At 36.1% G+C, this 144,179-nt stretch overlaps 8 protein-coding genes and 3 long non-coding RNA genes across 11 annotated transcripts; 7 read left to right on the plus strand and 4 right to left on the minus strand.

The window, feature by feature from the left end:
* The first annotated feature begins 14,530 nt into the window (after positions 1-14,530).
* On the plus strand, positions 14,531-15,577 carry LOC136253205 (uncharacterized). The gene is made up of 3 exons (XM_066045834.1): positions 14,531-14,848; positions 14,916-15,122; positions 15,177-15,577. The coding sequence occupies exons 1-3, from the start codon at positions 14,579-14,581 to the stop codon at positions 15,456-15,458; spliced, it is 759 nt and encodes a 252-aa protein (XP_065901906.1). The 5' UTR covers positions 14,531-14,578; the 3' UTR covers positions 15,459-15,577.
* Positions 15,578-19,928: 4,351 nt separating this feature from the next.
* Positions 19,929-54,109, minus strand: LOC136253208 (uncharacterized). Its single transcript, XR_010700005.1, has 7 exons — positions 54,024-54,109; positions 52,839-53,055; positions 42,048-42,497; positions 33,493-33,948; positions 25,074-25,529; positions 21,363-21,403; positions 19,929-20,171 (listed from the first exon to the last, which is right to left on the minus strand). It is a non-coding gene; the product is annotated as an uncharacterized lncRNA (long non-coding RNA).
* On the plus strand, positions 22,564-23,635 carry LOC136253207 (uncharacterized). The gene is made up of 3 exons (XM_066045836.1): positions 22,564-22,906; positions 22,974-23,180; positions 23,235-23,635. The coding sequence occupies exons 1-3, from the start codon at positions 22,619-22,621 to the stop codon at positions 23,514-23,516; spliced, it is 777 nt and encodes a 258-aa protein (XP_065901908.1). The 5' UTR covers positions 22,564-22,618; the 3' UTR covers positions 23,517-23,635.
* Positions 31,004-32,056, plus strand: LOC136253206 (uncharacterized). The gene is made up of 3 exons (XM_066045835.1): positions 31,004-31,327; positions 31,395-31,601; positions 31,656-32,056. Exons 1-3 carry the CDS (start codon positions 31,040-31,042, stop codon positions 31,935-31,937), a joined length of 777 nt encoding a protein of 258 aa, XP_065901907.1. The 5' UTR covers positions 31,004-31,039; the 3' UTR covers positions 31,938-32,056.
* On the plus strand, positions 39,558-40,632 carry LOC136254187 (uncharacterized). The gene is made up of 3 exons (XM_066046861.1): positions 39,558-39,903; positions 39,971-40,177; positions 40,232-40,632. Exons 1-3 carry the CDS (start codon positions 39,616-39,618, stop codon positions 40,511-40,513), a joined length of 777 nt encoding a protein of 258 aa, XP_065902933.1. The 5' UTR covers positions 39,558-39,615; the 3' UTR covers positions 40,514-40,632.
* A 126-nt stretch (positions 54,110-54,235) lies between the features above and the next one.
* On the plus strand, positions 54,236-66,607 carry LOC136253209 (GATA zinc finger domain-containing protein 14-like). The gene is made up of 4 exons (XM_066045837.1): positions 54,236-54,441; positions 56,840-56,893; positions 57,776-57,891; positions 64,520-66,607. The coding sequence occupies exons 1-4, from the start codon at positions 54,343-54,345 to the stop codon at positions 66,483-66,485; spliced, it is 2,235 nt and encodes a 744-aa protein (XP_065901909.1). The 5' UTR covers positions 54,236-54,342; the 3' UTR covers positions 66,486-66,607.
* A 2,049-nt stretch (positions 66,608-68,656) lies between these two features.
* Positions 68,657-74,010, minus strand: LOC136253452 (cytohesin-3-like). The gene is made up of 11 exons (XM_066046138.1): positions 73,750-74,010; positions 73,600-73,682; positions 70,702-70,765; positions 70,471-70,592; positions 70,216-70,409; positions 70,081-70,154; positions 69,953-70,027; positions 69,707-69,892; positions 69,584-69,655; positions 69,416-69,524; positions 68,657-68,947 (listed from the first exon to the last, which is right to left on the minus strand). The coding sequence occupies exons 1-11, from the start codon at positions 73,972-73,974 to the stop codon at positions 68,781-68,783; spliced, it is 1,371 nt and encodes a 456-aa protein (XP_065902210.1). The 5' UTR covers positions 73,975-74,010; the 3' UTR covers positions 68,657-68,780.
* Positions 74,011-74,168: 158 nt separating this feature from the next.
* LOC136253453 (uncharacterized) lies at positions 74,169-76,449 on the minus strand. The gene is made up of 3 exons (XR_010700140.1): positions 76,366-76,449; positions 75,477-75,627; positions 74,169-74,290 (listed from the first exon to the last, which is right to left on the minus strand). It is a non-coding gene; the product is annotated as an uncharacterized lncRNA (long non-coding RNA).
* A 44,897-nt stretch (positions 76,450-121,346) lies between these two features.
* On the plus strand, positions 121,347-121,975 carry LOC136253215 (uncharacterized). Its single transcript, XR_010700007.1, has 2 exons — positions 121,347-121,662; positions 121,718-121,975. It is a non-coding gene; the product is annotated as an uncharacterized lncRNA (long non-coding RNA).
* LOC136253214 (zinc finger CCCH domain-containing protein 4-like) lies at positions 121,831-123,241 on the minus strand. The gene is made up of 3 exons (XM_066045841.1): positions 123,042-123,241; positions 122,898-122,990; positions 121,831-122,846 (listed from the first exon to the last, which is right to left on the minus strand). The coding sequence occupies exons 1-3, from the start codon at positions 123,175-123,177 to the stop codon at positions 122,281-122,283; spliced, it is 795 nt and encodes a 264-aa protein (XP_065901913.1). The 5' UTR covers positions 123,178-123,241; the 3' UTR covers positions 121,831-122,280.
* A 17,438-nt stretch (positions 123,242-140,679) lies between these two features.
* LOC136253597 (brain acid soluble protein 1 homolog) lies at positions 140,680-141,690 on the plus strand. The gene is made up of 2 exons (XM_066046263.1): positions 140,680-140,684; positions 141,048-141,690. Exons 1-2 carry the CDS (start codon positions 140,680-140,682, stop codon positions 141,688-141,690), a joined length of 648 nt encoding a protein of 215 aa, XP_065902335.1.
* The last annotated feature ends 2,489 nt before the right edge of the window (positions 141,691-144,179 follow it).

Consider the following 144,179-nt stretch of genomic DNA (forward strand, 5'->3'; position numbering starts at 1 on the left):
TAGTTGAACTCTCTACATGATAGTTTCTTTGTAGCTGAACTCTCTACAAGGTGATTTCTTCTATAGCTGATCTTTCTACAGGGTGATTTGTTTGTACCTGAACTATCTACATGATGGTTTCTTTGTAGCTGAACTCTCTACAAGGTAACTTCTTCTAGCTGATGTATCTACAGGGTCACTAGTTTGTAGCTGAATTCTCTACATGGTGGTTTCTTTGTAACTGAACTATCTATAAGGTGACATCTTCTAGCTGATCTTTCAACAGGGTGATTTGTTTGTAACTGAACTCTCTACAAGAAAACTTCTTCTAACTGATGTCTGAACAGGGTGAATTGTTTGTAGCTGAACTCTCTACAGGGTGATTTGTTTGTAGCTGATCTCTATACAGGTTACTTATTTCTAACTGATCTCTTGAATTCTCTTCAGGGTAACTGCTCTATTAGGATGACTGCTCTATTAGAGTATCTCGATCTCGCACTTGCTACACCAAGTTGGATTTCGTGTTATAACTCCGTGGCTTTAAGTCTGATTTTTCTACACCAATGAAGAGTTTTTCTAAGATGATAACTCCATCTGTACAGCGATTTTCAAAGCATTACCCCAAGTGGTTTATCTGGTAGGCGTGGCAAGCATAATAATAATAATAATAAAAATTAGCTAATCTTGATTGCGTAATTGTTACACACTGTTGATTTTTTCGCTGTATCTTCCTGGTTTTTAGCTCGATTTCTTGCAAACCACAAAAGGTTTGAGGTTCAATAGTTAACCTATTCACCCACCGATTTTCAGCTTCTTCCCATACGCGGTTTACCCTGTAGGCGTGACAACATATTGGTGTTATTTTCCGTGCATAATCGCTCATAACTCTTTGCCTGTTTATGGTATTCCAGCCTAAGTTGGTACAGAGATGCGCCTTTATACCCCCCTTCTGTGTGCCAAATTTCAAGGCAATCGGATAACGCGTTCGCGTTTTATAGCAGTTTTTGTAAGTGTGCGAAAAGAGGAAGAAAAATAAGAAGAAAAAAAACGAAGAAACTAAGCCAATTTTTGAAGTCGCATATCTCAGGAATGCCTGAAGCGATTTCGCTCAAATTTGGAGTACTGAAGTTGGAGGGAATGTACACAGCAAAATTTGTCTTGTTTCATCAAGGCAGCACAGAGCTACGGAGGTACGAAAATTGCGTTTTCTTTCTTCCTGTCAATATACTCACGGGGTTGCGCGCCGGCTTCTTGGGCCACACGACACACTACCGTGTGTCTTGATTTACAGGTGATGGAATACAAATCATACAATAGTAGTATAAATTGCTAATTTATAAAAATTCAAATTGGAGAATCAGGATAATATTACTGATTTGGTGAGGGCTCCTAGACTAAAACCCATTAGTATGGTTTACAGAAGCTCTAAAAAAATTTGGTGTTTTTATCCACTCTGTAACAATAATGCATTTTAATGCTGCTAAGCCACTTGACTATAAATCCACATTCCAAAATTTAAATTTCATGTTCAAAAATTTTCTTTGATTAATCCATGCACCTTCCAATTCCATACTTACGTAATTGTAATAAGAAGTCTCAAATACAGTGGAGCCTCTCTTATCAAAAACTAAGGACACAGCCTCCATAATATTATGTTCCCATCAGTTCTGGCCCCATACATTACCTCTAAAAGAGGAAAATCTCTAAAATTAATACAACAAAATAGGAATAAAATTCTGGGTCTCAAAGTGACCATTGTAGAGAGGTCCACTGTATGTTTTGGGAATGTGAGTAGAAATTGCCTCTTTGTAAATCCAGTCACATAACCCACAATGTGCAAACACTAATGATCAGGGGGATTATTTTGGGTTGGGTGGCATGTGTTGATACTGTGAAGCGGTAGCTGAATAAAGGAATTTTACCATATTGATCATTAACTTCATTACTAATATGAGTCTAATTTGTGTAGGTGACATTATATGGTGCTGACATTAATTGAACTAACTTAAACAATCTCATGGATATGGATAATGAGATCAGTGTGTATAGCTATATACCTTTATTAGGACACAGCCATTAAGTGCATGTGAGTAACAAAATGATTTTTATGGAGAGTTCTTGCTACACCTGTAGTTCTTTACTACTAGTAGATATACACATACTACCAACAGACTCAGTACGTGTTGTGTGTAACAGTTATTATGATCATAAGCCATCAAAACATTATCACATTCTTACATGTACAATGTCAACAAACAAGTGTAGTTGTATGTGAGCCAGGGACTACAAAAGGAGATAATTGTGGCCAAAAAGCTAGTTGTAAGTGACTTGGCTAATTCTAAATTGTGATGTGGCTAGTTGTAAAAGTAAGACTATAAAAGCAAGCTGCATCACAGAATTAAAGTTAAAAGTTATGTGCACATATGTGTGCATCTTAAATCTATTTTACAGGGATTGACTGAAAAGTACCACAAGATTCAATTTTGAGATACAGCTGTATAGCTAGTTTTTAAAAGTTCTCCACTGTTTAATTAAAAGCTGTTGCCTTACAACTCAACCTACAGTACGGTCATAATTGCTTTTGTAATTTTCTTTATCCACTATTTAAAACAATCATTTTCAAGTCCAGTTTTTTTTCTTTCTTTCGTTCCCTTCAATTCACTATTCCAAAATTACTTTCAGTTCCTGATTTAATCCTCTGTCACAGCTATTCTACCTGGGAAAGTATGACCCTAGGTGGTCTTTGGTCTTACCCTTCACTGGCACTTTGCTACACAAGCCCTCTCTTTACTTTAACTGTTGGACAACCAGAGTGCAATATACATACTGTACTTCAAACATAAAACATAAATGTGTAATTTTAAGTATATATGTGTAACAAATACCCCATCCCTCTTCCAGTCTCAGCATTAAGCTAGCCACTGATGCAAGCTGAACAATTATTAGTACTTTAGTAATGTTGAGTTTCACAGTTTGTGGATGTTAGTTTGTGTTGACAGAATGTCATATATATACCTATGTATATGTAGCTATATATTAGCATATGTTGTATGTATAGTATCCAGCTAGGAGGATTTCATGTAGCTATCATTAGACCAATCATCTCCTCTTATCCATCTAGTTTAGACTGAGGAATGGTCTTAGCAGGCTATGCTTGATGACTGGAAGGTACTTCTGATAGCATGATAAACAAGACACAATGGACAAGAAACTAATTGAGATAGGTAGAAGTAGTCCTAAGAGATTACAACCTGATAACCAATTCAACATGGATCTGTAAAGAATACAAGGCCAGTTTGCACACAGAACAAAGAAAAGGAACATGACATTTGATTGGCTAGCGCTAATTTTGTTAGGAGATTAAATTCTGTTGAGGAGACTCAGGAGAGCCCATGCATGCAGCTCAGTATTGTTTAGTAGCTATTATTCTGGTGAGGTTTAATAGCTACATTAGGGCCTTCCTCCAAATAGCTAGATTTCTCTATATGGATGCACATGACACACCGATGAAAACCTGGTAATGTTTAATATGTGCAAATCCAGTAGTCAAATGCACCTGTAGCACAAGCCAACCCGAGTGCACATGACATGAATTTAAATTAACACTTTAATTCTAGAGCCTCCCCGGACTGGGAGATATTGGTTTACCTAAAATGAACTTTTCTGCATGCTATGAGACAGAGAAACCATCATTGGTGATGAACAAAAAAAATATGACAATGTACAAAAATAACTATAGCTTAATTAAGTGAGTGAGTGAGTTCTCGGACACACACTACCACAGAGAAGGCAATAGAATGCCCACAACTGGGTGTGGCAAGGGAAAAAAACTAGTTACAGCAACACACACACACACAAATGTAACTATAATAAATAAATAATAGAGTTGACAACATTCAAGCATCCAATTATTATTTTTGTGCTGTATAAAAGTCTTATCAGGGCTCCTGTACTGTCCATTCAGTGCGTGGTACCCTGAGTCTAGACCCTTGTAGTCATTGTCTTAACAAATAAAACGTCACTCTCTTTTTTGTAAAAGAGACGGTACTGTAACAGCTAGCTATCATGTTGAGAAGAATCTGTAGTCTTGCGGCGCCAGACTACTTACACTGATTGTCGTGTGACCACACCCTGTTGTGGTACAGCGGGAAATGAATCACGTGATAATGAGAATCCCTCGGAGAATCCAGTGTACTACAAAACTAGTGTACTAGCTACTACTACTCAGATACTATGCACTTTCACGATAGATTTTGTTTAGGTTTTATAATGTAGTTAAGTAGGTGTAGCTTGTAAGGAATTTCGTTTATTGTAATTAGGCCCCTATTCGGTGATTATTAGTTTCTCATCCAGCCTTTCTAATTATCATGATGCGGGCGGGAGGGTATTACCATTAGGCCATTATTTTAAAATATTAACACACTGATGTACAGACCTTGTCCAAATTGTCTTTCTTTCTTACTACAAACATTTCCTTCACCACTTTTCGTGATCGCCAACTGTTTTTCGACAGTCAACTGAAAGCCTGCTTTGATGAAGTCGATAGAGCACGATTGCAACTGGCACTGCAGCAATTTGCTAAGGAAAACAACAGTTCTCCTGGTGATATATAGCGCATTGTAGCGTTCATCAACAAAAATTATAACAGTTTGGTATCACGTGTTCTTCTGAGCATGCTCAGAGTAAATAATGGCTTATCATGCGGTAGCTTATAAGAAGAATGCGGGCGGTGGATAAGAAACTAATAATCACCAAATAGAGGCCTTAGTGTGGTAGTTTGTAATTAGCTAGTCTCTGTATTATTACTCCATTCTGTTGTGTACTACAAAAGCGTGGAGTAGTTCAGTCAACGGTCAATTAGCAGGTTGCAGCGACTATACCGGCGTCACCTCTGTGTCTTCAGCTACAAAGTTTATGACTCTAGGTACGTATAGCTACACATCGTAAGCATTGCACTGATCTCACGTGGTTGGTCCCAGAATTAAGCTTTCTTTCAATTCTGTCTCAAGTAGTTTCAGCCCGAGTTGCTGATTGTGATTGCAGTTACTAACTGACATGTTTGAGAAAATCCAAAACAGCCAAGCTGTAAAAAAAGAGTGCGGCCCTCAAAAAGGCTATGGTGAAAAGAGATGTGAAATCCAAGGTGGCGGCCAAGAAATGGCTGTGATGGTAGGTTAATGGTAAAAATTTTAATAATGACAATTCAGGTGAATTTTGTGCCAAATTCACCTTAATTGTCATTATTAAAATTTTTACCATTAACCTACCATCACAGCCATTTCTTGGCCGCCACCTTGGATTTCACAACTTTTTTCACCATAGCCTTTTTGAGGGCTGCACTCTTTTTTTACAGCTTGGCTGTTTTGGATTAGATTTCACTTCTTTTTGACTTTTTTAACCTATCTTTTTTTCTTTACCACAGGAAGAAGAAAAGATGAAGCAGATGTACTTTAAATATTTCTGATTTTATCAGTAATGTACAAATTATATATATATAATACATATATTTATTACAGAACTCTCCATGGTGGTTTCTTTGTAACTGAACATTCTACAAGGTGACTTCTTCTAGCTGCTCTCTCTACAAGGTGAATTTTTTGTAGCTGAACGATCTACAAGGTAACTTCTTCTAGCTGATCTCTCTGCAGGGTGATTTGTTTGTACTACAAGGTAACTTCTTCTAGCTGATCTTTCTACAGGGTGATTTGTTTGCAGCTGAGCTCTTTACAGAATGGTTTCTTTGTAGCTGAACTCTCTACAAGGTAACTTCTTCAAGCTGATGTCTCTACAGGGTCACTAGTTTGTAGCTGAATTCTCTACATGGTGGTTTCTTTGTAATGAACTCTCTACAAGGTAACATCTTCTAGCTGATCTTTCTACAGGGTGATTTACTTGTAGCTGAATTCTATACAGGTGATTTGTTTGCAGCTGAACTCTCTACATGATGGTTTCTTTGTAGCTGAACTCTCTACAAGATAACTTCTTCTAGCTGATCTTTCTACAGGGTGACTTGTTCTCTCTAAAAGGAAACTTCTTCTAGCTGATCTCTCTACAGGGCGATTTGTTTGTAGCTGAACTCTCTACATGATCGTTTCTTTGTAGCTGAACTCTCTGCAAGGTAACTTCTTCTAGCTGATCTCTCTACAGGGCGATTTGTTTGTAGCTGAACTCTCTACATGGTGGTTTCTTTGTAGCTGAACTCTACTAGGCCTGAGCCTATTGTGCTTTTGAAATTGCCTATTATGCTTTTGAGCATTGCTCCAGAATTTCCCCTATTATGCTCCAATTATGCCCAGTTGTGTTCCATTATGCTCATATAAAATTGTGTCTTGAGTGCTCTATTAGAGTACCAAATGCATCTGTGAACGTTCTATTAGAATATTTCATTATGCGGTGACTGTTCTATTAGAGTATATCGATCTTCAACTAATCTTTTTTTCACAACGTAGCTGTAAATCTGATTTTTACCATGTTTGCACACTATCCCATTCTGCATCATGAAAAATAGGCAGAGTTTCAGCTTCTCTGATAACCAGTGCACAAAAATTTTGCCTATTATGCTGATGCTTTTGGTTACCTATTATGCCCCAAATTATGCTGGCATAATCGGCGCAGGCCTAAACTCTACAAGGTGAAGTAGCTGGAACTATCTCTTTCCATTGTTGCATGAACTCCCTACAAGGTAACTTCTTCTAGCTGATCTCTCTACAGGGTGAATTGTTTGTAGCTGATCTCTCTACAGCGTGACTTGTTTGTAGCTGATCTGTTGAATTCTCTTCAGGGTGACTGCTCTATTAGAGTATCTCGATCTCGCTACACCAAGTTGGATTTCGTGTTATAACTCCGTGGCTTTAAGTCTGATTCTTCTACACCATTGAAGAGCCTTTCTAAGATGATTACTCCATCTATACAGCGATTTTCAAAGCATTAACCCAAGCGGTTTATCTAGTAGGCGTGGCAAGCAGTCGTTTTTTAGTAGCTAATCTCGCGATTGTGTAATTGTTACACACTGTTGGTTTTTTCGTTGTATCATCTTGGTTTATAGCTCGATTTCTTTCAAACCACAAAAGGTTTGAGGTTCAATAGTTAACCTATTCACCCACCGATTTTCAGCTTCTTCCCATACGCGGTTTACCCTGTAGGCGTGACAACATATTGGTGTTATTTTTCGTGAATAAGCGCTCATAACTCTGCCTGTTTATCGTATTCCAGCCAATGTTGGTATCGAGATGCGCCTTGATACCCCCCTTCTGTGTGCCAAATTTCAAGGCACTCGGATATGGCGTTCGCGTTTTTGTAAGTGTGCGAAAAGAGGAAGAAAAAACCCAAGAAACTAAGCCAATTTTTGAAGTCGCATATCTCGGGAACGCTTGAAGCGATTTCGCTCAAATTTGGAATGTGGAGTGCTGAAGTTGGAGGGCGTGTGCACAGCTAAAATCGTCTTGTTTCACCAAGGCAGCACAGAACTTCGGCGGTGCGAAAATCACGTTTTCTTTCTTCCTGTCAAAATACTCAAGGGTGTTCAGGGGCGTAGCTAGCCAGAAGGTGATGGAGGGGCAGGCATGCCCCCCACGAAACACTCAAAATCATTCATAATTGCAAAAAAGGCTAATGACCCAATGGTGGGCTAGCCAACATACGGTGTTGTATTATTACAGCTTAAATAACTAGCTACGTAACCATTTCGGTACAGACTGCTTCCAATCGAGGTAGCTATATTTGTCGAGCATCATCGCACGTGCCACAACTGTACTCCAACAAATTTATCCACAGTCCGGTAGAGCTAATACTTTAGTGCAAATACAGGTTACTTTACGTTAGCCACAGCCTGTGCTGCAGTCCTAGCACACTGCTGACAGGATGACGTATTCACTCACTTCACTCAGCGAAATTCAAATGCCATGTATTGCACGAAATCCCACCTGTCTTGCTAGCAGAACTTGTAAGCCTGACTGATCCACCTGACTGACTAAGTAAAAACAGACTGCACTGCCATACGTACAAAGGTCCAGTGTGATCGACTCGATAAAATAAACTTGGTACATTTATTTAGCTAACACTTTATCACCTCGTAGACAGTAGGTTCATAGCGTCATCTGGTCTCCTTTGTCACTTGTGAGTTGTGACTCCTGCCGTGGAGAAGCGGGTCACTCTTTTTAGATTCAAAAATGTTCTATCACGCGAGTAATCTAGGCTAAATATAGAAGTATGTGTCTAATATTTTCGTTCGATGGATTCGCGAGCGAGTTGAATGTTGTGTGTGCGCATTCACTAGCAGCCCCTGGTGATACCGCGTAGTAGTGTACATAATTTACAGTCATTTGCGTGTCAGTTTAATACTGGTAAACTTGTGACGAAGGTTTAAAAAAAAAATCATTTAGTGATGGGGGGGCAAATGCGAGGGCAAATGCCCCCCCTTGCCCCCCCTTAGCTACGCCTCTGAGGGTGTTGCGCGCCGGCTTCTTGGGCCGCACGACACACTACCGTGTGTCTTGATTTGAAACTGAGTATGACGGTCAACTAGTAGCTAGATTAGAAAGTATTAATTTAAAAATAAAGTAGGGATCCAATTAAGCGATAAAAAATAGTGAAACAAGATATGAATGATGGTATTACAGTATAGCTTGGTGGGAATTGGCATGTTATAACAATTATTTTTTTCCAATTTCAAAGTAGGGATCTTCCCACCTAGCTATATGCTGTAATACCATCATTTATCTCTTGTTTTACTACTTTTTTGTTGTTGTTTGGATCCCTACTTCATTTTAAAATTAGAGTGTTTGGTTTTAAGCATACAGCTATCCATGAATACAGTTTGACTAATAATAAGGGGGTGTGGTAATCATGATCAAATAAAGAGATTGCTCTGTGCTCGATCGTTATTGATCAACCAAGATCATCAATGGGCACGGTCTCAAACCTGTCATGAAGTTGCAGGTATCTACGGAGCATAAGTACTTAAATAAGTTCATATCATCTAATATGCTACTCAAGGAAAGTGTTGAAATTGATGCCTCGATATGGTTTCATTGCATGAAGAAGATGATGATCAGCAGGCTGGCAGACAAAAATTAGATTTTTAAAAATTCTGTATCTGGTTGTCTTTAAGTGTTTTCATGTTGTTGATGTTAGATGGACTAATATTATCCATAAAAGTGATTTTCGCTTTGGAAGATGTCACTAGGATGATGTTTAAAAGCAGAATTTTAGGCAGCGCATGTCACTTTTGGGGGATCCCTTAAACAGCACTGCCATACTGTTTGATTTTATCTAAAAATACTTGGGATTCTATTTTAAAGTAGTGTCAGTAGGTATATTCAGAGTATACATTGGTATAATAGCTGAATTTTTGTACTAATAAACGGAATCTCAAAATGGAGAGGGTGGTGGTGAAGTGGTGTTAACAAAGTAGTCAGGAATTATTAGAACTGATGAAGAGTAGCTAAGCAATATTGTAAAACAGTTTTAATCTTGTCACATATTGTCAGTATTGGAGAGAAGACCTCATAGATGAAACACTGCTGTATAATCTGACCAACAAGCAGCACATCATTGTATCATCTCCTTCTGTAAGTAAGGTCCCACACTGCTGGATGTTTACTACTCTAAGAGTGGTCTTACTGGACTGGTGTAAGGTACATATTTAGTTTCTGCAGAACATCTATAAAAGTTGGGTTTAACAGCTACACTACACCCTGTAGAGATAAAAAGTTACCCCGTATAGAATTTGGTTATGTTATAAGTCTTCCTGTAGAGAGCTCAGTTACACAACAAGGCATCCTGTAGCAAGTTCAACTGCATAACAAGTCACCCTGTGGTGAATTTAGCTTTGTTGCAAGTCACCCTGTGGAGAGCTCAGCTACAAAACTATAGAGAGATCAGCTACAAATAAGTCACCTTGTAGAGAGTTCAGCTACATTACAAGTCTACCAGTACAGATGTCAGCTAGACAAACAAGTCACTCTGTAGAGAATTTAGCTTTGTTGCAAGTTACCCTGTAGAGAGTTCAGCTGTGTGACAAGTCACCTGTAGAGAGTTCAGCCACAAAGTAAATCACTCTGTAGAGAATTCAGCTACAAACAAGTCATACAGTTAAAAAGTTCAGTAACAATAAAATCACCCTGTAGAGAGTTCAACTAGACGAGTTTGGTTGCATCACACATCTCCCTGTAGATATTTCAGCTTCAAACAAGCCACCCTGAAAAGAATTCAGCTACATTACAAGTCACCCTGTAGAGAGTTCAACTACATAAAAGTCACACTGTACAGAGCTCAGCTACATTACAAATCACCTTATAGAGAGTTCTGTTATGTAACAAACCACCCTGTAGAGAATATCTAATCCAAAACAGCCAAGCTGTAAAAAAACAGTGCGGCCCTCAAAAAGGCTATGGTGAAAAAAGATGTGAAATCCAAGGTGGCGGCCAAGAAATGGCTGTGATGGTAGGTTAATGGTAAAAATTTTAATAACAACAATTCAGGTGAATTTTTGTGCCGCTTGGTCAATTGGCACAAAATTCACCTGAATTGTCGTTATTAAATTGTTTACCATTAACCTACCATCACAGCCATTTCTTGGCCGCCACCTTGCATTTCACATCTTTTTTCACCATAGCCTTTTTGAGGGCCGCACTGTTTTTTTACAGCTTGGCTGTTTTGGATTAGATTTCATTTCTTTTTGTATTTGTATACCCCAATAGGCCGGCTTTGGGACTTTTTTAACCTATCTTTTTTTCTTTACCACAGGAAGAAGAAAGATGGAGCAGATGTACTTTAAATATTTCTGATTTTATCAGTTAATCTACAAATTATATATATATATATATAATACATATATTTATTACAGAACTCTCCATGATGGTTTCTTTGTAACTGAACACTCTACAAGGTGACTTCTTCTACTGCTCTCTCTACAGGGTGAATTGTTTGTAGCTGAACGATCTACAAGGTAACTTCTTATAGCTGATCTCTCTACAGGGTGATTTGTTTGTAGCTGAATTCTGTGCAGGTGATTTGTTTGCAGCTGAGCTCTTTACAGAATGGTTTCTTTGTAGCTGAACTCTCTACAAGGTAACTTCTTCTAACTGATCTTTCTACAAGGCAATTTGTTTGTGGCTGAATTTTCTACAGGGTGATTTCTTTGCAGCTGAACTCTCTACATGGTGGTTTCTTTGTAGCTGAACTCTCTACAAGGTAATTTCTTCTAACGGATCTCTCTACAGGGAGATTTGTTTGTAGCTGAACTCTCTACAGGTGATTTGTTTGCAGCTAAACTCTCTACATGATGGTTTCTTTGTAGCTGAGCACTCTACAAGGTAACTTCTTCTAGCTGATCTTTCTACAGGGTGATTTGTTTGTAGCTGAACTCTCTACAAGGAAACTTCTTCTAGCTGATCTCTCTACAGGGAGATTTGTTTGTAGCTGAACTCTCTACAGGGTGATTTGTTTGTAGCTGAACTCTCTACAAGGAAACTTCTTCTTGCTGATCTCTCTACAGGGAGATTTGTTTGTAGCTGAACTCTCTACAGGTAATTTGTTTGCAGCTGAACTCTCTACATGATGGTTTCTTTGTAGCTGAACTCTCTACAAGGTAACTTCTTCTAGCTGATCTCTCTACAGGGAGATTTGTTTGTAGCTGAAATCTCTACATGATGGTTTCTTTGTAGCTGAATTCTCAGCAAGGTAACTTCTTCTATTAATCTCTCTACATGGTGGTTTCTTTGTAGCTGAACTCTACAAGGTGATTTCTTCTAGCTGAACTATCTCTTTCCATATTTGCATGAACTCCCTACAAGGTAACTTCTTCTAGCTGATCTCTCTACAGGGTGAATTGTTTGTAGCTGATCTCTCTACTGGTTGACTTGTTTGTAGCTGATCTCTACAGTGGCGGATTTAGGGGGGGTTTCAAAGGTTTCCACGGAAACCCCCTTTGAAAAATGATTGCGTAACAATTAAATGTTTTAATTATCGCGGCGTGCGTCTCGATCGAGATACTCTAATAGAGCAGTCACAGTAGCTACTAAAGTAGTGTGTAGGAAGTTATTTAATATATTTTATGTACTATTACTAGGCTGTGACCTTTTTTTTTTTTTTTTTGGTCTCACCTTACCAAACCAGACGATGTAGTGCAAACTTTTGCGTATCTCATGTCAATATATATTTCCACCTTCTAAACTGGAAACCTCCTTTATAAATTCCTAGATCCGCCACTGCTCTATACAGGTTACTTGTTTCTAGTTGATCTCTTGAATTCTCTTCAGGGTGACTGCTCTATTAGGATGAGTGCTCTATTAGAGTATCTCGATTCGCACTTGCTGCACCAAGTTGGATTTCGTGTTATAACTCCGTGGCTTTAAGTCTGATTCTTCTACACCATTGAAGAGCCTTTCTAAGATGATTACTCCATCTGTACAGCAATTTTCAAAGCATTAGCCCAAACGGTTTATCTGGTAGGCGTGGCAAGCAGTCGTATTTTATTAGCTAATCTCGATTGCGTAATTGTTACACACTGTTGGTTTTTCGTTGTATCTTCTTGGTTTTTAGCTCGATTTCTTTCAAACCACAAAAGGTTTGAGGTTCAATAGTTAACCTATTCACCCACCAATTTTCAGCTTCTTCCCATACGCGGTTTACCCTGTAGGCGTGACAATATATTGGTGTTATTTTTCGTGAATAATCGCTCATAACTCTTTGTCTGTTTATCGTATTTCAGCCAAAGTTGGTACCGAGATGCGCCTTTGTACCCCCTTCTGTGTGCCAAATTGCAAGGCAATCGCATATGGCGTTCGCGTTTTATAGCAGTTTTTGTAAGTGTGCGAAAAGAGGAAGAAAAATAAGAAGAAAAAACGAAGCAACTAAGCCAATTTTTGAAGTCGAATATCTCGGGAACGCTTGAAGCGATTTCGCTCAAATTTGGAATGTGGAGTGCTGATGTTGGAGGGCGTGTCCACAGCAAAAATCGTCTTGTTTCATCAAAGCAGCACAGAGCTACGGAGGTGCGAAAATTGCGTTTTCGTTCTTCTTGTCAATATACTCACGGGTGTTGCGCGCCTGCTTCTTGGGCCGCACGACACACTACCGTGTGTCTTGATCTTAGTAACTTGATATCAAACAACAAACAATCAAATACAATAAGATGATGTACAGCAGAATTTATCAGTATGTTGGGTCCAATTTGTTTACAAGTATGGTATGAAGCCTTTATGAGCTACCCCATACATCCATGGGATAGCCTAGAGCTATTTTTTATATATATATATATATTGAATTTTGGAAAATTACCCTTATGGGCATATTTGACAAATTAAACTTCTGAAACACATCATTATAAGTTTAATTCCTGGGTAGAATAAACCATAGATACCTTAATTATAGGAAAACGTATAGAATATTTAAAGTTATGTTTGCTCAAATATGGCAAAACAGTAGACATGCATATACAGTAATACAGAGCCAATTATTACACAAAACACTACAAGCAGAACACATGTTTAGTAACTCTGCATTGATAATGTTTAACACTTTTATTGAGAAAATATTATATATAAAATGTTCATGAGATAACTGGGAATATAGCAAAAGAATTTAACAATTAATCACTTGCATATTTGAACTGTAGCATGGCTTGAGAATTTTTGACCAGTTATTAATCCTGTTTTTCTTGGGATACTTTGAAGGCTTGCTGATCAGAGTGAAACCAAATTCAGAATATTTCCAATGTTTACCTTGTGATACTTCAAAAGAAACTTAACATGCATCAAAAACTTATAGTTAAAAAGACCTTGTTTAGACAGAGAAGTGTAGTAAGCATTCCCTACTTTAAAAATAAAATAATAAAACTCGTCTAACTGTGAGCCATATGACTACAAATGTACAGTACTAAAAGTTACTGTATATTATGAGTAATTTATACGTCAGAGTATTTCATCGGAGATATTTACGTTAGCACAAAGGTCTATTTAATTCCATTCTAACTAATGGTTTGTGATCAAATAGTTTCTTGCTTATCTTAGTGGGGACCAAATTAAGACAAAGTACTGGAGTAGCCACAATCTTGAAACAACTTTTTCAATGCAGGTAAATCCTTCCAGATCAACTTTTATTGCTGAAATTTACCTGTGCATATTGGAGGTACAATACATAGACAAACACCTAGCTATATGGTGGATGCTTTGTGGCCATGGTGTTGGGTAGTTTATACTCCTCAAGCATGTATTCATTGTTTACAATCTGTCTTTCAATATTTAGCCCTCTTCATCTACAAATGAGTTCAGGCACAAATGCTCGGATTTCATTTACAATAGCAAATGAGTTATTTCTGTAAGTGTTTTGCTTTAATTTCTGCTAAATTTATTATTTCAATTCCAAGCACATTAAATTATGCTAGCAAGTGATCCAACCTTAAATAATATTAAGCAAAAGTATTTAATCTTGTTAAGTGTTTACAGTAAATAATAACAAGGGTCACTTTGAGTGATGACATAAACTCCTTGAACCACAAATTTCAAAGGACCAACTTTGTATAAAAGAGCGACAGACACAGCCATGCTCACATCAACTTTGCTGTTCAAAGTCAAGCATTTTCAAAGATTTAATTGCGATGAAATTATTCACAGTGCTCATTGGATGTTTTCTGATCGTCATCAGTTGTCAGATGCGATTTGGTAGTGCTGCTCCTACTGATGTGGAGGATGCAGAGTCTGTGGAGGATGAAGAGCCTTTTCATGAGATTTCCAAACGATCCACCTCCTCTGCTGTGACTGAGTATATTGAAGCAATGCAGGGTGCCAGAAATTATCACTTCACTCATTATCGCTGTCGTCTGCGTAGCATATTTCTAAGAGCTCAAGAGAAAGTTCATATGATGCCTGTAAGTTCATCCATTATACAAAGTTTGAATGTGAAACGTGTAATAATAAAATTAACTTTTACTGTAGGTAACTCCATGTAGAATAATACACAATCCTCTTCCGCCAGCACTCCAGCAACGTTACGACCAACTAAGTTCACCGATGTGTACAGATGTCACACATCTCTGGGCAATGCTATACAACATACTACTAAATTCTAATTATAATGATGTGCATATAAGGCACCTTGTATGCCAAATCTCACAAGCAATCTACCATCTTGAGACAATCAATGTAAGCATACACACACCTTTCATACATTTACTAACTACACTTTTCTTTTCACAGAGGTTTCTAGCACGGCCATATTGTCCAACGTTCTCCATTAATGAGTATATACTAATATTTAATGCTTGGTTCAACTACTACACGCTCCATAGTCCTCCTCTGTATTGTACGCTGAGAACATTACAAGCAAGCACATTTCGGTTGCAAGATTACCGTGGCCGTGGTGTTCATATGTCGGACGCCAATCCTTCTGAGACTAGCCTTTTAGACTGTAATTGGCAAGTTTGTGGTCCACCACCACCTGGAGCCCGTAATGATGCTAATCCCGGACCTTTATCATAAATCTCAAACATTCTGAACTTTACCAACTGTAGCTATTTAGATGTTGTGTACACTTACATAATATTATTGTAATTGTACAAATTTGTATTAAAAGTATAAAATATATTTGCTTACAACAATTTTGGTACATCTGGTTATGGGTAACAATCAAATATATGACTTTAGCGTAGGTGTAAACATGCCACTCAGGATTTAATACTGCTTAAGCAATATCTTGATATTGCCCGGGAAATATCATGGGAATGTGGTTTGCTCATGGCTTTGATGCCCAAAGATACAGTATGTATGCTTTGACTTGTTCTATTGAGTGACAAACAGGATTACATTGTGGGATTCAGTGTTAGTTTCTTAGCCACACTGAGTGTACTTGTAAAATTATACACTGAGTTAATTGTTAATAAAGTATTTTCTATGATGAAGGATCACTAATAAAATAACAGTTTGGGCAAAGGATGAATGCATATATACGTTTTGCATATCACGTGTTAGCCATTGAGCAGACCACGGAACAAAATCACTATATTGAAATAGATTAATACTTTAGTAACCTATTCACTGTCACAAATACTGTAGCCTTAGTGTAGTGCAAAAATGTAAAAATAAGAACTCAAACCCACAATCATAAGTTGTAATGTGTATTGAAGCATAATGAAGCATGGATAACATTCTGAAGGCTATTATAAGCCTGCACTTTTAAAACCACTTTCGAACCTCAGATACCAGCATATAAAACAAATGGGGTGAGTGCTCTGTAGTTATTAAGTGAGTGTGTGATGTATATCACGTACACCACGGCTACTTGGGATTTGTTTATATATACACCTGCAGCTCTTGGAATTTAGCTTTGGGCGTATATATCAGCAAATCCCTGGTCTTCATCAACTTACTACTGTGTCTCAATAACCATTAAACACTACCCCATTAGGGGCTTATAAGTCAATATAGCAGGAAGTCAGATGCTTAACACTGAAAACTTCTTGATGTAAAAATCATATCAGTTCTAGTTGGTGACTTTGATCTCCAGGTACCTAGCAGTCTTGTCTGAAGAGCCACACAGTCTGGGACTTGCAATTCTCTCCGCATTCAGTCTCTACTTAACATAGCAATACATATTGGTGTGTAAACAGGGGAGTTACAGGTGTTAGAGCCTTTCACTTTTATTTTAGAGGAGACTGAGCCCCTCCAACTTTTAATATTGAAATACCGTATTAAACAGTCAGCTTTTTAAATAGACTAGTCGTGTGCTTAAATAAAATATTAACATGCATTTTCAAACAAAATTCAACTCCCAGATTCAAATTTACTAGGTTGTCATTTTTTTGAAAAATTCTGTGGGTTATTCCCCCTAGATAGAGTATGCATGCTTCGCACACTGTTACCACCCTTTTAGCCACTTCACATACAATTTTGTTGGTACACCCCTTTAAGCCTTGCTATATATAAGTTGAGTTGTGGGTAGTGCGTCGATAGCTTATTGTGCTGATTATTATCAATACTATACAATACATTATCGTATTGACGATTATCACATTTATATGGCCAGTGTTTGGCTTACGTGAAATTATTTCTCCAAACCTTGAGGCAGTTAAACAATATCTTCTTGCCTGAAACCATGCACTTGACAAATGCTGCTCTCTTGTGTTACGCTCTATTTCTTGAGCAGCATCTACAGTGACTACAAGACTCTCCTTGAATGCATCTATGGTCCCCTTAAATCTCTCTACACTCGGTATATTAACATCAGGTTGTTGTTGTACCACTTGAAACTGTTCCACATAATCAGAATCTAGTAAGACAGAGATACCAAGATGGTCACCTTTTACCATTTTTAATAACTCGGGAATCAGTTCTTTGGAATTTCCGTGGCCTGGGATCAAAATCTACTAACTGGCATGGGTTGATCCCTTGTTTTCCATCACCTGCCAGCATACCACTCTTTGTCCTACAACATTGTGTGATGTATTCATTGAAGCTGCTGCGGTAGGCAAAACGGCACATCTCAGGCCTACAGAACAATATGCAAACCTTGTTTTAAACTGATACACTAATTTTGACAGTATTAGGCATGCCGCAAAAATTGGATGAGATTCTCATACGATAGATAACACGCGAAGCAATTGATGCACTGTCCGGGAATTGACACTTTGAACTTCAAGCAAAAAAGAGATGGGATGCAAGGGAGAAAAAAGTAAGTCCATCGTCTATGTATTATACCAACTATTACTTCACGAAATACGTAGAAGAAAACTTGATAGTTGATCAAATTTTAGAAATACAATCTGTGCTACGTATGTACAGCAATAAACTAACATGGCCAAGGTAGGGGTTACATTTTACTCAAGGTGATGATACTCCTTGTTTAAGCACTCTTTTGTACAATTTCTAATTTTTCTTTATGCTTGTACCACATTAGAAAGCATGCACATTTAGCATATATTGTACTACACAAATATGAACCACATCAGATATTTATGAACACTCTTCATGCTACTTTTATGTTAACAAAATGTTTTACTTGTATAGCAGTTAGCCACTTTAGGGACTTTCCCCTACACCATAACAAGGTGTACTGAAATACCTAACACTAATTAGTACCACATAACCACACTACATATATGGTAAGTTTTATAATGGCTTCTAATACCATACAAATTAAAAGCCATATCATTGACCACTGATGTAAAATTTGGATGTCACAGAACCTACATTATGTACACAGATATAACTTTGTACTTCACCCCTTAAAAGTCCATGTCACTGTTAGCTACATGTGATCATATCCAACAAATCTATGCACACTCTTCTGTGTGTCTATTTGTTACAATTTGTGTGATATATAGACTGACATAACATTCATAAAGCCTAAACCACAACACCTACAGTAAAGGAAATGAAGGATTAACTGTACACAATTATGAATTCATGTTCAAGTGTCTCCTGCGATTCCTGATCTGTTACTAACATTTGAATTCAAAGAGCGTGTGTTGTCCAGCATGTATGCTGCATATGTGACTGGATTTCCGAAAAGGTACCTTTTCCACACATTTTACATCCCAGCAAACAACACTTGACTCCTTATACTGATTAACCTACTCTTAGTTTCAAAATGAAGTCCGATACCTTAGCTGCACTCTTGGAAAATTTCAGGCAATTATATGCAATGACGAAAAAGTTATGAAGCTTCGAAGTTCAAAATATGTTTGTGTGGGAAAAGTATCTTTTCGCAAATTCGGTCACATATGTGGGTACATGCATAGCTGTAATGCCATCACTTTAAATTTGAAGTTTATGTAAACCAATCATCCATTGGTGGCTCGTACTGCATGTTAAATATATGTGAAGTACAGCTTCAATGGTTAACATGTAAACTATATATAAGTGCCTACTTGTCAGTGTTGGTCTGTAATGTAATTCATAGCACTAAAAATGAACATTATTTAATTTATTTGTATCCACAAAATTATCATATGACCTGAACTTTTAATAAATTTAATCATTGACTTCTTGCAGTGTATAGGAAATACCCTAGTAAATTCTGGTACCATGAAAGTGCATTTCATGAGCAAAGAATTGTTATACAGTCAGTATAATTACCAGAAATATTAGAAAAATAAAGCTGCCATAAAAAAATTGCGACTGGGTTTGTAAAAATGGAAACACATGCACATAGATACACACCTTCAGCTACCATGCTAGCATGGTCATGCATACCCATTAAAACAGACGTGTGTATTACTCAGTTGCAATGAGTCAGTACAGGAAAATCCCCCAGTAAGTTCAGACCATGTCCCAAAGGTAAAGGTATGGGCTCCCAAACTTTCTCCTGGATTTTCACCCATTGTGTAAGACATGGACAGTTGGCATTTGCTTCCTTGGTTAACACCAGGTTAACACCTGGTTAACACCTACCCATTGATGTTACATCTGGGTGGACTGCTTCCTTACTTACACCAGGTAACCATCTAAACAGATGGGTTGGTTGTAAAGTTTCTTGCTGAAGGAAACAACAGCAATGATAGCAACTGGGCATAACCGGGAATCAAACTGGAATTTAACCTTTCAATTACCATGGTGATGATCTAGCCGCTAAGGTATGATGCCTCTCACACACATACACACACACACACACACACACACACACACACACACACACACACACACACACACACACACACACACACATGCAAATCTGAACATTCTCTAAATGTTACAGCCCAGTTTTGACTAAATGTCAAGCTATTAAACTCCTAATCTGCCGTTATGACCACGTAGGTAAATTGCAAGTGTGTGGAACACCAAATCAGATCACAATTTTCTGTGAACAACAACATCTTTAATTTTGAAATAAGTATCATTATGTATTCAAAAAGTGTAAATTTAAACAAAAACATGGAGGCTAAACCAAACTACTGTATACTAAAGTAAGAGAAGTATAATTATGCATAACATATTTGTATACATTACCTCTAGTTCTGATATTTTAAAAGTGTATTTTATGTGATAAATTTATTACATTAAAATCATCTGACACTAAAGGTGTATGCAATGTGATATTTTAGTAGTGCCACATCAAACTGTTTGGATTTTTTATATTTGTTTGATGTTAGAAAATGTTATAAACTTTACCATATACTGCCATACAGTGTGTTCATGTAGTACTATGGGTGATTCAACACATCTTGGTGTAGAAAAGTCCCCAGAACAACTTTGTATCTACAGCACATACATACATATATATAAATAATCCAAGCATATACGTACATTAGAGGCAAGGGATGTTTACAGCATACAATAGTGGGAGTGTATTCTCATTACATGGCCTCACAATGGTGGAATGAATTACCCACTGAACATAATTAGCTGTTAACAACAATCATTCTAATTTTGTTCTTGTAATTTTTAAAACAATATTAATTTTCTGATTTTCTTATATATGAATTGTAAATCTGTGTCCATGTGCTGTGTACTTGTTATGGTGTGTCTGTAGTTGTGTGCTGCTTTGACAAGGAAAGAAGATTAGTTGCCAATTGCCACAGGGTATTTTTTATAAATCAATTAATTCAGTTAAAGTATTCCTGTTTTACATGCTAACAAAATGAAGTGAAATGTAAATGACCACTCAAAAATGAAATAGCTACACATGATTTTGATGACTTGATCAAATAGCCTTAAACAGCAAAGAACTTCATTATATGAATTACATTATAGACCCACATTGACAAGTAGGCACTTATATGGATTACATGTTAACCATTGAAGTTGTACTTCACATATTTTCTTATATAAACTATTTCTATAATGAAGTGGTAATAATTGGTTTTTAACAAGTCACCATGGTAAATAATTGTTTAAAAATGTGAAACAGGTATTCTTGAGTACTTCTTAAGACGCATGCTATAATTAAAAAAAGTTATTAAGGCTTTACAGCACAAGTGCTGAAGGTCTGTAGGACACCTGGTCCTACAGCCTGTTTAAAGTTGTTACAGAAACTGTGTTTGAAAAGGTGGAGAAAGGAGAAAAAATACAACACATCCATTGTTAATCTGTACATCATCACCATTTAGATATATACCATGCTAGCTTTTGTTTACAACCTACATATTTCCATATGTGTAGTAACGTACAATAATGTAAACATCAAGGTACTTATTCAGTAAACAGATTATAACATTTGGGTATACAAATTTACTGTATTTTATGAACAAATAATGATGTATGGGATAGTTGCCTCTGAAAGACTTTGATGTCAACACTTTATCAAATTCAGCATGCTAAGAAACTGAAAATAAAATTATTAACTTAGAACTACAACTCCCTCTATATAAATTATATGCTGAATTCACACCATTTAAATATTGTGGAAAAATATTTATCGTAGAAAAACTCCCACACAAGAGAATGTACCTTGCTCAGTTCAAGTCATGTTGATTATTAATTTGATCAAACTATTATTAAACAATAATCACATCTAATAAGATTAATTACATACAGCAGAATATATCAGTATAATTATTGGTTTCACTATTTGTTTACAAGCATGGTGAGTCAAAGTGTATGAAGCCTTTGTTAGTTGCCCCATACATCCATGATACAGCCTAGTACAAATATGGCTAAATACATTATACTTACAACTTTGTATGTGATTTACACAAAACACTACAAGCAGACCATGCACACACTTAGTAACTCTGTATTGATAACCTTTAATAAAATGTTGATGAGATAACTGGGAATATACAGTACCAATAAAATTAATTGACACTTGCATATTTGAGCTGTAGCATGGCTTGAGAAATTTTAACCAATTATTAATCCTGTTTTTCTTGGGATACTTTGAAGGCTTGCTGATCAGAGTGAAACTAAATTCTGAATATTTCTCAAAGTTTACCTTGTGATGCTTCAAAAGAAACTTAATTATGCATCACAAATTTATAATTGAAAGATTATCTTAAGACAGAAAAGTGTAGTAAACATTTCCTACTTACTAAAAGTAATAAAATTTGTCGAACTGCGAGGCAGATGACTACAAATGTACAGTACTACTAGTTACTGTATATGTAATAATTTATATGTCAGAGTATTTCATCGGAGATATTTACGTTAGTACAAAGGTCTATATGACAAACAACTCAGGTAAATCCTCCCAGACCAACTTTTATTGTTGAAATTTACCTGTACATAATGGAGGTATAATACATAGCCAAACACCTAGCTATAATTATGGTGGATGCTTTGTGACCATGGTGTTGCATAGTTTATACTCCTCAAGCATGTATTCATTGTTTACAATCTGTCTTGCAATATTTAGCCCTCTTCACCTACAAATGATTTCAGGCACAAGTACTCGAATTTCATTTACAGAAGCAACTGAGTTATTTCTGTAAGTGTTTTGCTTTAATTTCTGCTAAATTTATTATTTCAATTCCAAGCAATTTAAATTATGCTAGCAAGTGATCCAACCTTAAATAATATTAAGCAAAAATATTTAATCTTGTTAAGTGTTTACAGTAAATAATAACATGGGTCACTTTGAGTGATGACATAAACTCCTTGAACCACAAATTTCAAAGGACCAACTTTGTATAAAAGAGCGACAGACACAGCCATGCTCACATCAACTTTGCTGTTCAAAGTCAAGCATCATCAAAGATTTAATTGCGATGAAACTACTCACAGTGCTCATAGGATGTTTTCTGATCGTCATCAGTTGTCAGATGCGATTTGGTAATGCTGCTCCTACTGATGTGGAGGATGAAGATCCAGTGGACGATGAAGAGTCTGTGAAGGATGAAGAGCCTTTTCATGAGATTTCCAAACGATCCACCTCCTCTGCTGTGACTGAGTATATTGAAGCAATGCAGGGTGCCAGAAATTATCACTTCACTCATTATCGCTGTCGTCTGCGTAGCATATTTCTAAGAGCTCAAGAGAAAGTTCATATGATGCCTGTAAGTTCATCCATTATACAAAGTTTGAATGTGAAACGTGTAATAATAAAATTAACTTTTACTGTAGGTAACTCCATGTAGAATAATACACAATCCTCTTCCGCCAGCACTCCAGCAACGTTACGACCAACTAAGTTCACCGATGTGTACAGATGTCACACATCTCTGGGCAATGCTATACAACATACTACTAAATTCTAATTATAATGATGTGCATATAAGGCACCTTGTATGCCAAATCTCACAAGCAATCTACCATCTTGAGACAATCAATGTAAGCATACACACACCTTTCATACATTTACTAACTACACTTTTCTTTTCACAGAGGTTTCTAGCACGGCCATATTGTCCAACGTTCTCCATTAATGAGTATATACTAATATTTAATGCTTGGTTCAACTACTACACGCTCCATAGTCCTCCTCTGTATTGTACGCTGAGAACATTACAAGCAAGCACATTTCGGTTGCAAGATTACCGTGGCCGTGGTGTTCATATGTCGGACGCCAATCCTTCTGAGACTAGCCTTTTAGACTGTAATTGGCAAGTTTGTGGTCCACCACCACCTGGAGCCCGTAATGATGCTAATCCCGGACCTTTATCATAAATCTCAAACATTCTGAACTTTACCAACTGTAGCTATTTAGATGTTGTGTACACTTACATAATATTATTGTAATTGTACAAATTTGTATTAAAAGTATAAAATATATTTGCTTACAACAATTTTGGTACATCTGGTTATGGGTAACAATCAAATATATGACTTTAGCGTAGGTGTAAACATGCCACTCAGGATTTAATACTGCTTAAGCAATATCTTGATATTGCCCGGGAAATATCATGGGAATGTGGTTTGCTCATGGCTTTGATGCCCAAAGATACAGTATGTATGCTTTGACTTGTTCTATTGAGTGACAAACAGGATTACATTGTGGGATTCAGTGTTAGTTTCTTAGCCACACTGAGTGTACTTGTAAAATTATACACTGAGTTAATTGTTAATAAAGTATTTTCTATGATGAAGGATCACTAATAAAATAACAGTTTGGGCAAAGCATGAACGCATATATACGTTTTGCATATCACGTGTTAGCCATTGAGCAGACCACGGAACAAAATCACTATATTGAAATAGATTAATACTTTAGTAACCTACTCACTGTCACAAATACTGTAGCCTTAGTGTAGTGCAAAAATGTAAAAATAAGAACTCAAACCCACAATCATAAGTTGTAATGTGTATTGAAGCATAATGAAGCATGGATAACATTCTGAAGGCTATTATAAGCCTGCACTTTTAAAACCACTTTCGAACCTCAGATACCAGCATATAAAACAAATGGGGTGAGTGCTCTGTAGTTATTAAGTAAGTGTGTGATGTATATCACGTACACCACGGCTACTTGGGATTTGTTTATATATACACCTGCAGCTCTTGGAATTTAGCTTTGGGCGTATATATATCAGCAAATCCCTGGTCTTCATCAACTTACTACTGTGTCTCAATAACCATTAAACACTACCCCATTAGGGGCTTATAAGTCAATATAGCAGGAAGTCAGATGCTTAACACTGAAAACTTCTTGATGTAAAAATCATATCAGTTCTAGTTGGTGACTTTGATCTCCAGGTACCTAGCAGTCTTGTCTGAAGAGCCACACAGTCTGGGACTTGCAATTCTCTCCGCATTCAGTCTCTACTTAACATAGCAATACATATTGGTGTGTAAACAGGGGAGTTACAGGTGTTAGAGCCTTTCACTTTTATTTTAGAGGAGACTGAGCCCCTCCAACTTTTAATATTGAAATACCGTATTAAACAGTCAGCTTTTTAAATAGACTAGTCGTGTGCTTAAATAAAATATTAACATGCATTTTCAAACAAAATTCAACTCCCAGATTCAATTTTACTAGGTTGTCATTTTTTTGAAAAATTCTGTGGGTTATTCCCCCTAGATAGAGTATGCATGCTTCGCACACTGTTACCACCCTTTTAGCCACTTCACATACAATTTTGTTGGTACACCCCTTTAAGCCCTGCTATATATACGTTGAGTTGTGGGTAGTGCGTCGATAGCTTATTGTGCTGATTATTATCAATACTATACAATACATTATCGTATTGACGATTATCACATTTATATGGCCAGTGTTTGGCTTACGTGAAATTGTTTCTCCAAACCTTGAGGCAGTTAAACAATATCTTCTTGCCTGAAACCATGCACTTGACAAATGCTGCTCTCTTGTGTTACGCTCTATTTCTTGAGCAGCATCTACAGTGACTACAAGACTCTCCTTGAATGCATCTATGGTCCCCTTAAATCTCTCTACACTTGGTATATTAACATCAGATGGTTGTTGTGCCACTTGAAACTGTTCCACATAATCAGAATCTAGTAAGACAGAGATACCAAGATGGTCACCTTTTACCATTTTTAATAGCTCGGGAATTCGAATCAGTTCTTTGGAATTTCAGTGGCCTGGGATCAAAATCTACTAACTGGCATGGGTTGATCCCTTGTTTTCCATCACCTGCCAGCATACCACTCTTTGTCCTACAACATTGTGTGATGTATTCATTGAAGCTGCTGCGGTAGGCAAAACGGCACATCTCAGGCCTACAGAACAATATGCAAACCTTGTTTTAAACTGATACTCTAATTTTGACAGTATTAGGCATGCCGCAAAAATTGGATGAGATTCTCATGCAATAGATAACACGCAAAGCAATTGATGCACTGTCCGGGAATTGACACTTTCAATTTCAAGCAAAAAAGAGATGGGATGCAAGGGAGAAAAAAGTAAGTCCATCATCTATGTATTATACCAACTATTACTTCATGAAATAGAAGAAAACTTGATAGTTGATCAAATTTTAGAAATACAATCCGTACTACGTATGTACAGCAATAAACTAACATGGCCAAGGTAGGGGTTACATTTTACTCAAGGTGATGATACTCCTTGTTTAAGCATTCTTTTGTACAATTTCTAATTTTTCTTTATGCTTGTACCACATTAGAAAGCATGCACATTTAGCATATATTGTACTACACAAATATGAACCACATCAGATATTTATGAACACTCTTCATGCTACTTTTATGTTAACAAAATGTTTTACTTTATAGCAGTTAGCCACTTTAGGGACTTTCCCCTACACCATAACAAGGTGTACTGAATACCCAACACTAATTAGTACCACATGACTACACTACATATATGGTAAGTTTTATAATGGCTTCTAATTCCAAACAAATTAAAAGCCATATCATTGACCACTGATGTAAATGGTAGCAAAGTTGGATGTCACAGAACCTACAATTATGTATACAGATATAACTTTGTACTTCCCCCCTTAAAAGTCCATGCCACTGTTAGCTAAACATGATCATATTCAACTAAACTATGCACACTCTTCTGTGTGTCTATTTGTTACAATTTGTGTGATATATAGACTGACATAACATTCATAAAGCCTAAACCACAACACCTACAGTAAAGGAAATAAAGGATTAACTGTACACAATTATGGATTCATGTTCGAGTGTCTCCTGCAATTCCTGTTCTGTTACTAAAATTTGAAATCAAAGAGTATGTATTCTCCAGCATGTATGCTGTATAATGTGACTGGATTTGCGAAAGGGTACCTTTTCCACACATTTACATCCCAGCAAACAAAATGATGTAACACTTGACTCCTTATACTGATTAACCTGCTTTTAGTTTCAAAATGAAGCCCGCTGCCTTAGCTGCACTCTTGGAACGTTTCAGGCAATTATATGCAATGACAAAAAAGTTATGAAGCTTCGAAGTTCAAAATATGGGTTAAATTTTGTGTGGGAAAAAGTATCTTTTTGCAAATCCGGTCACATATGTGGGTACATGCATAGCTGTAATGCCATCACTTTAAATTTGAAGTTTATGTAAACCAATCATCCATTGGTGGCTAGCTTGTATTGCATGTTAAATATATGTGAAGTACAACTTCAATGGTTAACATGTGAACTATATATAAGTACCTACTTGTCAGTGTTGGTCTGTAATGTAATTCATAGTACTAAAAATGAACATTATTTAATTTATTTGTATCCACAAAATTATCATATGACCTGAACTTGTAATAAATTTAATCATTGACTTCTTGCAGTGTATAGGAAATACCCTAGTAAATTCTGGTACCATGAAAGTGCATTTCATGAGCAAAGAATTGTTATACATGCAGTCAGTATAACTACCAGAAATAATAGAAAAATAAAGCTGCCATAAAAACATAGCGACTGGGTTTGTAAAAATGGACACACATGCACATAGATACACACCTTCAGCTACCATACTAGCATGGTCATGCATACCCATTAAAACAGACCTGTGTATTACTCAGTTGCTATGAGTCACTACAGGAAAACCCTCCAGTAAGTTCAGACCATGTCCCACAGGTAAAGGTATGGGCTCCCAAACTCTCACCTGGATTTTCACTCATTGTGTAAGACATGGACAGTTGGCATTTGCCTCCCTGGTTAACACCAGGTTAACACCTACCCATTGATGTTACATCTGGGTGGGCTGCTTCCTTAATTACACCAGGTAACCATCTAAACAGCTGGGTAGGTTTTTTGCTGAAGGAAACAACAGAAATGATAGCAAATGGGCATAGCCGGAAATTAAACCTGGAATTTAACCTTTCAATTACCAGGTTGATGATATAGCCGCTAAGGTATGATGCCTCATGAACACACACACACACACACACACACACACACACACACACACACACACACACACACACACACACACACACATGCAAATCTGAACTTTTTCCAAATGTTACAGCCCAGTTTTGACTAAATGTCAAGCTATTAAACTCTTAATTTGCTGTTGTGACTATGCAGGTAAATTTCACGTGTGTGGAACACCAAATCAGATCACAATTTTCTGTGAGCAACAACATCTTTAATTTTGAAATAAGTATCATTATGTACTCAGAAAGTGTAAATTTAAACAAAAACATGGAGGCTAAGCCAAACTACTGTATACTAAAGTAAGAGAAGTATAATTATGTATAACATATTTGTATACATTACCTCTATAGATGTGATATTTGTACTAGTAATAGCATGGGTAGCAGTGAAATTTGGGATAAATACCACGAGTGTTGTATTGAAATTTACCATTTTTAATACAACAAGAGTGGTATTTATCCCAAAATTTCACTGCTATACCCATGCTATTCCCAGTTAATACCATACTCGCTGTATATAGGCATGCTGTGCATTAGCGTTGCCATGTATGCAATTTGTCACTATGTACTAAATACGCGTAAACACTAATTGGCGCTACATTGTTAACATAAATTTCTAGCCAATGAAATTGCAATTACAACTTTTTCACTGCTGTCAGTGAAATACGGGATAAATTTCACTGCTACTATTGAGACTTTTGTATGGGCAGTGAATCAAGTATGGTATTAAAAAGTATATTTTATGTGATAAATTTATTACATTAAAATCATCTGACACTAAAGGTGTATGCAATGTGATATTTTAGCAGTGCCACATCAAACTGTTTGGATTTTATATATTTGTTTGATGTTAGAAAATGTTATAAACTTTACCATATACTGCCATACAGTGTGTTCTTGTAGTACTAGTTAGTATTGGGTGATTTCAACACATCTTGGTGTAGAAAAGTCCCCAGAATAACTTTGTATCTACAGCACATACATACATATATACAAATAATCCAAGCACATACGTACATTAGAGGCAAAGGATGTTTACAGCATACAATAGTGGTAGCATATTCTCATTACATGACCTCACAATGGTGGAATGAATTACCTACTGAACATAATTAGCTGTTAACAACAATCATTCTACTTTTGTTCTTGTAATTTTTAAAACAATATTAATTTTCTGATTTTCTTTTATATGAATTGTAAATCTGTGTCCATGTGCTGTGTACTTGTTATGGTGTGTCTGTAGTTGTGTGCTGCTTTGACAAGGAAAGAAGTGTAGTTGCCAATTGCCACAGGGTATTTTTTATAAATCAATTAATTCAGTTAAAATATTCCTGTTTTATATGCTAACAAAATGAAGTGAAATGTAAATGACCACTCAAAAATGAAACAGCTACACATGATTTTGATGACTTGATCAAATAGCCTTAAACAGCAAAGAACTTCATTATATGAATTACATTATAGACCCACATTGACAAGTAGGCACTTATATGGTTTACATGTTAACCATTGAAGTTGTACTTCACATATTTTCTTATATAAACTATTTCTATAATGAAGTGGTAATAATTGGTTTTTAACAAGTCACCATGGTAAATAATTGTTTAAAAATGTGAAACAGGTATTCTTGAGTACTTCTTAAGATGCATGCTATAATTAAAAAAAAGTTATTAAGGTTAATCTGTACATCATCACCATTTAGATATATACCATGCTAGCTTTTGTTTACAACCTACATATTTCCATACGTGTAGTAACGTACAATAACGTAAACATCAAGGTACTTATTCAGTAAACAGATTATAACATTTGGGTATACAAATTTACTGTATTTTATGAACAAATAGTGACGTATGGGATAGTTGCCTCTGAAAGACTTTGATGTCAACACTTTATCAAATTCAGCATGCTAAGAAACTGAAAATAAAATTATTAACTTAGAACTACAACTCCCTCTATATAAATTATAAGCTAAATTCACACCATTTAAGTGTTGTGGAAAAATATTTATCGTAGAAAAACTCCCACACAAGAGATGTACCTTGCTCAGTTCAAGTCATGTTGATTATTAATTTGATCAAACTATTATTAAACAATAATCACATCTAATAAGATTAATTACATACAGCAGAATATATCAGTATATTGGTTTCACTATTTGTTTACAAGCAAGGTGAGTCAAAGTGTATGAAGCCTTTGTTAGCTACCCCATACATCCATGATACAGCCTAGTACAAATATGGCTAAATACATTATACTTATAACTTTGTATGTGATTTACACAAAACACTACAAGCAGACCATGCACACACTTAGTAACTCTGTATTGATAACCTTTAATAAAATGTTGATGAGATAACTGGGAATATACCAATAAAATTAATTGACACTTGCATATTTGAGCTGTAGCATGGCTTGAGAAATTTTAACCAATTATTAATCCTGTTTTTCTTGGGATACTTTGAAGGCTTGCTGATCAGAGTGAAACTAAATTCTGAATATTTCTCAAAGTTTACCTTGTGATGCTTCAAAAGAAACTTAATTATGCATCACAAATTTATAGTTAAAAGATTATCTTTAGACAGAAAAGTGTAGTAAACATTCCCTACTTACTAAAAGTAATAAAATTTGTCAAACTGCGAGGCAGATGACTACAAATGTACAGTACTACTAGTTACTGTATATGTAATAATTTATATGTCAGAGTATTTCATCGGAGATATTTAAGTTAGTACAAAGGTCTATTTAATTCTATTCCAACTAATGGTTTGAGATCAAATAGTTTCTTGCTACTGTATCTTAGTAGGGACCCAATTAAGACAAACTGCTGAAGTAGTCACATTCTTGACAAACAACTCAGGTAAATCCTCCCACACCAACTTTTATTGTTGAAATTTACCTGTACATAATGGAGGTATAATACATAGCCAAACACCTAGCTATAATTATGGTGGATGCTTTGTGACCATGGTGTTGCATAGTTTATACTCCTCAAGCATGTATTCATTGTTTACAATCTGTCTTGCAATATTTAGCCCTCTTCACCTACAAATGATTTCAGGCACAAGTACTCGGATTTCATTTACAGAAGCAACTGAGTTATTTCTGTAAGTGTTTTGCTTTAATTTCTGCTAAATTTATTATTTCAATTCCAAGCAATTTAAATTATGCTAGCAAGTGATCCAACCTTAAATAATATTAAGCAAAAATATTTAATCTTGTTAAGTGTTTACAGTAAATAATAACATGGGTCACTTTGAGTGATGACATAAACTCCTTGAACCACAAATTTCAAAGGACCAACTTTGTATAAAAGAGCGACAGACACAGCCATGCTCACATCAACTTTGCTGTTCAAAGTCAAGCATCATCAAAGATTTAATTGCAATGAAACTACTCACAGTGCTCATAGGATGTTTTCTGATCGTCATCAGTTGTCAGATGCGATTTGGTAATGCTGCTCCTACTGATGTGGAGGATGAAGATCCAGTGGACGATGAAGAGTCTGTGAAGGATAAAGAGCCTTTTCATGAGATTTCCAAACGATCCACCTCCTCTGCTGTGACTGAGTATATTGAAGCAATGCAGGGTGCCAGAAATTATCACTTCACTCATTATCGCTGTCGTCTGCGTAGCATATTTCTAAGAGCTCAAGAGAAAGTTCATATGATGCCCGTAAGTTCATCCATTATACAAAGTTTGAATGTGAAACGTGTAATAATAAAATTAACTTTTACTGTAGGTAACTCCATGTAGAATAATACACAATCCTCTTCCGCCAGCACTCCAGCAACGTTACGACCAACTAAGTTCACCGATGTGTACAGATGTCACACATCTCTGGGCAATGCTATACAACATACTACTAAATTCTAATTATAATGATGTGCATATAAGGCACCTTGTATGCCAAATCTCACAAGCAATCTACCATCTTGAGACAATCAATGTAAGCATACACACACCTTTCATACATTTACTAACTACACTTTTCTTTTCACAGAGGTTTCTAGCACGGCCATATTGTCCAACGTTCTCCATTAATGAGTATATACTAATATTTAATGCTTGGTTCAACTACTACACGCTCCATAGTCCTCCTCTGTATTGTACGCTGAGAACATTACAAGCAAGCACATTTCGGTTGCAAGATTACCGTGGCCGTGGTGTTCATATGTCGGACGCCAATCCTTCTGAGACTAGCCTTTTAGACTGTAATTGGCAAGTTTGTGGTCCACCACCACCTGGAGCCCGTAATGATGCTAATCCCGGACCTTTATCATAAATCTCAAACATTCTGAACTTTACCAACTGTAGCTATTTAGATGTTGTGTACACTTACATAATATTATTGTAATTGTACAAATTTGTATTAAAAGTATAAAATATATTTGCTTACAACAATTTTGGTACATCTGGTTATGGGTAACAATCAAATATATGACTTTAGCGTAGGTGTAAACATGCCACTCAGGATTTAATACTGCTTAAGCAATATCTTGATATTTCCCGGGAAATATCATGGGAATGTGGTTTGCTCATGGCTTTGATGCCCAAAGATACAGTATGTATGCTTTGACTTGTTCTATTGAGTGACAAACAGGATTACATTGTGGGATTCAGTGTTAGTTTCTTAGCCACACTGAGTGTACTTGTAAAATTATACACTGAGTTAATTGTTAATAAAGTATTTTCTATGATGAAGGATCACTAATAAAATAAAAGTTTGGGCAAAGGATGAATGCATATATACGTTTTGCATATCACGTGTTAGCCATTGAGCAGACCACGGAACAAAATCACTATATTGAAATAGATTAATACTTTAGTAACCTATTCACTGTCACAAATACTGTAGCCTTAGTGTAGTGCAAAAATGTAAAAATAAGAACTCAAACCCACAATCATAAGTTGTAATGTGTATTGAAGCATAATGAAGCATGGATAACATTCTGAAGGCTATTATAAGCCTGCACTTTTAAAACCACTTTCGAACCTCAGATACCAGCATATAAAACAAATGGGGTGAGTGCTCTGTAGTTATTAAGTGAGTGTGTGATGTATATCACGTACACCACGGCTACTTGGGATTTGTTTATATATACACCTGCAGCTCTTGGAATTTAGCTTTGGGCGTATATATCAGCAAATCCCTGGTCTTCATCAACTTACTACTGTGTCTCAATAACCATTAAACACTACCCCATTAGGGGCTTATAAGTCAATATAGCAGGAAGTCAGATGCTTAACACTGAAAACTTCTTGATGTAAAAATCATATCAGTTCTAGTTGGTGACTTTGATCTCCAGGTACCTAGCAGTCTTGTCTGAAGAGCCACACAGTCTGGGACTTGCAATTCTCTCCGCATTCAGTCTCTACTTAACATAGCAATACATATTGGTGTGTAAACAGGGGAGTTACAGGTGTTAGAGCCTTTCACTTTTATTTTAGAGGAGACTGAGCCCCTCCAACTTTTAATATTGAAATACCGTATTAAACAGTCAGCTTTTTAAATAGACTAGTCGTGTGCTTAAATAAAATATTAACATGCATTTTCAAACAAAATTCAACTCCCAGATTCAATTTTACTAGGTTGTCATTTTTTTGAAAAATTCTGTGGGTTATCCCCCCTAGATAGAGTATGCATGCTTCGCACACTGTTACCACCCTTTTAGCCACTTCACATACAATTTTGTTGGTACACCCCTTTAAGCCCTGCTATATATACGTTGAGTTGTGGGTAGTGCGTCGATAGCTTATTGTGCTGATTATTATCAATACTATACAATACATTATCGTATTGACGATTATCACATTTATATGGCCAGTGTTTGGCTTACGTGAAATTGTTTCTCCAAACCTTGAGGCAGTTAAACAATATCTTCTTGCCTGAAACCATGCACTTGACAAATGCTGCTCTCTTGTGTTACGCTCTATTTCTTGAGCAGCATCTACAGTGACTACAAGACTCTCCTTGAATGCATCTATGGTCCCCTTCAATCTCTCTACACTTGGTATATTAACATCAGATGGTTGTTGTGCCACTTGAAACTGTTCCACATAATCAGAATCTAGTAAGACAGAGATACCAAGATGGTCACCTTTTACCATTTTTAATAACTCGGGAATTCGAATCAGTTCTTTGGAATTTCAGTGGCCTGGGATCAAAATCTACTAACTGGCATGGGTTGATCCCTTGTTTTCCATCACCTGCCAGCATACCACTCTTTGTCCTACAACATTGTGTGATGTATTCATTGAAGCTGCTGCGGTAGGCAAAACGGCACATCTCAGGCCTACAGAACAATATGCAAACCTTGTTTTAAACTGATACGCTAATTTTGACAGTATTAGGCATGCCGCAAAAATTGGATGAGATTCTCATGCAATAGATAACACGCAAAGCAATTGATGCACTGTCCGGGAATTGACACTTTCAATTTCAAGCAAAAAAGAGATGGGATGCAAGGGAGAAAAAAGTAAGTCCATCATCTATGTATTATACCAACTATTACTTCATGAAATAGAAGAAAACTTGATAGTTGATCAAATTTTAGAAATACAATCCGTACTACGTATGTACAGCAATAAACTAACATGGCCAAGGTAGGGGTTACATTTTACTCAAGGTGATGATACTCCTTGTTTAAGCACTCTTTTGTACAATTTCTAATTTTTCTTTATGCTTGTACCACATTAGAAAGCATGCACATTTAGCATATATTGTACTACACAAATATGAACCACATCAGATATTTATGAACACTCTTCATGCTACTTTTATGTTAACAAAATGTTTTACTTTATAGCAGTTAGCTACTTTAGGGACTTTCCCCTACACCATAACAAGGTGTACTGAATACCCAACACTAATTAGTACCACATGACTACACTACATATATGGTAAGTTTTATAATGGCTTCTAATTCCAAACAAATTAAAAGCCATATCATTGACCACTGATGTAAATGGTAGCAAAGTTGGATGTCACAGAACCTACAATTATGTATACAGATATAACTTTGTACTTCCCCCCTTAAAAGTCCATGCCACTGTTAGCTAAACATGATCATATTCAACTAAACTATGCACACTCTTCTGTGTGTCTATTTGTTACAATTTGTGTGATATATAGACTGACATAACATTCATAAAGCCTAAACCACAACACCTACAGTAAAGGAAATAAAGGATTAACTGTACACAATTATGGATTCATGTTCGAGTGTCTCCTACAATTCCTGTTCTGTTACTAAAATTTGAAATCAAAGAGTTTGTATTCTCCAGCATGTATGCTGTATAATGTGACTGGATTTGCGAAAAGGTACCTTTTCCACACATTTACATCCCAGCAAACAAAATGATGTAACACTTGACTCCTTATACTGATTAACCTGCTTTTAGTTTCAAAATGAAGCCCGCTGCCTTAGCTGCACTCCTGGAACGTTTCAGGCAATTATATGCAATGACAAAAAAGTTATGAAGCTTCGAAGTTCAAAATATGGGTTAAATTTTGTGTGGGAAAAAGTATCTTTTTGCAAATCCGGTCACATATGTGGGTACATGCATAGCTGTAATGCCATCACTTTAAATTTGAAGTTTATGTAAACCAATCATCCATTGGTGGCTAGCTTGTATTGCATGTTAAATATATGTGAAGTACAACTTCAATGGTTAACATGTGAACTATATATAAGTACCTACTTGTCAGTGTTGGTCTGTAATGTAATTCATAGTACTAAAAATGAACATTATTTAATTTATTTGTATCCACAAAATTATCATATGACCTGAACTTGTAATAAATTTAATCATTGACTTCTTGCAGTGTATAGGAAATACCCTAGTAAATTCTGGTACCATGAAAGTGCATTTCATGAGCAAAGAATTGTTATACATGCAGTCAGTATAACTACCAGAAATAATAGAAAAATAAAGCTGCCATAAAAACATAGCGACTGGGTTTGTAAAAATGGACACACATGCACATAGATACACACCTTCAGCTACCATACTAGCATGGTCATGCATACCCATTAAAACAGACCTGTGTATTACTCAGTTGCTATGAGTCACTACAGGAAAACCCTCCAGTAAGTTCAGACCATGTCCCACAGGTAAAGGTATGGGCTCCCAAACTCTCACCTGGATTTTCACTCATTGTGTAAGACATGGACAGTTGGCATTTGCCTCCCTGGTTAACACCAGGTTAACACCTACCCATTGATGTTACATCTGGGTGGGCTGCTTCCTTAATTACACCAGGTAACCATCTAAACAGCTGGGTAGGTTTTTTGCTGAAGGAAACAACAGAAATGATAGCAAATGGGCATAGCCGGAAATTAAACCTGGAATTTAACCTTTCAATTACCAGGTTGATGATATAGCCGCTAAGGTATGATGCCTCATGAACACACACACACACACACACACACACACACACACACACACACACACACACACACACACACACACACACACACACACACACACACACACACACACACACACATGCAAATCTGAACTTTTTCCAAATGTTACAGCCCAGTTTTGACTAAATGTCAAGCTATTAAACTCTTAATTTGCTGTTGTGACTATGCAGGTAAATTTCACGTGTGTGGAACACCAAATCAGATCACAATTTTCTGTGAGCAACAACATCTTTAATTTTGAAATAAGTATCATTATGTACTCAGAAAGTGTAAATTTAAACAAAAACATGGAGGCTAAGCCAAACTACTGTATACTAAAGTAAGAGAAGTATAATTATGTATAACATATTTGTATACATTACCTCTATAGATGTGATATTTGTACTAGTAATAGCATGGGTAGCAGTGAAATTTGGGATAAATACCACGAGTGTTGTATTGAAATTTACCATTTTTAATACAACAAGAGTGGTATTTATCCCAAAATTTCACTGCTATACCCATGCTATTCCCAGTTAATACCATACTCGCTGTATATAGGCATGCTGTGCATTAGCGTTGCCATGTATGCAATTTGTCACTATGTACTAAATACGCGTAAACACTAATTGGCGCTACATTGTTAACATAAATTTCTAGCCAATGAAATTGCAATTACAACTTTTTCACTGCTGTCAGTGAAATACGGGATAAATTTCACTGCTACTATTGAGACTTTTGTATGGGCAGTGAATCAAGTATGGTATTAAAAAGTATATTTTATGTGATAAATTTATTACATTAAAATCATCTGACACTAAAGGTGTATGCAATGTGATATTTTAGCAGTGCCACATCAAACTGTTTGGATTTTATATATTTGTTTGATGTTAGAAAATGTTATAAACTTTACCATATACTGCCATACAGTGTGTTCTTGTAGTACTAGTTAGTATTGGGTGATTTCAACACATCTTGGTGTAGAAAAGTCCCCAGAATAACTTTGTATCTACAGCACATACATACATATATACAAATAATCCAAGCACATACGTACATTAGAGGCAAAGGATGTTTACAGCATACAATAGTGGTAGCATATTCTCATTACATGACCTCACAATGGTGGAATGAATTACCTACTGAACATAATTAGCTGTTAACAACAATCATTCTATTTTTGTTCTTGTAATTTTTAAAACAATATTAATTTTCTGATTTTCTTTTATATGAATTGTAAATCTGTGTCCATGTGCTGTGTACTTGTTATGGTGTGTCTGTAGTTGTGTGCTGCTTTGACAAGGAAAGAAGTGTAGTTGCCAATTGCCACAGGGTATTTTTTATAAATCAATTAATTCAGTTAAAATATTCCTGTTTTATATGCTAACAAAATGAAGTGAAATGTAAATGACCACTCAAAAATGAAACAGCTACACATGATTTTGATGACTTGATCAAATAGCCTTAAACAGCAAAGAACTTCATTATATGAATTACATTATAGACCCACATTGACAAGTAGGCACTTATATGGTTTACATGTAAACCATTGAAGTTGTACTTCACATATTTTCTTATATAAACTATTTCTATAATGAAGTGGTAATAATTGGTTTTTAACAAGTCACCATGGTAAATAATTGTTTAAAAATGTGAAACAGGTATTCTTGAGTACTACTTGAGATGCATGCTATAATTTAAAAAAAAAATTATTAAGGCTTTACAGCACAAGTGTTGAAGGTCTGTAGGACACCTGGTCCTACAGCCTGTTTAAAGTTGTTACAGAAACTGTGTTTGAAAAGGTGGAGAAAGGAGAAAAAATACAACACATCCATTGTTAATCTGTACATCATCACCATTTAGATATATACCATGCTAGCTTTTGTTTACAACCTACATATTTCCATACGTGTAGTAACGTACAATAACGTAAACATCAAGGTACTTATTCAGTAAACAGATTATAACATTTGGGTATGCAAATTTACTGTATTTTATGAACAAATAATGATGTATGGGATAGTTGCCTCTGAAAGACTTTGATGTCAACACTTTATCAAATTCAGCATACCAAGAAACTGAAAATAAAATTATTAACTTAGAACTACAACTCCCTCTATATAAATTATATGGTGAATTCACACCATTTAAGTCTTGTGGAAAAATATTTATCGTAGAAAAACTCCCACACAAGATAATGTACCTTGCTCAGTTCAAGTCATGTTGATTATTAATTTGATCAAACTATTATTAAACAATAATCACATCTAATAAGATTAATTACATACAGCAGAATATATCAGTATATTGGTTTCACTATTTGTTTACAAACATAGTGAGTCAAAGTGTATGAAGTCTTTGTTAGCTGCCCCATACATCCATGACACAGCCTAGTACAAATATGGCTAAATACATTATGCTTATAACTTTGTATGTGATTTACACAAAACACTACAAGCAGACCATGCACACACTTAGTATCTCTGTATTGATAACCTTTAATAAAATGTTGATGAGATAACTGGGAATATACAGTACAAATAAAATTAATTGACACTTGCATATTTGAACTGTAGCATGGCTTGAGAAATTTTAACCAATTATTAATCCTGTTTTTCTTGGGATACTTTGAAGGCTTGCTGATCAGAGTGAAACTAAATTCTGAATATTTCTCAAAGTTTACCTTGTGATGCTTCAAAAGAAACTTAATTATGCATCACAAATTTATAGTTAAAAGATTATCTTTAGACAGAAAAGTGTAGTAAACATTCCCTACTAAAATAAAAGTAATAAAATTTGTCGAACTGCGAGGCAGATGACTACAAATGTACAGTACTACTAGATACTGTATATGTAATAATTTATATGTCAGAGTATTTCATCGGAGATATTTACGTTAGTACAAAGGTCTGTTTAATTCTATTCCAACTAATGGTTTGAGATCAAATAGTTTCTTGTTATCTTAGTAGGGACCCAATTAAGACAAACTGTTGGAGTAGTCACATTCTTGACAAACAACTCAGGTAAATCCTCCCACACCAACTTTTATTGTTGAAATTTACCTGTACATAATGGAGGTATAATACATAGCCAAACACCTAGCTATAATTATGGTGGATGCTTGGTGACCATGGTGTTGCATAGTTTATACTCCTCAAGCATGTATTCATTGTTTACAATCTGTCTTGCAATATTTAGCTCTCTTCACCTACAAAATGATTTCAGGCACAAGTGCTCGGATTTCATTTACAGTAGCAACTGAGTTATTTCTGTAAGTGTTTTGCTTTAATTTCTGCTAAATTTATTATTTCAATTCCAAGCAATTTAAATTATGCTAGCAAGTGATCCAACCTTAAATAATATTAAGCAAAAATATTTAATCTTGTTAAGTGTTTACAGTAAATAATAACATTGGGTCACTTTGAGTGATGACATAAACTCCTTGAACCACAAATTTCAAAGGACCAACTTTGTATAAAAGAGCGACAGACACAGCCATGCTCACATCAACTTTGCTGTTCAAAGTCAAGCATCATCAAAGATTTAATTGCGATGAAACTACTCACAGTGCTCATAGGATGTTTTCTGATCGTCATCAGTTGTCAGATGCGATTTGGTAATGCTGCTCCTACTGATGTGGAGGATGAAGATCCAGTGGACAATGAAGAGTCTGTGAAGGATGAAGAGCCTTTTCATGAGATTTCCAAACGATCCACCTCCTCTGCTGTGACTGAGTATATTGAAGCAATGCAGGGTGCCAGAAATTATCACTTCACTCATTATCGCTGTCGTCTGCGTAGCATATTTCTAAGAGCTCAAGAGAAAGTTCATATGATGCCCGTAAGTTCATCCATTATACAAAGTTTGAATGTGAAACATGTAATAATAAAATTAACTTTTACTGTAGGTAACTCCATGTAGAATAATACACAATCCTCTTCCGCCAGCACTCCAGCAACGTTACGACCAACTAAGTTCACCGATGTGTACAGATGTCACACATCTCTGGGCAATGCTATACAACATACTACTAAATTCTAATTATAATGATGTGCATATAAGGCACCTTGTATGCCAAATCTCACAAGCAATCTACCATCTTGAAACAATCAATGTAAGCATACACACACCTTTCATACATTTACTAACTACACTTTTCTTTTCACAGAGGTTTCTAGCACAGCCATATTGTCCAACGTTCTCCATTAATGAGTATATACTAATATTTAATGCTTGGTTCAACTACTACACGCTCCATAGTCCTCCTCTGTATTGTACGCTGAGAACATTACAAGCAAGCACGTTTCGGTTGCAAGATTACCGTGGCCGTGGTGTTCATATGTCGGACGCCAATCCTTCTGAGACTAGCCTTTTAGACTGTAATTGGCAAGTTTGTGGTCCACCACCACCTGGAGCCCGTAATGATGCTAATCCCGGACCTTTATCATAAATCTCAAACATTCTGAACTTTACCAACTGTAGCTATTTAGATGTTGTGTACACTTACATAATATTATTGTAATTGTACAAATTTGTATTAAAAGTATAAAATATATTTGCTTACAACAATTTTGGTACATCTGGTTATGGGTAACAATCAAATATATGACTTTAGCATAGGTGTAAACATGCCACTCAGGATTTAATACTGCTTAAGCAATATCTTGATATTGCGCGGGAAATATCATGGAAATGTGGTTTGCTCATGGCTTTGATGCCCAAAGATACAGTATGTATGCTTTGACTTGTTCTACTGAGTGACAAGCAGGATTACATTGTGGGATTCAGTGTTAGTTTCTTAGCCACACTGAGTGTACTTGTAAAATTATACACTGAGTTAATTGTTAATAAAGTATTTTCTATGATGAAGGATCACTAATAAAATAACAGTTTGGGCAAAGCATGAATGCATATATACGTTTTGCATATCATGTGTTAGCCATTGAGCAGACCACGGAACAAAATCACTATATTGAAATAGATTAATACTTTAGTAACCTATTCACTGTCACAAATACTGTAGCCTTAGTGTAGTGCAAAAATGTAAAAATAAGAACTCAAACCCACAATCATAAGTTGTAATGTGTATTGAAGCATAATGAAGCATGGATAACATTCTGAAGGCTATTATAAGCCTGCACTTTTAAAACCACTTTCAAACCTCAGATACCAGCATATAAAACAAATGGGGTGAGTGCTCTGTAGTTATTAAGTGAGTGTGTGATGTATATCACGTACACCACGGCTACTTGGGATTTGTTTATATATACACCTGCAGCTCTTGGACTTTAGCTTTGGGCGTATATATCAGCAAAATCCCTGGTCTTCATCAACTTACTACTGTGTCTCAATAACCATTAAACACTACCCCATTAGGGGCTTATAAGTCAATACAGCGAGAAGTCAGATGCTTAACACTGAAAACTTCTTGATGTAAAAATCATATCAGTTCTAGTTGGTGACTTTGATCTCCAGGTACCTAGCAGTCTTGTCTGAAGAGCCACACAGTCTGGGACTTGCAATTCTCTCTGCATTCAGTCTCTACTTAACATAGCAATACATATTGGTGTGTAAACAGGGGAGCTACAGGTGTTAGAGCCTTTCACTTTTATTTTAGAGGAGACTGAGCCCCTCCAACTTTTAATAATGAAATACCGTATTAAACAGTCAGCTTTTTAAATAGACTAGTCGTGTGCTTAAATAAAATACACATTTCAACTTCCAGATTCAATTTTAGGTTGTCATTTTTTTTGAAAAATTCCTATGGGTTATTCCCCCTAGAGCATGCATGCTTCGTACACTGTTACCACCCTTTCAGACTCTTCACTTAAAATTATGTTGGTATACCCCTTTAAGCCCCTGCTGTACATACATTGAGTTGTGGGTAGTGCGTCGATAGCTTATTGTGCTGATTATTATCAATACTATACAATACATTATCGTATTGATGATTATCACATTTATATGGCCAGTGTTTGGCTTACGTGAAATTATTTCTCCAAACCTTGAGGCAGTTAAACAATATCTTCTTGCTTGAAACCATGCACTTGGCAAATGCTGCTCTCTTGTGTTACGCTCTATTTCTTGAGCAGCATCTACAGTGACTACAAGACTCTCCTTGAATGCGTCTATGGTCCCCTTCAATCTCTCTACACTTGGTATATTAACATCAGATGGTTGTTGTGCCACTTGAAACTGTTCCACATAATCAGAATCTAGTAAGACAGAGATACCAAGATGGTCACCTTTTACCATTTTTAATAACTCGGGAATCAGTTCTTTGGAATTTCCGTGGCCTGGGATCAAAATCTACTAACTGGCATGGGTTGATCCCTTGTTTTCCTTCACCTGCCAGCATACCACTCTTTGTCCTACAACATTGTGTGATGCATTCATTGAAGCTGCTGCGGTAGTCAAAACGGCACATCTCAGGCCTACAGAACAATATGCAAACCTTGTTTTAAACTGAAACACTAATTTTGACAGTATTAGGCATGCCGCAAAAATTGGATGAGATTCTCATACGATAGATAACATGTGAAGCAATTGATGCACTGTCCGGGAATTGACACTTTGAACTTCAAGCAAAAAAGAGATGGGATGCAAGGGAGGAAAAAGTAAGTCCATCATCTATGTATTATACCAACTATTACTTCATGAAATAGAAGAAAACTCGATAGTTGATCAAATTTTAGAAATACAATCTGTGCTATGAACAGCAATAAACTAACATGGCCAAGGTAGGGGTTACATTTTTATTCAAGGTGATGATACTCCTTGTTTAAGCACTCTTTTGTAAAATTTCTAATTTTTCTTTATGCTTGTAACACATTAGAAAGCATGCACATTTAGTATATATTGTACTACACAAATATGAACCACATCAGATATTTATGAACACTCTTCATGCTACTTTTATGTTAACAAAATGTTTTACTTGTATAGCAGTTAGCTACTTTAGGGACTTTCCCCTACACCATAACAAGGTGTACTGAAATACCTAGCACTAATTAGTACCACATAACCACACTACATATATGGTAAGTTTTATAATGGCTTCTAATACCATACAAATTAAAAGCCATATCATTGACCACTGAAGTAAAATTTGGATGTCACAGAACCTACGTTATGTACACAGATATAACTTTGTACTTCACCCCTTAAAAGTCCATGCCACTGTTAGCTACATGTGATCATATCCAACAAAACTAAGCACACTCTTCTGTGTGTCTATTTGTTACAATTTGTGTGATATATAGACTGACATAACATTCATAAAGCCTAAACCACAACACCTACAGTAAAGGAAATAAAGGATTAACTGTACACAACTATGGATTCATGTTCGAGTGTCTCCTGCGATTCCTGATCTGCTACTAACATTTGAATTCAAAGAGTGTGTATTCTCCAGCATGTATGTTGTATATGTGACTGGATTTACGAAAAGGTATCTTTTCCACACATTTTACATCCCAGCAAACAAAATGATGTAACACTTGACTCTTTATACTGATTAACCTGCTCTTAGTTTCAAAATGAAGTCCGATACCTTAGCTGCACTCTTGGAAAATTTCAGGCAATTATACGCAATGACAAAAAAGTTATGAAGCTTCGAAGTTCAAAATATGGGTTAAATTTTGTGTGGGAAAAAGTACCTTTTCGCAAATCCGGTCACATATGTGGGTACATGCATAGCTGTAATGCCATCACTTTAAATTTGAAGTTTATGTAAACCAATCATCCATTGGTGGCTAGCTTGTACTGCATGTTAAATATATGTGAAGTACAACTTCAATGGTTAACATGTGAACTATATATAAGTGCCTACTTGTCAGTGTTGGTCTGTAATGTAATTCATAGTACTAAAAATGAACATTATTTAATTTATTTGTATCCACAAAATTATCATATGACCTGAACTTGTAATAAATTTAATTATTGACTTCTTGCAGTGTATAGGAAATACCCTAGTAAATTCTGGTACCATGAAAGTGCACTTCATGAGCAAAGAATTGTTATGCAGTCAGTATAACTACCACAAATATTAGAAAAATAAAGTTACCATAAAAAAATGCAGCTGGGTTTGTAGAAATGGACACACATGCACATAGATACACACCTTCAGCTACCATGCTAACATGGTCATGCATACCCATTAAAACAGACCTGTGCATTACTCAGGTGCTATGAGTCAGCACAGGAAAATCCTCCTGTAAGTTCACACCATGTCCTACAGATAAATGTATGGGCTCCCAAACTCTCACCTGGATTTTCACCCATTGTGTAAGACATGGACAGTTGGCATTTGCTTTCCTGGTTAACACCAGGTTAACACCTACCCATTAATGTTACATCTGGGTGTACTGCATCCTTAATTACACCAGGTAACTATTTAAACAGCTGGGTAGGCTGTAAAGTTTCTTGATGAAAGAAACAACAGCAATGATAGCAACTGAGCATAACCGAGAATCAAACCTGGAATTTAACCTTTCAATTACCAGGGTGATGATCTAGCCACTAGGCTTATGATGCCTCATGCACACACACACACACATGCAAATCTGAACTTTCTCCAAATGTTACAGCCCAGTTTTGACTAAATGTCAAGCTATTAAAACTGCTCCTAATCTGCAATTATGACTACACAGGTAAATTTCATATATGTGGAACACCCCAATTTGCAAATCAGATCACAATTTTCTGCATGTGGGTAACAATATCTTTAACTTTGAAATAAGTATCATTATGTATTCAGAAAGTGCAAATTTAAACAAAAACATGGAAGCTAAGCCAAACTACTGTATCAAGCATAACTAAAGTAAGAGAAGTATAACATAATTGTATACAATTACCTCTAGATCTGGTATTTTTAAAAAAAAGGATTTTTACCTTATAAATTTTCTACATTAAAATCATCTGATACTAAAAGTGTATACAATGTGATATTTTAGTAGTGCCACATCAAACTCGTTGGATTTTTTTATATTTGTTTGATGTTAGAAAATATTATCAAGACACATGGTAGTGTGTCATGTGGTCCAAGAAGCCGGTACGCCACACTGTGAGTATAATAACAGGAAGAAAGTAAACGGGATTTTCACACCTTTGTAGCACCATGGTTCCTTATCCGATTGAAACCAAAGTTGCTACAGAAGTGCCGGCACGGTAGTGGAGTCCACATTCCAAATGTGAAGAAACTTGCTTCAGCCATTTCCGAGATTCAAGCAGCCAAAGTTTGGGTTTTGCTTCGTTTTTTTCTTCTTCTTTTCGTACACTTTACAAAATCTGCCATAAAACACGAATGCGTGCTCCAATCGAGCTGAACTTTGGCACACTTAAAGGGCTCATTAAGGCGAATCTCAGTACCACATATGGTAGGAATCCGATGAACATTTACGGAGTTATGACTGATTATTCGTGTAAAATAAGGTCGAAGGTCTGTCACACCCACAGGGTAAATCCCTTGAAAGATTGAGCTGAAAATTGCTATGTAGATGGAGTAACTATTGTAGGAGTGCCTTTTTGTGGTTTGAAATGAATCCAGATAAAGGTCACCGAGATATGACACAAAACCCAACCTGTGTCACAATTATGCAATCGACTTCTATGAATAAAAAAACTATTAGTTTTCACACCTACCAGGCAAACCGCTTAGAGCAATGAGCTGAAAATCGGTGTGTTGCTGGAATAATTATCATAGAAAGTCCTTGCACTAGTACAGAAGAATTGGATTACAAACCACTGAGTTATGATACCAAAGCCAATTACGTGTAGGAAATGCGAGATCAAGGTACTCTAATAGAACAGTTACCCTAACAGAGCATTCAGCTACGTTTATAACTACTCCACTATATTACATTGCAAATTATTCTGCGGGGAGTTCAGCTACAAACAGTTAATCTTATAGACAATTCAGCTACAAGCAAGTCATCCTGTAGAGAGTTCAGCTACAAACAATTCACCCTGTAGAGAGATCAGCTAGAATAAGTTACCTTGCAGAGAGTTCAGCTACAAAAAACCAACATATAGAAAGTTCAGCTACAAACAAGTCATCCTGTAGAGAGATCAGCTAGAGAAGCTACCTTGTAGAAAGTTCAGCTACAAAGAAACCATCAGGTAGAGAATTCAGCTGCAAACAAATCACCCTGTAGAGAGTTCAACTAGAAGATGTCACTTTGTAGAGAGTTCATCTACAAAGAAACCACCATGTAGAGTTCAGCTGCAGCCAAATCACCCTGTAGAGAGATCAGCTACAAACAAGTCACCCTGTAGAGATATCAACTAGATACAAGTTACCCTGTATGGATCAGCTACAAACAAATCACCCTGTAGAAACATGTGTTGGCAACAAATCGCCATGTAGAGAGTTCAGCTAGAAACAAGTCACTCTGAAAAGAGTTCAGCTACAAACAATGAGAGTTTCAGCTACAAACAATGAGAGTTTCAGCTACAGTTCAGTTATGTATAGAAGACACCTTATTACCTACAGTATAATTGTCTTTCATTGTTAAATATACGTACAAATATTTTTAATCAGACAAAAAGCTGTACATAAAATTTCTTCCTTTGTTCCACAATTCCTGCAGAAAAGAAAAAAAACAAGTTAAAAGGAAGCACCAAAGCCAGTTTATGGCCGGCTTTGTGGCTTGCAATACAAAAAGAAGTGATATCTAAAGCAAAACAGCCAAGCTGTAAAAAAAAGAGTGCGGCCCAAAAAAGGCCAGGGTGAAAACAGATGTGAAACCCAAGGTGGTGGCCAAGAAATGGCTGTGATGGTAAGTTAATGGTGAAAATTTTAACAACAACAACTCGGGTGAATTTTGTGCCAAGACCAAGCGGCACCTGAATTGTCGTTATTAAAATTTTTATCATTAACCTATATACCATCACAGCCATTTCTTGGCCGCCACCTTGGGTTTCACATATTTTTACCCTGGCCTTTTGGGGCCGCACTCTTTTTTTACAGCTTGGCTGTTTTGGTTTAGATAAACTTTACCATTATACAGTGTATTCATGTAGTACTAGTTAGTATTGGGTGATTTCAACACATCTTGGTGTAGAAAAGTCCCCAGAACAACTTTGTATCTACAGCACATACATACATATATATAAATAATCCAAGCATATACGTACATTAGAGGCAAGGGATGTTTACAGCACACAATAGTGGGAGTGTATTCTCATTACATGACCTCACAATGGTGGAATGAATTACCCACTGAACATAATTAGCTGTTAACAACAATCTTTTTATTTTTGTTCTTGTAATTTTTAAAAGAATATTATAATTTTCTTTTATATGAATTGTAAATCTGTGTCCATGTGTTGTGTACCTGTTATGGTGTGTTTGTAGCTGTGCACTGCTTTGACAAGGAAAGAAGAGTAGTTGTCAATTGCCAGAAGGTATTTTTTATAAATCAATTAATTCAATTAAGGTTACGGTATAGTCACGGGCAATCATTCAAAAATTTGAATGCCTATCGATTCTTTTTGAGAAGATCATAAAACCAGTCTAGCAGCGTGAAAAGTTTCAAATGAAGGTGAAGCCCTTCATATTTAATGTTTTTATGTAGCTACAGTTTAGTTTGAGGCAGGTGGAACACTACAATTGTTGTAGTAACACAAGTACATCGCTCAGTTTCAGCTGTCACTACCATGTTTTTCCGCCGCAAAATACAGCAAAAGCTGTAGGCTGTATTGGCATTTCTGGGGCATAGTGATACTGTATATTGGAAGCGTTTTTGGCGTGTTTCTTCCCAGTGACTCAGATACAAGCCTTCAAAGAGTTTGTTTCACTCAAAAAACTACTAAAACTTCAATAAAACGTCTATACAACCAGTAACTTAAAAAATCGCTTCCACAGGACCTAGATATTTTAGTTGTTTAATCACTTGTGTTGAAATTATAAGGATTCAGTAATCTGTTAGTCTGGTTTTTGGCGGCGCGTTTTTATAAAACATCCCTCTGCTGTGGACCACACACCCAAGAACAGTCGTTATTCTGTAGTAAAAACAAACAAACACAATTAGTTGTATTGCTAACACAACACAGTTGTTGAAATTATTTATCCCTGCTTGGGTTAAAGCAGGTTTTGTAATTTGTTCTGCCCACGCATTTTAAAACTATTCTGTAACCTTAAATATTCCTGTTTTACATGCTAACAAAATGAAGTGAAATGTAAATGACCACTCAAAAATGAAATAGCTACACATGATTATAAACATGTCAATCCAGGGGGACTGGGGTATGCTCCCTGGGAAAGTTATACCACCTAAGATTGATTGTGAGAGCAATTTAAGTAACTAATTATATTAAAAATTTGCTTGGTTGTTGTATTAGGGTGATTCCTCTATTAGAGTGACTGATCTATTAGAGTATATTAATCTTGCTTGATCAGTTTCTGAAACCTCAGTAACGCCCTGGAGCTTCCCTTGGATGGACCTTACTGTGTACAATAAGTTGAACTAAATAGCATATAAACTTTGTTAATGTAAGGTTTCAATGTGTCTAAAAGGTCCAATGTTACCATGTAGCTCTCAGTTCAACCACCAATAATTGGTGAGGCAACTGCCCCACCTGCCGACATTGTAGCTACGCCTTTGCATACACCCACAGCCCTTGGACTTGGGCTTTAGGTGTAATATCAGCAAAATCCCCGGTATAACTACTCCATATACACAGGTCTGAAAATAATTCACGCCCATGCAAGTTTCAGCGGTGTAAACTTAGTAGTGATAATTCAAGTGGTATCAAGAGTATTATACTCTTGGTGGTATCTTACTACTGTGTCTCACTAACCATTAAACACTATCCCACTAGAAGCTTATAAGTCCATACAGCAGGAAGTCAGACGCTTAACACTGAAAACTTATTGGTGCAAAAAGGCATAGTCCAGGTGGTGATTTGATCTCCAGACACCAAGCAGTCTTGTCTGAAGAGCCACACAGTCTGTGACTTAGAATCCTCTCTGCATTCAGTCTCTACTTAACACAGCAATATATATCGGTATGTAAAGAGGGGAGCTACAGGTGTTAGAGCCTTTCACTTTTATATTAGAGGAGACTTAGCCCCTCCAACTGAAATACCTTATTAAACAGTCAGCTTTTTTAAATAGACTAGCCGTGTGCTTGAATAAAATATTATTCAGATGCATTTTTAAATAAAAATCAACTCCCAAATTCAATTTTAGGTTGCCATTTAAAAAAAAATCCTGTGGGTCATTCCCCCTAGATAGAACATGCGTGCTTCGCACACTGTTATCACCCTTTTAGCCACTTCACTTAAAATTTTGTTGATACGCCCCTTTAAGGTTACGGGTTAGGCACTTAATAATAGGTTATTATTTTTCGATGTGCGATAATGGATGGTGCAATATTGGCATGAAACTCGAGCAGGTGTTAGTGAGAAGGTCATTAACTTCAAAGTGTTGTATAGCCACGTGATAATAGCGGAGGAATCATACAAAGTGAGTGTTAATAATTTACTGTGGAAGGTAGTCAAGCGTAACATTAAGTCCCGCAATATGGTTGAACCAACGTTTAGCGCTACTGCTTAATGTGGTTATTATTCATCAAAAATAGCAGCTGTCAGCCAATTAGTACTAATTTTTTAGGGTAGTGTCAATGGGTGGTTATATTATCTAGGTCCTGTCGTGGAGACTTTGTAGGAAAACTGACTAGAGGCTGGTTGATTATTGTATCTTTTAAGGGTAATGGCGATTAGTTCTGCTACGGAAATACCGCAAGTCCACAACAGCGCTGTTACAATCGGATAACAAGTCAAATTCGTTCATGAGGATCTAGAAATCACTAAGTAATAGCTTATTAATGCTAAATATCACGATGTGACTTCCCACGAAACCTGTTTTTTGATGAATAGCAATCAACAGTTTCACTGTTTAGTGCCTGCATTTCTGTACAAGCTCTTCCCTTGTTGAGTGTATCACTGCTTATGGTATTACTTGTACGTTAATATACCACATAATTTTAGTGAGTCCTTCCATGCAAAACAGTTAAAACAGAACTATAAGCAAAACGCCTGCAAAATTATTTATCTGGTAACCCGTAACCTTAAGCCTCTGCTGTATACATATTGAGTTGTGGGCAGTGCTTCAATAGCTTCTTGTGCTCAATACACCATCGTATTGACGATTATCACATTAGATGGCCAAAATTTATTGATCCCTTGTTTTCCATCACCTGCCAGCATATATATCACTCTTTGTCCTACAACATTGTACGATGTATTCATTGAAGCTGTTATGGTAGGCAAAACAGCACATCTCAGGCCTAGAGAACAATACGCAATCCTTGCTTTAAACTGATCCACTCATTTTGACAGTAAAAGGCATGCTGTAAAAATTGGAAGAGATTCTCACGTGATAGATAACACATGAAGCAATTAATACACTACCCAGGAATTGACACTTTGAACTTCAAGCAGAAAAGAGATGGGATGCAAGGGAGAAAAAAAGTAAGTCCATCATCTCTGTATGATTACATCATTAAACAAGTATAAGAAAAAATAAATTAGAGTAGGGGCAGTGTATAATAAAAAGAAGCACTGAAACAAGCTGGATCGGAGTAGTACATAATGTCTCAATAAAATGAATATCCCTACTGTGCCACACTCAAAATGCACAGTAGGGATATTCACTTCTTATTGTTTTATATGGACATGATGTACCACTCCGATCCAGCTTGTTACAGTACTTTTTATTGCAGTATTATAGACTGTCCCTACTCTAATTTAAAATTTCATGTTTTTCTTATGCTTGCTGTGAACTTTTTTGCAAGGCTCATGGCTACTAAATATCCTGGAAACCAGTCACAATATTATTTTAGAGTTGTCACTATATAACATACAAGCAATCATCTAGCATATCACATGTGCATTACTACATAAATTGCTAAACTGTAGTAAGTTGATTCACGTAACTAAACATAGTGTTAGCCACAGCAAAGAAATACGTTTAGCTTAGCATTTAGAAATACAAGCAACTTTGCCAGTTGTATAATAGCTACCACTCGAATGCAACATCGCTACGTGCAAGCAATTAAGACTTGCCAATTAAGCGGTGTGGCAGCCAATTCCATAACGAGTCTTTATCCCTTACCGTGAGGGATAAAGATTCGCAATCAAAACAGCTGCCACGTCCTTTAATTGGTAAGTTGTTTAATCACTTGTATTTGCATGTTTACAGTACGTGGTAGCTACGTTCTATCATAGATTATAAAAGAATTCAGGTGAAGTGTCATTCGCTAAAGCTTTTTTCGCCAATTTTGCAATAGTGGGTTTTTGCCAAACTTCGTTACTGTCAAAGTTTTTTACTATACAGTATCAACTGCCAACTTCGAAAATCACTGAGCCACGTGAGTTCAAATAGTTTGGTGCAATGCCACATGTATTAGAATAGTTTGATGCAATGTACACCTATAGATGGAAGCCCTACTGTAGTCTGTTAACACTATCAGTGGAAAACCTTGACTGATGGCCATGGTAAAGAAGGATAAAAGGTAACACAATAGCGCACTCATTGTATGTTTATCAATATACCAAAGGTTTTTTCTTAAGCAAACTAGAAATGTTTCTGTGGAAGAATTAGGGCTATAGCTGTAGCCAGTTTTCCGCTATGGTGCCAGGCAGGCAGGCAGTAGAAAATTCTGCTGAATAATTTATCTTTAAAATTCTGTAGCAACTTGACAGAGACGTTTTGGATCGATCTGAAGACACTTTTGGGCTCAATTTACCCAACCAATACTGTCATGGTGTTGTGAGGAAAAATTGAGACAGGTTTTTGGGTTATATTATATCACAGGCTACGCCCACACCTTCACTGTCCCTACTATACAGTACTATCATACTTTATGATAGAAGAAAAATTGATAGTTGATCAAATTTTAAAAATATAGTGCTATTGAACAGCAATAAACTAGCATAACCAAGGTAGGGGTTACATTTTTACTCAAGGTGGTGATACTCCTTGTTTAAGCACTCCTTTGTAAAATTTTCCTTATGCTTGTAACACATTAGAAAGCATACACATTACTGATATTAGCATTATTGTACTACACAAACATAGACCACATCAGATATTTATGAGCACTCTGCATGCTACTTTTAGGTTAGCAAAAACATTTTATTTGTATAGCAGTTAGCTACTTTAGGGACTTTCCCCTACACCATAACGGTGTACTGAAATACCCAACACTAATTAGTACCACATGACTATACTACATATATGGTAAGTTTTATATGGCTTCTAATACCAAACAAATTTAAATTATTAAACTTATGAATAGTGTTGCACCTTTTTCCGATATTCCAATAACCGATATTGGATAATATTTTCAAGCTGATAAGTATAGCCGATCCGGTATAGCACAGCATGTCTATCTTGTAACAGTTTTTACTAGAAACTTGATTGTGATGGAACAATTTAGCTTGTTTATAGCAGCAGTATTGCTATAACAACAGCTGACAGTACACTGAAGCAGTAATAACAATATTTTAATGCAAGAAAATGCAACTCGTGAGCATGTATTTCTAAATATATACATAATATCTGTATCTGCTGCTTTTTTCATTGTGGTGCCGATCCGATACCGATACACAAAAAACACAGCCGATATATAGTTTTTCCGATAACCGATCCGATTATCGGTGCAACACCACTTATGAAAATGGTAGCAAATTTGGATAAGTGTCACAGAACCTACACCTTAGCTACAGTTAGTACTGTAGAGTTTATATTACATGCACAGTAAATATACCTCAAACATGGAGAAGCTCTCAGATATCTTCAGCTATTCATGTACACTTTGCAGCTTGATTCAAAACTTCCTCCACAATGTACTTTCTTTATATTTCTTCTTCAGAATATTCTTGCTAGCAATTATCCATTTCTACACTTCCGATCATCACCAACCAAGATGTTGTAACCATCACGCATGATGCTATGCACAATCCGGATCCGACCCAGTTTCAATCCTGGTAAATACATGTACACACTACACATACAGAGGTTTTGAGGTTGCTTGATACATGAATACGTCATGCATGTGCAGTAACTAGTCAATGAAATTTAAACAGCATATTTGAATTTCACGAAGAGTAATTCCATTGGCTATATCTGTTGCACATGCGTATTACAATCGTGCCAATATTATCAAGCAATCTCAAAACCTCTGTACCGTAATTTTCTGGTTTGTTGTAAAAAATAAACTCCGCGTATGCTCATCAGCAACATTGCATGTGATGTAAATATGTTCTAAACCTCGTAGGAGACGCTTATAATCAAAAGGTGAATGGTTCACTATCTTTAATCCAACTGATTGTGTTGGTTTACTGGTACTTTTATCCACTAAATATTCACAAAAATATTTGAATTTTTACCGCACATGCGCAAATCTTATTTCTGTTTGTGACAATGAACTGGAAAACCACGGTACTGTATTTTTCCAAGATCTTGCGCTAACAATGCGCGCGTATCTGGCAAAGTGAGTCATTGCTGATTCGGTTTCACACATCGCTGTAATGCTGTTTAGTATGATTAATGAACAGTAGAAGACTACCACAAGTTATTGATGGTAAAGTATTTGTATCTGTACTGTAAGACCAGCGGCTTAACTCCAAATTTTGTAACTCACATGCATGCGTATTAGCGCATGGCACTTTGTACACTGCAAGATCTTGGAAAAAACAGTACTGTAATTTTACAATACACTTCGCGCATGCTCACCAACGTCGCACATGATTCAAATGTTTTAAACATCGCAGCAGACACTAATAATCAAAGGGGAATGGTTTACTATCTTTAATCAACTGATTATGTTAGTTTACTGGTTAAATGTTCACCAGAAGATTTGAATTTGTACTACACATGCGCGTGCTTTTGATTTGACAACGAACCGGAAAATTACGGTACCACACATGTGGACTCATAAACACGAACACACCTCCAACGCCCGCCACTTCAGCGAAAAGCGGGCGCCTCCATACTAATGATACTGACTACCCGTTGACAGTCTTGTTTGCAAATTTACTGGGATCCAATCACACCATACAGCTTTGCTCATATAATGTACTCCACTTACTTTTAGCTGCATCCGTATGCCCAATTGCACATGGCAGTTCTCCCTATGCACCAGCGCCTATTTAATGTCTCGATATAAAGCGCACGCGGGAAAGGAACAGCAAGGAATAAAATAAAAGGCTCGACTAAAGGACACGTAGTACGACAGGGGAAGGAGCTGCCCGAGCACCACACCACACCCCATGGAAGATGAAATGGAAAAAGTGGATATTTACGAAGACCTAGACGAACTATTCTCTTCCACACGATCTGTTAGCGATTACAGTTTATCCTATGTTGAGGTGAGCGTGCCGTGACTGTATCACCTCCAAAGAAGTACAGTTGCACAAACATTTTCCAACGCCCCCAGTACAAACTGAGTCAGATGTTGTCTGCTGTTGAACAGTTGATGAGTATATTTTTTAAAGTAATTAGTCAAAGGGTAGTCACTTAGGCCAGGCAAACTTGATTAATTGTTTCTCATCCCCACCCGCATCCCTTTTTACTCCACCGCCTCTAATTTCATTATTGCTATTATTCAAACACGTGCATGAGTATTTTAATGCTAAGGAAGCTGGCTATCATTTTACAGCACAGCAAATGTCACTTGCACCTCAGAAACGGTGGTAAAACATAAGTACTAGTTCTTAAAAGGCTTTAGTCAACCTCTGTAGCTTGATTTAGAGTATTTTCTTTAATAATGAATAATTAAAAATGACTCCCACTTGGGAAATCCAAATTTTTGTGGATGAGAAACAAGTAATCAAGTTTGCCTGGCCTTATATTTCCGTCCGTTGGAGCACTTATGACCGGGATCAAGACCCAATCAAGGGGCTTTTGCACAGTGAATGAAAACGATCAAGACGTCCACAAAAGTGGCGATCAAGCACTTGAAAGCAAACTTTTAGCGACACGAGAAATTTATTAAATTTTATGGTTGACAATCAAGCAAGATGTCAACGATCAAAATTCTTTGCAAGTGTCAACAGGCAGTATGGAAGTAACTACTGAGATGCATAGGGAGTTCGGCTATTGACTAAATCTCAGAGATCTGATGCCAATGGGTAGCTCACGAACTGGGACTCTTGAGAAATCCAATTAGAAATCCATTAAATATGCTGAAATCTACAAATACAGTAATTTTAGTTCTGTCTGTTTGTGTACTGAATTTTGAGAACCTTAAAGGTGATGAACAAAATAGTAATTGCAAGATCATGACAAAAATGCTTTCAGAAGATGACTACGTAGCTATGAGAGTAATTTACTGCTGGATGCTCATAAAATAATCTGCAAAGTGTACTCGTAAGACTTCTTTGCTCCCCTATTGTTTACTGTGCATTCTGCACAAGTAGAAGCGAGTACGCAAGTGAAATACCCTAATAAATTTCAATATTGGCATAAATATTATAGTGATGCCACAGTATATATGTCATGATGGTGATATGATACAATAGTGCAATGCTTATCGTGATACGGCTATAGAATTTAATTAAGAGTGGTAATCTGCATGTGTAATCAAAAACTGTACTAAAGTGTTTTTGTATGCTGTAAACACAGTTACATTTCCAAGTTCCTTGTTTATTGGTATTACATAGAATATCAATTGTGGGCAAAGTGGTAGACTGGCTGATTTTGATAGCAAAATCTAGTGTTCCAAGTCATTGAAATGTTGATGCATATGAGCAGTGTGGGGCCGTGGTGGAGCTCTATGTTGCTATGCACAATTGTAACCACTTTAACCTACAAATGATGCACAGAAGTGTCTTCTTTGTAGTCTGTTTATCTCACTTGAGAAAACTGCAAGGTTACCCTTCATTGTTATCGTGTAAGTATGTGACATTACCCCTTCCTTCCAACTTGAAGGGATACTGTATCTCTGCTAGCCTACGAGACCTGCAGCATTGTTTTTCAGTTGATAAATGTATGTAAGCATAGATAGACAGGCACACACACACTTTATAAAAACAATTTAAGTGTGCACCCACAGCCTGGCGCATGCCTGGTTTAAAAACATCCCAGCAGAGCAGAGCAATCAATGTACATCTCGGTTTGCCCTACAGCTAGTTATTTCATTCCACAGATTAAAGCACTGGATTTGTTGTAAACTCCAATCACTTTACTAAATAATCAGAACGTTCCCAGGGGTTAGTACACTGAGACTAAGACACGTTTTATATCACCAATGTATTCTGGTGATGATTAAGCATACTGTGTATCTATGTTAAGAATGAGCGATATCCGCAATGACATTTCTGTGTATTATCTATGATGTCACAAAATAAAATGGCCGTCGTAGTGCTGGGACTTTGTACATGGAAGATAGTGTTTCCCTATGATGGCATTTATAAATCCGAAAAAGGGTGAAGTTGAGGCTTATAGTATATAATGCAATACAAATAAGCCTATGTGTGCGCGAATTTAAAATTTTCGGTTTGCTTTCCTTGTTGGAACGCGTTTGCATTGTCACGGTACATGTACTACTTCTTACCTTTATTATCTCGTAGTTCCATGTGTAAAAAAACTACAGACATCATTCATTTCAAATACTGTGTACCAAAATCTCTAAAGCCCCCGCAATAACATGGCCATTTGGTCAACTATGACATCAAAATTTGCAATCGCAACATCAAAAAATGTCATTGCGGATATTGCTCATTTCTGTCCATATCCCCAGTGGTGTTGAATGGTATAATGTTTTAGTTGCAGGAACAGTTGAAAGAGAGGGAAGGACAAGTGATGGAATTACAGTTACAGGTGTGTACAGGCTAGTGTGTAGTGTGTGTATGCGTGCGTGCGTGCGTGTCTGTCTGTCTGTCTGTTTGTCTGGAATGTGCATGCATGCATGCGTATGTACATGTGTACATACATGTGTGTTTGGTGAAATGCAGCTGTTACTATTGTCATTGTCATTGTTGTTGTTGTTGTTATGTCCTTGAGTTTACTTGAGTTGCTCCAAAATGCTAACTGTCCGTGTATCACACAGAGGATGAGGGACTTCGGGTGCCCACACCTTCACCTGTGAGACATGCCTCCTGCAGGATACTAGTATTGTTCCCAGAAAATTTTGCCAACACTGACTCAATCATGTACACTTGAATAGTGCGCTATTGGCCCTGCAGTCAATTATTGTAGTTTGTGTGTGTGTGTGCGTGCGTGCGTGCGTGCGTGCGTGCGTGTGTGTGTGCAGGTGTGTGTGTGCAGGTGTGTGTGTGTGTGTGTGTGTGTGTGTGCAGGTGTGTGTGTGTGTGTGTGTGTGCAGGTGTGTGTGTGTGTGTGTGTGCAGGTGTGTGTGTGTGTGTGTGTGTGCAGGTGTGTGTGTGTGTGTGTGTGCAGGTGTGTGTGTGTATTTGTGTGCAGGTGTGTGTGTGTGTGTGTGTGTGTGCAGGTGTATGTATGTGTGGGTGCATGTGTATGTGTGTGCATATACGTGCACGTGTGTGTGCGCGCGCGTGCTCGCATATGTGTGCGTGTGTGTATGTGTAGGTGCATGCGTGCGCGCACGCGTGTGTGCGTGTACGTGTATGTATATGTGAGTGCGTGTGCATGTGTATATGTGTGTAGTGTAGTGTAGTCCAGTGTATCCATTGATTGTATTGTGTTAATCCTTCACATTAGTGTTACTATTTGTTGCAACAGGTGAAGCAATTGTTAGACCAGAACATCAGTTTGAAGAAGAACATCTCCAGCCTGTTCAGAACTGCTAAAACTGAGCTAACCATTAAGAACGATCAAATCAACATGCTACAGACAAGGTAGGCAACTATCATCTCTGTATACCGTGTATTGTTACTGAGATATAACACTGTACAAGATACAGTTTTACAGCAAAATACAGTTTTGTTGGAGTAAGGGGGGAATAGTGTAAACATCTGTGTACATACTTTTACATCCATGGCATCTGGGGGCAGGAAAGTTTTGTGTTTTAGACTCTCAGATTGCTTCTGGTGGATTCTCAGGTACCTGAGAAAGTGACATGCAACTCTAGTATTTTAGACTCTTCTAAATGTTGCTTTCTGGTGGATTCTGGGGTACTTGAGAATGATGTGCTGCTTCAGGAAATTTTTGGATTTTAGACTCTCGTAGATCGCTTTTGGTGCATTCTGAGGTACTCTATTCCTTAAATTTAAGGGGGCAGGAGTTTGTGAAAGGTGGGGGGCACTTGCACCCTCACCCAAGTGCCCCCCACCCCTCCCTAAATGAAGCACTGTAAACTGAGTTGTCATACCACCACCACAGTCATTGTCACCACCTTGTTTCCTTTTCATATTAATACATTAATTAAAGGTCATATTAATAGATTAATTAAAGGTCACTTTGTTATTTCATTTCATAGCTTCATATCATGTACATTTATTGGCCAGCACAGTTTTTTCCAATCCACCAAAGTTTGGTTTTAGCTCTGTGTTCACTCATGCAAATGCATGAGATGATGAAAATGTTGTTTACACCTACAGCACTGTAAACAGACACAAGGAGCACACATAAAACTTGCTTCACTAAGTATCGGCACAAATATAGTTTTTCTTTTTATACCATGTGTTATTTCATCAACTGTTCTCCAGAGTACGTTTTGTTTTGAAAAGTATATTGGTGTGGTATATGTGCGGGTTTTTACTAAAACAGTCACATATAACCGTATAATATATTATGTCTTTTTTTCCATTTCATTTTGTAAAATAATCGATTTGTCGTTGCTGGTTTGCTGAATGCACTATAAGAATAATATTGCTTTATTAAAATATATTGTTTGTGACATGTTTGATTCCATGAAAGGTGTGCACATATAACTCTGTTACATGTGGATAGAGTTGGGGGTAATAGTAATAAGTAATATAAAGCATCACATGACAGAGTAACAAGTAATCAAGCGGTATGGTAGTACCATTTAAGTAGGGATCGCCCTGAAAATTTTGCACGCCACCCTTCTGCCTTTAAAAATCATCCTAGAGACACTTTACACAACGAAAACCACCTTTACAGAATAGTACTAGTCCATAATACAGCATTAAATATAACAAAACACTTACAGGTGGTCGGATATAGAATTTTTAAAAATCACCAAAACTCAAATTTTAGTCTCACTGCCTGACTGCCTCACTGACCACAGTCACAAGGCTAGAGGCCAAACGAAGCAGCGTATGGCCACCATTTTACGCCACAATAACAAACTCAACAGTTGGATGTGCCTTTTGGGATTCTACCGAGTATATGCCCTCTGCGCCTTGTCTTTTCTTTTATCTTCAATCAGGCTGCTTGTCTTCTCCTTCATCCATACCGAAGCATTAATTTTCCGTACCAACACTTTCTTTCAGCAGCATATATAGACGCCACAGAATTATTTCAGAGCTGGATTTCAGAAACGCTTCAGTCCCAACACTACTATAAGAGATATATTAGCTAGATATCTGCAAGTTCGCGATTGAGATCCCATTTGCGATAGGTTCACGACCTCATCCATCAATTAAAGATCAGGTGGACTAATAATGATAGAGTACGGAGACCACGCTTTCGTAACAATCTAGCTGTTTACTTAACAGTAAACAAGATGATCTTACCCCTTATTGGTCTAGCTAGCTGCATACTCTTGGCTGACGCGAGATATACTCTAATACAACAGTCACAAGTACATTGTAGCTAGCTGTGCTACAACAAAAACTAAACAAACTAGCATTTTTTAAAATTTGTTAATTTAAAAATGAAGTAGGGATCTATGCAATAAAAAGTAGTGAAACAAGAGATAAATGATGGTATTACATAGAGTTGTACCGATTCCTACTTTTTAGGGAAAACCGATATCCGATTTACTTCTGTTTTACCAATAGTTAACCAATACCCGATTGTAGGTCTCAACAAGTTATACTTGTGCATATTCTACTAAAAGTTGAGCTAGTAAAGCCAATGCTGTGAAATTGTACACTTACCTCAATCCAAAGTTGCTAGTCAGACAAGTGGGCTAGGGTCTGAACCATCACTGTTTATCTTTGTGGTTACCACAAAACATAAATAAATTATCTAAGTAAATATCAGAGCCTTTGACATTAGCCCTCCAGTGGTACTGCAGCTGCTGAAGCTGAATATGCTGGCCACAGCTCATTACAACTGATTTCTGATTATGGTAAAAACAGCTAATTATCAGCTTCTACTGATTGCTGATCTGATTATCTGTACAACTCTAGTATTACTATTACAGTGTAACTCAATGGGAAAGTCCCTACTTTGGCATGTACATTAGCTATAACAATTATTTTGCTTAATGCCAAATTAGGAACTTTCCCACTGAGCTATGCTATAATACCATCATTCATCTCTTATTTCACTACTTTTTATTGCAAAGATCCCTACTTCATTTTTAAATTAACAATTTTAAAATACTAGTATATAAGTATATGTTAAAGTATAGCCGCTAGTGCTATATGAAAAATAAAGTATGAGGTGTGCGGCCGAGATGCTAATAAAGCACGAGGCGAAGCTGAGTGCTTTATTAGCATCGAGGCCGAGCACCGAGTACTTTATTTTTCATATAGCACGAGAAAGGCAATGCTTTAAATGATTTATGGAACTTTCTACTTGTGTAGTTTCACCATACACTAGTTAACACTTGTTGCACGAATTATTAGCAGCCTGAACGCACACAAACTAGTTTAACAAAGTAACTCATGCATATTTCACCATAGTTTGGCATGGTAGACGTTCATCACGTATTTTGGCAGGTTTTGCTCGCAACTCACAATCAATTCTATCGTGAGTCACATTTAGAAATATTTCCGTGATACCTCCAGGACTTGTCCGTTTACATTAACAAACGTAGCAGCAGCGTTACCTTCTCCCACCCATCATCAAAGCATTTAGATATGTCTATAAAAGCAATCCAGTGGTAGAACTCATATTGGCTGGGATGATTGATCACTCAGCGCAGTGAGGCTATCAGCCTTCACTGGCTTGGGCGATTAGTCGTACTGGCATGAGTCCTGCAGGCTATTAGCCTGCACTAGAGCACGTGGGCAACTATGCTTTATTGCCCACAAATAGTGCTTTATTGCACCACAAAGAGTGCTTTATTCATTCAATAATGCATTCTTTGCTTTGCAATAAAGCACTCTTTGTGGTAGATGAAGCACTTTTGGCTGGCTGAGAGTGTACTTTGTGAAATTTAAAGTACACTTTTCCTTTTTATCTCTCCCGTGCAAAGTTCTACAAAGGATATTACATTCAAAATTGTAATGTTTAGTGTGCATTGCATCCAACATGTGATAGGGTCAGATTGTACTGCAGAGAGCACTGCAAGCTTAAATAAATAGTGATAGTGTATGAGAGATACATACTATGTTTTTGTTGCTGAACTTTACCAGAGAAACACATGCCTGCTCATGTCACTTCTAGGCTGGGGGCTTGTATTTAGAAAGTTGGCCTTACTTTATAGAACAAACGTTACATCCACATGTAATGTGTAACTCATTTTTACTTTTTTCTGGGAGTGTAGTACGTTACAAGGCATAGAAGGAACCGTTAATATGTAACGAGTTATAATAATTTTAGAGTAACAACCCCAAGTCTGCCTTACAGAATGCACATGTGAAATGGTTTTTGTTGTCAACCACAATTGTATGTATAATTTGGTCTCTTATACTGTACGTACTACATTTACTTTATTACCTGTATATCACATATTAACTAGGGAAGCAAATGCCAAATATCCATGTCTCACAAAGGTCTGACTCATCATCTGACTCCTACACTAACTTTTTACACATGAGTAGCACAAATGTGTTCCTGTGCTGGCTCACTGGGTAGGCGTGACCATACAGTACTAGTCAAAGGCTTTGCCTTGACTTTATGTATGAGTGTGGTGTTGGTGAGTAGGTGGGTGGGTGCATGCATGCATACATACATACATACATACGTGTGTGTGTGTTTGTGCGTGCTTGTGCGTGCATGTGTGTGTGTGTGTGTGTGTGTGTGTGTGTGTGTGTGTGTGTGTGTGTGTGTGTGTGTGTGTGCGTACCAAAATATATAGCAGCTTTTAGGCTAAGATAAGTTTCTTAAGGGAAACACTAAATGATTCATATATCAAGCCCCCCGGTGCCCACCAAAGCTGCCATCATAGAAGTATCACATGGGACGAAAAGCACCTGGGCTTAATCAGCTTTGCTCCCCCCCCAAAGATAAAATAATAAATAGAGCTATGTAACATCAAAAATTTAGTAAAAAATAAATAAAATAAATACTGGAATAAAACCTTAACAGAAACACAAATATTATTGTAAATTTCTTTTCAAAAAACCGAATTTTTGGTCTACTACATAGCTTCCTTCATTGCCTGCACCACATTCGTAAGGCTAAATGACACGCCATTCACCTGCCACACTACTTTACTCACATCTGGCACTTGTCTTTTAGGGTTCCAACGAGTCCCTGCTCTTTGTGCCTTTTATCTTTAGTCATGCTGGTCATCATCTTTCACAACCAAACCATTCTGAGGCATTAATTTTCCGTATGAGCACAGTCCTTAAGGAGTGAATGCCACAAAAGGATTACGACTACTGTAAGATGTGAGACATCCAGTATGTACTTGGGTACATGCTACTGAAATTAGAACACAGTGGCCATGGCCTTGATGAACTCATAATGACCAAAGGCAGTGACCACATCCCTTATATGCAGTTATAGCAGTCAAGCACAATGACCATTCCCCTCAATAACTGGACAAGGTGATGAGGGTGTGGGAAAGAGTGATGATGAGATAGCTCAGGTGATCTATCTGCCAATCCTACCTGTTTTCATGTGGCATTAATGATTGATCATAGTGACCACATCCCTTATAGATCTGACTCAAATTCTTATGACGATAGCATGGTGAAAAACTAGTGTAAACTTTGTCAAATCATTGTTATAAATTGATTGAATAAACTTGCCCTGTGAAAACATTAACATGTTTAATTCATTTAATATATATTTGTTATTGTGATTATCATGATATAAATCCCATGATATCGTGATAATCGTGATATCAAATCGTGGTATCACTATTCCTGACCCAATGACAATAGAAAAAGTGGTCTGGTTAGCAAGACTACACTTGTTATATCATAGCTCTATACTATAGTTCTTGATTTAATCCTTAAACCCGCATACGCCGATAAATTGGCATTTACGCATGGCTGTAAAAAAAGCACTGTAACTTACGAATTGTTTTCCCTATGGCTACGTAATCAACCCCCTTTTATTCGTAATTAACTTAGGATTAAAATGGTACTTAGGGGTTTACTCTAGCACGAAAGCATGGGGCCAAAACTTGCCCTGAAACTATTGTTATGCAAAGTAAGCACATAAACCCCTTACATACTTTTAGAAAATGGTTAATACTCCTTCCTACTTGTGTGAAATAACACAAGGCGATTACCCATTCAATGGCGAGTCACGCCATATATAGCTCACGTGATTTAATTAATTGTTAATATGGTTGCCGTCACGAGTATTGAGAAATAATGGAAAATTAAGCCGCCATTTTCCATTGCTCCATAACAAGTAAGCCTCTGATGTTACAGTGGTTATTTAGGCTTCCTCAAGTAGCCCAATGAATAAACTTTCTTTAGGTATATAACTTTAGGCTAATTATCTAGTCTGACTAGACAGGCCATTTTAAATGGTTTTGTGTAATTACGTATTCCTTAAAATTACATGTGGGATTAATGGTTAAAAGTGAAGCAGGAATCCAAGCTATGAAAAGCGGTGAAACAAGATATGGGTATGATGCTATTACAACATGTATTTTAGCATTGAAGAGTGATAACATGCCAATGTAGGGATTTTCCCACAGAGTAATATGTCATACCAGTGGCGGATCTAGGAATTTATAAAAGGAGTTTCCAGTTTAAAAGGTGGACATATGCACTGACATGGGGGTCTGGGCAGGTATGCCCTCCCAGGAAATTTTTGAAGTTTAGATGCTCTGAGACTGTATTTGGCAACAATTTTAGTGTGAAATTATCTGTAAAATAAATATTTATAGAGTCTATTTACAGAGTGCTGAGCATGCACATCACTTATTACATGTAGGTGCATACTGCAATAATTAATTAAAATATTTTACTGTTGTGTAATCATTTTTCAAAGGGGAACCTTGACATCCCCCTAAATCAGCCACTGAATACCATTATACATAGTAATAATATTCTTTTTGTGAATTACAAAATAATCAATTAACTAACATTGTACGTATGTAATATTTCCATAAACTAAATTTATAGCGGGTGGCAGCATTTAATTGGGTGCCTGGTTTTTTTTTAAGTAACCAATTTTAACTTTCATAATGATTAATGCAGTGTTTATAAAACACTACCGGACCTCCAGGACTCAAAATAACTGCAATTTCCTCTACAGGTTGGACACTCCTCGTAAAAGACGTGGTGGTAGGAGAGCCAAGAAGAAAGTTACTGTCATGACTTCTGGTGTTTCGTCTCAATCTACTGCTGCTAATAATTTGCAAAATTTGCACCAAGTCAAACAAAATGATAATGGCCTTTGTTCTAACACTTCTGTTTCTATTACCAAGCCAAATGCTACTTCTCTAGTTAGTTTAAATTGTAATCATCCTATCAGAAATAGTGATGATGTCAATAGTGTTCATCACTGTGATGACGTTGCTGGTCCATCCAAGACAGCACACAATTCAACTTTAAACCAACCAATCAGATGTTTAAGTGACAGCTCAACTCAGATCATTGCTCCAATGAATAAGTCACACCATAGCCAAGCACCGCCTTTAAACCAGGTATCATCCAGTCAGATAATAGAACATGAAGAACGAATTGAGCAGGCATCAACCGATTCAATGAGTAATAGCCAACCTAATCAGCCACCGCAGTTGTCACCCAGTCTAGTGGTACTCAAAGAACAGGATGGACAAGTAGAGCAGGTGTCAGTCGACTTAACTAATAAACCACACCTCACTCAAGCACCACCTGTGGACCAGTTATTGTCCAGTCAGTCTGTGCACAAAGAAAATGATGAGCACATAGAAGAGGTGTCAAGTGATTCATCTTCTTCACCAGATATTAACATCGAAGGATCAGTTGGTAGTGACACAATAGTTGCCGAGGAGACTGTCTGGGCTGAACTATCCAATAACATGAGTCCTGATGTCATCCATACTGATACAATTCAAGCAGATGGTTATGTAGTTCAAACAAGCGATGATGTAGCTGAAAATAACAATGATGCAATGCAGTATGGTGATGATGTAATTGAAAATGATTCAGCACAGCAAGAATCACCATCATGTACCCAAACCCCTCTATCACCCAGTAGTAAAACACAAACTGATGATGTAGTCCACTCCAATGATGATAGAACACCAGATGACATCTTACACAATGATGTAATGAGCACTGGTAACTGTGATGACAACAAGAGTCCTGCGAGTGATAGCGACAGTGATATCCCCAATGATGCAATAGTTGGTTCTGATGATCAAAGTATTGATAGCACGTCAATGGTGGATGATGATCACAACGAGGATGTGATAGAATACTCTGAAGGTGAGATTGTATCTGAGGAGGGTGATAGGCAAATACCTTCTGTATCTGGATTACATGATCGGTGTGAAAATGGAGATGCTGTGTTTAAAGAAAATCAGTCTAATCTACTGAGAAGAGCTGACAGGCATCAAATTGATAGTATAGACAATCAACAAAGTAAGCATCATCGAGATAGTAAGTATCGTCAAGATAGTAAGCATCATCAAGATAGTAAGCATCATCAAGGTATTAAACATCATCAAGGTAGTAAGCATCGTCAAGATACTAAGCATCATCAAGATAGAAAGCATCATGAAAATAGTCAAGATGCAAATAGAAGAAGAAATAGCCACCATCAAGATGCAAGTAGAAGAAGAAATAGCAGCCATCAAGATAGCCGTCACAGTTGTCACCATGGTAAACATGGTTTAAACAGAACAAATAGCCATCATCAAGATGACCATCAAAATTGTCATACTAATCTTAATAGAAGACACAGTCATCAAGACGATCATAAAGAAACAAAGGACAATTATCATCACCAATTATCATCACGTGTTAGACACAGTACACTTAGTACATCAAGATCACGTAGTCATTCTGAGAGTGATAAAACTATCAGGAGAGGGTCTAGTTATAAGCCACATCACCATCACAGTCGTCATGACAGTGACAGATCACATGACCACCAGATGTCACATCATGGATCACACGATCATCATTCATCACACGATCACAGCAGGTCACATTCCACCAGCCAGTTAACTCGTAAACGTCATCACTCTGGTAGTCAAAGAGAACACATACCAGTGAAGAAGAGAAGAACATGACAGTACTATTATGTGTTCATTGTAATAGCCAATATAATTATATCAGGACTTTGTGTACTTTATTATTTGGCTGATGGTAACCTAATATGTTTATATTGAAATACAGTATGTATCCATAATGAGTGGAAGCCATAACTTACATGCTTATTACAAGTTTACTTATGGTTTTTTAAACTCATCTCATACTGTGTATAGTCAGTTAATAGCTCTACAGACTGGTGGAGTAGTGAGCTAATTCGTATGGTCTATTTGCAAATATAATCTGCATGTACTTTCTTATAAATTTCTGAATACTGTAATTATTTTTTAAATGTTATGTATATATACTGCCAGAGATTATATGCAGAGAAATGATGAGCAAGTAGGGCCTTCATAGGCAACAGCCTATTATGCTGGCATAATTTTGAGCATGATAGGTGCTTCAAAGCATCAAGCATAATGGTAGCATATGTGCGTAATATGCAGAATAATGATGGTAAACTAGAAAATCTTGTCTGTGAAATGCATTGACTCATTGTAAAATATTTAAGTAGAGCAGGCAGGTAGCCATTTGAATACATAAAGCAGCCAAATAGTTATTGCAACAACATTTTTTTTTACTTTTAAGCAGTGCCCTACAACCAAAAGTGTTACTGTCCATTTAGAAAGGGCAAAAACATGGGAAATAAGGTTGAGTTATGGGCACAATGGGTTGAATCATGAGCACTGGGCATATAGCATAGCATAACAGGTAAAATTAAAAGCATCATAGGTTGGTGCTTATCCAGATGATACAGTGTAGCTTTTGTAGTGCTCTCATGTCCCAGACTAACATTACACAAATGGGCCACATAATTGAGTAAGATAGTAAGAGCAGCAAAACTGTGCAGGTACAAATTTTGGCCGGAGATAAACTCGGAAAATTTTACTACATTGCCATACAGTAGTAGAATCTCATCATATTGATTTTTGTCATATGCACTCATCATCCATCTGGAAGGCAGATAGGCCTATGTCATATATACCAGCAGAATAGGCTAGTGTTATGCCAGCATAATGCTAGCACACTAGATGGATGTTTCAAACTGCACTCAAAATGTATTGTGCTCCACTGTCTAATAGAACAGTCACTTTTTAGTGAAATACTCTAATAGAGTAATCACTGATTAAAATGGCAGAGATGCTGTTAACCTAGGAACATAATGCATGCATAATAGAAACACTGAATAGCATAATAGGTGAAAATGTTGGGAAATTCCTGCACAAATTTTTGAGCATAATTGACTCAAGCCTAAAGGCAGGCACTTATAGTAAGGGAACTACAACTATTTACCTTATCACTGCAAGCGTCATTTAAACTTATAATTACAAACTTCGGCTTCTTTTTGAGTAATAACTACACTATCATTTAATCACAAAGGATTCATATGCAAAATACACACAAAGCAAGTGTAGGAATACATGTACTTGGAAAAGAGTAACAAAGGTTTTGTATTTGCTACTTTGCTAGCCCAACTAACTTATTGCTACTGGAAACTTACAACAACTAACAGTGCTATCTGCAGTTAGTTGTATTACTGACATACCATTGATATAGGCACTGATGCTGATACCAATGCCTGTATTGGTACATCTCTAATTTACATGATAATAGCTGTTGTAGCTGAACACCAAATAATGCTATGTGACCAGATATGCAAAAAAGAGTCTTATAGTCTTTCCTGATTTTCAAGTATATGACTCCTTGTTTTTATAACCTATCACCTTGAAATTACACAAAACAATAGTATGCTGACCAAATTAATAGGTACATACAGTACCTTATTCACAAGTCATGAGTTACTGGGTACATGTATTTGGAAAAGCTGCAAGACCTCTTTTCACAGATGTCGTCTGACTCATATACGTATTATGTGTGTATGTATCCCACCACAATGAGTATTATGCTAGTTGTTGAAGTATTACTTGAAACCACAGTATATATGCATTGGGATATTATTATTACAGTGACCAGAATAGAAAGTCTGATAGCAATTGCAAACTGTGCTGTATACACTTTTGTAGAAGTGTATAGCAGTTTCTGTGTCAGTGGTTAGTGATATTGACAAGTTCTGTGGTTTAGCTATGAGAATTTTAAAATATTTCTATTAGTCTCGGCCCAATTGTATAATTCTCCATGGTATGTAGGATGGAGTAGTCATTAATAAATTAGCTAAATCAAAATGTATACAATTTGTGAATATTCATATAAAAGAGCAGTCATATAATGTTCATGCTGGTTATGCAAATACAAAAGAATAAACCAATTCAAGGTCATTACAGTGCAATAGTTTGAGAAGATTTAGATGAAAGAGATGCTGCTTGCCTTCGTTGTTGCAAAAGATCAATGACTGGACTTTTGTGAATACAAGCCTTAATATTCTTCATCCAGAGTGCTTTATCATTCTCATTTTGTGCTTGAATCCTGTATACATCATGATTACCTGTAAAGAAGATTTATGTAAATCTAAACAGTAAAGCAGTGTCATAACATACATGTACATGACGCATACACACATGCACACGCACGCACTCACACACACACAATCTTGTGACCAGACCACTTTTCCCATTTTGTATTTGTGTGGGGGAAAGGGTATGTTGTAGCTCCAATAAACATTTCAATTTGAAGCCCCAGTTTCTGGGATATTTTGATGTGTTGCAAACAACCATTAACATTTTTATTCCTTGTTCCCGCTGCAGCTATCACAAAAAGCATGCAATGTACATACAAGATTTCTCTTGCTTGTTTGCAGCTTGTTTGTAACCCTTCAAACAACCCCCAGAATCTGGGAATTTAGAATTTACTGGAGGTACTCCAGACCCACCCAAGAGAAAAATGGTAGTGTGGGTAACACACACACTACATATATACACACTACACAAACACACACACAGACGTCTACACACACCTGTTACTACACCCTTTTTGGCATCCTTCTTGCAAGACTTGATTGTGTCACCTTCAGATCTAGAACTGCTCATGCCTGCTATATTTTCCTGGAATATCTCAAACATGAACTGCAGTGAAATCATTCAACAGTGATTTGTGACCTACATAGCACTAATTACAAATGTACCGGCTTTTTGGAATCACTGCCATCCCTGATCTTTAGATTCTCCAGTGGAATAATCCCTAGAGGACCTTTATCCTATAATGATAGTACAATCATACCTTAACTATGATGATTTTATAGCCTTACTTGAGGAGACTTGAAGTAATAGAGACAATTGTCAGTTAATATGAACCAGCGTTTTTTCCAGGTCTTGTGTCTCCCACCTTCCTTTACCAGCCACCCCTGGTGGTCTGGGCTAAAAAATGTCTCTGCCAGATCACTTCCACCCTCGGGACGAGGCAACGCTTCCTTCTTAATGCATTCATAGTAACTCTATTGTTTGAAAAGAGTTTTTGTATACCATTAAATCATGTAGATAATATTTGTTCGAACCGTTAAAAGGTCTTGTGGCAGGTCATTTCCATTGTCCAATCCTCTGTTCATTGTAATAAAGCTCTCCAAAGTAGGCTATGATAGTATGCTTGATTATGTAATCACATTATATTCTATATCATGCACACCTTGTCCTTAACATTAGGATTATGTAGTCCAGTATTGAGCATTATGACCGAGAATGACAAAACATAGCAGGTATCTATGAAGATTGAATACATAACACTAGTACTGTATAATAATTAGGACAATACTATACTAACCTGCACAACTAAAGATACCAGGGTTACAAGAACAATATCGAGTAGCAAATATTTCCATCATCCGGTCAATCTGTTGTGACTCTCCTGGCAACACAAAACTATTAAGGTACGCTCTTAATGCATTCACTAGGTCCATCAATTCGAACTGTAGTAGCTGTACAAAACATTTTAATACTGACTGGTTGAATTCCTTCCTGTAATTGCATTGCAGTTATTATTGGTAGCTAAGGCTTCTGAATCAGTAATCTCCCTTACGCTGATCCAAAGTATTCACCAATTGAGACTTTATTTAGTATATCGGCTCCCTCATACAGGAAAACGGCCACATCTTCAGGTGCCCTGTTTAATAGTCCATGCTGTATCAGAAAATTGATTCCCTGAAAATGATAAGAAAATCAGAATCTAATAGATAAAAACTGCAAAGTATAATTAATGATAACAAAAACACATTACACCATTATACACACACAATTATGCATGTATCACCTCTGATGGACGATTACCAAAACGCATTCTTCCTGTTCTCCATAATTCTTCGGTGGGGATTTTTCTAAAGTAAATATAATCAGACCAGTACTAACACATACTCTGCATAGTCTATTCTTTTGTCAATACATAGTTACAATACTGACATTACAGTAACTCACAAATAAGCCAACCATTTTAACACTTAAATACTTCAATTAAAAGTCCTACACACAGGTAGCACACAAAGTGATAATGAGAAGTGTTTCATTAAAATTCTAAGACAGTCAGTGTTGGGGGTAACGCGTTACATATTAAGTAACGTGTGCTACGTAATAGGTATTACTTTTGTGATAACGAAAGTAATATAAGTATATAATGAAATATGCTGTAAAAACAGGTAATATAACTCAAGTTACTTTACTTGCAAATGTAACATGTTACCTAAGTAATGAAGTTACTGTAACGAGTCTAAAATTATTACTTTAAGTAACAAAGTTACTAATCTTGTTAGTTGTCCACTGAGCCACTACGTAGTAACGAAGCCTACTGAATGAAGCTTATTCACCAGCTTCTTGCTTATAACCAAGATTTGCACATTAACGCAATCATGTCATGTGATAAAGTGGTAGTTTCACACGTGACAGCTTAAGGCTGTGGACACAAAGTAATATAATATGTAATATATTATAGTTACTTTATTATATGGGTAATATAATATGTAACTGTTACTAAGTAGTTCAGTTGTAAATAATATGCAATATGTAATGAGTTACATTTAAAAAGTAGCTGTCCCAACACTGTAGATAGTAATGCACCTGAGGCCATGCTGATATGCGTCAGCATCACTCTAAAGAGGCCAGTGAAATCATAATTTAGATGGGGAAGTTGGCCTTTCAATTAGGGTATATGTGACCATCTGAGTGAAAACTCTACTTGTTTGCATTTTCCTCGAACTTCTTTTAACCAATGGACTGTTAAAGCTTTGGCATTATCTGGTATTCTTACTCTCAAAGAATAGGTCAATCCACTAGTATATCAATTATTCAAGTCTTCTTTCACTGTTTACTGAAGTAATTAAAGCACACAAAAAGTGTTTTTTTTGTAACATGCATTTTTTACTCATGGCATTTATTTATTTCAAAACCAGAATTGCATACACTGGACGTGTTTTTGCTTAGCAGGTCATAGACAATTCAACAGTACATGTATATAGTACGTAATTCATTTATTTCACTAATAGTTATACAATTATCAACAGCAGAGTAGTAGACACTGCCACACCATATAAATTCCTGCTCTCATTTACCATTCATGTAATTATAAATCAGCACCATACATTTGCATACAAGCAAGTAGTTCATTTTTGAAAAGGACTATGAAACTTTGAAAGCCAGCATCAATAAAAACTACATATAATAGCAGCATATTTAAATCTTATACACTATATGCCATACATCAATACAGATGAAAACCTTGTTTTCTCATTCACCAATACTCAAGCAAGAAACTTTATACACCCATATAAACACTATCACTACGTGACTATTGTTCAGTGGCAAATTACATTATTTGCAAACTTCCTTGGATACACTATAAGTAGTACTTTCTCAGTATAGTATAGCTGTAGACAGTATGCCTTTGTAGGGTATCCCCATGTAATGTGTTTCCGTTTCACATACTGTTGGCTACATTTTAATATTAACACATTTTTTTTGCTTTTAGAAGTTTACGGTATGGAATTATTCTAAGATAAGATACATAACACTTAAAAACTATACACCCCACCACAAAACCGGTCATACTTCCAGGGGTTTGTAACTCGTAAAACCCCTATACGAGATTTCATATCTTTAACTTTTCCTAAAACTTCAAAGATTTTATGGCAAGATTTCAAGATGCCAGAGCAAAAAAAATTGTGGCATTAGGAATAATTAGATCGCGATATGCTTAGATCCAGAAATGTACAGCAACTTTCCTGAGTGAAGAACGAAAACTTTTACAAATGAAGATTTCAGATTCTAGAAGCCATATGAGAGTTGTGGACTAATGTAAGGTGTAGTACATGTAATGTTGAGTACACGAAAATATACAAAGTCCTATGAAGAATAATGTGTAAAAAGTTTTACAGCCTAATCATTAGTTATTAAACCTGAGATTGCTGAAATTGTAGAGTAGGAATCATCTATTTGTATATATGCCTTTACACGATGAAGCCTTACACTATTATTTCCATACTAACACTGGCACTATAAAATTATAATGTCAATGCCAAAGATATACATTTTTTGACCAACAGAACTCAGAGCCGGAGTTACAGAAAGGTTATGGTTAAAGTGACTACTTCTTTAAAAGGCAAGCTGTCTATAGCTATTCTGTTCCTGATGTCTCCAATCGTTAAGCCACTCCAAATTGAATCGCTGTTTCCGATCCACCATCCACATAGCTTTTTGTGTAGAAAGCCTTTTTATTCTGTAAAGTAACGTATTAATTTTTAGTATCACAGTATACTGGACTTGCTAACAAATGCATGGTGAAGGCGATGACTGTGCTAGTTACATGATAAAATTTATCTATGTTAGCCTGTCAATAGTTTTCCCGTTTATCTCAGTGTACAAAGCACATATTATAGTTGTGCAGTAGCTAGCGGCTATAATTAATTAACACAATAGAATTAGTAATTTGCTGCCCACCTGCATGCATGGCAAAGTTTGTTATATACAGTGCAGTTTGTTTGGCCAGGACGGAAAGCAAGAAGAGTCAATTTGGAGTGGGCATGGCCCAGTGACCACTGAAGCTCTAACTTAGAATTAAGCATAACTGGTTCAATAACAAATTCCCAAAACTGATCAGTGCACGCGGGCCAAGCTGCCGCGGGGTCGCTGCTGAATGTACGTGCTGGTAATGTGTGAGTCTTACTTCTCTGTCTGCTCAATTAACTGCTCGTACTCTTGTCGACGATTACATGTTTTCCCCATTCTCCTTATCTGGTCCTTCAGTTCCTATACCGGAAAGACAATATGGCATCCACGCATCAATCAGCCACAGCCGCCAAATAGCAACCCTCACTTCAATTTCGTCCTCTACTTGCTCTCTAAACCGAACAATTTGCTGGATGTCACTTTGATCAACTACCTTCAAGTACTTTGGCCGTAGCGCGATTTCTGTCTCAGCCTGCTCTTCGGGGGTTAAGATGGTTGGACATACTGCATATGCATGTAGCGGCCTATCTATCTCTTCTGAAACAGGACATTGCTGTAACATTCTGCTCGGTAGCCATAACATTTCTGCCATGTCGGCCCACACCTCACCACTCTGCCACAATAAACAGAGAAACAATGGGCGTGGCTGTGGCGCAAGCGCGAAACTTTTAAATGCGCTTTGAAGTTCCGCCAAAAATCGTTCACGTACCGCTAAAGGAAGTAGACTAACACTTTGACCAACCGGAAGCATATAAGCTAGAAACAATCAGTAATGATAAGATTATAAGCACACGTTTTCTTTACATACGAAAATTATAATGTGGTTGACCAATTATTAGGATATGTTTATAATAGCATTCCATGTTCAATGTTCCAGGCGTTGTTACTTTGACCATATCATTCATCTTCTAAAAACGAAAGAAGAAAAAAAAAGTGATTTAATATGATTAGCTACAATGATAGAAACGAATGATAAAATGGTTAACTAGTTACAGCTTTTGGTTTAAAACTATAAAAATCTTTTGAACTTTAGCTGCTTCAAGAACTAGAAATGAAAGGGCTAGCTCATACAAAGTTTTGACCTAAAAGAGCTGACATATACACCAAATAGAGTTCATGTGTTGCTAACTATTTAGCACTTTTCTTTGAAGCTGCTGTTGTCTGCAAGTGATAGCTAGCTACTTTGAAAGCGTTAACAACAAATCTGCTTAACATGCATGCAGGGTAGCTGGCATTCTTTATTATTTTTGCTTTTGTTCATTTGGAAACTAGCAATTGAAGTAAAATTGAAATATAATTTTTACTGCTAATTTTATTGTCCTTTGTTACACAGTGCCACCAGTCTGAAGAGCTAAGCAATCTACATAGCTAGTCAAAATACACATTACATTATGTTGAATGCATAAATATGCGCTTGCATGGTGCTAAAATTTAATGTTATGAGAGTATTTAAAACTGGGATAGCTAGCTACTAGAAGCTGCTGACTAAAGATAGGGTACTAGGAACTAAAATTACAGGAAGAGAACTAAAAATTAACTAGAACTAAACCAAGCAGTACTACGTATAACAACACTATAGATTGTAGCACTGGAAAAAATAGTTACAAACCGATTATATTAACAGAAATATTTACAACTGCTGGTATAAGTAGCGAGCTAGGGCTGTCATAATAGTGGAAATAGATATGGTAAGGTGAGCATAATGTGCGAGAATTGTGGATGTATCCAGGAAGACAATACAGAATAACTGATATAGATCACATTTGACAAAAAAATAGCTACACATATAATGTGTTTCCTGTTTATCTCATTGCTCCCCCCTTCTCTCTCTCTCTCTCTCCCTCTCCCTCTCCCTCTCTCTCTCTCTCTCTCTCTCTCTCTCTCTCTCTCTCTCTCTCTCTCTCACACACACACACACACACACACACACACACACACACACACACACACACACACACACACACACACACACACACACACACACACACACACACACACACACACACACACACACACACACACATGCACACATACACAAAGTAAGCAAAGCAATGCAAAAGTCTTCGGCTACTGTGCTAGTATTGTTACTCCTACCTAGCAAACCAACACAGGGATACTTATGTGTTAGTCAGGTGCGATGAGTCACTACAGGCAAATCCTCCTGGAGCAGGAGTAGTAATTTGCAACTAGGAGGCTGTATGATGTCCCACAGATGAAGGTGTGGATGCTTGAAGTCTTATCTCACCTGTTGCATGACATATGGACAGTTGGCACACATGCACACACACACACACACACGCATATACAAATATACTGACACACATGGGTGAGTGTGAGTGTGTGTGTGAGTGTGTGTGTGTGTGTGTGTGTGTGCGTGTGTGAGTGAGTGAGTGAGTGAGTGAGTGAGTGAGTGAGTGAGTGAGTGAGTGAGTGAGTGAGTGAGTGAGTGAGTGAGTGAGTGAGTGAGTGAGTGAGTGAGTGAGTGAGTGAGTGTGAGATTAACTGAATGCAGTGGTGTAGTAGTAACTATGTGTGTGCAGTGTGTGTGTACACACTATGTGCACTGTAGTGAATGAAAAAACAGGGAAAATATTAATTCGTCCTTGCAAAGTACTGTAATTAGATTCATTGTTAGCCATTTACAGGATATAGTAACTCTTTATTTATAGCAATTAGTCCATAATGGTATAACATTCAACAGCAACAATCTTTAAGTACAATAGTAAAACTTTCAACATTATATAAGTACATACGTAGTTTCATTCACAATTGTAATAGCCAAAATGGTTGTTTACAAGAAGTTCTATACAATGGCGGATCCAGCATGGGGCATTTGGGGCAAATCCCCCCCCCCCTCCACCTTGTGGAGGAGCCAGCCATGCTTCTGATTAAAATAGCTAGCTACTAAACTTTGTGTCAGGCCAAGATTAGTTTATCAACACATGAAAATATGCACATTTACTAATATTTAATACAAATTCACCTGAAACTAAAAGAAACCAAAGTCAAACTAGCAGTGAAATTGCCACCCAGTACCTTCGTGCGTACTAAGCGCCTCTAAAAATAATTATCGTGTTGCTTGTTTAAAGACATTCAGAGCCTTTTAAATAACTTTTATGACTTCACAACCATCTAAAAAGGCCAAAATGGCAAAAATCAACTGTGAGACACTACTAAAAGGTGATTATTTGCTGCTTCATAGATGCATCACCGAACTAGTGAATCTGGCTTTCTTCAACCATCTACAACTTAGCCTGTTTGTGCCCTTCCCCTTGTTAGCTCTTGGATCCGCCTCTGCTATAATTATGCTTTATGAGCTGGAATGAAATTCATTAAATAGAGAATGTAATTCCGTTCAACATTATAATTATGTTCCATATATTAGCAGAAGAATCTCCATCTACACACCATTGTAACACACAAACTGCAGATCATTAACTAAAATTTAAATGTAAGAGTTAGATTCCTGTAAGCTGTGATCGGTGGTTAAAATTTCTTACCTAGCTACAGTGTGGTTGTCTCTTCTAGTTTGAAAAAAATATACTGATAAATTGAACAATTTGTACAAGCACATATATACATTCATACGTTAGGTTCTGTCCATTATGAATAAACATGGAGCTTCTCATTTTCTTGTGATATAGTGCATATAGCTTTTAATGTGGATTAAGGTTGCATTTACCTGTGTACCATATCTATGACACTGCATTCTTTAGTGCCAGTGCCCAATTACTGCACACAAGTGACTGGTTATATAATAGATTATTGAAGTGGAGGATAGCAACTGAGCGAGTACAGTATGTACAATTTACTGCTTGAATAGCTATTTAGAATAAAATGTTTTGTATTGTTTCTACGTACATTCATAATTATATGCATTGTTGTGTATGACCTATAATAGACTGTACAAGTCGGTGGAGACATTTCCACTACTATAAATACGTAGCTAGCTAACTACAGTTGCATAGCTGGTGTTAATATCATGGTATTAGTATAAATTATACCTGTTGCAAAGTGATAGCAATTATCTTAGACAGCATTAACACACACAATTGACAGTAATAATAAACCAAGAATATGATAATTTCAAAAACAACTACATGTAAATTGGATTCATCAAATTTGCAGTGAAAACCTGCCCATTTATAAGGACTCGATTATAGTAATACAAACGGTTCCAAGAGAAACCCATTAAACACTTGAAGATAATAAGGCACCGCATGCATATTCCATATTTGAATGACATGTCAGTTGAGGATAAGATGACAATATGGATAAGTACGGTAGTTACAAGCTAACAACCATGGTGAGACAAACCCTTTGCCTCAGTACAAAACATCAACTACATAGCTACTGTATGTAGATAGGTCTTGTTCTTTTAATTTTATAAATGATTTCCTTTTTTATACTAGAAATAATAAATAAATAAATCACAGCATATTATATTAGAGCCAATGCATATACAGATTGTGGAGAAATGTTGTGTAAGATTACGATGAACATGGTGGTATTTCAGTAATGGTAACTCCACGATCTTCATTTGTTAACAGTGGAAGAAGGTGATGGTTTAGGGAGATGAGTATGCAGTACAAACTGTCTGGATTATGGAACACTTGGTCCATGTGTCTATATATTTGTAAATATTCAGTGAAAGTGAAAGTTGGACAGTACTCTCCTGTTAGATCCAGCTGTGTAACAAACACAACACATCATATAAACACTGCACATGTTAATGTTGAGGGTTTGGTTTCAACTCACATGAATATGATTAAGATTAGCTGTTGCCACTTGTAAGTGATAAAGGATGTCTCGTGTTTGAGGATCATTTGTCATGAAGACTAGTTTGAATAGGAAAGCATTAATGTGTGTAATATTAGTACACTGAGGTGCATCGAGCTGTTGGTAACGTGTTAGAAGTCCACCTTGGAGTGTAAATAATGGTCCCCTAGCACATTGCTCTACAGGCATAGACTGTAACAGAACAATATACATAATTATGTATTTAACATTGTTTCTGTGTTGAACTTACAGCAAGTTTATCTCTGACAATGTCAATTGTTGTCATTATCTGACAACTATATGCAATGAATAAAGCATTTCTGTCATCTTGATTTCGTTTAACATGTGAAAGAGGAGCTTGATGTTGTTGTAGTTGTAAGGTAGGAACAGCTGAAGAGGAAGAGTGCAGAGTGCTAATGATCAAGAAACATCCAATAGCCAGTGAAAAGATCTTCATTGTAAATTATCTTATAATGTTAACAAGTTTATCACTAATAAGTAATGATTAGTTGAAGTGAAGTGAGTACAAACTCTAATGGTTTTTATACTATTGCTAACTACCTAAATGATCATTGATGTGAAGAATTTCAGAGAATATTATATGAAGTGTGATTCATACTTAGAAAGGAAAGATGTACTAGTATATGTATTTATCACAGATCCACCATTAGGCTGTCACAAGCAACATTTACTGTTAGAGTTATTTACAAAATTGTACAGCACCTAGTCATCAAATTTATGATGTGTGAAGACGTGTCGATAGCACAATTTATGCACTGTTTTTTGCAACTTTTTTAAATATTTAAATATCAGCAATTAGTACTATGAACAGTTACTATGTGTACACAGAAAGCTATACAGTGTACACTCTCCACCTGTACATCTTGAGTGTAAATGAACATACAGTGTAGTTGCAATAGATAATTGGAATACTATGGACTATTATGGGGAAGCTGTTTTAACTTTTAAAGTATGCCAAAGGTTGTGTGATATTGTAAAAAGTACTTTCCACAGTTTTATTGATTACTTGGTTTGAAATAGTTTGGGCAAACTTTATGTACTTTTAGAGTAATTTGTTGGCTGTAATTTCTTAAAACACTTTCAGACTGTATTTATTTTATTTGATTGCTTGTTCACAGTACCCAGAGCCATGCTACCTATGTCAGCATTCCTGATGAGGATAAGATTTTCTGTAGCAGTACCAATCTGATGAGGGAATTGTGTGATGACTATCACTTCTTCTTTTTAATATGATATTTTAATAACCAAAGTTTGTATTATATGTACCTAAATGTTTTGATACGTACTTGAAGTTGTGTGGTCACACTCTAAAAATCTCTGTCAGTTGTAGCCATTAAACTATTGCAGATATGTAGCACACATCTGCTTGTGAAGTATTCTAATAGAGTAGTCACTTTTTAGGATTCCTCTAAAGTGTTTATTATATTACTTTAATAGAACAGTCATATAATTTCCATTGCATTAAAGCACTAAAGAGCAGTTGGATTGGTAACCCAGTTTCTGTTGTGATATGTATCTTCTAGTGTGAAGGATCATTCTGTATGTTTCAGTATTGTGTTTATCTTATTGTTGTGTCTCTGTTAGGGATTGGTTGATGAGGCATCTTGTGTATGGCTAATGGCAAAGCATACCAAGATAGAGAAGAAGAGGGGACAGGTAAAGATATGCACATTTTCATAACAGGCACAATAATATGTATGCATGTATACATTGTTTTTGCTTTTAGATTGTTGAAGTTGACTTATTGTATTACTCTGATATTCAGTACATTTAATGAGGTGAGATAATGTTGTAACTGCAGTGAGCATTGATTGCGTGATGCTATATATTATATTAAGGGTTGTCAATATTATGAAGTAATACTATATTGCTCCAATTATTCATATCTTTATATCTTATACACATTACAGTAGTTGTTTATATATTAGATAGTTCTGCCTGAAATGATTATCAATAATTCTACAGAATTCTTAGTACATAATATAGTTGTACATAATTTCCAATGCTCAACTTTAGTAACTGTACCCAGGTTCTCTTAACTTTTCCATGACAAGTAGACTACTACTTCTCTTTAACAACATTCCACTAGCTACAGTTTGATCATTCTTTTTATCAGTACATTTAAACCACATTAATAGGGCACATATTGAGATGGTCTTATTAATGAAGCATGTCTTACTATGTTTTTGATCTATTGATTATGTTTAATGTGATGAGGTCGGTTACCTATTGTAGAAGTGCTAGCTACGTAAGTGAGATTTCACTGCAACTATGTAATTTGCAGTTACCTTTGAGAGTTGAGAGAAATAATTCATTTTGTCAATGTTCCAGAACTTGCTGGTCAATCATCCAGTCAAGTTATTATCATAGCAATAGTGTTAGTATGTCAATTGGTAGGAAGTGACGAGGAGGTTAGTTCTGAATGACCAGTAGTAGTGTAGAAAGAACCTGAAGGCTTGCATAGGTGGTTATCTTGTTAATAACAAAGCTGTATAGTCTTAACTTAACCTAAACAATTTCGCACCTATGGTGATATCACTTATAATAGTACACATACTGATGATGGTACATGAATAGTCCATAGTTTTAAGCTTACGCTTGATGTATGTTTACATATATATATATATATATATATTTATATATATATATATATATATATATATATTTATATTTATATATATATATATATATATATATATATGTATACTTGTATAATAATAAATTATTTTATTATAAACAACTGATTGGTAGAATTCCATGTAAAATAAGTCATTATGACACCCAGATGATGTTGATGTATGCATTATTTTTCTTTAGCAGTCCTAACTATATTAGCCAAAATATAGCTAAAGGATTTTAAGAGCTTTTATCGGTATTTCCAAGTTGTGTAGTTCTAGCCTTGCCAAAATAAAGTTGGACATACATATGTGGTACTGTGTGAGAAGAGGGATAATTGTACATGTTGTGCAGTGTATGTGACTACATTGTAGTTCTTTATGCTGAGGAAATAACATGAAACTTGGAGAAACAATTGATACAATTTTTTTTTTGATTCTGTACAAAACTACGGTACTACTACTAATGGTTCTAAGCTTTATACTACAGACCACTGAGTGCATGGTGCAAGATATTTGGAGCTTTGAACTTTTGTCAACTTTGCAGTTTGATATCCTACTACATCATGTTTGAAGTACACATGTAACTGTGTATTAACATGTGTACAGTACCAGGGGCGGATCCAGGGGGGGGGGGGGGGCTTTGGGGGCTGAAGCCCCCCCCCCCCTTCGTGTTTAGGCTTTACTCTTGATCAATATGCTGAGTATTATAATGAAATTTTGTCTTAGCATAATTATATGATCACTAATAATACAAATACTCATAAAACCACCTTATAAACATCTTTCCAAGGTATTATCAGTGGATTTATGCTAAAGTTTATGCAACAAGGACCCGGATCAGCATTGGAGGTGTACAAGATCGAGATACTCTAATAGAGCAGTCAGCTAACTACTCTAATAGAACATTCACTGGAAACATGTAGTTGGTTCTGTTATAGAATTTTTCCTAATCTGCTTGCACCTATACATACAATGAAGTGCATTGGTCTGTTTAAAAGGCTTCATTCATCTACTCGTGTAGTTAATATGTATGGCAATACCTAATTCAGGTACATAATTTCCATTGAAAATGCTCTCAATTTCTTGTTCAAATTTCAAAACTTTCTACTTTCAGCATTATTATTCTAACATGCACCTATTCTTGGTTGTCTGTACCTACCCAAATTTTTCCATTAGCAAAATGCTTCAGAGAGCCATACCTATAATCTAAAGGCAGTATATAAAATATCTACAGGCAGAAAATATTAGGGATTTTATGTAGAAATGTCTCCAAATTGCAGTATTTTAGCATCAACTTTTCAAAATTTTCCTGGGGGGGGGGAGGGGGCATGCCCCCAGACCCCCCTAGTTCCGCATGCTGGGAAGTCTGCTAAGCACACCTCTACCCAAGAGATTAGTACCTTGACTTAGCCTCCCCCTCTTTTATAAATCCTATATCTGCCCCTGAATACTTACCACATTTTGTCACTAAACATCCTTAAGGCTACATAAATTTATTTATTAGTTTCTCATCCTCCTGTACTCGAATTTATAGCAGTGTGGGAGGGCAGATTCTTATTTTATTTCCACTAACTAGATAACTAGCTGAATTAGCTACCTAAAATGACTCAAAATGCAATTTTCTTAGACTACTCTAGCAAGGTAACAACTATAAAAGGTGCTCATTGGTCTCCCTTAGCCACCAGTTGTGCAAAACATCCTTGATGAGGTAAGAAAAATGGTGATGCGGATGTGGATGAGAAAATAAGTCTATAATTAAGTTTATGTGGCCTAATAATCCACTGGTTATGACAGCATGTCAAATTTTGATTGAATTTTGGAATCTTCTTCTTCCAAAAAGTGGGAAGTATACATTACCAGTTTTAACAAGAAATTGTACACATCACCAAACATAAATAAACTAATTAGTTAGTTAAAAATATTTTTTGTTCACTCACTTGTAACTTGTTTAGATTATAGTTAATGTATAATAACTGTCCAGCTAGGTTGTTCCATGAAGACAAGCTATAGTACCAGTGAGTTACTTTCTTTTCACACACCAAATTTCCCACATTAAGGTTTTTAGCCATACTTAGCCTTTTTGGTTCTGTTAGCAGATGTGGTGAGAAATATCAGTACTACATAGCTACTGTGCATACAGTAAATTAAAGTAGCAAGAAAAGAATACTTGTGGTGTGGAAATTTTATGGTACATTAAGATGAAGTCTTACAAGATTTTTTCAATTCTGTGCTGCTGCTGTTGCTGCTGCACTGTGGCAGGAGCAATAAGTGAGTTACATGGCTTTAAAATATCCTGTATTGTATTGCTATATTCTGTACATGAATGTGTAGCTTAGTGAATCTTGAAAGTTGGCTATTTGATTAATTATGAAAACAATGGGATTAGGGATCTAATGGACCGTTGATGAGATCACAACACAGAATTTCCTTCCTTGTTCCACACAATAGTCGATACACAAGAATTGTATTATTTATCCTATACTGAGTGTTTACTAGTTTACTACACTTGTTCATTCATTTGTAACTTGTTTTGATAACAATATCAAGTTAGTGACCAGTTGATGTGCTGCTCCAAGAATGATAATCATTTTGTGTAGTATAAACATAATGATATGTTCTAATTCAGTAAACAAGCAACAAAGACATTTACTATACATAGTTCAGTGGTGAATCCACTCTGAGGATGTTAATATACTGTAGCTGCTATATATAACAAATAATCATTCCACAGCAATGTTTCATTGTTAAATCTTATTTTGCAACATCAAATATTGCTATAGAATATATTTCACAGTTCTGACTCAGCATAAGCAGTCTTCCTTATATTAACTCTGTCTTTAGTCAGTACTGAAACAACTAGTTCAAAAAATTCCCTATACTTAGGTAAATAAGACAACAAATCTCCAATGCTATTCAAATTGGTGCAAGTGATCTGTTCTGTTTAAGCTTAAGAAAAATGTTTTGACTAATAGTTCCAACATGAAAACAAAAATGGAATAAATACAAGCAGTATTTGTTTTATGCTGTGCTGAAAGTACATTCAAAGAGTATAATTGTATACTTCGCATTTTATTTATAATAATATGCCAATTATCGTTGGGAAATGATATCCTAAGCACCATGTAAACAGTTGATTGGATTTGTGGAATTTTCCTCTTGTATGTGGAAGTGAAAAATTCCACAAATCTAATTCGGGATTTACAACACAACACTAGACATTAACCATCTTTTGAGTTAAAAATAGTTTTGTGCAGTCACTTGTAAATAACATGATAACATGATAAAGAATTAATATATTCTCTAGCTGGCTAGCCAGGATGTTCCACAAAGACAAGTGATATTGTTGTCTCTCACTAACCATGACAAGCTGTAATGGCTCATTTATGTCCTACTTTGTCTTAAGCAGTTATGGCTTGATCTGTGATACACTATACATACTGTCAGGTTATAGCTACTTCTTTCTTTCTGATAATTTATCATTTTGTGGTTGCTGTTGTGGTGGTAAATTACAGTAGCTTTTAAAAGCAATACATACAGAGCTAGGAGTAGCAGCCCTTCTGAATTGATCAAATACTTCAATGAAACTACAGAAAAAGTTGACAATTTATCTGTTTTATAACAATCTTTTCATTTCAGTATGTTGTGATAAATAAAATTTGTTCATATTACAGTATAGTAGAGCCCACAAGCTGTCTGGCACATGACATCTAATGGTAAGAAATGTATAGAATAATTTCCATGACAACAAGAATGTATACTATGATAACCTGATCACCAGGTACTATTTCTACATATCATGGCTTCTCCACATTTTTCTTTAATGGAGTGCAATTATAAACACATTAGTGTAGCATAGGTAGTTTTGAAACATCCTCTAATGGGCATAAACTATTAATGATCAGGCAACCTGACTGCTTTATTAGAGTAGATCAGTTAGTATAACACATCCCCATGCACCTGCAATAGCTACAGTTATTTGCTTAGAATATAACTTTATTTTTATGCAACACAAAATATACATCCGAGAAAATATCCATGACTGGACCTGGGCAGCCTCGAACCTGCAGCCATCCAATTAACGCTCGAACACTTACAGGAGTCTTCCAGGCTGTCAGGATGTTTACTCCTTGTCAATTTCATGTATATGTATCCATAGGAACTCTAGAGAGTGACTTATTATCTCTATGTACTCCATGTGGAACCAAATGGATATTACTTTATTTATTAAGGCATTATAGCACACTGAAGTATTGAGTAGTAAAAATATTTGGCAGAATAGTACTGCAGTACTCTTTTGTATTATGATAATTGATTGCATAATGGAACAGTCATATGCATGAAAGCTTGTTTAAATATCATAGCCTGATTATGAAATGTACATGATAATAATAGTTTATTGATAGTTTTGTGGCATGTAGAATGTGCATATCAAAGGTTTTCAATGATCTTATGCCTTATATAAATATAAATCATAACCAATCATCTATTAAATAACATTTCTTCATCAAGAATCATAAGATATATATGCCTAATGGTGCTTGCATGTATGAGTATCTATTGACACCTCTATCAGTGGTACATGTTGATTTCTTAGAATATTAATTTGTTTGGCTGGATAGATGCATAATCCACAAAACCTTCATCAAGGATCATCATATTTCTGGTTTCTGCCCTTAACTGGCGTCAATCAACATTGCTCAAGTTTACACTGAATACAGAGGAGGTTCCACATTTCAGGTGTTGTGCTCCATTGGAATATGCCTACACTACACATTGTGGAGGATAATGGAGTCACTACAGAGTCCAGGATAATTATATTTTCTGCATATTTAGGGTGAAGATTGTAACTCCATACACATGTCCCGATATAGATCACTATCAGTACTACATTTCATGTACTCTGGTACCAAGTATAATCCTGTTCATCAAATAAATATAATACTTTCATTGTGACTGCATTAAAATTAAAGGTTGTGTGTACTTATTATATTCAAAAGATACAATGAAACTATATTATGTTACAAAGTTCTTAGTAAACTAGATGACATTGTGGTTGTTTCAGTAAATATCTATAGTACAGTGTATATATCCAATGCTCTCAGGGACAGTAGCTCATGTGCAATCTCAAGACATTTTTTGCAAGTTATAACTAAGTGAAAGCTACATAAAGCATTTTACAATCTGTTCCGTCTTGTATACTTTATTGTTCAGATCGTATCATCAACATAACTTTAAGAAGATTTAGTTGGAAGTGCACCAGAGCTGAAAATTGTGTTAAAGTGGAAATGCAATGCTCAACTACTTAATTGTGACAAGCATTTTGAGGAGAGTCACAAAACTACACTGCATATATAAGCAACTTAAGAAAAGCCAAGGAGAGCATGACTTTTCTGACACTTACATATACTCTTGGCAGGTGTGGTGCAGCAGGCTAGAGAGTGGTGGGTATGGCAACTTTGCAAATAAAATTACACAGTGGAGTTTGAATAATACAGAAGATATGGATGCTATTATGGGATCTGGGGACATGCCCTAAGGAATATTTCAGATTATTATACAGAAGGCCTGAGATAATATGTTAGACTGTTGTCACTGTATTGTTACAGATAAATTATTATTTTATCTACAGCGTTTTAAAAGAAAATACATACAATCTGTCTGATAGTGGTTTACTGTTATATTACAGTATTTGATACAAACATTGATCAAAGAGTAGCAGTCCTTCTGACTACTTTAACAAAGCCACAGAAAAAGTTGACATCTTATTGCTTTTATGACAATCTTTTCACTTCACTAGTTGTTCAGTGTAACTATCTCTGTGTTATGTGTTAACTTATATAGGTTGTGTACAGTAATAAAATTCATTTATATTACTGTATAGTAGAGCCCCAAGCTGTCAGGTGCATGGCATCTAAGGGTAAGAATAATTGCCATGACAACAAGTACACGTATGTAATAATGCAAGTGTTATGATAACCTGATCACCAGGTGTGTTCATGCATATTACAATTATAAATGCATTAGTGTAGCACAGGTAGTTTTGAAACATCCTCTAATGTATATAAATATGTTGGCATATTATACCATTATTAATGATCAGTTTACTTGACTGCTTTATTAGAGTAGTTCAGTTAGTATAACTTGTATTAGAATTTTCACTGTTTTATTAGAGTTTCTTAATGAAACAGTACAAACAATGATTTTCTACTGCATATTTCTATGTATATTATTATTGTATCCCAACCTGCAATAACAAAAGCTGATTTTCTTAACTTCTATGTACATATTATTTATGAAATTATACTGGTACTATCATTGCATCTCCACCTGCAACAGCTGCAGCTATTTGCTTAGAATATAACTTTAATTTCTTATAAAACACAAAAATTAATGTACATACATGATACACAATATATTTTAGTAAATCATGTCCATATCAGATTCCATAATTCATACATGCAGTATTCAAGTTTCAACTCAGACATTGTGGTATTTCAGTAATGGTAACTCCACGATCTTCATTTGTTAACAGTGGAAGAAGGTGATGGTTTAGGGAGGTGAGTATGCAGTACAAACTGTCTGGATTATGGAACACTTGGTCCATGTGGCTATATATTTGTAAATATTCAGTGAAAGTGAAAGTTGGACAGTACACTCCTGTTAGATCCAGCTGTGTAACAAACACAAAATATCATATAAACACTGCACGTGTTAATGTAGAGGGTTTGGTTTCAACTCACATGAATATGATTAAGATTAGCTGTTGCCACTTGTAAGTGATAAAGGATGTCTCGTGTTTGAGGATCATTTGTCATGAAGACTAGTTTGAATAGGAAAGCATTAATGTGTGTAATATTAGTACACTGAGGTGCATCGAGCTGTTGGTAATGTGTTAGAAGTCCACCTTGAAGTGTAAATAATGGTCCCCTAGCACATTGCTCTACAGGCATAGACTGTAACAGAACAATATACATAAATATATATTTAACATAGTGTCTGTGTTGAACTTACAGCAAGTTTATCTCTGACAATGTTAATTGTTGTCATTATCCGACAACTATATGCAATGAATAAAGCATTTCTGTCATCTTGATTTCGTTTAACATGTGAAAGAGGAGCTTTATGTTGTTGTAGTTGTAGAGTAGGAGCAGCTGAAGAGGAAGAGTGCAGAATGCTAATGATGAAGAAATATCCAATAGCCAGTGAGAAAATCTTCATTGTAAATTATCTTATAATGTTAACAAGTTTATCACTGATAAGTAGTGATTAATTAAAGTGAAGTGAGTACAAACTGTAATGGTTTTTATACTATTACTAACTACCTAAATGATCATTGATGTGAAGAATTTCAGAGAATATTACATGAAGTGTGATTCATACTTAGAAAGGAAAGATCCACTAGTATATGCATTTATCACAGATCCACCATTAGGCTGTCACAAACAACATTTACTGTTTAAGTTATTTACAAAATTGTACAGCACCTAGTCATCAAATTTGTTATGTGGGATAGTAAAATTTATGCACGGTTTTTTGCAACTTTCGTAATATTTAAAAATCAGCAATTATTACTATGAAGAATTACTATGCGTATACACAGAAAGTTAAACAGTGTACACTCTCCACCTGTACATCTTGAGTGAACATGCAGTGTAGTTGCAATAGATAATTGGAGTACTATGGACCATTATGGAGAAGCTGTTTATACTTTAAAGTATGCCAAAGGTTGTGTGATATTGTAAAATATAATTTCCACAGTTTTATTGATTACTTGGTTTGAAACCATTGTTTTCACAAGTAGTAATAACACTATTCATTCTCTGAGTTTGGACAACTTTATGTACGTACTTTTAGAGTATATATTTGTTGGCTGTACTTTCTATTTTATTTAATTGCTTGTTCACAGTACCCAGAGTCATCCTATTTCAGCATTCCTGATCAGAATATGATTTTCTGTAGCAGTACCAATCTGATGAGGGAATTGTGTGATGACTATCACTTCTTTTTAATATGGCACTCTAATAACCAAAGTGTGTATTATATGGACCTAGTGCTTGAAGTTGTGTGGTCACACTCTAAAAGTCTCTGTCAGTTGTAGCCATTCTATTGTACATATGTAGCACTGGCACACATCTGCTTGTGAAGTATTCTAATAGAGTAGTCACTTTTTAGGATTCCTCTAAAGTTACTCTAATAGAACAATCATATAATTTCCATTGCATTAAAAACACTAAAGAACAGTTGGATTGGTAACTCAGTTTCTGTTATGATGTGTATCTTCTAGTGCAGTTACCTTTGAGAGTTGAGAGAAATAATTCATTTAGTCAGAACTTGCTGGTCAATCATCCAGTCTAATTATTATCATAGCAATAGTGTTAGTATGTCAATTGATAGGAAGTGAGGAGGAGGTTAGTTCTGAATGACGAGTAGTAGTGTAGAAAGAACCTGTAGGCTTGCATAGGTGATTATCTTGTCAATAACAAAACTGTATTAGTCTTAACTGAACGATGCTAAACAATTCAGTACCTATGGTACTATTGTTTATAATAGTACACATACTGATGATGGTACATGAATGGTCCATAGTTTTAAGTGATAAACTTACAGGTATTTTACTGTATTTATATATATATATCATAATTATATCTCATTACAAAACAACTGATTGGTAGAATTCCATGTAAAATAAGTCATTATGACACCCAGATGATGTTGATGTGCGCATTTTCTTTAGCAATCCTAACTATATTAGCCAAAATATAGCTAAAGGATTTTAAGAGCTCTTATGGGTATTTCCAGTTCTAGTCTTGCCAAAATAAAGTTGGACATAGCTACATATGTGGTACTATGTGAGAAAAGGGATAATTGTTGTGCAGTGTATGTGACTACATTGTAGTTCTCTATGTTGAGGAAATAATATGAAACTTGGAGAAACAATTATACAATATATTTTTTTTTAGTTCTGTACAAAGCTGTGGTACTACTACTAATAGTTCTAAGCTTTATACTACAGACCAGTCTATCATACATTTTGAGTGCATGGTGCAAGATATTTGGAGCTTTGAACTTCTGTCACCTTTGCAGTTTGATATCCTACTACATCATGTTTGAAGTACACAGTCATGTAACTGTGTATTAACATGTGTACAGTACTTACCATATTTAGTCACTAAACATCCATAAGGCCACGTAAACTTATGTATTAGTTTCTCATCCTACTGTACTCAAATTTATAGCAGTGTGGGAGGGAAGATTTTTATTTTATTTCTGCTAACTAGATAACTAGCTGACTTAACTAGCTGACTTAGCTAGCTAAAATGACTCAAATGCAAAATTTTAAGACTACTCTATCAAGGTACCAATTATAAAAGGTGCTCATTGGCTTCCCTTAGCCAAAAAATCCTTGATGAGGTAAGAAAAATAGTGATGCAGATGTGGATGAGAAATAGGACTAATAATTAAGTGTATGTAGCCCAACAATCCACAGGTATCAAATTTTGATTTGGATTTTGGAATCTTCTCCAAACAGTGGGAAATATACATTACCAGCTTGAACAAGAAACATTATTGTATACATCACCGAACAATAATAAACTAATTGGTTAGTTAAAAATATTTTTTGTTCACTCACTTGTAACTTGTTTAGATTATAATTAATGTATAGTAACTGTCCAGCTAGGATGTTCCATGAAGACAAGCTATAGTACCAGTGAGTTAGTTTCTTTTTCACACACCAAATTTCATACATTAAGTACCAACCAGGTTTTAGCTATACTTAGCCTTTTTGGTTCTGTTAGCAGATGTGGTTAGAAATATCACTACTACATAGCTACTGTGTATACAGTAAATTAAAGTAGCAAGAAAAGAATACTTATGGTTGGATTAAGATGAAGTCTTGGAAACATTAAGAAAACTTTTATTTGTGCTATACTGCTGCAGTGTGACAGAAACTAGAGTAAATGATGATGGTAAATGTCTTGTTGATTATTTAGACAATATAATTATAGTATACAAACAGGGACCGAGACTCAGGGTTACCATACACTGATAGTCAAAGAGTGATCAGTGCAGGAGCCCTGGCAAGACTTACATACAGTACAGAATTACATTACTACACAGTAACAAAGTTCAGGTCAAGAGGTCCAATAGATCCCACTCTGCATGGGGAAGCTTTAGAAATGAAAATTCTGTAAGAGCAAGATGGCAATATGAGCAGCCTGCTCAAACAGTGACCGTACAGTTTTCTTCAGCACACAACAAGCAGTAGCCACTTGAGCAAGTGTTTCTGGCATAAAGTGACCCAGACACGAGTTATGTGGCTTTAAAAGTATCCAGTATGTTTTGTGTTGGTATATTCTTTGTATGAATTTGTAACTCGTGAACATTTCCTTGAAAAATGGCCATTTGATTAATTATGGATAGAATGGGATTAGGGATTTAATGGTCAGTTGATGAGACCACAACACAGAATTTCCTTCCTTGTTCCACACAATAGTTGATACACAAGAATTGTATTATTTATCCTATACTGAGTGTTTACTAGTTTACTACACTTGTTCATTCATTTGTAACTTGTTGTGATAACAATATCAAGGTAGTAACCAGTTGATGTGTTGATCCAAGAATGATAATCAATCTCTAGAGTTCCTATGGGTATATACTTATATTTTGAATTAACAAGGAGAAAACATCCTGACTGCCTGGCAGACTCATGTAATTGTTCGAGCTTTAATCAGATTATGCAGGTTCGAGGCTAGCCAGGTCCAGTCATGGATTTTTTCTCCTTTCTCCACTTTTTCAAACACACTTTATGTAACAACTTTAAACAGGCAGTAGGACCAGGTACTGTATTCTACAGATCTTCAGCACTTGTGCTGTAAAGCCTTAATAAATAAAATAAAATAAAAATAAATAAATAAATAAAAATAATCGTTTTGTGTAGTATAAACATAATGATATGTTCTAATCCAGTAACATGATCAAAATAAGACATTAATACATAGCTCAGTAGTGAATCTTGGGGTGGTTCCAGGGGCAGCTCCAGGGGGTTTCTGAGGTTTCCAGAAACCGGCCACGTTCAGATTGAGACACTCTAATAGAGCAGTCAACCACTCTAATAAAGCACTCACAGTATTCAGAGCAGCAGTGTAGCAAGCTATGTAGTACATAGCTATAAACAAGGATTTATGTACTTTATCAATGATATTAACATATAGTTAGTGGAGGGCATGTAGTTATTCTCAGCAGGCAGCGACCTTGTTGTTGTTGGTTTTTTTATGTTTTAGGTCTTCACCAAAAATCTAGCTATATGCTCTTCATCGGAAACCAGTCACCAAAAATCCTGGAGCTGTCCGATGGATTCCACAGTCACCGTCACCTCCACTCTGAACATGTTAATAATATAGCTGTAGTCAACATAGTCATCTACATTGCTCTAATATGTATAGCAAATAATCATTTCACAGCAATGTTTTACTGTTTTGCAACATCAAATGATTGTTTAATACAGTAATTAACTATATGAAACTGTTGGAACATCACTAGTACTATCATGTTATTGCTATTTATTCAGACTAGGTACTTTGGAATATGCCTACACTACACATTGTAGAGGATAATGGAGCACTACAGAGTCCAAGATAATTATATTTTTTGCATATTTAGGGTGAAGATTGTAACTCCATACACATGACTCTAGTGATATAGATCACTATCAGTACTGCATTTAATGCATTCTGTTACCAAGTATAATCCTGTTCTTCAATTTGTTATTATTGTGTACAAAGACTATACAGCATAAAAATTAAAGGTTGTGTATACTTATTATATTCACAAAAGATACAATGAAACTATATTATGTTACAAAGCCATGTTATAAAACTAGATGACATTGTGGTTTCTTCATTGAAACTTCCTTAAAATTAATGTTTATAAAGCTATTATTGTATAATATTCAGTGCTCTCAGGGACAGTAGCTCATGCACAATTTCAAGACATTATTAGCAAGTTAGAACTAGGTGATCATAGATTTTATAATGCTAAATTGAAGCATGTATAAGCTACAGTACATACAGCATTATACAATTTGTTCCATCTTGTATACTTTATTTTTATATCATCAACATAACTGTAAAATATTCAGCTGAAAGTGCACCAGAGTTGCAAACTGGGTTAAAGTGGTAAAGACAAACTTTTTAAGGAGAGTCACAGAATTACACTGCATAAGCAACTTAAGAAAAGCCAAGGAGAACATGACTTTTATACTATTGGCAAGTGTGATGCAGTAGACTAGAGAGTTGAGGGTATGGAAGCTTTGTACATGAAATTACACAATGGAACTTGATTAAATACAGAAGATATGGACTTGGATGCCATTATTTGGGTCAGGGGACATGCCCCCTTCAGATCATTATACAGAAGGTTTGAGATAATAGACCATTCTCACTGTATTGTATTAAATTATTTTAGCTAGAGCGTTTTAAATGAAATACACACAATGTGTCTGATAGTGGTTGACTGTTATATTAAAACATTTGGAACAAGCATTGATCAAAAGTGGTAGTCTTTCTGAAATTACATAGTCAAATACTTCAATGAAGCTTCATGTCTTATAACACTTCACTAATTATTAAGTGTATCTATCTCTGTGTTACGTGTAATACAGGTTGTGTACAGTATGAATATAATAGAGCCCCTCAAGCTGTCAGTTGCATGACATCTAAGGGTAAGAAATGTATAGAGTAATTGCCATGATAATAATGGAAGCGCTATGATGCCTTGATCACCAGGTAGTGTTCATGCATATCATGACTTCTCCACATTTTGTTTAATGGAGTACAATTAGAAACACAATACCATAGCACAAGTAGTTTTGAAACATTCTTTAATGTTATTACAATGATTAGTATACCTGACTACTTTATTACAATAGTTCAGTTAATATAACTTGCATTAAAATTTTCACTGATTTTTCAGAGTGTCTTAATGAAACAGTGCAAACAGTAGATTTTCTTACTTCATACTCGTACCTAATATTTATAAAATTGTGCTGGCATTATCATCGCCTCCCCACCTGCAATAGCTATTTACTCAAAATAATTTATAACTTTAATTTTCTATGCAACACAAAATTAATTTACATCCATGATACACAATATATTTTAGTAAATCATGCCCATATCAGATTCCATAATCCATACATGCAGTATTCAATTTTCAACTCGGACATTGTGGTATTTCAGTAATGGTAACTCCACGATCTTCATTTGTCAACAGTGGAAGAAGGTGGTGGTTTAGGGAGGTGAGTATGCAGTACAAACTGTCTGGATTATGGAACACTTGGTCCATGTGGCTATATATTTGTAAATATTCATTGAAAGTGAAAGTTGGACAGTACATTCCTGTTAAATCCAGCTGTGTAACAAACACAAAACATCATATAAACACTGCACATGTTAATGTAGAGGGTTTGATTTCAACTCACATGAATATGATTAAGATTAGCTGTTGCCACTTGTAAGTGATAAAGGATGTCTCGTGTTTGAGGATCATTTGTCATGAAGACTAGTTTGAATAGGAAAGCATTAATGTGTGTAATATTAGTACACTGAGGTGCATCGAGCTGTTGGTAACGTGTTAGAAGTCCACCTTGAAGTGTAGATAATAGTCCCCTAGCACATTGCTCTACAGGCATAGACTGTAACAGAACAATATACATAAATATTTATTTAACATAGTGTCTGTGTTGAACTTACAGCAAGTTTATCTCTGACAATGTTAATTGTTGTCATTATCCGACAACTATATGCAATGAATAAAGCATTTCTGTCATCTTGATTTCGTTTAACTTGTGAAAGAGGAGCTTTATGTTGTTGTAGTTGTAGAGTAGGAGCAGCTGAAGAGGAAGAGTGCAGAGTGCTAATGATGAAGAAACATCCAATAGCCAGAGAGAAGATCTTCATTGTAAATTATCTTCTAAGTTTATCACTGATAAGTAATGATTAGTTGAAGTGAAGTGAGTACAAACTGTAACGGTTTTTATACTACCTAAATGATCATTGATGTGAAGAATTTCAGAGAATATCACGCTTTGATAATGTACATTTTCATGGTTAAATGTGCTGTTATGGTATGGAGAAAATACTTGGAAAGGAAATATGTTGCTATGTCCAATGATCAATGTTGATATACTGTATACACTGTTACACAATTATGCACAATTTTTTGTAAGAAAGGGATTAAATTCAATCACTGTACAGTATGTACAATATATATCAGGCTTGTTGTAATTGTAATCGTAATTGTAATTAATTACTAATCATTAGCAATTTTCAAGTAATTGTAATTATAATTGTAATTGCTCACTGAGCATAAAAGTAATGGTATTTGTAATTGTAATTAGCTGTTCAGTCAATAATCATTATGTAATTAAATTTAAGTAATCAAAGTTATGCTATATAAAAGTACTACTCCATAACTTGACTATACTATGTACACAACCCCATGTGTATAACATGTGGTCCATGTAGCTACAGTAAATTATTGAAATTATATGTCATGTATTTGTTGACCATATAGTTAAACATTTTATGTACAGTATGGGATACCCATGGGGTACATAATGTTCAATAGTAGAGAAACATTTAAATGTATCTGGATGACACAGAGTTTACAAAGGATGAAAGCCCTTTAAAATTTTGGAAGATAAAAGCAAATAAATACCCCATTTTAAGTACAGTAGCAAAGAATAGCAGCAACATTTGCACCAGTTGAGTGTGTATTCAACCATAGTGGCATTGTTCTCAGACCAAAATATATGTAGACTATTACCAAAAAAGTTTGAAGAGTCAATAGACGTACCTTAAGATTAATGCTGGAGAACTGTAAGTAAGTTATTGTTGTACCCCAATTAGTGCTGGGCAGTATTGAAAAATAGCAAACGGTATACCTTCCATAAAAAGTATCACAGTATTAATGTAAAAGCTATTCCAGAGAAATATGCCATGAAATATCTATGTTTTTTTTCATGAAATGTTAAATCTCCCCTATGAAATGTACCGTGAAAGTCAATTCATGGTATGCCATGGGTTGTTGCATGGGCCATGAAATGTGTCTCCAGATCAGATTATCATGGTAATTTCATGGCATTGTAGAGATTTCATAGGTGCAGTACCCATGAAACGTTAAAATTCATGGGATAAACCATAGGTGTTTTCATGGGTATTTCATGGTTATTTTCATGCACTGTATCTGGTAGTGATTGGTATTAAAGTAACTGCCATTTACCACAACAAAAGCACCAGATACCCATGGTAGCTCAGCAAGCCTCAGGTACAAACTACCACTAACAAACTTGTTTACATAGTTTGGTTAGCTGAATACATCAGCACCTGCCTACAAACATTAATTGTCACATGTCTGGTTACCTTCTAAATATGGGATGAAACAAGCGTTAGCCCACAGGGAGGCCATAGTGCCCAGATGGTATGGCGGTATTAAAAAAAGCAGGCGGTATTAAAAAAAGCAGGTAGTATCAAAACCAGTATGACTTAAATATCACAGATTATTAACAATACCAGTATATCACCCAGCTCTAACCACACATGTACAGTAGTGATTGAAAAGTAATTGTAATTATTAATCATTATTTCACATACTGAAGTAATTGTAATTGTAATCATTAGATTGGCTTCAAAAAGTAATCGTAATTGTACTGATTACTTTTGGTGGGTAATTACAACAAGCCTGATATATATGTTATTTATTTGGGGCATATTAATACACAGTTATGTGTATGTATTGAAGCATTTCTTTTTAACTTCACTAATACTAATTTTATGATGAACATTATTTTTACAGTGATTGGAATTAGTGAGAACAAAGCAAGAAAAATTAGTAATCAAAATATGTTTACTTAATTTTAAACTTTTACCTTTTAGAAAATTGTATGCTATCATGATAAATGTGTGTAGTCTTTGCTTTTTAAAACATATATCCTAAACTGTAGCTGTGTGCCATTTTGATGAAAGTTTACAAAGTTAGTAACTGTTATCAGTGCTAAGTATAAGTTACAGCTGAATTGTAAATCTCGATTTGGATGAGATCCATAATATTAGGTCCTTAGAACTTTCATTAGCTGCTTTCCTTTTTAATTTTCCTTAAACATTCCTTGAATGGGGGCTTCCTTTAATAGTTTATAAATAGGGAAGATATAAGTTTCTACATCAATCATGATTTATTTATTCACTTTTATCTAAGCTACCATTAAGGATACCATGTAGGGAAGGGAAATGATATCCTAAATGATTTCCACAGTAGTACATATCACCAAACATTGAGTTGTCAGTTACAGATGCTTGAGGAAATACTATGAAACTTGGAGAAACAGTTGGTACATTGTTCTTTGCAAAATGCTGTACAAAACTACTACTACTACTACTACTAATGATTCTGAGCTTTATACTACTGCAGACTGCAGAGCAGTCCATCATAAATTTTTAGTGGTGCAAGATATTTGGGGCTTAAGGATCATATGATAATCCACTGGTTATGACACAGCATGTCAAATTTTAGTTTGGATTTTGGAATCTTCTCCTTCCAAACAGTAGGAAGTATACATTACCAGCTTGAACCAGAATTAATTGTAATATTATGTGCACATCACCATGCAAACATTAATAAACTTAATACAAATAGCTATCTTTTTTTCACTCACTTGTAACTTGTTTAGATTATAAGTAATGTATAATAACTGTCCAGCCAGGATGTTCCATGAAGACAAGCTATAGTAACAGTACCGGTAAGTTACTTTCTTTTTCACACGCACCAGATTCCACACATTAAGGTAAGTAAGTACCAACAGGTGTTTTAGCTATACTTGAATTTCTTTCCTTGTTCCACACAATAGTTGATACACAAGAATTGTATTGTTTATCCTATACTGAGTGTTTACTAGTTTACTACACTTGTTCATTCATTTGTAACTTGTTAATGGCAAGTAGTTGGTTGCAATAATAATATAACATAGCACGCAAGATTGGTCTAAAGAAACCTAACAGCCTTTCAGTAAATACCTGTACGAAATAGAGAAATTTAAAATAGAATAACCTTCCTTGTAATATGCACACATGAGGTAGAAGATCATGAGGATATAATATCACAGAATTCCTCATTAGAATAAACATCATATGATTTTATACAAATAGTTAGCTAGTAGCAGTGGATGTGGGTAGCAATCCTAACTATATAATTATCTGCTATAACTAGGCAAAATATACAGGATATTAAGAAGTGTTGTTTGCTGATGTGTACAATTTCTGTCCTACTATGTGACATAAAGAATTTCCACAGAGCTTAATCAAGCTCAATGTTGGCTGACTAACATATTTTTCCAAATATTAAAGTCAAGGAAAACAGTATCAGCCAAGGAAGGCTGGTTTTCAGCTGTGCCCTGAGACCACAATAAAATACAAGATACGGTACACCTATACACACACACAAGTAAAAGTAGCTACATCACACACAATACAATTGTTTTAAATTCATTGACAGTTTTAGCACCGTACAGTGTTTTAGGTAAACTGTTCCAAGTGGCTGTGCTAGTGACTGCTTACCATAATTAGTTCTCACACTAGGAGCAAACAATCTGTGTGCACTTCTACCAGAGTGACCAGTGACATCCACAGCATAAGAGAATATTCCATGTAAATAAGGAGGAGAGATCTTATTAACAATTCTAAAAATCTCTAACGCTGTATGAAAAGTACGCCTTTCAGTTATAGTTGATTGCAAGTTAAAATTAATGGAAGAAAGCAATGATGCATAAAGTAAATTTAGAATGAAGTCTTTCCAGATGACGAATACTAGTAGAGTTTGATGGTGACCACACAGCATCACAGTAATCCAAAACTGGTAGTATATAAGCTTGATACAACAACTGAATAACTCTTAGGGGAAGTAGGCTTAACATGGTTTACAGCATGAAGTTTCTAACTCTACTCAGAACATAATCCGCATGAGCTTGCCAAGTAAGATGTTGATCTAGATATGGACTTAGATACTTGGTAGTACAAACCTGATTTTAAATACCACGATTCAATGCTAATGTAAGATTCTGTCCTTTAGTTCTCTGGCAGGAACCAATCAGCATACATAATGACTGTATTACATTCAATCTCAATCTGTTAACAATCAGCCATGTGGATACATTCTCAACATCAGTATGAAGAATATTTTCAACTACAGAAAGGTCACTGTGGCTGAAGTGCAGGTCAGTATCATCTACATACATAATAGTGTCAGACAAAGAAATAACCGTGACACTATTGACATAAATTTAAAAAAAGTAAGGGCACATCTCAAGTGCTGGCAGTCATGGTCCATTTATCAATTCATTTACTGAACAACCTTTCCCTTGCATCCTTGTCATAAAGATGATAGTAAGTGTGGAAATTTGAAAGGTGCTGGAAATGCATAAAATTGTCTAGAATCTATACACAGTCCTATAATATGCATGGCATATTATACCAGTATTAATGATCAGTCTACCTGACTGCTTTATTAGAGTTGATCAGTTAGTATAACTTGTGTTGGAATTTTTACTGTTTTATTATTAAAACAGTACAAACAGTAGATTTTCTTACTCTATATACTTCTATTATTTATAAATTTATGCTGGTAGTATCATCGTATCCCCACCTGCAACAGCTACAGCTACGTATTTGCTTAGAATAATTATAACTTTAATTTGCTTATTTATTCAACACAAAAATTAATGTACATTCATGATACACAATATATTTTAGTGAATCATGTCCATATCAGATTCCATAATTTATACATGCGGTATTCAAGTTTCAACTTGGACATTGTGGTATTTCAGTAATGGTAACTCCACGATCTTCATTTGTTAACAGTGGAAGAAAGTGATGGTTTAGGGAGGTGAGTATGCAGTACAAACTGTTTGGATTATGGAACACTTGGTCCATGTGTCTATATATTTTTAAATATTCAGTGAAAGTGAAAGTTGGACAGTACACTCCTGTTAGATCCAGCTGTGTAACAAACACAAAATATCATATAAACACTGCACATGTTAATGTAGAGGGTTTGGTTTCAACTCACATGAATATGATTAAGATTAGCTGTTGCCACTTGTAAGTGATAAAGGATGTCTCGTGTTTGAGGATCATTTGTCATGAAGACTAGTTTGAATAGGAAAGCATTAATGTGTGTAATATTAGTACACTGAGGTGCATCGAGCTGTTGGTAACGTGTTAGAAGTCCACCTTGAAGTGTAGATAATAGTCCCCTAGCACATTGCTCTACAGGCATAGACTGCAACAGAACAATATACATAAATATGTATTTAACATAGTGTCTGTATTGAACTTACAGCAAGTTTATCTCTGACAATGTTAATTGTTGTCATTATCCGACAACTATATGCAATGAATAAAGCATTTCTGTCATCTTGATTTCGTTTAACATGTGAAAGAGGAGCTTGATGTTGTTGTAGTTGTAGAGTAGGAGCAGCTGAAGAGGAAGAGTGCAGAGTGCTAATGATGAAGAAACACCCAATAATCAGTGAGAAGATCTTCATTGTAAATTATCTTATAATGTTACTAAGTTTATCACTGATAAGTAATGATTAGTTGAAGTGAAGTGAGTACAAACTGTAACAGTTTTTATGGTCAACACATTTTCAACTTTAGAATAATCCAACAATGGAATGACTTATCTGACGAAGTAGTTCTGGCAAAAACAATATCTTCTTTCAAACACTCACTAGACCAATATTGGAGAGAAACTGGACATGGACATTGTCAAAGGCCTTTGGCCTATTAATCAATTTTGTATTTTAATTGTCCATTAAATAATAATAATAATAATAATACTATTACTGACTACCTAAATGATCATTGATGTGAAGAATTTTAGAGAATATCACACTTTGATGATGTACATTTTCATGGTTAAATGTGCTGTTATGGTATAGAGAAAATACTTGGAAAGGAAATATGTTGCTATGTCCAATGATCAATGTTGATATACTGTATCAAGACTCACGGTAGTGAGTCGCGAGGCCAAGAAGCACAAAGCTCGCGCCCACAAAATTAATAAACACGCGACCACTACTGTAATCAAGTCGTGCGGCCCAAGAAGCCGGCGCGTAACACCCGTAAGTATATTGACAGGAAGAAAGAAAACGCAATTTTCGCACCTCCGTAGCTCTGTGCTGCCTTGATGAAACTAGACGATTTTTGCTGTGGACACTCCCTCCACCTTCAGCACTCCACATTCCAAATTTGAGCGAAATCGCTTCAAGCGTTCCCGAGATATGCGACTTCAAAAATTGGCTTAGTTTCTTCGTTTTTTTTCTTCTTATTTTTCTTCCTCTTTTCGCACACTTACAAAAACTGCTATAAAACGCGAACGCCATATTCGATCGCCTTGAAATTTGGCGCACAGAAGGGAGGTATAAAGGCGCATCTCTGTACCGACTGTGGCTGGAATACGATAAACAGGCAAAGAGTTATGAGCGATTATTCACGAAAAATAACACCAATATGTTGTCACGCCTACAGGGTAAACCGCGTATGGGAAGAAGCTGAAAATCGGTGGGTGAATAGGTTAACTATTGAACCTCAAACCTTTTGTGGTTTGAAAGAAATCGAGCTAAAAACCAGGAAGATACAGCGAAAAAACCAACAGTGTGTAACAATTACGCAATCGAGATTAGCTAATAAAAAACAACTGCTTGCCACGCCTACCAGGTAAACCGCTTGGGGTAATGCTTTGAAAATCGCTGTACAGATGGAGTTATCATCTTAGAAAGGCTCTTCAATGGTGTAGAAGAATCAGACTTAAAGCCACGGAGTTATAACACGAAATCCAACTTGATGTAGCAAGTGGGAGATCGAGATACTCTAATAGAGCAGTCACCCTAATAGAGCAGTCATCCTAATAGAGCAGTCACCCGAAGAGAATTCAAGAGATCAGCTAGAAACAAGTAACCTGTATAGAGATCAGCTACAAACAAGTCACCCTGTAGAGAGATCAGCCACAAACAATTCACCCTGTAGAGAGATCAGCTAGAAGGAGTTACCTTGCAGGGAATTCATGCAACTATAGAAAGAGATAATTCAGCTAGAAGAAATCACCTTGTAGAGTTCAGCTACAAAGAAACCACAATGTAGAGAGTTCAGCTACAAACAAATCACCCTGTAGAGAGATCAGCTAGAAGAAGTTAACTTGTAGAGAGTTCAGCTACAAAGAAACCATCATGTAGAGAGTTCAGCTGCAAACAAATCACCTGTAGAGAGTTCAGCTACAAAGAAATCTCCCTGTAGAGAGATCAGCTAGGAGAAGTTTCCTTGTAGAGAGTTCAGTTACAAAGAAACCACCATGTAAAGAATTCGTTTACAAACTAGTGACCCTGTAGAGACATCAGCTAGAAGAAGTTACCTTGAAAAGAGTTCAGCTACATAGAAACCATTCTGTAAAGATCTCAGCTGCAAAAAAAATCACCTATACAGAATACCACTACAAACAAATCACTCTATAGAAAGATCAGCTAGAAGAAGTTACCTCATAGAGAGTTCAGTTACAAAGTAACCACCATGTAGAGAATTCATTTACAAACTAGTGACCCTGTAGAGACATCAGCTAGAAGAAGTTACCTTGTAAAGAGTTCAGCTACATAGAAATCATTCTGTAAAGATCTCAGCTGCAAAAAAATCACCTATACAGAATTCCACTACAAACAAATCACTCTATAGAAAGATCAGCTAGAAGAAGTTACCTCGTAGAGAGTTCAGTTACAAAGTAACCACCATGTAGAGAATTCATTTACAAACTAGTGACCCTGTAGAGACATCAGCTAGAAGAAGTTACCTTGTAAAGAGTTCAGCTACATAGAAACCATTCTGTAAAGAGCTCAGCTGCAAACAAATCACCTGTACAGAATTCAGCTACAAACAAATCACCCTGTAGAGAGATCAGCTAGAAGAAGTTACCTTGTTGATAGTTCAGCTACAAGCAAATCATCCTGTAGAGAGATCAGCTAGAAGAAGTTACCTTGTAGAGAGTTCAGCTACAAAGAAACCATCATGTAGAGAGTTCAGCTGCAAACAAATCACCTGTAGAGAGTTCAGCTACAAACAAATCTCCCTGTAGAAAGATCAGCTAGAAGAAGTTACCTTGTAGAGAGTTCAGCCACAAATTTAAAGAAACCATCATGTGGAGAGTTCAGCTGCAAACAAATCACCTGTAGAGAGTTCAGCTACAAAGAAACCACCATGTAGGGAGTTCAGCTAGAAGAAGTTACCTTGTAGAGAGTTCAGCTACAAAGAAACCGTAAAGAGCTCAGCTGCAAACAAATCACCTGTACAGAATTCAGCTACAAACAAATCACCCTGTAGAGAGATCAGCTAGAAGAAGTTACCTTGTAGATAGTTCAGTTACAAAGAAACTACCATGTAGAAAGTTCAGCTACAAACTAGTGACCTTGTGGAGACATCAGCTAGAAGAAACTACCTTGTAGAGAGCTCAGCGACAAAGAAACCATTCTGTAAAGAGCTCAGCTGCAAACAAATCACCTGTACAGAATTCAGCTACAAACAAATCACCCTGTAGAAAGATCAGCTAGAAGAAGTCACCTTGTAGAGAGTTCAGCTACAAAGAAACCACCATGTAGGGAGTTTGGCTAGAAGAAGTTACCTTGTAGAGAGTTCAGCTACAAAGAAACCATCATGAAAAGAGTTCAGCTGCAAACAAATCTCCCTGTAGAGAGTTCAGTTAGAAGAAGTTACCTTGTAGAGAGTTCAGCTACAAAGAAACCATTCTGTAAAGAGCTCAGCTGCAAACAAATCACCTGTAGAGAGTTCAGCTACAAAGAAACCACCATGTAGGGAGTTCAGCTAGAAGAAGTTACCTTGTAGAGAGTTCAGCTACAAAGAAACCGTAAAGAGCTCAGCTGCAAACAAATCACCTGTACAGAATTCAGCTACAAACAAATCACCCTGTAGAGAGATCAGCTAGAAGAAGTTACCTTGTAGATAGTTCAGCTACAAACAAATCTCCCTGTAGAGAGATCAGCTAGAAGAAATTACCTTGTAAAGAGTTCAGCTACAAAGAAACCATCATGAAAAGAGTTCAGCTGCAAACAAATCTCCCTGTAGAGAGTTCAGTTAGAAGAAGTTACCTTGTAGAGAGTTCAGCTACAAAGAAACCGTAAAGAGCTCAGCTGCAAACAAATCACCTGTACAGAATTCAGCTACAAACAAATCACCCTGTAGAGAGATCAGCTAGAAGAAGTTACCTTGTAGATAGTTCAGCTACAAACAAATCTCCCTGTAGAGAGATCAGCTAGAAGAAATTACCTTGTAAAGAGTTCAGCTACAAAGAAACCATCATGTAGAGAGTTCAGCTGCAAAGAAATCACCACTGCCCAAATTTCAAGGCAATAGCTCTTTCCAATCTGAAGTTATCAATTGTCAAAGTTGGCAAATTGGATGTGTGAAAGGCCCCTTTTCGCAAATTCGGTCACATATGTATTATATGTGACCGGATTTACGAAAAAGGGTCTTCCACACACATTCAATTCTATGAACTTGAATGACCATACCTTTGTGCTCAAAGAAGATACTAACCTGAAATTTTGTTCGTGTATTAACCTATGTTGTTACTCATCACTGTCCAAATTTCAAGGCAATACTATTTTCCTATCTGACATTATGAACTGCCAAAGTTCGTAAATTGGATGTGTGTGGAAGACCCCTTTTCGCAAATCCGGTCACATATATATAATTTGTACATTTACTAAATATTTAAAGTACATCTACTTCATCTTTTCTTCTTCCTGTAGTAAAGAAAAAAAACATAGGTTAAAAAAGTCCCAAAGTTGGCCATAGGCCGGCTTTGGGGTATACAATTACAAAAAGAAATGAAATCTAATCCAAAACAGCCAAGCTGTAAAAAAAGTGTGCGGCCCTCAGAAAGGCTATGGTGAAAAAAGATGTGAAATCCAAGGTGGCGGCCAAGAAATGGCTGTGATGGTAGGTTAATGGTAAAAATTTTAATAACGACAATTCAGGTGAATTTTGTGCCAATTGACCAAGCGGCACAATAATTCACCAGAATTGTTGTTATTAAAATTTTACCATTAACCTACCATCACAGCCATTTCTTGGCCGCCACCTTGGATTTCACATCTTTTTTCACCATAGCCTTTCTGAGGGCCGCACACTTTTTTTACAGCTTGGCTGTTTTGGATTAGATTAAATCTTTCTTCAATGAAAGTTTTTGTCTTTTGAAATTAGTGTACAATTGTAACTACTGTAGCTACAAGAATTACCAGATACATAAAAGTTCCGTACTCGTGTAATTACATAGGACTCATAGATTACTACTGGTACTATACATCTATACAGTTTGATAGCTTGCTAGTTGTTTATGATTACTTAACAATGAACATACAGATATTTCCTTTCCATGAATACATTCCTTTCCATGAATACATGTAACTACGTATAGTGTGTTATACAATCATACATTTACCAGTGTAATATTCTCTGAAATTCTTCACATCAATGATCATTAAGGTAGTTAGTAATAGTATAAAATCCATTAGAGTTTGTACTCACTTCACTTCAACTAATCATTACCTATCAGTGATAAACTTGTTAACATCATAAGATAATTCACAATGAAGATCTTTTCACTGGCTATTGGATGTTTCTTGATCATTAGCACTCTGCACTCTTCCTCTTTGGCTGCCCCTACTCTACAACTACAACAACATCAAGCTCCTCTTTCACATGTTAAACGAAATCAAGATGACAGAAATGCTTTATTCATTGCATATAGTTGTCGGATTATGACAACAATTAACATTGTCAGAAATAAACTTGCTGTAAGTTCAACACAAACACTGTGTACATATTTATGTATATTATTCTGTTACAGTCTATGCCTGTAGAGCAATGTGCTAGGGGACTATTATTTACACTTCAAGGTGGACTTCTAACACGTTACCAACAGCTCGATGCACCTCAGTGTACTAATATTACACACATTAATGCTTTCCTATTCAAACTAGTCTTCATGACAAATGATCCTCAAACACAAGACATCCTTTATCACTTACAAGTGGCAACAGCTAATCTTAATCATATTCATGTGAGTTGAAACTAAACCCTCTACATTATCATGTGCAGTGTTTATATGATGTTTTGTGTTTGTTACACAGCTGGATTTAACAGGAGTGTACTGTCCAACTTTCACTTTCACTGAATATTTACAAATATATAGACACATGGACCAAGTGTTCCATAATCCAGACAGTTTGTACTGCATACTCACCTCCCTAAACCATCACCTTCTTCCACTGTTAACAAATGAAGATCGTGGAGTTACCATTACTGAAATACCACAATGTCTGAGTTGAAACATGTATGAATTATGGAATCTAATATGGACATGATTTATTAAAATATATTGTGTATCATGGATGTACATTAATTTTTGTGGTACATAAATAAGCAAAATTTAATTAAAGTTATAATTAGTCTAAGCAAATATGTAGCTGTAGCTGTTGCAGGTGGGGATACGATGATACTACCAGCATAAATTTATAAATAATAGAAGTATATAGAGTAAGAAAATCTACTGTTTGTACTGTTTTAATAATAAAACAGTAAAAATTCCAACACGAGTTATACTAACTGATCTACTCTAATAAAACAGTCAGGTAGACTGATCATTAATACTGGTTTAATATACCAATATATTTTATGTATATTATAGGACTGTGCTATCACTTCTATGCTAATCTGTTTACAGGGCCGCCCACAGGGGGGGGGGGGGGGCAACTGGGGCATTTTGCCCCGGGCCCCAGCCTGAAAGGGGCCCCAGGAGGCCCCATGAAGTGCCCCCTGAATACCTGTTTTAAAGATCGATATACTCTAATAGAGCAGTCAGATCTAAATACTCTAATAGAGCAGTCACAGTATTCTTCAGAGGAGCAGTGTAGCAAGCTTATAGATAAGGAGATATGGTTGGTGATGGGTAGTTATTGTCATTGCCAGCAGGTTGTGACCTTTTTTTTTTTTTTTTTTTTTTTTGGTCTTCATTATACAACTGGGTGAAGGGCCCCACTTTAACTCTTTGTCCTGGGCCCCTTAATTTCTCTGGGCGGCCCTGTCTGTTTATATACTTGTACTCCATTAAGCAAAAATGTGGAGAATCCATGATATGCATGAACACTATGAGGTGATCAGATTATCATAAAATTTAGATTGCTTTGGTGCATTGGTAAAGCTAGATGCTGAACACATTTTCTAAAGCATTGAGGCAATTTGCATCAAGTTTATGTTACAGACTATTTTATGCATTAACAAAGTACAACATAAATGCAGTAAAGAAAATTAAAAGTGGAAACAAATTTGATATTAGCAACTACCTAGATGTGTAATGGTTATTGCAACATTTGTTGGGATAAATATATATATAATAATGGCAATAATCAACAGTGAGACACTATCAAGAAGTGATTATTTGTTTCTTCAAAAATGCAGCAACTAACAAGAGAATCTGGCTTTCAACCGCCTACAACTTAGCATGCTTGTGCCCTTCCCCTTGCCAGCTCCTGGATCCACCCCTGCATTGTAACATTTTTTGGAATATATATATATAATGTATACTTTTTACCATAAATTAAGTGACTCTATTTTGGAATACCATACATTTTGGCATATCAGTCAATTTCCTTTTTTATAGCTAAAATGAAGCACTGAGTGATTATCTATCTTGTGTGAAACATTTGTGATGATACATTGAAGCATTCCAAAGATATGGCTAATTTACTATCTAATACATAACAAACTAACTATTCAATATCAATATTATTTATAAAACTGTATAGTGATCAGGGGTGACACTATTGATGACAAATCACTTTGTTGACAAAGATCTCCATTCTTACAATCTAAAATGGATGAAAATAGATCCTTGAGTGTTATTTTAATCATGTGTTCTTTGTGCTTTTCCTCAATTAAATCACTTGTATTATTGTCTGAAGACAAGTAAATGTTTGGTTTTAGGAATTAACAAATCACCCAATTTGAAAGTTAATTGCTGTCCCAAACACTGTGAAACTACTACATGGTCTGATATAATTGAGTATATCTCCTAGAATAAAGAAGCTATATATGGGTGTGAAACTTTACAGCAAAGAAAGCTTAATAGTTGCTTTATCAAACTGTACAAAAAATTAATTTTAAAAAATCTCTGAAATTTTAAATTGAGTATTCCCACAAATTTTGCACATGCCCAAATGTATGGTTTTCCAAAATAGGGTCACATATTACATTGGCATTATTTATTTTATAGATTTATTTTACTTGGTCTTTAGTTACATATTTCTACCTACAAAATTTGAGTTACCTGAGTTTCCACCCATATTTGGGTTAAACTGATCTACCTATTATTTTTTACTGTGACCTCTGCTGGAATGAGCAAGAAGTGTAAGCATATCTGGCAAGCATTGTAGCCATCCAAAGAAACACTCTATAGATTCTAGACAATTTTATACATTTCCAACACCTTTCAAAGTTTCCACACTTATTATCATCTTTATGACAAGGATGCAAGGGAAAGGTTGTTCAGTAAATGAACTGATAAATGGACCATGACTGCCAACACTTGAGATGTGCCCTTACTTTTTTTCAATTTATGTCAATGACTTGCCAAGTGTCACAGTTATTTCTTTGTCTGACACTATTATGTATGCAGATGATATTGACCTGCATTTCAGCCACAGTGACCTTTCTGTAGTTGAAAATATTCTTCATGCTGATGCTGAGAATGTATCCACATGGCTGATTGTTAACAGATTGAGATTGAATGTAATAAAGTCATTATGTATGCTGATTGGTTCCTGCCAGAGAACTAAAGGACAGAATCATAAATCAACATTGAATGGTAGTATTTAAAAGCAGGTTTGTACTACCAAGTATCTAAGTGCATATCTAGATCAACATCTTACTTGGCAAGCTCATGTGGATTATGTTCTGAGTAGAGTCAGAAACTTCATGCTGTAAATCGTGTTAAGCCTATTTCCCCTAAGAGTTATTCAGTTGTTGTATCAAGCTTATATACTATCAGTTTTGGATTACTGTGATACTGTGTGGTCACCATCAAACTCTACTGGTACTCGTCGTCTGGAGAGACTTCATTCTAAATTTACTTCATGCATTATTGCTTTCTTCCATTAATTTTAACTTTCAATCAACTATAACTTAAAGGCATACTTTTCATACAGCGTTAGAGATTTTTAGAATTGTTATTAAGATCTCTCCTCCTTATTTACATAAAATATTCTCTTATGCTGTGGATGTCACTGGTCACTCTGGTAGAAGTGTACACAGATTGTTTGCTCCTAGTGTGAGAATTAATTAGAATTAATTATAGTAAGCAGTCACTGGCATTTAGGGGCACAGCCACTTGGAACAGTTTACCTAAAGCACTGTATGGTGCTAAAACTGTCAATGAGTTTTAAAAATTGTATTGTGTGTGATGTAGCTACTTTTACTTGTGTGTGTGTATAGGTGTACTGTATCTTGTATTTTATTGTGGTCTCAGGGCACAGCTGAAAACCAGCCTTCCTTGGCTGATGCTGTTTTCTGGACTTTAATATTTGTAAAAATACGTTAGTCAGCCAACATTGAGCTTGATTAAGCTCTGTGGAAATTCTTTATGTCACATAGTAGGACAGAAATTGTACACATCAGCAAACAACACTTCTTAATATCCTGTATACTTTGCCTAGTCATAGCAGAAAATTATATAGTTAAGATTGCTACCCACATCCACTGCTACTAGCTAACTATTTTGTATAAATCATACAATGTTTATTCTAATGAGGAATTCTGTGATATTATATCCTCGTGATCTTCTACCTCACGTGTGCATATGGGAATATTACAAGGAAGGTTATACTGTTTTAAATTTCTCTATTTTTTACTGGTATTTACTGAAAGGCTGTTAGGTTTCTTTAGACCAATCTTGCGTGCTATGTTATATTATTATTGCAACCAACTACTTGCCATTAACAAGTTACAAATGAATGGACAAGTGTAGTAAACTAGTAAACACTCAGTATAGGATAAATAATACAATTCTTGTGTATCAACTATTGTGTGGAACAAGGAAGAAATTCTGTGTTGTGGACTGATCAATGGACCATTAAATCCCTAATCTCATTCTATCCAAGATTAATCAAAAAAATAACCATTTTTCAACAAAATGATCATGAGCTACAAATTCATGCACAGAATATCCCAACAATTCTTGTGTATCAACTATTTTGTGGAACAAGGAAAGAAATTCAAGTATAGCTAAAACATCTGTTGGTGCTTACTAACCTTAATGTGTGGAATCTGGTGCGTGTGAAAAAGAAAGTAACTCACCGGTACTGTTACTATAGCTTGTCTTCATGGAACATCCTGGCTGGACAGTTATTATACATTACTTATAATCTAAACAAGTTACAAGTGAGTGAACAAAAGATATTTTGTATAAGTTTATTAATGTTTTGTGATGTGCACATAATATTACAATTAATTCTGGTTCAAGCTGGTAATGTATACTTCCTGCCGTTTGGAAGAATAAGATTCCAAAATCCAAACTAAAATTTGACATGCTGTTTCATAACCGGTGGATTATCATATGATCCTTAAGCCCCAAATATCTTGCACCACTCAAAATTTATGATGGACTGCTCTGCAGTCTGCAGTAGTATAAAGCTCAGAATCATTAGTAGTAGTAGTAGTAGTAGTTTTGTACAGCATTATGCAAAGAATAATGTACCAACTGTTTCTCCAAGTTTCATAGTATTTCCTCAAGCATCTGTAACTGACAACTCAATGTTTGGTGATATGTGCTACTGTGGAAATCATTTAGGATATCATTTCCCTTCCCTACACAGTATCCTTAATGGTAGCTTAGATAAAAGTGAATAAATAAATCATGATTGATGTAGAAAATTATATCTTCCCTATTTATAAACTATTAAAGGAAGCCCCCCATTCAAGGAATGTTTAAGGAAAATTAAAAAGGAAAGCAGCTAATGAAAGTTCTAAGGACCAAATATTATGGATCTCATCCAAAATGGAGATTTACAATTCAGCTGTAACTTATACTTAGCACTGATAACAGTTACTAACTTTGTAAACTTTCATCAAAGTGGCACACAGCTATAGTTTAGGGTGAATGTTTTAAAAAGCAAGACTACACACATTTATCATGATAGCATACAATTTTCTGAAAGGTAAAAGTTCAAAATTAAGTAAACATATTTTGATTACTAATTTTTCTAGCTTTGTTCTCACTAATTCCAATGACTGTCAAAATAATGTTCATCATAAAATTAGTATTAGTGAAGTTAAAAAGAAATGCTTCAATACATACACATAACTATGTATTAATACGCCCCAAATAAATAGCATGTATATTGTACGCACTGTACAGTGATTGAATTTAATCCCTTTATTACAAAAAAATGTGCATAACTGTGTAACAGTGTATACAGTATATCAACATTGATCATTGGACATAGCAACATATTTCCTTTCCAAGTATTTTCTCCATACCATAACAGCACATTTAACCATGAAAATGTACATCATCAAAGTGTGATATTCTCTGAAATTCTTCACATCAATGATCATTTAGGTAGTTAGTAATAGTATAAAAACCGTTAGAGTTTGTACTCACTTCACTTCAACTAATCATTACTTATCAGTGATAAACTTAGAAGATAATTTACAATGAAGATCTTCTCACTGGCTATTGGATGTTTCTTCATCATTAGTACTCTGCACTCTTCCTCTTCAGCTGCTCCTACTCTACAACTACAACAACATCAAGCTCCTCTTTCACATGTTAAACGAAATCAAGATGACAGAAATGCTTTATTCATTGCATATAGTTGTCGGATAATGACAACAATTAACATTGTCAGAGATAAACTTGCTGTAAGTTCAACACAAACACTATGTTAAATACATATTTATGTATATTGTTCTGTTACAGTCTATGCCTTATGAGCAATGTGCTAGGGGACTATTATCTACACTTCAAGCTGGACTTCTAACACGTTACCAACAGCTCGATGCACCTCAGTGTACTAATATTACACACATTAATGCTTTCCTATTCAAACTAGTGTTCATGACAAATGATCCTCAAACACGAGACATCCTTTATCACTTACAAGTGGCAACAGCTAATCTTAATCATATTCATGTGAGTTGAAACCAAACCCTCTACATTAACATGTGCAGTGTTTATATGATATTTTGTGTTTGTTACACAGCTGGATCTAACAGGAGAGTACTGTCCAACTTTCACTTTCAATGAATACTTACAAATATATAGACACATGGACCAAGTGTTCCATAATCCAGACAGTTTGTACTGCATACTCACCTCCCTAAACCACCACCTTCTTCCACTGTTAACAAATGAAGATCGTGGAGTTACCATTACTGAAATACCACCATGTCCGAGTTGAAAATTGAATACTGCATGTATGGATTATGGAATCTGATATGGACATGATTTACTAATTTAAAAATATATTGTGTATCATGGATGTAAATTAATTTTGTGTTGCATAGAAAATTAAAGTTATAAATTATTTTGAGCAAATAGCTATTGCAGGAGGGGAGGCGATGATAATGCCAGTACAATTTTATAAATATTAGGTACGAGTATGAAGTAAGAAAGTCTACTGTTTGCACTGTTTCATTAAGAAACTAGTGAAAACTTTAATACAAGTTATATTAACTGAACTATTGTAATAAAGTAGTCAGGTATACTGATCATTGTAATAACATTAGAGAATGTTTCAAAACTACTTGTGCTATGGTATTGTGTTTCTAATTGTACTCCATTAAACAAAATGTGGAGAAGTCATGATATGCATGAACACTACCTGGTGATCAAAGTATCATAACACTTCCATTATTATCATGGCAATTACTCTATACATTTCTTACCCTTAGATGTCATGCAACTGACAGCTTGGGGGCTCTATTATATTCATACTGTACACAACCTGTATTACACGTAACACAGAGATAAATACACTTAATAATTAGTGAAGTGTTATAAGACATGAAGCTTCATTGAAGTATTGGACTATGTAATTTCAGGAAGACTATCACTTTTGATCAATGCTTGTTCCAAATGTTTTAATATAACAGTCAACCACTATCAGACACATTGTGTGTATTTCATTTAAAACGCTCTAGCTAAAATAATTTATTTGTAACAATACAGTGAGAATGGTCTATTATCTCAAACCTTCTGTATAATGATCTGAAGGAGGCATGTCCCCTGACCCAAATAATGGCATCCAAGTCCATGTCTTCTGTATTTAATCAAGTTCCATTGTGTAATTTCATGTACAAAGCTTCCATACCCTCGACTCTCTAGTCTACTGCATCACACTTGCCAAGAGTATAAAAGTCATGTTCTCCTTGGCTTTTCTTAACTTGCTTATGCAGTGTAATTTCGTGACTCTCCTTGAAAAGCTTGTCTTTACCACTTTAACCCAGTTTGCAACTCTGGTGTACTTTCAGCTGAATATTTTACAGTTATGTTGATGATATAAAAATAAAGTATACAAGATGGAACAAATTGTATAATGCTGTATGTACTGTAGCTTATACATGCTTCAATTTAGCATTATAAAATCTATGATCACCTAGTTCTAACTTGCTAATAATGTCTTGAGATTGTACACCAGCTACTGTCCCTGAGAGCACTGAATATTATACAATAATAGCTTTATAAACATTAATTTTAAGGAAGTTTCAATGAAGCAACCACAATGTCATCTAGTTTTGTAACATGGCTTTGTAACATAATATAGTTTCGTTGTATCTTTTGTGAATATAAGTATATACACAACCTTTAATTTTTATGCAGTATAGTCTTTGTACACAATAATAACAAATTGAAGAACAGGATTATACTTGGTAACAGAATACATTAAATGTAGTACTGATAGTGATCTATATCACTAGAGTCATGCGTATGGAGTTACAATCTTCACCCTAAATATGCAGAAAATATAATTATTCTGGACTCTGTAGTGCTCCATTATCCTCCACAATGTGTAGTGTAGGCATATTCCAAAGTACCTAGTCTGAATAAATAGCAATAACATGATAGTACTAGTGATGTTCCAACAGTTTCATATAGTTAATTACTGTATTAAGCAATCATTTGATGTTGCATACAAAACAGTAAAACATTGCTGTGAAATGATTATTTGCTATACATATTAGAGCAATGTAGATGACTATGTTGACTACAGCTATATTATTAACATGTTCAGAGTGGAGGTGACGGTGACTGTGGAACCCATCGGACAGCTCCAGGATGGTTGGTGACTGGTTTCCGATGAAGAGCATATAGCTAGATTTTTGGTCAAGACCTAAAACATAAAAAAACCAACAACAACAAGGTCGCTGCCTGCTGAGAATAACTACATGCCCTCCACTAACTATACGTTAATATCATTGATAAAGTACATAAATCCTTATTTATAGCTATGTACATAGCTTGCTACACTGCTGCTCTGAATACTGTGAGTGCTTTATTAGAGTGATTGACTGCTCTATTAGAGTATCGTGACCGGTTTCTGGAAACCTCAGAAACTTCCCTGGAGCTGCCCCAAGGACCACCCCAAGATTCACTACTGAGCTAGCTATGTATTAAGGCCAATGAAACTTGATTAGCAGTTTCGCGTCATCGCCCGCATGCTTTTGATACACCCGCATGGAATTTCATTATTGGTATTTCAGATCGAAATACTCTAATAGAGCAGTCACTTTTACTCTAATAGAGCAATCAGCTATACTCTAATGGAAAAATCACTTGTTATAGATTAGTAACGTACTTTAGCTATTTAATGCAAGAATAATCAGTGTAGATCTCACTGTTTTTTTGGCAGAAATCTTCATGTTTGGATGTGTGTAATTGTGCTTTTGGAAAAATAATGAATAAATAATAATAACCGCTCGCCCGCATCAAATTTTTAAAATCTGAGCGAGAAACTGGTAATCAAGTTTCATTGGCCTAATGTCTTATTTTGATCATGTTACTGAATTAGAACATATCATTATGTTTATACTACGCAAAATGATTATTTTTATTTATTTATTTTTATTTTATTTTATTCATTAAGGCTTTACAGCACAAGTGCTGAAGATCTGTAGAACACCTGGTCCTACAGCGTGTCCTACAGCCTGTTTAAAGTAGTTACATAAAGTGTGTTTGAACAAGTTGATGTTGTGCTACTTCTAAAAACCAAGCGCCATGGAGCTAGCTAACTCATCTGGAATTAACTATAGACAGTACATGAATCAACCAACTATGTATTACTATTTTTAAACTCGTATTTCGTAATTCACGAAATTTTTGTAATTCGTTCAATTACGTTGCTATGCACTGCGAAAGAAGCGTTTGTTAAACAGACCGCTTTTACCAACATATTACGCACAGAAATATCTTCTAAACTGTTTTATAGTGTGACTAACGTGTTTTTTTCCCACAAATTCTCTCGACAAAGCCTCAAAGCTGCTCTTCATTTTCGTTCGCGTACGTAAGGGATACGCCCCCTTTCAGCTCGAAGCGATAGGCTATTCCTGGTAGTGTATGAGGCCTGCACCATTGTTTTTCAGTTGTTAAACGCCTGAAAACCTCAAGGGGAAGGCAGTCTGAGGAAGGTCGCCACACCCGTATTTCAGTCTACCGAAAAGAAACCACCTCAGAGCAAAGTTCACCTGTGCAGAAGTTTAATACAGACTTCATTTCGCTTTTACTTCTTACGTAAAAGCTGCTTTTACCATTATTTAACGATTTTGCTCACGTGGGTGCGTACGAACAAACATAGATAGGTAGATACCGTATGTAGATAGGTAGATAGGTACACACACACACTTTTACTAAAATAATTTCAGTAAACCAGGCGGCTGTGGGCGTACGCCTAGTTTAAAAAGTGGAGAAAGGAGAAAAAATCCATGACTGTACCTGCACTGAAAATTTATTTTTATTTTTTATTTTTTTATTTTAACTGCTTTTTAATGCAGGCAAGGCCTGCATTAATGGTCTGTGGGCAACTGGTGTCCACAGCCAGAAAAAGTATACGTACAACTTACAATTACAATTGAATGTATAAAATTACAATCAAATTAAGTTAGCTGGCTAAGGTTATTACATACATTTACATTTGGTATATAGTTGAACTATCCTATAATTTTAAAACTTACATGTGTATTTAATAATAAACTTACTTATATAGCTAAGTACTTATTTTAAGAGAGAGCAAGAAGAAGAAAAAAAAAGATTAATTACTGCTGAAGTTTGGTGGGCGAGGAGACTTGGAGCAGGTACTACAAGGGCAAACAAAGTGCATACTGTGGGGATTGTCAGAGTTAAAATTGTTTATAAAATGCTGCCAGAAGATCTTGAGTAACTGTGATTTAATGGTGGGAAAAGGTTGATTTAAGTCAAGTACTGGTAGACTGTTGTAGGTTCTTGGTAATCTGTTAAAGTAGAAGTTACTTTGTTTGTTGGTTGATGTAAAATTGTGTTGAAGCTTGTTACTGGTGGAGGATCTGGTAGGATTGCGGCAAAAGTTGACATAGTTACTGATATTGAAATGATTAGATGGATGCTGGATTGATTTTACGAAGAAGAGTATGTCATAAAGATCATAGGTGTACATCAGTGGTAGTATGTTAAGTTTGATAAGACGTGTTTTGTAATCGGTTACATAGTCATTAAGAATAAATTTGGTTGCCCGGCGTTGGATTCTTTCTAAAGCAGAGATGTCGCAAATAAGGTAGGGGTGCCATAAAGGAGAACAGTAAAGTAATTGTGATCGAACTAATGCTAAATATAAAGTTTTCTTGGTTGGAATGTCAACTGAGTGGCTGAAGGTACGTCTCAGTAGTCCAAGGGTTCTATAGGCTTTAGCTGATATATGGTTATAATGATTTTTCCAAGATAAATCAGTTGATAAAATGACACCGAGGTCACGGTGAGTACTACTAGTTTTGATTATAGTGTCATCTATGAAGTAGGATGTAGGGAATTTTGTATTAAATGATAGATGTATAAACTTGCTGGTATTAAAAAATTGGTTCCAATCTCTAGACCAGTTTGCCATTGAATCAAGGTCTTGTTGAAGTTGTATGGAGTCTAGATGTTCAAGAATTTGTTTATAGCATTTTGTGTCGTCTGCAAAGGAGAGAGCATTAGAGGAACGGACAGATAAAAATAAGTCATTGATGTAGATAAGAAATAAAAGTGGTCCTAGAATACTCCCTTGAGGCACACCTGATAGGACTGGTAAGAAAGTGGAATATGTACCATTAAGGCGAACGCATTGCTGTCTGTTGTTGAGGTAAGATCTAAACCACCACCAAAGATTACCAGTGATACCGATTTTCCAGAGTTTTAAAAGTAATTCATTGTGGGGAACTCTGTCAAATGCTTTTGCAAAGTCTAAGTATATTACATCTGTTTGAATTTTACAGTGTTCATGAATACTGTTTAAAAATATGAGAAGTTGTTGTAAAGTTGAACAGCCTTTCATAAATCCGAATTGACACATAGAGATGACATTGGAAATGGAGGCTATAACTTTGTTGTATATTAATCGTTCAAGTACTTTTGATGCAACACAAAGCAGAGATATAGGTCTGTAGTTGGTGGCACTGTTTTTGTCACCAGATTTAAAGATAGGAGTAATACAGTGAATTTGCCATTCAGAAGGTAGTGAGTAGTAGTGGATAGCATATGAAAACAAATAGTGTAGAGGTTTGACTAGAACAGATGTACAGTGTTTTAGAATTGCTGGACTGATTCCATCGATACCAGTTGCCTTGTGAGGATCCAGAGATAATAATACATCGTAAACGTCTTCTTCAGAGATGTAAATTGAGTCGAGGGACACACTTGCTCGGGGCATATTTTCAAAATTAGGAAGGGAATAAGTACTTCGAGAGAACACTGAGTAGAAGTATTTGTTAAATAAATTAGCTTTGTCAAGGTCTTGAGAGGCAGAAGTATTGTCATAAAATATTGTGGAAGGGATGGAAGCAGATTTGGTAAGGTTTCTCACATACTGGAATATTTTAGAGTCATTGCTGAAAGCAAAATTGCTCACCAGTTTTGCTTCAAAGTTGGCCTTAGCTTGTTGGATGCTAGCCTGTAGGGTTTCTTCAGCTGTTTTGATACGGAGCAGATTGTGTTCAGTAGGACGAGACTTGTACTTCTTTCTTAAAGTGCGAAGACACTTAATCTGGTGCCGTATGTTGGATGTAAACCATTTAGGAGATTGTGAGGACTTTAATTTGAATTTCGGCACAAATATATGCATTCCTCTAATGATACTGTTCTTAATAAAATGCCATATGGAATCAATGTCTGGTAAGTGTTCACAAATAGAGAAATCAATGTGTGACAAAAAGTTAATAAGTCCAGGGTAATTAGCTTTGGAGTAATCAAAAATGACTTGTGAAGTGTTAGAAAAGTTGATAAAAAACAAATGGGTAGAAATGACCCACCACTGATGGGTTGTTTTACCTGCAATTCAAACAACCCAATTTTGGGGTTATAACAACTATTAATGAAAGCTGTCATTTTGACTTTTGTCTTAGCAGTTGTTTCAACTTTAATGAAGTGGTCAGATCAACCCATCAGAAACCTTGTCAAAATAACCTAAATTAAAAGTGGTCAGATCTACTACGTGAATTCTACAGGTAGGTGGTCGTTTTGACTGATTTGCATGGATTAATTTGACACAATCATTGAGGTTGAATTGACCAAACTACAGTAATAATAACTTATAACTAAAGTTGCTCTTTCTACTGGCGCAGTAGTTTTTTTAACCAGGCGCACGCCCACAGCCGGCCGAAGGCCGGCTGTGGGCGTGCGCCTGGTTTACTGTAATTGTTTCCGTAAAAGTGTGTGTGTGTACCTATCTATCTACCTATCTACCTATGTACCTATCTACCTATGTTTGTCCGTACGCACCCACGTGAGCAAAATCGTTTAATAACGGTAAAAGCAGCTTTTACGTAAGAAGTAAAAGTGAAATGAAGTCTGTATTAAACTTCTGCACAGGTGAACTTTGCTCTGAGGTGGTTTCTTTTCGGCGGACTGAAATACGGGTGTGGTGACTTTCCTCAGACTACCTTCCCCTTGAGGTTTTCAGGCATTTAGCAACTGAAAAACAATGGTGCAGGCCTCGTACACTGCCAGGAATAGCCTATCGCTTCGAGTTGAAAGGGGGCGTATCCCTTACGTACGCGAACGAAAATGAAGAGCAGCTTTGAGGCTTTGTCGAGAGAATTTGTGGGAAAAAACACGTTAGTCACACTATAAAACAGTTTAGAAGATAGTTTTGTGCGTAATATGTTGGTTAAAGCGGTTTATTTAACCATAGATATTAGAGTAGCCTTTTGTAGAGTAGAGTAGCCTTCTGTAGCCTTTTGTATGTACACCAGTACACTGCACCACACCATAAAGTTTTTGCTCACATGCACAAATGTGTACTTGTGTTAATGATTAGTGTTCGTTGCGCTATAAACTGCAATCCATGTACACCATGTACATTAGTGTACTGTAAAGGTTACAAAGAATTATGGCCTTATAATAAGCCTCATATGTCATGTGTGCATATTACAAGGAAGGTTATACTATTTTAAATTTCTCTATTTCATACAGGTATTTACTGAAAGGCTGTTAGGTTTCTTTAGACCAATCTTGTGTGTTATGTTATATTATTGTTGCAACCAACTACTTTCCATTAACAAGTTACAAATGAATGGACAAGTGTAGTAAACTAGTAAACACTCAGTATAGGATAAATAATACAATTCTTGTGTATCAACTATTGTGTGGAACAAGGAAGGAAATTCTGTGTTGTGATCTCACCAACTGACCATTAAATCCCTAATCCCATTCTATCCATAATTAATCAAATAACCATTTTTTCAGGAAAATGTTCACTAGCTACAAATTCATGCACAGAATATCCCAACAATTTGGTGTGTGAAAAAGAAAGTAACTCACTGGTACTATAGCTTGTCTTCATGAAACATCCTGGCTGGACAGTTATTATACATTAATTATAATCTAAACAAGTTACAAGTGAGTGAACAAAAAATATTTTTAACTAACCAATTAGTTTATTAATGTTTGGTGATGTATACAATTTCTTGTTAAAGCTGGTAATGTATACTTCCCACTTTTTGGAAGAAGATTCCAAAATCCAAATCAGAATTTAACATGCTGTCATAACCTGTGGATTATTAGGCCACATAAACTTAATTATTAGATTCATTTCTCATCCACATCCCCATCACCATTTTTCTTACCTCATCAAGAATTGTTTGCACAACTGGTGGCTAAGGAGGCCAATTAGCACCTTTTATAGTTGGTACCTTGCTAGAGTAGTCTAAGAAAATTGCATTTTGAGTCATTTTAGCTAGCTAATTCAGCTAGTTATCTAGTTAGTGGAAATAAAATAAAAATCTGCCCTCCCACACTGCTATAAATTTGAGTACAGGAGGATGAGAAACTAATAAATAAGTTTATGTAGCATTATGGATGCTTAGTGACTAAATATGGTAAGTACTGTACACATGTTAATACACAGTTACATGTGTACGTACTTCAAACATGATGAGTATTATTATTATTATTAACACTTTACAGTGACCAGCACTGAAGGTCTACAACAACATGTGCTGCAGCCTTAGGATTACCTAACCTAGTAGGATATCAAACGGCAAAGTTGACAAAAGTTCAAAGCTCCAAATATCTTGCACCATGCACTCAAAATGTATGATGGACTGGTCTGTAGTATAAAGCTTAGAACTAATAAGTAGTAGTACCATAGTTTTGTACAGAATTTTAAAAAAATAGTAACAATTGTTTCTCCAAGTTTCATACTATTTCCTCAACATATACTGCACAACAATTATCCCTCTTCTCACATAGTACCACATATGTATGTCCAACTTATTTTAACAAAACTAGAACTACTCAGCTTGGAAATACCCATAAGAGCTCTTAACCCTTAAACGCGCAAAGGCCATTATAATGGCCCTATTATTTATTACACCGAAAACGCACGAAAGTTTATGCTTACTTTTGTGAAAATAATCGCGCGTCTTTACAAGGCTGTATCTCTGAAAATCCTTGACGTATCAACTTGAAACTTGGTACACAGATGGTGGATACCCTGGGGTTTACCCATCGTGACTATCAATTGTTTATCATTAATGCTTCTCTATTTATCCGAAGTAATATGCGCATAACTTGGAAATAACCGTCATGGTAGGTGGCTCCGTTGGCGATTTGCCTCAATACTTGGTGTCGAGAAAGAGTTGTACCCTTGATACAAGGTGGTGAAATTCCATTGACATAGCTGCAACTCTCAGGTACTTATGAATTTTAGAAAAAAACTTGTGGTATTCACACAATTGTGCGAAGTAACCGCATGTCTTTACACGACTGTATCTGTGAAAATCCTAGATGTATCAGCTTGTAACTTGGTACACAGACGGTGGATAACCTGGGGTTTATCCAATATTATTATTATGTTTTTATCAATAATACTTCTCCATTTATCCACAGCAATACGCGCATCATTTGGAAATAATCATCATGGTAGGCAGCTCCTCTGTCCATTCGCCTCAACACTTGGTGTTTAGAAAGGGTGGTACCCTTGATACAAAGTGGTGAAATTCCATTGACATAGCTACAACTCTCAGGTAGTTGTGAATTGAAAAAAATTGTCGTATTCTCATAACTATTTTTACCCTGTAGGCATGTAACAAAGAACTCCAACACAATCTCTGTGGCGTTTCAACGTGCTGCAAAGACGTATTCTGGTGACTGGTCAATCAAATACCAACAGCAATCCATTTTATCATGCACTGTTCATCAAACATAAAGTATTATTATTAGCATTAGAATTTGAAAAACTTTTCAAACATAAAATGTACATGAAATATATACACTAAAGAGCTGGGATCTTTACTCAGTAAAGGGTTTGCCTCATTTAGAAACCACCGATCCAAGTGATTTCAGAGAAAAAAAACCACAATCGTGGAAAAACCTGAATTACAAACAGCTCTGTACATAAATAAACAGATAATACTGTCAACACATCTAAACTATATACATCGGCTGAACCTGTAAAAGTCTAAGACACAGTAAATAGCATACACCCCTTATTTATTTATAGTTTTCCTTGGTGTGGTATATCTTAAAACAATCTTCAAGGCACAAATGAATCATTCCACAATTTACGCAGCCATACTTAGTACATTTTCTATGTGTCTTCCGGTCAGAACACACTGCACGGTCACCGTCAGTCCCAAGGTTCTCTATGAAATGGCGTTCCTCAAGCCTCGCAGGCGATTGAGGAGGAAGAGCCTGTGATTGACGTCCTCCATGCTGGCGTGAGCTATGTTGACATAAAAGTTTAGTAGCCAGTTGCTCCTAAAGCTTTTGATGGTCCTACGATCATTCACAGGTGTGAAACAGCACTCTAGAGTATAAGCATTTTCGATAGCCAAATCCCTACCCCTACCGGTACCTCTACCCCTACCAGTACCTTTCCTCCTACCTCGACTAGGCACAAGATCCATTGGAGACACAGTTCCCCTACCCCTTCCTCTACCTCTACCCCTCCCTCTATTTCTACCAGACAAAGGATCAGATGGAGATGGTGAGTAGTCCCTGCCTCTATCACTAGGTGAAAATGGGGCATGTGGAGAAGAACGAGAGCGCTGGGAAGAACTAACAGGAGAGCCATGGTAGGCCACAGGAGAACCACTACAGGAGTATTCAGTTTCCAGGCTACCCATCCCACCGTCACTCACTCCACTATGTAGCCCAGATGGTCCAGGATGGCTTGACTCATCATGACCTTCACAATATCTTACATCAGCTATTAGAAGAAGCAGGACTCAAGTTATAAAACACGTGAAAAGCATTATACCTTCATAATCATCGTTTGTTTCTTCCTCGATGTCTTCTTCGTCGTTGCTGAACTCTTCCTCACGATCATTTTCTTCCACATCGCCATAATCATCTATAATGGCAGGCGAAGTGATAGGACCGATTCACCTGTCCGCCATTTTACCGTCTTGTTCCCTGGTAAGCCTATCAAGGACAAAAGAGTCTTCTCCATGGACAAAAGAGTCCTCTTCGTCCGAGTTGTTCCAGTCATCGTCGGAGTCGTTATAGAAAAGTTGATCAACAACAGTATTTTCATCCATATCTCGCTTATCTTTAATCACAGTACAAAGTTCTTGAGCTCGAATTAAAGCCCAGAAACGTGGCTATCCGTTGCACTAAACCGTTTCACGATCACGTAATCCTAGCGCGCGCACCTCTGTGCCAAATATGGAGGGCCACTTAAATGGCCCTTGCGATTTCAGTGCAATATTTCGTAAATTCGCGTGCGCGTTTAAGGGTTAAAATCCTTTAACTATATTTTGGCTAATATTGTTAGGATTGCTAAAGAAAATGCACACATCAACATCTGTTCATCTGGTTGTCATAATGACTTATTTTACATGACATTCTACCAATCAGTTGTTTGTAATGAGACAATTATGATATATAAATACAGTAAAATACCTGTAAGTTTATCACTTAAAACTATGGACCATTCATGTACCATCATCAGTATGTGTACTATTATAAACAATAGTACCATAGGTACTGAATTGTTTAGCATTTTCAGTTAAGACTAATACAGTTTTGTTATTGACAAGATAATCACCTATGCAAACCTCCAGGATCTTTCTACACTACTACTAATTCATTCAGAACTCACCTCCTCGTCACTTCCTACCAATTGACATACTAACACTATTGCTATGATAATAACTAGACTGGATGATTGATCAGCAAATTCTGGATCATTGACAAGATGAATTATTTCTCACAACTCTCAAAGGTAACTGCAGATTACATAGTTACAGTAAAATCTCACTTACATGGCTAGCAGTTCTGCAATAGGTAACCGACCTCATCACATTAAACACAACCAATTGGTCCAAACCATAGTGAGACATGCTTCATTAATAAGACCATCTCAATAGGTGCCCTATTAATGTGGTTTAAATGTACTGATAAAAAGAATGATCAAACTGTAGCTAGTGGAACATTGTTAAAGAGAAGTAGACTACTTGTCATGGAAAAGCTAAGAGAACCTGGGTACAGTTACTAAAGTTGAGCATTGGAAATTATGTACTAAGAATTCTGTAAAATTATTGATAATCATTTCAGGCAAAACTGTCCAATATATAAACAACTACGTAGTGTGCTAAAGATATGAATAATTGGAGCAATATAATAATATTGACAACCCCTATAGCATCACGCAATCAATGCTCACTGCAGTTACAACATTTATCTCACCTCATTAAATGTACTGAATATCAGAGCAATAGAATAAGTCAACTTCAACAATCTAAAAGTAAAAACAATGTATACATGCATACATATTATTGCGTCTGTTATGAAAATGTGCATATCTTTACCTGTCCCCTCTTCTTCTCTATCTTGGCATGCTTTGCCATTAGCCAGACACAAGATGCCTCATCAACCAATCCCTAGCAGAGACACAACAATAAGATAAACACAACACTGAAACATACAGAATGACCCTTCATACTAGAAGATACACATCACAACAGAAACTGGGTTACCAATCCAACTGCTCTTTAGTGTTTTTAATGCAATGGATATTATATGATTGTTCTATTAGAGTAACTTTAGAGGAATCCTTAAAAGTGACTACTCTATTAGAAATACTTTACAAGCAGATGTGTGTGCTACATATGTGTACAACAATAGATTTTTAGAGTGTGACCACACAACTTCAAGTGCTAAAACATTTAGGTACAAATAATACACACTTTGGTTATTAGAGTGCTGTATTAAGAAGAAGTAATAGTCATCACACGATTCCCTCATCAGATTGGTACTGCTACAAAAAATCTTGTCCTCATCAGGAATGCTGACATAACATGGCTCTGGGCACTGTGAACAAGCAATTAAATTAAATAAATACAGTCTGAAAGTGTTTTAAGAATGTACAGCCAACAAATATATACTCTAAAAGTACATAAAGTTTGTCCAAACTCAGAGAATGAATAGTATCATTACTACTTGTGAAAACAATGGTTTCAAACCAAGTAATCAATAAAACTGTGGAAAGTACTTTTTACAATATCACACAACCTTTGGCATACTTTAAAAGTCTAAACAGCTTCTCCATAATAGTCCATAGTATTCCAATTATCTATTGCAACTACACTGTATGTTCATTTACACTCAAGATGTACAGGTGGAGAGTGTACACTGTTTAACTTTCTGTGTACACATACTAATTGTTCATAGTACTAATTGCTGATTTTTAAATATTAAAAAAGTTGCAAAAAAGTACATACATTGTGCTATCCACATGTCTTCAAGTCTTCACACATCACAAAATTGATGACTAGGTGCTGTACAATTTTGTAAATAACTCTAACAGTAAAATTAATGTTGTTTGTGACAGCCTAATGGTGGATCTATGATAAATACACATACTAGTGGATCTTTCCTTTCTAAGTATGAATCACACTTCATGTAATATTCTCTGAAATTCTTCACATCAATGATCATTTTGGTAGTTAGTAATAGTATAAAAACCATTAGAGTTTGTACTCACTTCACTTCAACTAATCATTACTTATCAGCGATAAACTTAGTAACATTATAAGATAATTTACAATGAAGATCTTCTCACTGGCTATTGGATGTTTCTTGATCATTAGCACTCTGCACTCTTCCTCTTCAGCTGCTCCTACTCTACAACTACAACAACATCAAGCTCCTCTTTCACATGTTAAACGAAATCAAGATGACAGAAATGCTTTATTCATTGCATATAGTTGTCGGATACTAACAACAATTAACATTGTCAGAGATAAACTTGCTGTAAGTTCAACACAGAAACAATGTTAAATACATATTTATGTATATTGTTCTGTTACAGTCTATGCCTTATGAGCAATGTGCTAGGGGACCATTATCTACACTTCAAGGTGGACTTCTAACACGTTACCAACAGCTCGATGCACCTCAGTGTACTAATATTACGCACATTAATGCTTTCCTATTCAAACTAGTGTTCATGACAAATGATCCTCAAACACGAGACATCCTTTATCACTTACAAGTGGCAACAGCTAATCTTAATCATATTCATGTGAGTTGAAACTAAACCCTCTACATTGACTTGTGCAGTGTTTATATGATGTTTTGTGTTTGTTACACAGCTGGATTTAACAGGAGTGTACTGTCCAACTTTCACTTTCAATGAATATTTACAAATATATAGCCACATGGACCAAGTGTTCCATAATCCAGACAGTTTGTACTGCATACTCACCTCCCTAAACCATCACCTTCTTCCACTGTTAACAAATGAAGATCGTGGAGTTACCATTACTGAAATACCACAATGTCCGAGTTGAAACTTGAATACCGCATGTTTGAATTATGAAATCTAATATGGACATGATTTACTAAAATAATATATTGTGTATCATGGATGTACATTAATTTTTGTGGTGCATAAATAAGCAAATTAAAGTTATAATTATTCTAAGCAAATACGTAGCTGTAGCTGTTGCAGGTGGGGATACGATGATACTACCAGCATAAATTTATAAATAATAGAAGTATATAGAGTAAGAAAATCTACTGTTAATACTGTTTTAATAATAAAACAGTAAAAATTCAAACACAAGTTATACTAACTGATCTACTCTAATAAAGCAGTCAGTTAGATGGGTATAATATGCCAATATATTTTATGCATATTATAGGACTGTGTATAGATTCTAGACAATTTTATGCATTTCCAGCACCTTTCAAATTTCCACACTTATTATCATCTTTATGACAAGGATGCAAGGGAAAGGTTGTTTAGTAAATGAACTGATAAATGGACCATGACTGCCAACACTTGAGATGTGCCCTTACTTTTTTTAAATTTGTCAATAGTGTCACGGTTATTTCTTTGTCTGACACTATTATGTATGCAGATGATACCGACCTGCACTTCAGCCACAGTGACCTTTCTGTAGTTGAAAATATTCTTCATGCTGATGTTGAGAATGTATCCACATGGCTGATTGTTAACAGATTGAGATTGAATGTAATACAGTCATTATGTATGCTGATTGGTTCCTGCCAGAGAACTAAAGGACAGAATCTTACATTAGCATTGAATCGTGGTATTTAAAATCAGGTTTGTACTACCAAGTATCTAAGTCTATATCTAGATCAACATCTTACTTGGCAAGTTCATGTGGATTATGTTCTGAGTAGAGTTAGAAACTTCATGCTGTAAACCGTGTTAAGCCTACTTTCCCTAAGAGTTATTCAGTTGTTGTATCAAGGTAATATACTACCAGTTTTGGATTACTGTGATGCTGTGTGGTCACCATCAAACTCTACTAGTACTCGTCATCTGGAGAGACTTCATTCTAAATTTACTTTATGCATCATTGCTTTCTTCCATTAATTTTAACTTGCAATCAACTATAACTGAAAGGCGTACTTTTCATACAGCGTTAGAGGTTTTTAGAATTGTTAATAAGATCTCTCCTCCTTATTTACACAGAATATTCTCTTGTGCTGTGGATGTCACTGGTCACTCTGGTAGAAGTGTACACAGATTGTTTGCTGCTAGTGTGAGAATTAATTAGAATTAATTATAGTAAGCAGACACTGGCATTTAGGGGCACAGCCACTTCGAACAGTTTACCTACAGTACTGTACGGTGCTAAAACTGTCAATGAATTTAAAAAATTGTACTGTGTGTGATGTAGCTACTTTTACTTGTGTGTGTGTATAGGTGTACTGTATCTTGTATTTTATTGTGTTCTCAGGGCACAGCTGAAAACCAGCCTTCCTTGGCTGATACTATTTTCCTTGACTTTAATATTTGGAAAAAAAGTTAGTCAGCCAACATTGAGCTTGATTAAGCTCTGTGGAAATTCTTTATGTCACATAGTAGGACAGAAATTGTACACATCAGCAAACAACACTTCTTAATATCCTGTATATTTTGCCTAGTTATAGCAGATAATTATATAGTTAGGATTGCTACCCACATCCACTGCTATTAGCTAACTATTTGTATAAAATCATATGATGTTTATTCTAATGAGGAATTCTGTGATATTATATCCTCGTGATCTTCTACCTCATGTGTGCATATGGGAACATTACAAGGAAGGTTATACTATTTTAAATTCCTCTATTTTTTACAGGTATTTACTGAAAGGCTGTTAGGTTTCTTTAGATCAATCTTGCGTGCCATGTTATATTTTGCAGCCAACTACTTGCCATTAACAAGTTACAAATGAATGGACAAGTGTAGTAAACTAGTAAACACTCAGTATAGGATAAATAATACAATTCTTGTGTATCAAATATTGTGTGGAACAAGGAAGGAAATTCTGTGTTGTGGTCTGATCAATGGACCATTAAATCCCTAATCCCATTCTATCCATAATTAATCAAATAACCATTTTTCAACAAAATGTTCATGAGCTACAAATTCATGCACAGAACATCCTAACAATACTTGTGTATCAACTATTTTGTGGGACAAGGAAGGAAATTCAAGTATAGCTAAAATACCTGTTGGTACTTACTAAGCTTAATGTGTGGAATCTGGTGCGTGTGAAAAAGAAAGTAACTCACCGGTACTGTTACTATAGCTTGTCTTCATGGAACATCCTGGCTGGACAGTTATTATACATTACTTATAATCTAAACAAGTTACAAGTGAGTGAAAAAAAGATAGCTATTTGTATAAGTTTATTATTGTTTAGTGATGTGCACATAATATTACAATTAATTCTGGTTCAAGCTGGTAATGTATACTTCCTACTGTTTGGAAGGAGAAGATTCCAAAAATCCAAACCAAAATTTGACATGCTGTGTCATAACCAGTGGATTATCATATGATCCTTAAGCCCCAAATATCTTGCACCACTAAAAATTTATGATGGACTGCTCTGCAGTCTGCAGTAGTATAAAGCTCAGAATCATTAGTAGTAGTAGTAGTAGTTTTGTACAGCATTATGTAAAGAATAATGTACCAACTGTTTCTCCAAGTTTCATAGTATTTCCTCAAGCATCTGTAACTGACAACTCAATGTTTGGTGATATGTACTACTGTGGAAATCATTTAGGATATCATTTCCCTTCCCTACAAGGTATCCTTAATGGTAGCTTAGATAAAAGTGAATAAATAAATCATGATTGATGTAGGAAATTATATCTTCCCTATTTATAAACTATTAAAGGAAGCCCCCATTCAAGGAATGTTTAAGGAAAATTAAAAAGGAAAGCAGCTAATGAAAGTTCTAAGGACCAAATATTATGGATCTCATCCAAAATCGAAATTTACAATTCAGCTGTAACTTATACTAAGCACTGACAACAGTTACTAACTTTGTAAACTTTCATCAAAGTGGCACACAGCTATAGTTTAGGATGAATGTTTTAAAAAGAAAGACTACACACATTTATCATGATAGCATACAATTTTCTAAAAGGTAAAAGTTTAAAATTAAGTAAACATATTTTGATTACTAATTTTTCTTGCTTTGTTCTCACTAATTCCAATCACTGTAAAAATAATGTTCATCATAAAATTAGTATTAGTGAAGTTAAAAAGAAATGCTTCAATACATACACATAATTGTATGCCCCAAATAAATAACATATATATTGTACATACTGTACAGTGATTGAATTTAATCTCTTTGTTATAAAAAATTGTGCATAATTGTGTAACAGTGTATACAGTATATCAACATTGATCATTGGACATAGCAACATATTTCCTTTCCAAGTATTTTCTCCATACCATAACAGCACATTTAACCATGAAAATGTAAATCATCAAAGTGTGATATTCTCTGAAATTCTTCACATCAATGATCATTTAGGTAGTTAGTAATAGTATAAAAACCGTTACAGTTTGTACTCACTTCACTCCAACTAATCATTACTTATCAGTGATAAACGTAGAAGATAATTTACAATGAAGATCTTCTCACTGGCTATTGGATGTTTCTTCATCATTAGCACTCTGCACTCTTCCTCTTCAGCTGCTCCTACTCTACAACTACAACAACATCAAGCTCCTCTTTCACATGTTAAACGAAATCAAGATGACAGAAATGCTTTATTCATTGCATATAGTTGTCGGATAATGACAACAATTAACATTGTCAGAGATAAACTTGCTGTAAGTTCAACACAGACACTATGTTAAATACATATTTATGTATATTGTTCTGTTACAGTCTATGCCTGTAGAGCAATGTGCTAGGGGGCTATTATCTACACTTCAAGGTGGACTTCTAACTCGTTACCAACAGCTCGATGCACCTCAGTGTACTAATATTACACACATTAATGCTTTCCTATTCAAACTAGTCTTCATGACAAATGATCCTCAAACACGAGACATCCTTTATCATTTACAAGTGGCAACAGCTAATCTTAATCATATTCATGTGAGTTGAAACCAAACCCTCTACATTAACATGTGCAGTGTTTATATGATGTTCTGTGTTTGTTACACAGCTGGATCTAACAGGAGTGTACTGTCCAACTTTCACTTTCAATGAATATTTACAAATATATAGACACATGGACCAAGTGTTCCATAATCCAGACAGTTTGTACTGCATACTCACCTCCCTAAACCACCACCTTCTTCCACTGTTAACAAATGAAGATCGTGGTGTTACCATTACTGAAATACCACAATGTCCGAGTTGAAAATTGAATACTACATGTATGGATTATGGAATCTGATATGGACATGATTTATTAAAATATATTGTGTATCATGGATGTACATTAATTTTGTGTTGCATAGAAAATTAAAGTTATATATTATTTTGAGCAAATAGCTATTGCAGGTGGGGAGGCGATGATAATGCCAGCACAATTTTATGAATATTAGGTACGAGTATGAAGTAAGAAAATCTACTGTTTGCACTGTTTCATTAAGAAACTCTGAAAAAACAGTGAAAACTTTAATACAAGTTATATTAACTGAACTATTGTAATAAAGTAGTCAGGTATACTGTTCATTGTAATAACATTAGAGAATGTTTCAAAACTACTTGTGCTATGGTATTGTGTTTCTAATTATACTCCATTAAACAAAATGTGAATAAGTCATGATACGCATGAACACTACCTGGTGATCAAGGTATCATAACGCTTCCATTATTATCATGGCAATTACTCTATACATTTCTTACCCTTAGATGTCATGCAACTGACAGCTTGGGGGCTCTATTATATTCATACTGTACACAACCTGTATCACACGTAACACAGAGATAAATACACTTAATAGTTAGTGAAGTGTTATAAGACATGAAGCTTCATTGAAGTATTTGACTATGTAATTTAAGGAAGACTACCACTTTTGATCAATGCTTGTTCCAAATGTTTTAATATAACAGTCAACCACTATCAGACACATTGTGTGTATTTCATTTAAAATGCTCTAGCTAAAATGATTTATTTGTAACAATACAGCGAGAATGGTCTATTACCTCAAATCTTCTGTATAATGATCTGAAGGGGGCATGTCCCCTGACCCAAATGGACATGACTAAAACACGGAACGGACTGGGAAAACGGACTCACAAACGGACTGGAAGAAACTTCCCTGAAAAGGTTTTTTTGCCATAGAAACTCACTAAATCGATGCTACAAAGAATATAACATGTAATAACAGCCTTAAACAAACCTATACATGTGTGCTCGAGCCACCATTAAACCCTTGGATAATTTACAAAGCGCCAGTCTACTAGTGTGAGCGCCTGTGACAGCGCAGCGAAGTTTTCCTACAGTTTAAACAAACAAAACAGACTGTATTTGTAGTAGCCAGTGCCTTGCCAGCTGCCAGTGATTAAATACAACGTGGTCGCCACAAAGCCTACCTGTCACGAGCTGTCACCTGTAAAACTGAAGATCAGCCGTCAAACTAATTGCAGCAATTAACCAGACCATGAATTCCAAGTAACATAGCGTCTTAACAGGCTTAAAGCTTGTGTCTTGTCTTGTTTACACGTGCGAAACGGAAAGTGCGCTTTTAATTAAACACAGAATGAATTTAATTCAGACTATCTTTAAGCGCAGGGCTTAATATCGGCTTTAGCAAACTTCGACATCGGGTTCAGAGCAGTTCAGAGGTTTGTTTCAGATCGTTGTTGTGTCTTTCTAGCAGCTATACAGTGAATTTCTATGGCCAAAAAACGTTTTCAGGCAAGTTCTTTCCAGTCCGTTTGCGAGTCCGTTTTCCCAGTCCGTTCCGTGTTTTAGTCATGTCCGACCCAAATAATGGCATCCAAGTCCATATCTTCTGTATTTAATCAAGTTCCATTGTGTAATTTCATGTACAAAACTTCCATACCCTCGACTCTCTAGTCTACTGCATCACATTTGCCAAGAGTATAAAAGTCATGTTCTCCTTCGCTTTTCTTAAGTTGCTTATGCAGTGTAATTCCATGACTCTCCTTAAAAAGCTTGTCTTTACCACTTTAACCCAGTTTGCAGCTCTGGTGCACTTTCAGCTGAATATTTTACAGTTATGTTGATGATATAAAAATAAAGTATACAAGATGGAACAAATTGTATAATGCTGTATGTACTGTAGCTTATACATGCTTCAATTTTAGTGCGGTTGTTGAAGGTTTTAACCCGGAAAAAAATGGTACCAAGCTGCAATTGGTACCATTAGAAGCAGAATTTTTTTGCAGATTAACATATCCAAAATCCTCTAAAATCCTCTTCGGGGAAAATTTTTTACGTGCGTTTGAAATTTTTGTCCAAATTAGTCAAAAATGTTAGAAAGGCATTGATACTTAAGATTAAATTTTATTATGTACGTTATTTATTGTGTTTACTACTGCTTCCACAACACCATTTTAGGTAGCACAATATATATATAATAATTCAAGAATTACACATAATAATTGAGTTCATAGTTAGTATACAGAGTTATTGTAGTAAATTTTCTGAATCGGTGTTAGTATGCTCTTCTTCTGTCTCTAGAATTATTTCATGTAGTTTGTTGCCTCAGCAATAAACAAAAGTTAACAGGCTAGCTTCCTGGAGTGGTGGGTCAGGAGCAGAAATCAACTTTTAGCACCATCTGTCATCTGGTTGCATAAGTGCATATCATAATTAAATTCCACATTCCTTTATAGTAGTGGAATTGAGTTGTATCTGCCACAATTGTCTAATTGTGTCATCTGTGCATTTGGTGCCGGGTTTTAGTTTCTCAGCAATTAGAGGTCGAACTAGAGAAGTTGGAGGTCTATAACTAGAGAAGTTTAACAGGATAAACCGTCGTTGGTCATTCTGAGCTGCTGCTGCTGCTGTTGCTAGAGAAGTCATAAACTGCTTGACTGAGATCGCTAAGCTACGCCAGTGAAAACCCTCACCACCAGCTTGCAACCTCCTAGCTGCTCCGCTACAAAACCAGCTAAGTCACACTGCATGTGTATAACTGTCTTAATTTAAATATAGCTATTGTATTATTCAACTATCAACTGAGCGCGTGACGTAAAATAGTGGGCTTATCGGCTCACGCGGGCTTGTTTTCAATAGCGATATCACCTAACCAGCAGCGCGTCCCGATAGTGCTGTGAGGGGTTGCTCAGACAACCACTGATCGTGCGGAGGGGCTCGTCGAGGCGCTGGACCTGGCTCTCGGGCGGTCCTTCGCTTCGCCGGATTGGCTGTCGTAGCTTGGATCCCTTGGCGGAGCGGAAGTCCAGAAACCTGCGTCATGCCGAGGATGAACTCCATGACTCTTTGAAGCTGCAGGCTGACGCAACAATACATACACGCTAACGAAACTCCACCTGTCACTGGTCAGGCTTCCTATGCGACTCCCACAGTGTCATCTCAACATACCAACACAACCGCCAGTCACAGTGACGCCGCGGCTACAATGAACAACGAGTCACTGCGTCTACTTTTGTCAAAATACAGCTTGCAAACCTGTTGCACCCAAATACCTGTCACAGGTCACCGTTGCTATTCCCAGTCCACAGGCTTCCCTGGCACAACTCGTGCTTCCTACTTCTGGAACAACAGTGACCCCTACCTCTCAACCAGCAGTCAACCCGAACATATTTCCTCAGCTGCAGTCTACAGCTAGCAACCAAAGCTCCTCAATCAACAGCAACTTACACTTCAGGCCATGTCCCGCTGTTCTGGCCATCTTTGGGTAGCCTCAACCAGCTACAACTGCATACCCAAGAACTAGCCATTCTTGGTACTACTCATCCTCCTCCACTAATAGCTCCACTACCGGCACGTTTGCGCACTGGAATCCTTGTGGAGTAGTACATAGAATTCAGTAGCTCGTTCGCCCATGCCATATCCTCTGTACCCGACACACCCACCACTCAGCAGCATATATGCAAATGTTTTTCAGGCGAAAAATATCATCTCAGAGTGATGCGCTTCAACTTGCCCCAATCCCCACCCACTCCAAAAATCAACTCCTTTGCCTCATGGATGGTGGCCTGGAACATGTATGTCTCCACCATTCTTCTAGCTAAACTATCCCGATCAAGTGCTAGAAATGTTCAGCTACCAGTGCATTATACTCATTAAACTATTGTTGCACCGATACACATTTTTCACATTAATTTTACTAATATCAATATTTGCCTATTCTTGTAAAGATTATGCTGATGTTCAGTCCTTCAGAAGAAGGAAGGGGGAGCAGGATATCACTTAAATTAAATTGCAAATGTAATGATAATGTAATCAATGTAGTTAATTGAGTGTGCATACGATTTTACAATGTTGTTGAAGTATTGCCACTAACCCCTTCATGGAAAAGAAGCCAAGTGGTTATAAAATAGCTAAGCCAGCTTATCAAACAGTGTTTCTGGTGGGATTCAAGACCATTTGTGAAAAGTGATTGACTCATTACGTGGGGTGCCAATAAATATCCACAGTTAAGTGTTATATGCTGCACTTCACAGCTTTACTTTCACCTGTTCATTACCGTCATCAATGATTGATTGTGGGTTTTAGTTCATCAACGAAATATCTCCACTTTGTAACTGATACTGCTACTTGTAAAATTGGCTAATATCGGCTTTTACCGATAATTCAACCCAATTATTAGTGCAACGCAACTTTAAACTTCCAACCTGCCCCCTAGCAGTCCATCCTACCCTCCCACCACAATCACTCGTGTAAATCTGCTGTGATTTGACCAACCTAATAACTTGCCAACACGCCAATTGTCAATACCTCAACATTTGTAACAATGCAAAGGTGCTCACCCAGTTACAAAGCACACTTGCCCCACCTTATTTGCGGGGATTCCCCTACCCAGCATACGTAAGTAGGGTGCATCCACCCCACTACTACAGTACCACTCACTCTTGAGTGTGAACTATGCAATCACTGTGACAAGGCTTTTGTACAGCTGTTCTTATCAAACATTTGACAGGGGTGTAACTTCGGTTACACAGCCCCACACCAATGGCGTAACTAATCCAGGCCCGGGTGTCAGCAATCAAGTCACGCCCACGGAATTAGTAATAGAGTAGTAGAAAAAACTATTTTACCGAATAATCGATCGAGACCTTGCACACAATTTTGGCTGCAAAACAGCTATATTACCTTTCGTTATTGTGAAATCACTTCAAACTGCCAAGTTATTGGTATAAGCGCCTCTAGAAATAATTATCACTTCTTCACTTGTGATTACGATTTCAACTTATTGCACTGGGCCCTGGTGTCGGTACAAGTCTGGTTACGCCACTGCCCCACACTCCATGGACACAGTGCACAACTTACAATCTGAGTTTGTGAACCCATCTGTTTTGGGCGATCCTCTTACTCAGAACGCATTCAAACTAGAACCTTTCATTGCCCTCACCTGTATGCACCTGTGGGTTTCAGCAGTAACAATTTTATAGATCCCTCTGCATTTGTTCTTAATTACTATGCAGTAGATATGCTCCATAGTTAACAAGGTTGGAACCCTGATAATCACTAATAATCCTTATTACATTTGAACACTTCACGAAGATCCCTGATATTTTATTCAACTCAAACTCTTCATTCTGTGCATTATCCCAACATGTCACCAGGACACATTAACAAATGTACTAGAGTTATGTGTCATATTTAATTTGTAGCACTTGTTACCATCATGCATATTCATGTGGAGGTTCACATTACCCTGCATATCTTCAAAATCACGGCTACTCCTTGAATTTCCTAATTCAAAGTGCTGCTCACTTGTTGTGTGCTGTAAATCTGTGATAGCAGTCATGGCATTATGGATTTCAGCACACTTGTGCATGCTGTAAATCCATTGCAGACGTACAGCTTCTGTCATTCCTCTCCCTTTTGTAAGACCTCCACGGCTCTTTATGGACCTCATCATTACTTGTTCAATGGCTAAGTCTGTCCATAGTCCTGCCCAGTATCTACTGCTTCTTCGAACGACATGAAATCCATGGTTAATGAAGCACTGATATAGCCACGGATGGTCATTTGGCAACTGCAGCATTAGTTGTAAATACAGCCGAGAACTTTTGGCATAGTTAATGTGGCCAGTTGCAGCAAAAAGATTGATCATATTTCCAACTGCAATGAGGTGTAAATTCCAATCTCCCATTCTTTCAGCTCTGATAAAAAGCTTCAAAGTTTCCACGTACTCAATATACTGCAGCCATAGCTTAGCTGTTGGTGATTCCTTGGAGAGCAATGCTTTGTACTTGAGCAAACCGCTTTCTAACTTCATCAATTCCTGTGATTCAGCAATACTAGATACTGACAAAAGCTTGTCTTTAATCCCTTCATACAAGCTGCAAATCTTGTCTCCCTCAATGACATCAAGCTTGTCTATATCATTACCAGTCTCTAGTTCTTCATCATTAATGTCTGTACAGCCAGTTTCAAGCAAGCAAGAGGTTGGTACACCAATGCAGGGGGCAACATTTTGATTATCAACAGACACAGACAGACCTTGCTCAGTGACATTCTCTCCCTCTGCAGGTGTTTCATGATGACTACTGGTGGTCAAATCTAAATTGGGTATGTTTGGCCAAATTCGTAACATCAATTTATTTACTAAAGCTGCCTCAACTAAGAAATGCCCACGTAGTGCCCTAGAAATAGCTTTCCCAGATATCATATGAATGACTGCATTAGAACCATAGACATTTTCCAGTGCTTCCTCTAATCCAGATCCTTTCATCATTGAGCCAATACTACCTAAGAAGCTCATCATAACGTGAAAGCCACCAAGCCTACACACAACATTCAATGACTTTGCCTTGACAATTTCTACAGCTTTAATCCACAAAGGTTGGTCAAAAGTAATACATGGAGTTGGTATGTTCAGTTCCCTTGCTTGTCTTTGGATATACAGCAAGGTAGAGAAAATACAGGTTTCATCAGATGGATTCAAATCTATTATTGGAAGATAAAGTATTTCAGATTTTGAAACCGAGTTTTGGCTATCACAGAAAATGTGCTGCATAAAACCTGACCAATTTGGTCTTGGTTTGGCGTGGCTAAATACCCACCCAGAATGCCAAAGTAGATTTGAACACAGCATTGAAGGCAAAATGTAAGGATACTGCAGTTGAGCAATGGGCTTATAAAATACTGAAGCTAGGCCTTTATTCGGAGGGCTTATGTATGGAAATATTGGCACTCCTTTATCTTTAATCAAGCCATTTACCCTCATACGTTTTTGCCTTGTGATTACCTGTGCTTTTAAGGTAAGTGGTGTCTTATCTTCAGGTGTCGAAACAGCAATAATTCCCATTCCATGGAAAGTCCCTTCCCCATCTAGTGTTGCTACGTTATGATCAACATTGTCTGCCACCCACTGAGTAAAAGTGCCTGGAAGATACTCAGTCAATGTGTTCTCAAGACTTTCACTTTGAATAACCGACTGCTTGTATCTGATCACTTCATCATAGCTTACTGAGAAGCCCAATCGTGACAATTCATTGATAAGCCACTTTGATCCAAATACGTGGTCCATCTCAACACCCAAACCAAACAGTGTTGGAGTGATCACCGACTTTGGTCGAGCTGCCTGCACAATACACTGGCCAATGCTGTTCTGTTTCAATTCAGATGTAACAATAGCTTTTAACAGTGTTTGTAGGTATTGGGGTACCCATTTCCTACTTCGTTCTGTGTTTGCAATATCTTCAGTTGTTGGATAATGTTCAGAAGTATATTCTCTGTCTCTAATTTCAGCACGTATGATTTTGGCTGCAGTAACTACTATACGCTCTGCTTCATCTTCTACATTCGCTTTCCTTTCTGAGTGCCATCTTTCATTTATAATGTACTTTGCCATGTTTCTAAAGCAGACAACGTTTTCACGTCCTTCAACTTCAGCAAAGAATATAAACTCTTTATAATGTTCCTGTAGCTTTTGTTTTAGCCTTTTGATAGAGTAAACTTCAGATTCATCAGCAAAATCTACCATTATGCTGTGTAATTCTGATAGTATGTATGATTCAGAATCAGCTTCAGATTCAAGCCACTGACATAACACATTAAACCAATGCAGCATTCTTTGATCTTCTGGCCTACCTTGAACCTTTCTATCTGGTATTGCTTTGTCTGGATCTTTGCTTAGCATAAACCGTGATAAACAATTTGAGTGATATACTGCTTCTGCTGCGACTAAGTCAATACACCCATGAAGACGATTTTGAACTTCAGAACCCCAATTATCCCCTCGCCTATTGCATTGCTCTAGGATGTTGTTACGCATGGGAAGTGTTGTTACCCTTTTAACCTGTGCTCTGTTTGGATGGCGAGTGTCAAATTCAGCACATTTTCCACAGAACATGCATTCCTCTTTCCAGTTGAAGTGAGGCAAGCTAGACCTTAATTTTTTGGGGCATGGCAACTCATTGTTACCTGATTCTCTATGCATCATTCTTTTAAGATCAGTATAGTTCCTGCGACACTTTTGATGAACTAGAACAGTTCCAATAGGTGTCATGTTAATGCGTTCAGTTAAATAGGTAGTGAGTTCAGACCACCCATGCCTTTTACTATACTCAGTGAGGGTCAAAATACCTTTCCTTGTCATGTTTGTTGGTTTATCATCTTCAAAACATAAATTGCATATCACACAGCAGTCTTCTTGAAACTCAGGAACACATTCTGAGCTGTCTTGCTCCACACTCATTTTTATCCAATCTACAGATTAAACTAATCATATTGCTGCTATATGTTTTGGCTGTAATAACTTACAAAACTGTCATTCAGTCAAATAAACACAGAGTGATTTCCAAGTTACCAAATAAAAGCCCACCACATCACCAAGGAAACACTGTAAATTCGGTGTAGTTGTAGACTTTTTCAGGTGCCGCCAACATATGTTGACAAACATTTCAGGTGATGGACATTATGTTTGCTACAAATGAAGGATGAATCTGATACTTTACCCTCTATTATTTATAAATGAATAACTTTTTTTCCCCAAAAGATTTGAGAGAGGATTTTAAGTATGTTGTTCTATAATAAATTCTGAATATTTTGATACCAAATTTGTCTTGGTACCATTTTTTTCCGGGTTTGGCATATTATTTACTTATAACAACCGCACTATTTAGCATTATAAAGTCTATGATCACCTAGTTCTAACTTGCTAATAATGTCTTGAGATTGTACACCAGCTACTGTCCCTGAGAGCACTGAATATTATACAATAATAGCTTTATAAACATTAATTTTAAGGAAGTTTCAATGAAGAAACCACAATGTCATCTAGTTTTATAACATGGCTTTGTAACATAATATAGTTTCATTGTATCTTTTGTGAATATAATAAGTATACACAACCTTTAATTTTTATGCAGTATAGTCTTTGTACACAATAATAACAAATTGAAGAACAGGATTATACTTGGTAAAAAGAATACATTAAATGCAGTACTGATAGTGATCTATATCACTAGAGTCATCTGTATGGAGTTACAATCTTCACCCTAAATATGCAGAAAATATAATTATTCTGGACTCTGTAGTGCTCCATTATCCTCTACAATGTGTAGTGTAGGCATATTCAAAAGTACCTAGTCTGAATAAATAGCAATAACATGATAGTACTAGTGATGTTCCAACAGTTTCATATAGTTAATTACTGTATTAAGCAATCATTTGATGTTGCATGCAAAACAGTAAAACATTGCTGTGAAATGATTATTTGCTATACATATTAGAGCAATGTAGATGACTATGTTGACTACAGCTATATTATTAACATGTTCAGAGTGGAGGTGACGGTGACTGTGGAACCCATCGGACAGCTCCAGGATGGTTGGTGACTGGTTTCCGATGAAGAGCATATAGCTAAATTTTTGGTCAAGACCTAAAACATAAAAAAACCAACAACAATAAGGTCGCTGCCTGCTGAGAATAACTACATGCCCTCCACTAACTATACGTTAATATCATTGATAAAGTACATAAATCCTTATTTATAGCTATGTACATAGCTTGCTACACTGCTGCTCTGAATACTGTGAGTGCTTTATTAGAGTGATTGACTGCTCTATTAGAGTATCGTGACCGGTTTCTGGAAACCTCAGAAACTTCCCTGGAGCTGCCCCAGGGACCACCCTAAGATTCACTACTGAGCTATGTCGTATTAATGTCTTATTTTGATCATGTTACTGAATTAGAACATATCATTATGTTTATACTACACAAAATGATTATTTTTATTTATTTATTTATTTATTTTTATTTATTTATTTTTATTTTATTTATTAAGGCTTTACAGCACAAGTGCTGAAGGTCCAAGTGCTGAAGATCTGTAGAACACCTGGTCCTACAGCGTGTCCTACAGCCTGTTTTAAAGTTGTTACATAAAGTGTGTTTGAACAAGTTGATGTTGTGCTACTTCTAAAAACCAAGCGCCATGGAGCTTACTTAGAATTAACTATAGACAGTATATGAATCAACCAACTATGTATTACTATTTTTAAACTGTTTCTGACCAAACCAGAGACGGCACTGCTGCTGTTGAAGAGAGTACACAATCAGAAACTACTACAACTATAGAAGTCACTGTTGATACAAGCAAAGCCGATGAGGTGGAGAGTACAAAAACTGAAGAAACAGAACAAGCAAAGGAACCTGAAGATACTACACAGACTTACAAGGCTGGGTCTGAATTAGGGGATGCTGTACAATCAGTGGCAAAGGAACAAACTGAATATACTGAAACACCAAAAGAGTCAGAAGATGAACCAACAGCAGGTGAAGTAAGCATTTCAATCACTATGGCTACTGATGACCAGCAAATTGAGGTTACTACAACTGCAGCAGAGAAAGAAAAGTCTCCCACTCCAGAGAAAGAAAGGTCTTCCTCCCCAGAAACAGATAAGTCTTCCTCTCCAGATAAAGAAAAATCTCCATCTCCAGATAAAGAGAAGTCTCCTTCTGCACTGTCAGCAGAAGATGCCGACAAGCATCCAGAATCTTCACAAAAAGCCAAGCTTCATCATCATCATCATCATCAAGCTCTTCATCTAGTCATCACACTGAGGGAGAAGATAAAGATGATAAAGACACATCTCCTCAACCACCGGTGGCAGCTGGTGAAGGTGATGATAGTGGAGAAAACAATTAGCAGCTCACGTTTGTAATAAGTACAACTTTAATTATAGATTTTTTTTCGTTTCAACAAGTTTCTACTGAACAGAGTCATAGGTCTTTATTTTTGAATTTGGTATAATATAGCTGCTATGTATGTAGCTGTATAAATACAACATTCTTGCATGTAGCAAATCAACAGTTTTCATTGTTATTTTTGTTACATTCTGTGTCGTAATTTAGTTGTGCGGCATGGATAAGTTATGATATTTTTGTTTTCTGAGTCGTCAGTGGTGTGGTTTTCCAAAGTAAAATGGAACTTGTTAGGTACGTACAATTACAGTTGATACTGTAACACACTAGAACTGAAATGGACAATGATTTTTGATTGTGATTGTAGTATATATAATTGGTGCAAAGGCTTTGTTTGTGTCAAAATCTAGAAAAAGTTGCAGTATAGATTGGCATTAGTTATTTTAGCATTTTTCATGTTTATAGCATAAATTTTAGGCTGTTTTCAAGCCTTCAAAAAGTCCTGCAGCTTCTGGGGGTTGCACCCCCAGACCCCCCTGAAATTCTACTTTATATTACAGCAATAGTCATGCTGTTCCCTACTTGGTCCCACCTGAAGGTCATGTCTAGAATCGCCACTGATTTCTACACAGCATGAAAATGTCCTACACATAGTGCCATATGTAGACATCATTCTTACAAAATAAATATTTCTTACAAAGATTCTTAACATCATGCTTCCTATGTGAGGGAAAATTTTGTAGAGTTGTGCAATGACAAATTTAGACATACCTCGGTATTTCTTTTAAACTTATCTCGGTTATCTAACATCTCGATAATTGAAACAATTATTTGTTGTGGTTAACTGTCAATATTAACCAGTAAAGTGAGCAAATTGCAATTTGAAGAATACAAAAAAGTAAAAATGCTAGTTTTAACAATGTTTCCAAGTGGTAGGAGAGTTGGAGCCCCCAGGAGGTGTCTACACCATTAGATATTCTTTGGTATACAAACAAATTTTGGAAGTTTACTATTATCTAGATAAATAAACCTGTCATCCTTATCTCGATAAATCTTACGATATCTCAATAATCAGATATATCTAGATAATCGCACACCTCTAAAATTTTGCTACATCACTGCTGAGGTTTGAGAAAAACTTGCCACAACTTACAATTTTGGCTTCTTATTGAATATTGAACATGTTGCCTGTAGCTGCTATGGTGTTTTCAGTAACACTTGACTGCAGTGCCCATGTCAGTGGCTGGATTTGCGAAAAGGTAATGTGATATTCACATGATGCCTTTCACACAAAGCTACCTATTAAAGCTATTATATAATATTCAATTTCAGCATAAGTAGTTATAATTTTTATGTTGACAGGATTATCCTACCACATGCTATATATTGATTGGTGTTTGGACCATTAATGCTGTGTTTTTATAACTGTTTGATACAGTATCAATAAAAGTTTACTTGACTGCTTTATTAGAGTAGTATTAGAATCTTGACTGCTCTATTAGAGTTATAACAAAACGTGCATAGTTTTTATAATGATTATATTTCTACATAAATACCTAAAATATGCTGGAATTATCACTGCATCCCACATGCAATAGCTACAGCTATTTGTTTAGAATATAACTTTAATTTCTATACAACACAAAAATATGTACTTCCATTATACACAATATATATTTAGTAGTTTAGTGATCATGTCCATATCAGATTCCATATTTCAAAATACATGCAGTATTCAAGTTTCAAATTGGACATTGTGGTATTTCAGTAATGGTAACTCCACGATCTTCATTTGTTAACAGTGAATGAAGGTGATGGTTTAGGGAGGTGAGTATGCAGTACAAACTGTCTGGATTATGGAACACTTGGTCCATGTGTCCATATATTTGTAAATATTCATTGAAAGTGAAAGTTGGACAGTACACTCCTGTTAGATCCAGCTGTGTAACAAACACAAAATATCATATAAACACTGCACATGCTAATTTAGAGGGTTTGGTTTCAACTCACATGAATATGATTAAGATTAGCTGTTGCCACTTGTAAGTGATAAAGGATGTCTCGTGTTTGAGGATCATTTGTCATGAAGACTAGTTTGAATAGGAAAGATTTAATGTGTGTAATATTAGTACACTGAGGTGCATCGAGCTGTTGGTAACGTGTTAGAAGTCCACCTTGAAGTGTAGATAATGGTCCCCTAGCACATTGCTCTACAGGCATAGACTGTAACAGAACAAAATATGTATTTAACATAGTGTCTGAGTTGAACTTACAGCAAGTTTATCTCTGACAATTTCAATTGTTGTCATAATCCGACAACTATATGCAATGAATAAAGCATTTCTGTCATCTTGATTTCATTTAACATGTGAAAGAGGAGCTTGATGTTGTTGTAGTTGTAGAGTAGGAGCAGCTGAAGAGGAAGAGTGCAGAGTGCTAATGATCAAGAAACATCCAATAGCCAGTGAGAAGATCTTCATTGTGAATTATCTTATAATGTTAACAAGTT

Source organism: Dysidea avara, chromosome 4 (genome assembly GCF_963678975.1).
Source record: "Dysidea avara chromosome 4, odDysAvar1.4, whole genome shotgun sequence".
NCBI lineage: Eukaryota > Metazoa > Porifera > Demospongiae > Dictyoceratida > Dysideidae > Dysidea > Dysidea avara.

Excerpts from the sequence above, each read along its gene's own strand:
- LOC136253214 (XM_066045841.1), bottom strand. The coding sequence starts at position 123,177 with ATGGATGAAAATACTGTTGTTGATCAACTTTTCTATAACGACTCCGAC. Across the intron at positions 122,991-123,041 it reads GCTTACCAGGGAACAAGACG|ATGATTATGGCGATGTGGAA; the intron begins GTAAAATGGCGG and ends CTGCCATTATAG. Across the intron at positions 122,847-122,897 it reads AACAAACGATGATTATGAAG|CTGATGTAAGATATTGTGAA; the intron begins GTATAATGCTTT and ends TTCTTCTAATAG.
- LOC136254187 (XM_066046861.1), top strand. The coding sequence starts at position 39,616 with ATGAAACTACTCACAGTGCTCATAGGATGTTTTCTGATCGTCATCAGT. Across the intron at positions 39,904-39,970 it reads AGAAAGTTCATATGATGCCC|GTAACTCCATGTAGAATAAT; the intron begins GTAAGTTCATCC and ends CTTTTACTGTAG. Across the intron at positions 40,178-40,231 it reads ACCATCTTGAAACAATCAAT|AGGTTTCTAGCACAGCCATA; the intron begins GTAAGCATACAC and ends TTCTTTTCACAG.
- LOC136253452 (XM_066046138.1), bottom strand. The coding sequence starts at position 73,974 with ATGGCAGAAATGTTATGGCTACCGAGCAGAATGTTACAGCAATGTCCT. Across the intron at positions 69,893-69,952 it reads TGCCACAAGACCTTTTAACG|AGTTACTATGAATGCATTAA; the intron begins GTTCGAACAAAT and ends TTCAAACAATAG. Across the intron at positions 69,656-69,706 it reads ATTACTTCAAGTCTCCTCAA|GATAAAGGTCCTCTAGGGAT; the intron begins GTAAGGCTATAA and ends CTATCATTATAG.
- LOC136253205 (XM_066045834.1), top strand. The coding sequence starts at position 14,579 with ATGAAATTATTCACAGTGCTCATTGGATGTTTTCTGATCGTCATCAGT. Across the intron at positions 14,849-14,915 it reads AGAAAGTTCATATGATGCCT|GTAACTCCATGTAGAATAAT; the intron begins GTAAGTTCATCC and ends CTTTTACTGTAG. Across the intron at positions 15,123-15,176 it reads ACCATCTTGAGACAATCAAT|AGGTTTCTAGCACGGCCATA; the intron begins GTAAGCATACAC and ends TTCTTTTCACAG.
- LOC136253207 (XM_066045836.1), top strand. The coding sequence starts at position 22,619 with ATGAAACTACTCACAGTGCTCATAGGATGTTTTCTGATCGTCATCAGT. Across the intron at positions 22,907-22,973 it reads AGAAAGTTCATATGATGCCT|GTAACTCCATGTAGAATAAT; the intron begins GTAAGTTCATCC and ends CTTTTACTGTAG. Across the intron at positions 23,181-23,234 it reads ACCATCTTGAGACAATCAAT|AGGTTTCTAGCACGGCCATA; the intron begins GTAAGCATACAC and ends TTCTTTTCACAG.
- LOC136253206 (XM_066045835.1), top strand. The coding sequence starts at position 31,040 with ATGAAACTACTCACAGTGCTCATAGGATGTTTTCTGATCGTCATCAGT. Across the intron at positions 31,328-31,394 it reads AGAAAGTTCATATGATGCCC|GTAACTCCATGTAGAATAAT; the intron begins GTAAGTTCATCC and ends CTTTTACTGTAG. Across the intron at positions 31,602-31,655 it reads ACCATCTTGAGACAATCAAT|AGGTTTCTAGCACGGCCATA; the intron begins GTAAGCATACAC and ends TTCTTTTCACAG.
- LOC136253209 (XM_066045837.1), top strand. The coding sequence starts at position 54,343 with ATGGAAGATGAAATGGAAAAAGTGGATATTTACGAAGACCTAGACGAA. Across the intron at positions 56,894-57,775 it reads TGATGGAATTACAGTTACAG|GTGAAGCAATTGTTAGACCA; the intron begins GTGTGTACAGGC and ends TTGTTGCAACAG. Across the intron at positions 57,892-64,519 it reads ATCAACATGCTACAGACAAG|GTTGGACACTCCTCGTAAAA; the intron begins GTAGGCAACTAT and ends TTTCCTCTACAG.